This window comes from Anolis sagrei, chromosome Y (genome assembly GCF_037176765.1).
Source record: "Anolis sagrei isolate rAnoSag1 chromosome Y, rAnoSag1.mat, whole genome shotgun sequence".
NCBI lineage: Eukaryota > Metazoa > Chordata > Lepidosauria > Squamata > Dactyloidae > Anolis > Anolis sagrei.
Window position 1 is genome coordinate 35,322,668 of NC_090035.1, and position 121,896 is coordinate 35,444,563.

Sequence of the window (121,896 nt, forward strand, 5' to 3'; positions counted from 1 at the left end):
GTTTAGACCACTCTTGAGATTTTAAAATATTTTTTCTCTGCACCAGAGACAGAGCCCACAGGTATCCAAGCCAGCCCAGCCCCCGTAGGCTTGCTTGAAGGGATTCCTCATTATACCTGATAGCCAGAGATAGTGGGAATTCCCCTTCTGGCTTAATTGCCCTCCCTTCTCTGTGTGGGTAAGAAGACGGAGTTAACTAAGATAGTCATGTTATCGGTTGGCCTTCGCAAGTGTAAGCCAACACTCTTTGCTCCCTCTCCTCTTTCCCAATGCAAGAAAAAGGAGGAAGTTCTCAGCTGAGATACATAAGGTCCCAAACTCCTTGTTTGAGCAATATCTTGCACAAGATTCCATCCCATGCTAAATTACTGAGCTTCTGTAGTTGTCCTCATGCAGTGCAAGATTTTCCACCAGTGAAGAATAGCCTTTATTTTCATTTCATATGTCTCATCAGAATTATGTATCACTGGAAGTTTCTTATTGCCAGACTGGAAACAAATATCACATATGAGTCCAGTTTGGACTAAGATGAAATTAATAAATACTTAAGACTATCCTGTCTCCCATCTAAATTATGGTGCCAAGACATAGAAACATTAGAAGGCAGACCAGCCCTGGTTTTTATGTGGCAGGTCATGCGATCTCCATTCTGTACTGAAGAATAAATTCACTGTCTGAGCATGTTCTCTAAGGTACCCACCCAGTGCACCATCTACTTTGAGGTTCTAATGAAAATTAAATTGATCATACAAAACTCAAATCCGATGCCACCAATGTAATGAAATCCATGAGTTTGTCTTAACAAATTACATTATTTTCAATGGATCTGCTGAAAAGATTAATAAGTTTGTAACCAGCTGTGTGTCTAAATTGGAATATTATCCCTCTTGCCTTGTACACAGATTGTTCAGTCATTGGTCTTCTTGTTGCTTGCTACACTCTTCAGTGCTGTCACAGGTCTGCCTTGGAGTCTCTACAATACTTTTGTCATTGAGGAAAAACATGGTTTCAATCAACAGGTATGATGTAGTACTTATTTGTTGCCATATTAATACCAATATCCCTCCCATGTTATCTTTTTTGTGTTACACCACATTTTGTAGTCTGGTAAAGGTGCTGAATTACCAACATTGCCATTGGTTTGGAAACTCCTTAATCCCTGTCCGGATTTCCATTGTCTCTTGTCATTTTCTTTTTCTTTCTAGTGTTTATTACAGTGTTCATTCTGACTTTCCCTATGATGATTCTCCATACTATTATTAGGCAGCAGCTATTGTTAGGCAGCAGACACTTTGGCACTTAGTTGTGATTTGAAGGCAGCTAGTTTTAACTTCAGATGGTCTGTTTTAAACTGTTTTTATTTTATTTGGTGTGTTAATAATGGTTGTTTTTATCACTTTTATGTGACATTGTTTTTATACTCATGTACCATTTATGTTATATACTACACTTGTAGAGCCTTGTAAGCTGCCCCGAGTTCCTTCTGGGAGATGGTGGCGGGATATAAATAAATATTATTATTATCATTATCATCATCATCATCACCATCATTATTATTATCTTTCTCTGTGAACTGTTGGATGCATTTGAGGACACTGCAGAAGAAAACACCAAATAAAGTTGCCTTTTGCCCAGTGAAGAAAATAATTTCCTAGACCTACCTTCCCTTTTGTCTTTCACTGCAAGGGAAGATTTAGAACCTGGTGACTGAAAATGGTGCTTCATCTACAGGCAGTTGCTAGTGAATTGAAACAATTCATTTAAAAAACAAATTTACTCTGGAGTTGCAAGTTCACAATTGCACATGCTAATTGGTAGGCTTTTACAGCTGTAAAGGTGCAACAAACAGGTTCAATCTCATTTATTGTAAAAATACCATCTTTCAAGGGTCTATATTTTTTCTTTCTTTTTCCACTGCTTCAGGTCTAGTGGATCATTCAAAATTGTCTTTTTTTTTTCATTAAAAAAATATTTCCCCATAATCTGTCTAAATTCATTATCAAATAAGCCTTTTGGATTATTTAGTGTGTAGCTTTGTAGCAGTTAGCGTGGGAGAATTTCTTTGGATAGAAACTGGCAGCAATATTTCATAATGGTATGAATTGTTCATATTTGCTTCTTCCAGTCAGGTTTCTGTCCATTTTTTATCATTACATTCAGACAGAAATTTATATTGGTTACTTTCTTTACAAGCCAGAATCATAAATCCAAACAAGCCTTCCATTATATAGGTTGTAATTTATGATTAGGTTTAACCAAGTTCCATATAGTGAACAATTTTGTATCTGTGGAGTGTCAGAGGTAGGAGTCAGTCAGTCAGTAGCCTTTATTTCGGTCAGCAAACCATTGGCTAAGTCAAGTGAAAGTAGAATAATGAAATACAACATTTAAGTAATTAATAACATCACATTTGGCTTATGATTAATGAAAACAAGTATCACCAGAGATAGGAGATATCGCACATGTACTGTTCAGTTGTAAATTGTACAAGAAAGAGAGAAACCAATACCTCGGGTCATACATTATGCAATAAGACACACGGATCCGTATATTAAAACTACATTTTTATTGGCTGGCCAGAATGCTAAAATGATATCATAACAGGATCAGGACCCTGTTAACAGCTCGCTTATTTTAACTTATGTTGTACTGTGGGGTGTATGCTGTATATGTATGTGTTTGTTAAATGTTTTTGATATGGCCAATGGGCTAATCAATAAAACATAATACTGTCTTCCATTATGATTCTTACTTTCTGGGAGAGTAACAAGTCAGGGTACTTATTCAGATATAACGGCATCCAAGCAATGGATGTGCTTTCTTGCTTTGTTTGTTTCCTCCGTCTCTTTGGGAAGAGGAATCAAGCAGGGGCCATAGAGCAACTGTCATTACATTCAAACCATTTTGTATAGTAAGTATCAATTGCTTTGTCTTTTCTTTTTCAGACTCTGGGATTCTTTTTTAAAGATGCGATCAAGAAATTCATTGTGACTCAGTGCATTCTTTTGCCAGTGACAGCACTTCTACTTTACATCATAAAAATAGGTGGAGATTATTTCTTCATTTATGCGTGGCTCTTCACTTTACTTGTTTCTTTGGTAAGTACATTATGTCTGACTGTGTCTAGAATAATTTAATGTGCAACTATTAAATGTTGGTGATGAACTTAAATCAGTCCCTAAATAATTTTCACTGCTGATTCATGCACTAGCCATGGTTTTCTTTCCAACTTGTAAGAATGTAATATGGCTGACTCTATCATGCAAACACAGTCATTTTTTCCTAAATTATGGTTGGGAATGTCAAGCTTCTCTCTTTAGGATCTGCCATAGTATAAAATGTGTGGCATGGGACTACTATATATTGTGACAATTTATATAAATAAAAATGTAATGTTTGTTTGTGGGATTAACAGAACTCAAAAACCGCTGGGAAAATTGACCCCAAATTTGGACACAAGACACCAACCAAAGCAATCTATGTTCTTCACTAAAAGAAAAACCAACAACAAATTTAACTTAACCCCCCCCCCCCCCCAAACCAAGAATACATAACAGCGCATGCGTGAATGTCCCCTCCACTACCACGCGAAGGAAAAACAATACACCAACTATCAGTTGCAAGCTGGCAATCCCTGCTGGCACTGTGTGAGGCTTAGTCATGGGTTCATGCTGCAGCTCAGGCACACACAGTAGAACGGATGCGGTTTGGCCCCACTTTTAACACAGTTCTATGGGGTCCTGGAAGCTGTACTTTCATGCAGCCTTGCTGAAGCCATCTCTGCTAAGGGGGACTGATGCCCCGCCAAACTACGGATCCCAGGGTCCCACAGCAGCAAGCCGTGCTTTTGGGCCTACCCCCTCCGCCATGCTGGGGCCTCGCATCAGCCCTCCTTACCTCCCTCCCAGTCTCTGTCCTCTATTGCCCCCACCAAACAGGGACCCTTCCTCCTTCTTTTTCCCTGGTGAGGCGGGCGGGTGGCTGCTACATGCAGGCGCTGTTTGTCAGACTTCGCCTTCTCTTGCCTAGGCACCGACGTGAAGGGAGTTTTGCAGCCCTCAGCCTTGCTGGGCCCGGCAGGGGCAGGAGGCATTTTTAGAGATGGCCCTTGTTCACCCAGCACTGACCCCTTCTTCCTGCTCCAGCTGCAAGGTGCCTTTCGTGTGACCCTGCCTGTGTGCGCAACCGGCAAACAGGCGAAAAGGCGTCCAGCAGCCATGGCAGAAAAAAGGGGGGGGGGGATGGCGCTGGGTCAGTGAGGCCTGCTTCAAAAAGCACCTCCCGCCTGCCCCGCACCTGGCCCAGCAAGGCTGGGGGCTGTGAGGCTCCCTTCCTGCCAATTTGCAGCTAAGAGATAAAGAAGGGAAGGAAGGAAAGAGGGAGAGAAGAAATGGGAGAAAGATAGAGGGCGGGAAAGAAAGCAGGAAAGAGAGAAGGAGGGATGGAAGCAAAGAGGAAAGGAAGGAAGGAAAGAAAGAGGGAGAGAAGGAAGAAAGGAGAGAAAGAAAGAGGATTCGACAGAAAGCAGGAAAGAGAAGGAAGAATGGGAGCAAAGAGCAAAGGAAGGAGAGAAAGAGGGAGAGAAGGAAGAAAGAAGGAAAAGAAAACAAAAAGGGGTAGGGAGGAAGGAAAGGGAAGGAAAAAAGAAAAGAAGGAATGAAGGAAAGAGGGAGAGAAGGAAGGAAGGTGAGAGAGAAAGAGGGAGGGAAGGTTGGCCACAGCACCTACTAACCCAAGGAGTGACCATCACTCAAAAATTGATTTTGTCATTTGGGAGTTGTAGTTGCTGGATCAAAGAGCATTCTGAACTCCACCAATTATGGAATTGAATCAAACATGGCACACAGGACTCCCATGACCAACAGAAAACACTAGAAGGGTTTGGTGGGCATTGACCTTGAGTTTGGGAGTTGTAGTTCACCTACATCCAGAGAGCGCTGTGGACTCAAAACAATGATGGATCTGGACCAAACTGGGCACGAATATTCCATATGCCCAAATATGAACACAGATGGAGTTTGAGGAAAATAGACCTTGACATTTGGGAGTTGTAGTTAGTGGGATTTATAGTTCACCTACAATCAAAGGACATGCTGAACCCCACCAACGACCGAATTGGGGCAAACTTCCCACACAGAGCCCCCATACTGAAGGCCAACATCCAACTCCCTTCACCAGGGCAAGAAAACATAATCAAAGCCCTCCTGACAAAGAGCCATCCAGCCATAGCTATAGATAGATAGATATGATTCACACAAACAGATATAGTATCAAGATTTAAAAGGGACCCCTAAAGAAGGACAATGATATGTTGCATGTTCCAGAGTATGCAACCCAGACAATCTCCACATCAACACTGACAAAGAAACAGCAAGAAATACTGTTTACCCATAAGCAGAAAGACATTACATAGATTAGAAAACAACACTTTCTCATTACTTTATTTTCCAGATCTCCAGACTGGGCCACAACAATGTGTGGCAGGGGACAGCTAGTGTTAAATATATTTTTTGCTTAAGATGTATTATACCTGCTGTAGCAAATTGTAAGTAGTAGATGGGAATTTGAATAGGCAATAGCATATTGCAGTTTGTGGGGATCAATTAGCACCAAAAACCTGGCAGATAAGGGAGGGGAGTCTGAGAGAAAGTAGAACTGGGAATCAGGACCGTTTCTCATGTGAACTGGTATGTGGACAAGTGATTAATGTTTAGAATTTTTAGCCAATTACTTGAAGATAATGAAAAGTGCAACAGAGGGCTAATGAAACTGTGACACATATTATATTTAAATGCTAACTCAAGCTTTGGCCCCCTGGATTTTTTAGATTTCATCATCCAGGATGCTAACCAAAATTTATGACCAGAAAGCTAAATTGCTTGTTCTAAGAGACAAAGTTTGGACCTAAGGTGTATCTGTTTGTGTCCCACAATAGGTTCTTGTTACAATCTATGCAGACTACATTGCTCCATTGTTTGATAAATTCATTCCACTCCCTGAAGGAGAACTCAAGCAGCAGATTGAAGCAATGGCGCAGAACATAGATTTTCCTCTGACAAAAGTGTACGTTGTAGAAGGTGAGAATTAAAAGCATAGCCCTGGCTTTGTAGTTCTCTAATACTGATCTCAGTATGATTGTAGCAGTGGTTCTGTGCATATATTCTGTTGGGGACTGAACTTTAGTTATTGGCCCTGGAAACATGGTGAACCCTTAAGCAAGTGACCAAGAGCAATTTATTAATTAGTAGAAATAACATAACCTTCACAAAGATTAGAAAGCCCTTAGTTCCCACCACTGACTCATTGTATATTCCCCTCTTCCCATACTCTCCCTTTCTTGTGAGTGCTGCTTTCTCTCCACTACTTGCTGGGCAGAATAGTCCCCCCCCCCCAAATCTTTGTAAAAACAGTTTAAACAGTTTGTGGGCCCCAGCAGAGGCCCACTAGAGCAGTGGTTCCCAAACTATGTACCACAGAATCCTAAGATTCCACAAAAGCATCATAGGGGCTCCATGAAAAGCATCATTTAAGAAAAAAATCTTCTGAAAAGTGTCCATGCCAGAGTATGAAGGTATTATTGAAATTCTGCTTTAAAAATGAAATTTGAATCTCTTTATTTCCAAACCTGCATCATGCAAACATACAGGCCACAGAGTAGATGAAAGAAGGAGGAACTTTGTGGGTTCATAATGCTTGGGGACAGAGTTATGGTCCTTGAGTGGGGAGATCTTCTGAGGGTTCCATGACCAAAAAGTTTGGAACCACTGCTCTAGGGGCTTGAACATTTAACTTCATGCACTTTCTAGAGGTGCAATGCAGCCAAAATGTATGCCGTTTTGGGGTGCATTGTCGGCTGGCCCCTCCTTCTGTTTACCGGGAAGTTACCCAAATAGGGTATTGTCATTTTCATTTGGCAAAGATTTGGCCCATTGGCTACAATGGGAAACTTTAAAGTCTCAATCCTCAGCCCTTTAAAGACCTATATGCTTGAAACCTACCTCAGTTTTAGACCACATTTACATCAGCAGGCCTGCCACGTTTCAAAGCAATTCACCAATCTCCTGATTTTGTAAGAATTATTTTAAGTTTTAACTATAACATTAAAAAAAAAAAGACAAATCGCAAGAGAGGGTTCTGGGAATTGTAGTCGCTGGTTGTGTCCATTCTCAGTCAATCAGAGAATTGACACAAACAAGCTTTTTATTGGCTGAGAAAGAAACTTAAATTCCCATCATGTTCTGAGAGGAACTCAAGAGACTTTTCAATGCCCTCCCCATGCAAGTTCTGCTCTTAAAAGGAGAAGCCTAAGAAACTTTCAATGCCAGTCCCAGGGAGGGAAGAAAAGATGCTGACGTGTAATCCCATTTTATGAGGAGCCCTGCCAGACCCTTGCCTCAGGTATATTGCATTTTACTCTATCCTCTGCACTGCAGTACCCAATAAAATCCGGCTCCCATTTTGCCAAACTTTTCAGTTTCCTCCTACCTGGTCTGTTTTCGGATATTATATTAAATGGACCACCGAATATTACAAATAATTTTAGTTCAAACTTATTGGGGCTCAAGACTAGCACTTTCTGCTGTTTTGGGAAGAAGGCAGGAGATTATACAGAAGGGTACAGACAAACATAACTCATTCATGTAAAACACAAAGTAAACCCAAGGCACATATTCCAGAACATACTCAGCATTCATATCAAATTTCACATTTTATGATTTTAAACAACACATAGACAAACTCTTTTACATATTTACACTATTTATATCCTTTTCCTCATCACGTATAATTGCAACAGTCAAATGAGAAATACCATGTTTAAAACCCTGGATACTTGTGGCCTTGGAAGGACCAGCATCCAGTTTACCTGCATAGACTTATGTTTATTCACTACAGTAGACCCTCCACCTCTGTAGGAGCTAGGGTATCAGGACCTCCATGAAAGTGTGAAAATTGTAAATTTTAAAATAAAACATATTTTCAACCTAGAGAAAACCTCTCTAGGAACCTCTTAAGTCCTGGGCTACTCTGTGGGCAACTTCTGCTAGAACCTGATCATCAAATGGCACAGGAAGCGAACAATTCCTAGAAAAATATTCTCTCTGTGAATCTCTAGGTCCTCAAGGGTAGCTTTGTGGGTAACTTCTGTTAAAAGGTGACCATAGAGTCACCCAGGGGGACCTAAAGATTTATCATATTCATTAATGACACCAAATGTGGAGGACCAACTGTACTAATTTGTGACTTATCTTGTGACTTACCTTGTGGAGTATAGTCTTTCAGCACATGATGCAGCACTTTGTCTGAAGCTGAACAAATCAAGTGAACAAATGACTATCCTCACTGGATTCCATCAGACTAGTTACTCTTAGATGTGTGGAGCAACAGGATGAACATATAACATATATTTGGCATATAAAATACCATATACGTGTCTGAGTAAGAAAAAGTGTATCCCCATCAGAGGACCACCATGTACCACCACATACCAGACTGTGTTCCTAATAACCCCAAGGGATTATCTCCCATCTCAAACTCTGCTCTTGAAATTAAGGGGACAAGTTTACTTCTATAATGTTTTATCGTATTATAATTATAATGTTGGCTAAAATCTGTCCTCCATTCAGCCTCTGCACTGGTTTCCCACTAGGTTCCAAACGGTCTTCCCACAGCAATGCTTATTTCTATGGCTTTTTCAAGAATAAGCGTATAGTGCTATTTGACACTCTTCTGGAAGATTATTCTGCTCTTAACAAAGAGCGCTCTGAGGATTCTGGATCAGAGACTCAGGCAGCAGAAGGACATAAAGAAGATGCTGAGGCAAAGGTGAAACCCAAAGTAAGCTTTTCTTTTTATTTATATTTAACTTTTTAGAGTTTAAATATGTTTCATAATTTTTCTTATATTTTGCTCATTGATAGGGATTCATTCTAATTTAGTTACCATTCATCTTGATATCTGTTTCTCCTTCCTGTCCCGTGTAGTCATGATCATGGAGGCAAATGTCTCTGCCCATACAATTACTATATCATGCATTTCCTCTTATTTCTAGAGTAAGAAGCAAGGCTGCAAAAATGAAGAAGTCTTGGCTGTGCTGGGCCATGAGTTGGGTCATTGGACACTTGGCCACACGATTAAAAATATTGTCATAAGTCAGGTGAGCAGAAATCCTGTGAAATTTTCTGTGTTTCTGTATATATTTACTGTTTGCTTAGAAAATACAGTGGCTGTAGTGTTTTGATAACACAGTTTCATCCTAGTAAGAAATGTTGCTACTAAGAGGTTGCAACGTACTTTATCTAAGTTGTTGTAAGGATCAATGTTGTTTGTGCTATACCTTTAACTTACTGTAAGGTTCAAGGCTGTTTGTCCTACAGCTGTTTCAGTTAATTGAAGAGTTAATTGAGAGTATTATTTTCATGTGTATAAAGATAGCTACTGTGTGTTTAGTTTTTTGCCGTTGTGCCTTAATGCCATTGTGCCTTAATGCCATTGTGCGTGTTTGCCTCTGTGCCGTTCTGTCGGGGACTATGCTGCAGATGTCCTGTGAAGACACAGCCTTGAGAAGAGGACAAGGATTCCTGCTTATCTCAGCTGAGTGGTGATATCTCTCAGAAGATATTGTTTTATGTTACTTTTGTGGAAACAGTAATCCTGCTACTTTATTTTGTATGCTGCCAATACAACAATATTTTCTTTTCTACTTGAAGTCAACGTCTCATGTATTTTTTCTTTTATGAGCCAATTCATCACACACTGTTAACTGGGCTAGAGTCAATCCGCATGCTTCTCATGCTAGCGCATGACATAGGTTATGGGCCCAGCATAGCGGCATAAGGACTCCAAAGCCCATAACTCTGAGACTTTGGGAGAGTTTTTTGTGTGTGTTTTTGTGCTTAAATAGAAAAGTAAGCAGCTATGGCTCATCATATGGCAAGCTTACCATTTGAGCGTTTAAATGCTGACAATTACATGGCTTGGAATGTGAAAATGAAGAGTTTTCTCATAAGAGAAGATTTGTGGACTGTGGTTGAAACCCCACCCACAGAAGCTTCGAGTGAAGTGGTAAAAAAGCAAGACCGAATTGCCAGGGCGAGCATTTTTCTCGCTGTTGAGGACGGGCAATTAATTTACTTAAGGGACACTATATCTGCAGCAGACTGTTGGCAGAAGTTAAAGGAAGTTTATCAAACTGAAACTTCTGGCATAAAAATTATTTTGACCCGGCAGCTTTATAATTTGAAGCTAAAAAGGGGTGACAACATAACTGAGCATTTGCAAAAACTCAGGCACTTGTTGATGGAGTTGGAAAATAGACAAATGGTGTTTACCGAAACACATAAAGCTTTCATTTTGTTATCTTCTTTGGACTCTAGTTGGGACAATTTTGTGTTCAGTATGCAGAGTGTGCCTGAAGCACAATTAACCTTGGATTTGGTTTCTGCAAGGCTTCTTGAGGAAGAAAGAAGAAAGCAGTTTCTTAAAGAAACAAACACCATTTCAGAAAATGCAGCTTGTGAAGGGGTTGGATGCAGAAAGAACCCTGCTGTGTGTAACGTAAGGCGGTGCTTCAGTTGTGGAGATGTGAACCATCTTGTCAAGGCCTGTCCCAAGAAGAAGAAGAAGAAAGAAGAAATGAAGAGGAACCCTGGGTGGCATGACAGAAATGCAAGGGGAAGAAATGCTGATGTAATGACTGTGTTATCAAAGGCTAAGTATGATGAGGCCACATGGTTACTTGACTCTGGGTGTGCAGAGCATTGTGTTAATAACTTAAAATTGTTAAAGGACACTAAAAAGCCAGATATTAATCATGTTACTTTAGCAGATGGATCATTAGCTGAGTGTAAGTTTGTAGGCTCAGCATTTGTTCCTAGTTTAGGAAGATATTTAGATAATGTTATGTTGGTTGAAAAACTTGATTTTTGTTTATTAAGTGCATCAAGTTTGTGTCTGCAAGGATATGACATCAAACTTAATAGTTCTGGGTGTACTGTATGGAAAGAAAATAAGTTATGTGCCAAAGGTAAATTAGTTAACAAAGTATATGTGATGAGTAACAAGGATAGTTCACCAAATGTTTCCTGTGTAAATAACAAACCTATACATAATGATTGTATTCATTACTTGCATAGAGTTTTTGGTCACGTGAACTTTAATTATCTACAAAAATTATCAAAAGTGACTGATTTAGAGGTAAAGCCATGTCAAAAGTATTTAGACTGTGCTGTGTGCTCTAAAGCAAAAGTAAAGGCACATCCAATACCTAAGAAAAGTTTAAACACAACTATCAGACCATTTGAATTAGTTCACGCTGATTTAGCAGGACCATTTCCTCTTTCACTTGGAAATGCAAAATTTATATTTGTGTTAGTGGATGATTTTTCACGATTCACTTATTGTATTATTTTGAAATCAAAGTTTCAAGCTTTCAGTAAATTCAAAGAGTGGGTAGCCATGGTTGAGAGAAGATTTCCTTTTAAGGTATCATGTTTAAGGACTGATCGTGGTGGAGAATTTATGGGGACACAATTTCAAGACTGGTTAAGAAAGAGAGGAATTAGACATCATAAAACAAACCCATATTCACCTGCTGAGAATGGTGTGGCAGAAAGAAAAATAGGCGTTTTGAAAACTATGAAAGACTGCATGTTAGTAGATGCGAAAATGTCTAATAGGTATTGGGCAGAAGCAATTTCCACTGCTACATATATCTTAAATAGAAGTTGGAGTTCATGTGTAAACAATACTCCATATTATTTGTTGCATAAGAAAAGGCCAGTTCTAAAACATCTTAGAATATTTGGAAGCTATGCTAACGTGCTAGTACCTAGACAAACTAGAACAAAAGGTCAGAAAAAATGGCAGAGACTACGTTTTCTCGGTTACCAGGATGATACCAAGGGGTATCGTTTTATTAAAGACAATAATAAAATTGTGATTTCAAGAAGTGCAAACTTTGAAAAGAATACAGGTTGGGAACATGTTCATCAGAATAGTGAAGTGTTTTTTCATTTAAAGGAACATACGCCATCAAAGATAGATTTAAAACCTGAGTCTGAAAAACACATTGAGGAACAAAGTGAGGATGATATAAAAGAAGAGCCTGAATTAAGTTTACAGGAAGCTGATGCTGAGGAGCAAATTGTAATACCAAGAAGGTCACAAAGATCTAACAAAGGTGTACCTCCAGATAGGTTCGTGATTCAGGGGGTAATGACTTGTCAGCCTGAAATGGAACCTGAAACCTTTCAGGATTTAAATAATTGTAGTCCAGAAGAACAAAGAAATTGGAAAAAGGCAATGGACAATGAATTTGATTCTTTGCTAAATTTAGAAGTGTTTGATATTGTTGATGTTCCCATAGATAAGCCAGTGATTGGGTGTAGATGGGTTTTTAGGAAGAAACTATTACCCGATGGAAGTTGTAAATATAAAGCTTGTATATACAGTTTGTATTTTAGACAGGAAACATGTGTTTCCTGTCTAAAATACAAACTGTATATACGTATTTGTCAAAACATTTTAAGCTAAAAGACTTGGGATGTTTGAAACATTATTTAGGCATCGAAGTAGTAAACAATGAAGGGGTGATATTTCTAAATCAAACAAGGAAAATTTTAGACCTTGTAACCAAAGCAGGTTTACAAGATGCTAATGCTGTTAAAACTCCTTTAACAGGAGATTTCTTAAGATTGGAAGACACAAGAGAACTAAAAAACACAAAGTTATATCATTCTTTTGTTGGAAGTCTTTTGCACATTGCAAATTGGTCTCGGCCAGATATTGCATATGCAGTGAGTTTACTTAGTAGGAAAGTATCAAAACCAACTATAAGTGACTGGCTAGCATTAAAAAGGTTGATTAGATATTTAAAAGGAACTGCTAATTATTGTTTGTGTTTTTCTAAAGAGGCTGACAAAGAACTGGTAATGTACGCCGACAGTTCTTTTGCTGATGAAAAAGATAGAAAATCTATAAGTGGATACATAGTGCTACATGGAAAATCTCCCATCTGCTGGAGGTCCAGAAAGCAAACAACTGTTGCAGTTTCTACGGCCGAAGCAGAATATGCGGCGTTGTCTCAAGCTGCAAATGAGTTACTTTGGATTAAACAGTTATTTGATGATTTAGGTGTAGAATGTAAATTGCCTATTACTGTGTATGACGATTCTCAAACGTGTATAGCTATGTCAGAAAGCGAAAGTTTAAAAAATACAACAAAATACATAGCTGTGAAGTATCAAAATATAAGAACCTTAATCAAGGAAGGATTTATCAAAATGGTTTATTGTCGGTCTGAAGATAACTTGGCAGATATTTTTACAAAACCTCTAATGGCAGCTAAGCATGGTGAAGCAACCAGAAAGTTAGGCCTAGTAGAATTAAAACAAAATTTGTAAATAATGTAACTTAGATAAAGTGAAGGGGCATGTTGCTACTAAGAGGTTGCAACGTACTTTATCTAAGTTGTTGTAAGGATCAATGTTGTTTGTGCTATACCTTTAACTTACTGTAAGGTTCAAGGCTGTTTGTCCTACAGCTGTTTCAGTTAATTGAAGAGTTAATTGAGAGTATTATTTTCATGTGTATAAAGATAGCTACTGTGTGTTTAGTTTTTTGCCGTTGTGCCTTAATGCCATTGTGCCTTAATGCCATTGTGCGTGTTTGCCTCTGTGCCGTTCTGTTGGGGACTATGCTGCAGATGTCCTGTGAAGACACAGCCTTGAGAAGAGGACAAGGATTCCTGCTTATCTCAGCTGAGTGGTGATATCTCTCAGAAGATATTGTTTTATGTTACTTTTGTGGAAACAGTAATCCTGCTACTTTATTTTGTATGCTGCCAATACAACAATATTTTCTTTTCTACTTGAAGTCAACGTCTCATGTATTTTTTCTTTTATGAGCCAATTCATCACACACTGTTAACTGGGCTAGAGTCAATCCGCATGCTTCTCATGCTAGCGCATGACAAGAAAGTGGTGAAAGCAGATATGAGTATGTTGGAGTTTGTAGATATTGATGTGTTGGTTGCTCAGGTCTGTGGGTATGTATGTGCCTCCAAGCTGCCTTTCAATTTATGGTGACCTCATTAATTTCATAGGGTTTTCTTAGGCAAGAAAGATTCAGAGGTGGTTTTGCCAGTTCCTTCCTATAGTCTATACAGTACCTGATATTTGTTAGTGTGTTGTCGAAGAGTCTCATGGCTGGAATCACTGGGTTGCTATCAGTTTTCCAGGCTGTATGGCCATGTTCCACAAGCATTCTCTCCTAACGTTTCACCCACATCTATGGCAGGCATCCTCCTCAGAGGTTGAGGGATCTGTTGGAAACTAGGCAAGTGAGATTTATGTATTTGTGGAATGTCCAGGGTGGGAGAAGGAACTCTTTGTCTGCTTGAGGCAAGTGTGAATGTTGCAATTGGCCACCTTGATTACCATTTTATGGTCTTGCAGCTTCAAATCCAGGCTGCTTCCTGCCGGGGGAATCCCTTGGATGGAGGTGTTAGCTGGCCCTGATTGATTCTTGTCTGGAATTCCCCTGTTTTTTGAGTGTTGTTCTTTATTTAAAATATATAAAAATATAGCACCCCCAAACTTTTAAATACAATTAAAAGTCTTTACACACATGAAAGTTCTTGAGCAGGACAGCATACTTTACAAGTTTTGCAGTACAATTCCCACAAGATTGCTGTGATCGGTGAAATTGTAAAATTCAAAACATCTGGAGTGTTGTTTCCTAGTCTTCTTATTTGGGTAGTTTGAAGGTACTTCTAAGACTATCATTACTTTAGTTAGCCTGCCAACAGGCTAAGAAGTCTTCAAAAATGATAATATGCTCTTTTCCCTTCCTAGATGAACTCCTTCTTATGTTTCTTCTTATTTGCTGTGCTGATTGGCCGAAAAGAACTCTTTGCCGCCTTCGGATTCTATGACACACAGCCTACCCTGATAGGCCTTTTAATCATCTTTCAATTTATTTTCTCACCATACAATGAGGTAATGTACCACTTAGAATTTTACATTTAAGCAATCATGTTTGAAATGCCACTGGCATCTTCACTGGTTTATATCCTAAATTCCAAGATGGTTCTTGAATTATTAATTTAAAAAAACAAATGGTTGCTGAATTCCTACCTTGAAAGATAAATGGATTCAGTAGAACTAGCCATTTTGTAAGATATCATGATGCAACAGACTAACACCATTCACCCTGGGAATTAATATAAATCTAGCAATATTTTCTGTAGTTGGAATTGGGCCTAGCCATTTTTGCACAGAAGAAAGAATTTGGGGAGATGTTGACTTTCCTCTTCCTTCCAACCAACAAAACCCCTGTGAACATTTCCCATGAGTAGGAAGAAGAGTTAGGTGAAGGCACTATATATGAGTGGGATGGGTTTCTATGTCTAGTTTTGACAAACCTACCCCTTGCAAACTTTCCAACTGCTCTGTAAAATGCCTCAGTTGTTGGGCAAGCATTTTAGGCATGTGGGTAAGATCCTGAGGGTTGGTTGTAGAGTCAGTTCCACCCACTTAGAATCATAGAGTTGAAAGAAACCACAAGAACCAATTTGCCCAACCCCTTGCCATGTAGGAATACATAATCAAAGCACTCCTGACAGATGACCTTCCAGCCTCTGTTTAAAAACATCCAGAGAAGGAGACTTCAATACATGATGAGGCAGCATATTCCAATGTCACACAGCTCTTACCATCAGAAAGGTGTTTTTTTCCTTAGTAAGGGCCCCCTGGTGATGCAGCAGATTAAACTACTGAGCTGCTGAACTTGCTGACTGAAAGGTTGTTGGCTTGAATCCAGTGTGTGGATTCGAGGTCTCCTGCTTTTAGGTCCAGTTTCTGTCAACCTAGCATTTCGAAAACATGCAAATGTGAGTAGGTGAAAAGGTACCATTTCTGCGGGAAGGTAATGGTGCTCCATGCAGTCATGCTGGCCACATGACCTTGGAGATGTCTATCGGCTTAGAAATGGAGATGGGCACCACCATCCAGAGTTGGACATGAGTAGACTTAATGTCAGGGGGAACCTTTACCTTTGCGGAAAAAACTGAGCTGTTTGATAGTAGAATATGCTGCTGTAACAGCAGCCCCGACTGTTATAGAACTGTTCAATTCTAATTTCCAAAGACTTAAGCCCATTTACAAAGATGCAAATCACCAACAGGATTCTGGCATTTAAAAATCATTATGTTTATGCATTAAAGTCAAGTACAAAGCTAAACATTTTAATTTTTTTTTTAGAAAAATGACAAAATGAATTAGAAAAGAGCATTGCACTCCCTTATGTAAATTTTTAGCAGAAATCAGTTGGTGGATACAAAGCTATTTAAATGAAAATATCTTTGCCTTTTGGAAGACATAGAGAGATGCAAACTTATGGGTTCCATAGTCAGAAGCCAAACTCAAAGGCCCCCTCTCATGCCCTTGTCAAACGTGAGGACCAAGAGAAAAGCTCAGGTAGATTTGTCTGAGAAAATAATTCTATGACATAGTTTACAGTCAAGCCAGCACTTAGAACTGTGTTTGAGAATGGACCATTTCCCAGTTATTGTAGTGTAGAGTTCCTTCTTTCTCTGAAACCAAGGAGATGAGTGCTTTGGCAATGGTTTTACTTAGGACAGTAGTTATCAAGCTGTGGGTCCCCAGATGTTTTGGCCTTCAACTCCCAGAAATCCTAATAGCTGGTAAACTGGCTGGGATTTTTGGAAGTTGTCGATCAAAACATCTGGGAACCCACAGGTTGGGAACCACTGACATAGGAAGTGATTTGTATCATTGGTACTCAGCCTTTAGTCCTCTAGATGTTTGGACATCTGCTCCCATGGTCCATGGCCATTAATTATGCCAGTTGGGGACTTCAGGATTTGAAATCCAAAACTAACTGGACACCCAAAGATTGAGAATCATTGGTTTTGGAGGCTTCTGAAATGAGTTCTGAGATGTTCAGTAATGTTTCTTTTCTTCCTATACAGGTCCTCTCCTTTTGTTTAACTGTATTAAGTAGGCAATTTGAATTTCAAGCTGATGCCTTTGCCAAAGATCTTGGAAAGGCCAAAGACTTGTATTCTGCGCTGATCAAGCTGAACAAAGATAATCTTGGATTCCCTGTTTCAGACTGGCTGTTTTCAATGTGGCATTATTCTCATCCTCCACTGCTAGAAAGACTTCAAGCATTGAAGGAATCTAAGCAAGATTGAAACTGTAGGCTCAATGAAAGACGTTCCATCCCAAAATCAAGTTCCGTTTTTTAAAAAGTAATATACGCATTCCATTCCTGAGCACATCATTCTCCAAACAGACAAGGTTGTTTCACCTCATTAGAAAATAGCTGCCAAAAATCCTGTTTTCAACTACAAAAAGTTGGATTCTAAAGAGGAATCCCTTGTGGGGATTGCTGGGGAGGAATATAATGTGTAACATTATCTTAAATTACAATACAGCTCGGAGAGAAAGTAAATGGTTGAAACCTGAAGTATTCATGCTTGAATTTGTTGAAATGTGACTTTTGTACATTTTAAGCACTGTGTCGGGGTGTTCTTTTACAGTTACCTTCTAAGCTTTCCTACCTCATCCATGTGTGCATGGGGTGGGGGGATGAAACTAGAACATCGCCCCCTTGATCATTGGGATTCAAACATTTTAACCAGGCTTCTTCAGATTGGTGCCTTTCAGATGTTTTGGACTAAACATCTCATTAACCCTGGCCATTGTGGGGCACAGTGTAGTCCAACAGTTGGGGAGCACCATTTGAGGAAAGCTGAAGTAAATTAAATACTGTCTAGACTAAAAGTGAGCTTCTTCCTTTTGGGGTGATTGAATGAAAACAAAAGCTTTTTACAGAGACAAATAAAGCCATCTTTCTCTGAATTCAGGTTTGATAATAAATTGCAGCTGACAAACAGCCTTCTGTGTGTGTGTTACATATATTATGTCTATGACAGTAATAATTTGCAACTTGTTTTAAGCAGCAGGGCTTGAGGAACATATAACTGTAACTTCAGATAATATGCTTCACAAGGATAAAAGGACTACACATAGAAGACTTTGAAATCTAAAAGCACGTGCACCATTTCAACAGAAAGGAGGAAACAATTAAAATGAACAAAATCTGGCTACCAGTATTTAAAAAACCTCTAAAATCAAAACAGTAAATAAAGAGCAACACTCAAAAACACAGGAATTCCAGACAAGAAACAATTAGGGCTAGCTAATCACCTCTCAACAATAGATTTCCCCAGGCAGTAAACAGCCAGAATTTGAAGCTGCTAGACCATAAATGCTAATCAATGTGATCAACTGCAGCATTCATGCTTGCCTCAAACAGACAAGTCCTTTTGCCAACCCTGGATATTCCACAGATATATAAACCCCACTTGCCTAGTTTCCTACTAACCTCACCACCTCTGAGGATGCCTGCCATAGATGCAGGCGAAACATCAGGAAAGAATGTTTCTGGAACATGGCCATACAGCCCGGAAAACTCACAGCCCAATAAAAGTACCATTGGCCTGATTTAAATAAACAGGACAGTTGTCATATTCTATCCTCAAAGATGGGGCTGTGTCATCTTTCTCTGTTTTTAAAGACCATGGTTACTTTGAATAGTGTTTTATAATCAGGACTATAAGGGTTTGGTTTTTAGTACTTGTTCCTTCCTGTCTGCAATCCCAGCAAAGTCAGTTCTAAACCATTCTACATTATTCTCAAGCCTCCCTTAGAGCTGGCTTCTATATGGCTATTTGGCATGTGGCCATTTGGCATGTCTTACCTTTCATAGGGACAGAGTACTTGCTTAGGGGGTGAACAAAGTTACACAGTTTGCTGGTCATTTCATGCCCTTTACTTGAATTTCCAGCTTGTTTTTTTAAAAAAAAACTTTTTTAAGTAAGCAGTTTGCTCACCAAGAACAACGGTGTGATGATAACTACACATAGGTGCATTTTCCATCCTTATTTTTTTTTAAATAGAAAGCTGTTTCACTTCATTGTTCTGTATTTCTAATCATCATAATAATACTTTGTATTGTCGAAGGCTTTCATGGCTGGAATCACTAGGTTCTTGTGGGTTTTTTCGGGCTATAGAGCCATGTTCTAGAGGCATTTCTCCTGACGTTTCGCCTGCATCTATGGCAAGCATCCTCAGAGGTAGAGGTCTACCTCTGAGGATGCTTGCCATAGATGCAGGCGAAACGTCAGGAGAAATGCCTCTAGAACATGGCTCTATAGCCCGAAAAAACCCACAAGAACCTAATAATAATACTTTATTTATAACCGACCCTATCTCCCCTGGGTGGTTTCCAGAAGAGAAGCCACACACAGTCAATGCCAAAGTGAACAGCAAAACAAATCAAACCAACAAATAAATTGCATCAATATAAACTTAAAAACTTAAATGATAACCAAAAATCAGTTAAAAACACATGGACCTCATCGTACACATTTACACCCAGGATCTAAATAAATTAAAATGCAATTGAAGTATAAAATGATGGATGGTGGTATACAACAGCCAAACAGCTCAAAAGTGAAATTCCAGTGTCTGATTGAAAATATGTTGAGTTGTTCTAATCAGCCTCCTCTCCATAAGTTAAAGTGCAAAAGTAGGTCTTCAAAGGTTTTTTTAAAGGAGAGGAGGGAGAGGGCATTTTTACTTCTTTGGGGAGGGAGTTCCAGAGGTGGGGAGGGATCACGGAGAAGGCCCCCTCTCTTCCACCAGCCGCGCTTGAGATGGGGGATCGAGAGCAGGGCCTCCTCTGCGGACCACCATGCCAGTGTTGGTTTGTATGTGAAGATGTGGTTGGTTCGACCCACCTTTTAGGGCTTTATAGGTAATAACCAGCACTTTATATTTAGTCCGGAAGCAGACTGGCAGCCAGTGCAGTTGCTGCAGCAGGGGGAAAGTTCTCTTCTTAAATGGTGCTCCAGTTAGTAACCTAGCTGCCACTCTTTGAAGCTTCCAAACTGTTTTCAAAGGCAGCCCCACGAAGCAAGTGTTGCAGTAGGCCAGGCGGGATGTAATTAAGGCATGGACTACCATGGCCAAATCTGGCGTCTGGACGTACAGGTACAGCTGGCGTACAAGTTTTAATTGTGAAGGCACTCCTGGCCACTGCCAACACCTGAGGTTCCAGGGACAGTGATGAGTCCAGAATCACTCAAAAGCTGAAAACTTGCATCTTCAGGGGGATGTAACCCCATCCAACACAGGCTGTAACCCTATACCCTAATCTGCCTTCCAACTGCCTTCCAACTGACCAGGAGTACCTCTGTCTTGTCTGGATTTAGTTTCAACTTGTCCCCTGTGGAGCAAGAGTACAGCTGAATTATGCAATGTTAATTTCAGTACTTTCTACTTAAAAGGGTCAAGTTATGGGAATAGTCATGAAAGGTCACTGCCAGTAGAAACGAATACTGATGCCCACATGCAGGAGTGTTTTTATATCTGCAATGTGAATGGAAGACGGTATATTCATCAAGGAAGAATATTGTCAGTGCGTCATCATTTGGAAAGCTCTGGTTTAAAGACAAATACTATTCCTGGGAATGCTTTGCACAAGCACCTTATCATTCAATTCAAGAGGTAGAATCTACATGCCTGGGATAGCTGTTTGCCTACATTCTCCCTTCTCCAGCTCGGAGAAGGCCTACTTAAGTAGCTGAGAGGAAAAAAGGAAGTGGCCCGAGGCTGTTAGGAATGGTGGGAGTTGAAGCCCAAAATACTGGAGGGTCCAAGTTGACCCATGCTTGGGAAAGCTGCTTGCTTACATTCTCCCTTCTCCATCTCGGAAATAGATGGGGCCTGAGACTGTTTGGAATGGTGGGTGTTGAAGTCCAAAACACCTGGAGGGAAGGCCCAAGTTGGCCCATGCCTAGTGTAGACTCATATAATCCAGTTCAAAGCAGATAGTCTGGGATTCGATCCTGGGCGACAGGGCAGTGTATATCCAGGCTCGGTTAACTTTACAGCAGGGACCACCTCGGCTGCGTCATTTCCTGCCTTTTGGTCGGCCAAGGAAGGTGCAGCTGCTTCGCAGACTGTGTTAGGTTCCTTTCTTGAAGTGGGGTGGGCAATCTTTGGCCCTTCCTTCGCTTAAACTCCCCCCGCGGGGCCTTCCGGGAGACGTAGCCCCAAACCCCTGAAGAGGAGCCGAATGAAGAAAAGCACCTTCCTCCTCCTCGAAGAAGAAAGGAAGCGGACTGACTACCCGGAGGCGACAGAAACGGCGTTTCGCAATTACGCTCTTTCGGCTTTTGAGAAGCTACGGTGTCCACCGAAGGACAAAATAATTCACTCAGAGATGACAAGAGCAAAGAGAGGGGGGGGGGAATGCTGTAGAGGGGAGGGATTTCCGGCGCGTCCGGCTCTCGGCGCGCATGCGCGGAGTGGCCTTTGTCCCATTGAGTGAACTGAGGCGATGCTATCGGCGAGCAAGAAAGTGGCGGCGGTGGTGGAGGCGGCCCCAGCGGGGGTAGGCGGCGGAGATGGCTCCCCCGAGGCCCCACTCGCGGCCCCCGTTGCGGCGCCTCCTTTTGCCCCACCTCAGGCCGCTCCAGGCTCTCTGGGCGGCACGGAGGCCTCGGAACGAGCGCCCCGCAAAAAAGAGCCTGCCCGGGCCTCGCCGCCTGGTGCCCTCTCTGAAGTAGCGCCCGCCGGGCCTGCCACAGGAGCTGGGCCTGGCCTGGGCCCTGAGAGCACCGGCATCGCCGAGACCCCTGAAGGCCGCCGGACCAGTCGCAGGAAACGGGCCAAGGTTTTATTTATTTACTAGCTGTACCCGCCACGCGTTGCAGTTGCCAGTCTTCCCTTCCTCTTTCTCTCCTTCTTTCTTTCTCATCCTCCTTCCCTCCCTCTTTCCTTCTTTCCCATCCATCCTTCCTATTCTACCTCTTTCCTTCCTTCCCCTCCCTTTTTCTTTCTCTCATTTCTTCCTTCTCTCCCTATTTTTGGACTGGAACTCCCAGCAGTCCTCCTGCTATCTATTGCTATCTAATCTATATATCTTATTTATTTATTTATTTATTTATTTATTTATTTATGTGTTTATTTACGACATTTATATGCCGCCCTTCTCACCCCGAAGGGGACTCAGAGTGGCTTACAAGGTATGTATTACATACAATATATTATATTATTAGCATAGTACAATGTCAGCATTAAACATTGCTATATTGCACCATACTACTATATGGTAATATTAGACCAATCTCCCTGTTGTGCCACCTCTACAAAGTTCTGGAGATACTTATTTTGCATACAGTTATGGAAAAAATAGACCCATGTCTGATTCCATAGCAAGCTGGCTTCAGGAAAGGCAAAAGCTGCACATCGCAAGTGCTGAACCTGACTTGGCGCATAGAAGATGGCTTTGAAAGGCAGCAAATCACAGGAGCTGCCTTTATAGACCTGTCAGCAGCCTATGATACTGTGAACCACCGCCTCCTCCTGAGAAAATGTATAATATCACAAAGGACTACCACCTCACCCGCCTCATAGGAAACCTGCTACAAAAGAGGAGCTTTTTTGTTGAGTTACAGAGCCAGAAAGGTAGATGGCGGAAACAGAAGAACGGCCTGCTTCAGGGGAGCATGCTTGCTCCATCAATGTTCAACATTTACACAAATGACCAGCCATTGCCAGAAGGGACAGAGAGCTTCATCTATGCTGATGATTGTGCCATTACTGCTCAAGCAGGGAGCTTTGGGATGGTAGAACAGAAGCTTTCTGAAGCTCTAGGTGCCCTTACTGCCTTTTACAGGGAAAACCAGCTGATCCCTAACCCATCTAAAACACAGACATGTGCTTTTCACCTCAAGAACAGACATCCCGAGCTCTGAGGATCACCTGGGAAGGAATTCCACTGGAGCACTGCAATGCACCCAAATACCTGGGAGTCACTCTGGACCGTGCTCTTACCTACAAGAAGCACTGCCTGAACATCAAGCAAAAAGTGGGTGCTATCATGCGAAAGCTGGCTTGCACAACCTGGGGATCACAACCAGATACAGTGAAGACATCTGCCATTGCTCTATACTACTCTGCTGTTGAGTATGCATGCCAAGTGTGGAACACATCTCATCACGCTAAAACAGTGGATGTAGCTCTTAATGAGACATGCCACATTATCACGGGGTGTCTGCGCCCTACACCACTGGAGAAATTACACTGTTTAGCCGGTATTGCACCACCTGACATTCACCGGGAAGTGGCAGCCAATAGTGAAAGGCCCAAGGCAGAGACATCTCCAGTTCATCCCTTGTTTGGGTATCAGCCAGCACATCAACGACTTAAATCAAGAAATAGTTTTCTAAGATCTACAGAGACACTCGCTGGACCACCTCAGCAAGTGAGAGTCCAAGGGTGTTCAGCCACTACTGCATCACCTGACATCTGTCAGAAAGTAGCAGCCAATAATTAAAGGACCAAGGCATTGATATCTCCGGCCCATCCCCTGTTTGGATAACAGCCAGCATACCAACGCTTTAAATCAAGAAACAGCTTCCTAAAATCTACAGAGACACTTACAAGTAGCAGACTAAAACCCAGAACCTCAATCAATGGCTGATACCAAATGAGAGACTCCCCACTGGGCACACAGAAGACTGGGCAACTTGGAAGGCACTGAACAGACTGCACTCTGGCACCACGAGATGCAGAACCAACTTCAAGAAATGGGGCTACAAAGTGGAATCCACAACATGCGAGTGTAGAGAAGAGCAAACCACAGACCACCTGCTGCAATGCAACCGGAGCCCTGCCACATGCACAGTGGAGGACCTCCTTGCAGCAACCCCAGAGGCACTCCAAATGGCTAGCTACTGATCAAAGGATATTTAATCAACTACCAAGCTTGCAAACTCTGTTTTGTCTGTTAGTTAGAAATGTAATACAATTGTCTGGTTGCTACTGACACGTTAAATAAAAATAAATAAATAAATAGTAATATTATTAGTAATATTACATGTAATATAAATATATAATTATAATATCATGCTATTATTATTATATTGCATTACATTATAGTATTATAAATATTATAAAAAGGTAAAGGTAGTCCCCTGACATTAAGTCCAGTCATGTCTGACTCTGGGGTGTGGTGCTCATCTCCATTTCTAAGCCGAAGAGCCAGCGTTGTCCGTAGACACCTCCAAGGTCATGTGGCCGGCATGACTGCATGGAGTGCCGTTACCTTCCCGCCGGAGCGGTACCTATTGATCTACTCACATTTGCATGTTTTCGAACTGCTAGGTTGGCAGAAGCTAGGGCTGACAGCGGAAGCTCACGCCGCTCCCCGGAATCGAACCTGCAACCTTTCGATCAACAAGCTCAGCAGCTCAGTGCTTTAACCCACTGCGCCAATATACAATATATTGTGTTAAATCATATTATTAGAACAGCACAGTAGACAAGATGGAACTGTCCCCTGGCCCCCTCTCTCTTCACTCTCACCCAGAGCAGCAGTTGGTGCTGGGGTGAGGGGTCTCCAGCTGATGGCATATCCAGGACACAAGGTGGAACTGTCTGGAGGATTGCTGTGAGTTGCAGTCCAGGATTAGGTAATTGCGAAATATTTACGGGTTGGGATGCTCTCAAAGAAATCCAAGGAGAAGCAAGCCAATTGCAACATTCACACTTGCCTCAAGCAGACAAGAGTTCTTTCTCCTACCTTGGACATTATTCATTCATTCATTCATTTATTACATATATTTCTACCCCATCTTTCTCCCCACAAGGGGACTCAGGGCGGCCTCACATGAGCATCAGATGATGCTATCTTAGCTTAGGCGATCCCTCGTAGTCCAAGGATGATGGTGCTCCAAGTGTTGTATCTTGGCTGTGGGTCCATAGGTGACTGGAGCCCTATTCTTGATCTGCATCTTCTCCCACAGTGAGGGCATCGGTTTCCAGGTGGAAGGCGGTCCTGGTCAGGGTTGGCGTGATGCGCCTTCCTCTTAGCCCATTTCTCTCTTTCATCCTCCATTCATGCCTCTTCAAATTCTGCAGCACTGAATTTGACCTCCAGCTGGAGCGCTCAAAGGGCCAGGGCTTCCCAGTTCTCAGTGTCTATGCCAGAGTTTTTAAGGTTGGCTTTGAGCCCATCTTTAAATCTCCTTTCCTGCCTGCCAACATTCTGTTTTCTGTTCTTGAGTTCGGAATAGAGCAACTGCTTTGGGAGACTGTGGTCGGGCATCCGGACAACGTGGCTGGTCCAGCGGAGTTGATGGCAGAGGACCTTCGCTTCAATGTTTGTGGTCTTTGCTTCTTCCAGCACACTGACATTTGTCTTCCCAAGAGATTTGCAGGATTTTCCGGAGGCAGCGCTTATGGAATCGTTCCAGGAGTTGCATGTGACGTCTGTAGACAGTCCACATCTTTCAGGCTTATAGCACGGTTGGAAGGACAGTAGCTTTATAAACAAGCACCCTGGTCTCCCAACGGATGTCCCGGTCCTCAAACACTCTCTGCTTCATTTGGAAAAATGCTGCACTCGCAGAGCTCAGGCGATATTGAATTTCAGTGTCAGTGTTGATTTTTGTGGAGAGGTGGCTGCCAAGGTAGCGGAAATGGTCAACATTTTCTAATGTTACACCATTAAGCTGTATTTCTTGCATTGGAGAGGGAATGGCCGGTGACTGCTGGAAGAGCACTGGTTTTCTCGATGTTTAATGACAGGCCGAGCTTCTCAGATGCTTCTGCAAAAGTGTTTAGAGTGACTTGTAGGTCTTCTGAATGCTATCAACATACACACCATAGGAATTACAATTAAAACAATAAAATCATTTTAAAACATTATACAAAATCATCAAATAAATTCATTTAACAATCAAATAAATTCATTCCACAAATATATAAATACCACTTTTCCTAGTTTCCAACAGACCCCACAACCTCTGAGGATGCCTGCCAATAGATGTGAACAAAACATCAGGAGAGACTGCTTCTAGAATATGTTGCTATCCAATGCTTCTAAGAGTTTCCTGGGCACCAAATGTGAAAAGGAGAGAGAATAGTTTTTTGTATACAGATTCTGTAAAATTTAAAAACAATTCCAAGGAATTTAAAATTGTTTTAGAGTAGGGACAGTTTTGATGTTGATGCATATTGATGAGTGACAGATTAGTCTGTTGATAAACTACTTGTAATAGATTTGGTTTATATATATGTCTGGAGACCATGTCCTATGAGAAGCAGCTTAAAGAGCTGGGTCTCTTTAGCCTGCAGGAGAGAGAGGGTCGAGGGAAGACATGATCTCCATGTTTAAATATTTGAAAGGATGCGATAAGAAAGAGTGAGCAGGCTTGTTTTTTCCTGCCTTGAAGACTCGGACTCAGAACAATTGATTCAAATTGCAGGAAAAGAGACCTCTGGAAAGGTTTTACTCTTTAGTGGCACTGTGCTGTGCCAGTTGGTAGCCACTCTGAGTCTCTCTACGGAGGTTGAGAAAGGATGGGATACATATGCCCTAAATAAATAAATCCACCTGAACTTTAGGAAGAACTTCCTGACCGTGATACCTATTCAACAGTGGGACTCTCTGTCTCCTAGTCTGGTAGAGGTTCTTCCTTGGAGACGTTTAAACAGAGGCTGGATGGCCATCTGTTAGGGGGATTTTGTGCTTTTGCCTCACTGCAGGGGGTTGAACTAGATTCTGCATGGGAATTCTCATTACCTGTTATACTGGTATTTTCTCTCTTTGTTTCGCCCTGTTTCCTTCACTCTTAATTTCCCCAGTCTTGCTTGCAGCATAAATCATTGTACTACAATAATTTACTTGTTTAGTTTTGATTATATTTGGGTGAATGTGCTTACAGGTTGAATATAGAGAAATGGATGAGAGCCTCGCTAACCTTTCTGAAGATGAGTACTATTCTGAAGAAGAGAGGAATGCTAAAGCAGAGAAAGAAAAAAAACTGCCTCCTCCGCTTCCTCCAGAGCAAGAGAATGAAAGTGAGCCAGAAGAACCATCTGGTGAGTTGAGGGTCCCGTCTCATTGGATAATTGTTGACATGTGTCTGACACACAGAAGCTTATTGTAATGGACCCAACATATACCCCTCCCAATGTCTGCCTTAGATTTTTAAAATATAAAATAAATGCTAGTGTCTTTATAGAAGCATGTTTGATTCTGTAGGTGGCTTTTTGCAGGAAGGTTAGCTGTCCAGACTGAAATACTGGTGAGATAATAGGAGGCTTGCTCTAGAAGCATGCTCTTTATACTTCTAAGTCTAGATAGGTTGAAAGCCTGTTCAACCTATCAGTGAGCCAGTCAGCCACCTTTTATATCAGTGCAACAAGTATTCATGAGTGCTAACAAGTTCAGTAAAAAGTTTGTCTAGAATTCAGTGCCTCTAGAGTGTACTAGGTTTTGCTTCTGAGAGTGAAATAAAGCATAATCAAAATTAAGTAACCTAAGTTTTATGTTTTTCAGTCTATAGAAATCCTTGATGTTTTAAATCCTTGGTTAGTTGTTGTTTATTCATTCAGATGCTTCCGACTCTTTGTGACGCCAGAGCTCCCTGTCGACCGTCACCACCCCCAACTTCTTTAGAGTCAAGCCAGCCACTTCAAGGATACCATCCATCGATCTTGCTCTTGGTCGGCCCCTCTTCCTTTTTTCTTCCATTTTCCTAAGCATCATTGTCTTCTCTAAGCTTTCCTGTCTTCTCATGATGTGGCCAAAGTACTTCATCTTTGCCTCTAATATCCTTCCCTCCGGTTGGACTTTATTTCCTGGACAATGGACTGGTTTGATCTTCTTGCGGTCCAAGGTACTCTCAGAATTTTCCTCCAACCCCATAGTTCAAAAGCGGGGAATACCATTGCTATCCTTGGTTAGACTATTTGCATATTCTTCCTTATTGTAAGCATGAAATATATTCTGTGTTTTGCTCTGATATGTTAATACATTGATTCATTGTTGTTTACCAGCCAGATGTCCTTAAAACAGTGGTTCTCAACCTGTGGGTCCCCAGATGCTTTGGCCTTCAACTCCCAAAAATCCTAACAGCTGATAAACTCGCTGGGATTTCTGGAAGTTGTAGGCCAAAACACCTGGGGACCCACAGGTTGAGAACCACTGCCTTAAAACATTATTTGTGCCTATTTTCCCCATAAGAATCTGACAAAAGGTTCCAACAAGAAGGATGAAGCAATAGAAGATTGCATAATGTGATGGTTGAACCAGGTTCCAGAAGATGGTATCCCAAGAAGATGCAATTTCTCCTAATCTGGAATCACAGACTCTCAGGTTGTCATGTCCCCCAAATGACTTGAACAAAGTCTCTGAGATCTCATATTTCTTTCACAGGGCAAGCAGGAGGACTTCAAGACGACAGTTCTGGAGGATATGGAGACTGCCAAGCATCAGGTGTGTGTCTGAGGCTTGCCACTTAGTAGGAAGAGCCCCCAAATCAGGGATTGATGCTTGCAAGTAAATGGCCATGTTGGATGGTCAGACCTTCACATCAAGTCCAGGAGAATTGTATGTGCCCATTAAAAAAGGGAGGGGGGATAACTTTGTATCACAGTTGGATAACATGATGAGAAATTAAACATACTCTTGAATTCTTTAGTCAGGTTTTATATTTCTCCACTCTTTCTTGAGTTTAGTCAGTACACTGCTGCTTTGTAAGTTGAAAAGATAGTTAGTTTGGGGCGTAATGAGGACCTTTAACATTGTACAGAATGTCACATATATATTTCTAAGAAGTGATATTAGTAGGAATGTTCAACTTTCTTGTCATTTGCTGAATATTTAATATATTCAAGCTGCTATTATGTTTATTCTGCCTGGGAGTAATCCCTTTTGAACACAGTGGGACTTACTGTCAAGTAAATATGTGTAGAATGATGTTGTGCTTTAGATATAAAAATCTTAGGTGTACCTTGCTTTGTTTTGAAAACAGAGGGGCTGAAAGAAGCCTTTCTTTCATCCCTAGAACTTCCCGCCAGGATCCTCGCCTGAGTATAAGCCGAAGGGGGCTTTTTCAGCCTTAAAAAGGGGCTGAAAAACTAGGCTTATACTAGAGTATATACAGTAATTGTTTTGCTTCTGTGAAACAACTAGAAATTATCCAATTTTGTCAGACTACCACACACTATCCAAAAATATAACAATAGATTCTGGACTACATTCTTCCTACTCTTGTCTATATTTATAGTAACTTGCTTACTGGGATGCATAGTAAAAAAAAAATCCATTGGAGACTAGTGGTGGCAGCACAGGGGATTTTCAAAAGCTTTCCAAAAAATTAAAAGATTTCCCCAATATCAAGGATAACATAGAGTACTTTGTCACTCTTGATTTATATTGTCCTGTTGTTGCTGGCTAAAATTTTATGGGATTTTAGATTAAACATTTAACATGATGTCTGTGGACATGCCATACTTCTTTCTTCACTTGTCATTTTCAAGACAATATCACATTAGTATCTTAAAGTGGGGGCACCTACTTTCCTATTGTGTGGCTGCCTCCTGCAGAATTCCGGGGGTTTTTGTTTAGGGAAGCCGGGACCTCTCTGGCTGAGAATTCCAAAGGTCTTGCCAAATTACGGGTTTTTGTTGTTCATCTACCTAACTACAGTCTGAAATTAGGTGTGTGAAATACATGCTAAGATTTCACGTTATTTGTTAAGTGGTTGTGCCTTGCATCTTACAACATATTTTAAAAACAGGGAGCAGGGAGAACAGCACAGAAGTGGGGAAGGAAAGCCATCAAGTTTGTGGGAAAGCAAAAGTCTGAAGTTACATGCTTTCTGCACTTCTTAGCAGAGATTAAGGTGACTTTATGTAGCAACTTCTTGGATGCTTTTGCATACTTGTCACACGTGTTTATTCTTTATAGGTGTGGAGGGAGCGGCTTTCCAGAGCAGACTTCCGCATGATCGGATTACATCACAGGAAGCAGCTTGTTTTCCAGACATTATCAGTAGCCCACAACAAACTCAGAAAGTGTTTCTTTACATCAGAAACAGGACGGTATGTTAATCAGTGGGAGCACAATACATTTCCCCTTGTCTCAAGAGCTTTCTGAGTGGTCCTGCAGAAGGACCATTTATATTGGCTTGCCTTCTTTTGTGCACGTATTTGAACATTAGTAGTCCTTACACCCCAAACTCTGCTGTTTTATGTAGATTCTAGTGACATTTTCTGAGGGCCCTTCTACACTTATCTAAAACACAGGAGGAATCCTCACCGCCTCCCACAACCCCAAGCTTTCCCTCAGTGAGTGGCTGAATGCCATCCTGGGTCAAACAAAGGTCGACCCGGGATGGCATCCAGTCCCCAGCTCCCCATTCTTCCCTCAAAATGTACCTAAGGGGGCCTGGCGGCGGAGCACATCCCTCCGGAGAATCCTCTTGATGATTGGAAATGACACGTCAGGAGGGGGGAGGAAGGAAATTTCAGGCCCCTCTGGTAGGTTTAGAGGGATGAATGGGAGCTGGAGGAGAGTGGGTGGATACCATTCCGCTCCTCCGGACTTTTGGGAGCCCAAAGACGCGGGTTGGCTATGGGGACTGTCCCCTGTGGTCCCCACAGAGCCCTATATCTTAGCTTAAGCTTGGATCTTTAGAGATGTTCTACTAGGAAACCCTGGCTTACTCTGCATTAATTTGCTTTTACTTGAGGTGCTTGGATGCCTCAGGTAAAAAGTGAATCAGATCTCGCATTTTGGGCCAGTCTGGTTTATATCTATACTAGCTTGGGGACCTGGCGTTGCCCGGGTTATTCGAGAAAGTGGGTATGGCTGTTCTGTATGCCAAGTTTGGTCTTTATTGGTCTTTGGATAACGGCTGCATTATTTTCAGGAAGCGAGTGAAGGTACATGAAGTCCCATCATCCATGGGCCATCCCCTTTCAAACTGCAGCAGGATATAGAGTGGGTCATGGGGGCTCTGTGTGCCAAGTTCGGTCTTTATCAGTCATTAGATGAGTCATTATATGAGGGTGGCAGTGGTGTCAGTAAGTGAGTGAAGGTAGTGCAAGTCCCATGATCCAAAGTCCATCCACTTTCAAACTGTAGCAGGATGTAGAGTGGATCATGGGGGCTCTGTGTGCCAAGTGTGGTCTTGATTGGTCATTAGAAGAGGGTTGCAGCAATCTTCAGAAGGGAGTGGAGGTACTTGAAGTCCCATCATCCATGGTCTGTCCTCCTCCAAACTGCACCAGGATGTAGAGTGGGTCATTGGAGCTCCATGTGCCAAGTGTAGTGTTGATTAGTCATTGGCGAGGGTCTCAGTGGTCTCAGGAAGTGAGAAAAGGTACTGCAAGTCCCATCATCCATCTCCAAATTTTTCCAAACAACACCAGGACGTAAAGTGGGTCATGAGAGGTCTATGTGCCAAGTTTGGTCTTGATCCGTCATTGGATGAGGTTTGCAGAGGTCTCAGAATGTGAGTTAAGGTACTGGAAGTTCCATCATCCATGGTCCACCATTCTCCAAAACTGTAGCAGGATGTAGAGTGGGTCGTGGGGGCTCTGTGTGCCAACGTTGGTCTTGATTGGTCATTAGATGAGTTTTGCAGCAGTCTTGGGTAGTGGAGGTACTTGAAGTCCCATCATCCATGGTCTGCTGTCCTCCAAACTGCTCCAGGATGTAGAGTGGGTCATTGAAGCTCCATGTGCCAAGTTTAGTCTTGATGAGTCATTGGCGAGGGTCTCAGTGGTCTCAGGAAGTGAGTGAAGTGACTGCAAGTCCCATCATCCATTGTCAAATTCTTCCAAACCACACCAGGATGTAGAGTGGGTCATGCTGGGTCTCTATGTAAATTGTGGTCCTGATCCATCATCGTTGGCAGTTGTAATGGTCTTAGGAAGGGAGTGCAGGTATTGCAAGTCCCATCGTCCATGGTGCATCCTCCTTCCAACTGCACCTGGATGTAGAGTGCGTCATGGAGACGTGCCAAGTTTGGTATTTATTGGTAATTGGATGAGGGTTGCAGTGGTCTAAAGAATTGAGCAATGGTACTGCAAGTCCCATAACCCATGGTCCATCCCCAGCCAAACCACACCAGGACGTAAAGTGGGTCATGAGAGGTCTATGTGCGAAGTTTGGTCCTGATCAGTCATTGGATAAGGTTAACAGCGGTCTCAGAATGTGAGTGGTGGTACTGCAAGTCCCATCATCCATGGTTCATACTCCTCCAAACTGCAGTAGGATGTCGAGTGGGTCATGGGGGCTCTGTGTGCCAAGTTTCGTCTGTATTGGTAGTGTTCTGACCCAGCCCCCGGCCTTTCCTTTCCTCTCTTTGTCATCTCGGAATGTTGGATTTGAGGCTGGCCAATCAGAGACCATATGCAAATTTCCTTCTGTCATGCCCCATTTCTGCCATGAACCCTCTCCTCCACCAGGGGCTCCTATTGAAGCTGGCCAATCAGAGACCATATGCAAATAGCACCACAGCGGCACCCAATCAGAAAGCTGCCACATACACCTTCCGCCCTCCGCACCTCTGTCCTTCCCATACAAACACTCTTCTTTATTAAATACTAGTTTGGGGACCCGGCGTTGCCCGGGTTATTAGAGAAAGTGGGTAATGGTGGTTCTGTATGCCAAGTTTGGTCTTTATTGGTCTTTGGATAACGGCTGCATTATTTTCAGGAAGTGAGTGAAGGTACTTGAAGTCCCATCATCCATGGCCCATCCTCCTACAAACAGCAGCAGGATATGGAGTGGGTCCTAGGGGCTCATGTGTGCCAGGTTTGGTCTTTATCAGTCATTAGATGAGGGTGGCAGTGGTGTCAGTAAGTGAGTAAAGGTAGTGCAAGTCCCATCATCCAAAGTCCATCCTCTTTCAAACTGCAGCAGGATGTAGAGTGGATCTTTTAGGCCCTGTGTGCCAAGTTTGGTCCTGATTGGTCATTAGAAGAGGGTTGCAGCAATCTTCGGAAGGGAGTGTAGGTACTTGAAGTCCCATCATCCATGGTCTGTCCTCCTCCAAACTGCACCAGGGTGTAGAGTGGGTCATTGGAGCTCCATGTGCCAAGTTTAGTCTTGATTAGTCATTGGCGAGGGTCTCAGTGGTCTCAGGAAGTGAGCAAAGGTACTGCAAGTCCCATCATCCATCTCCAAATTTTTCCAAACAACACCAGGACATAAAGTGGGTCATGAGAGGTCTCAGAATGTGAGTGAAGGTACTGGAAGTTCCATCATCCATGGTCCACCCTTCTCCAAAACTGCAGCAGGATGTAGAGTGGGTCATGGGGGCTCTGTGTGCCAACGTTGGTCTTGATTGGTCATTAGATGAGTTTTTCAGCAGTCTTGGGTAGTGGAGGTACTTGAAGTCCCATCATCCATGGTCTGCCATCCTCCAAACTGCTCCAGGATGTAGAGTGGGTCATTGAAGCTCCATGTGCCAAGTTTAGTCTTGATGAGTCATTGGCGAGGGTCTCAGTGGTCTCAGGAAATGAGTGAAGTGACTGCAAGTCCCATCATCCATTGTCAAATTCTTCCAAACCGCACCAGGATGTAGAGTGGGTCATGCTGGGTCTCTGTGTAAATTGTGGTCCTGATCCATCATCGTTGGCAGTTGTAATGGTCTTAGGAAGGGAGTGCAGGTATTGCAAGTCCCATCGTCCATGGTGCATCCTCCTTCAAACTGCACCTGGATGTAGAGTGCGTCATGGAGACGTGCCAAGTTTGGTATTTATTGGTAATTGGATGAGGGTTGCAGTGGTCTAAAGAATTGAGCAATGGTACTGCAAGTCCCATAACCCATGGTCCATCCCCGGCCAAACCACACGAGGACGTAAAGTGGGTCATGAGAGGTCTATGTGCGAAGTTTGGTCCTGATCAGTCATTGGATAAGGTTAACAGCGGTCTCAGAATGTGAGTGGTGGTACTGCAAGTCCCATCATCCATGGTTCATACTCCTCCAAACTGCAGTAGGATGTCGAGTGGGTCATGGGGGCTCTGTGTGCCAAGTTTCGTCTGTATTGGTAGTGTTCTGACCCAGCCCCCGGCCTTTCCTTTCCTCTCTTTGTCATCTCGGAATGTTGGATTTGAGGCTGGCCAATCAGAGACCATATGCAAATTTCTTTCTGTCATGCCCCATTTCTGCCATGAACCCTTTTCTCCACCAGGGGCTTCTATTGAAGCTGGCCAATCAGAGACCATATGCAAATAGCACCACAGCGGCACCCAATCAGAACGCTGCCACATACACCTTCCGCCCTCCGCACCTCTGTCCTTCCCATACAAACACTCTTCTTTATTAAATACTAGTTTGGGGACCCGGCGTTGCCCGGGTTATTAGAGAAAGTGGGTAATGGTGGTTCTGTATGCCAAGTTTGGTCTTTATTGGTCTTTGGATAACGGCTGCATTATTTTCAGGAAGTGAGTGAAGGTACTTGAAGTCCCATCATCCATGGCCCATCCTCCTACAAGCAGCAGCAGGAAATAGAGTGGGTCATGGGGGCTTTGTGTGCCAGGTTTGGTCTTTATCAGTCATTAGATGAGGGTGGCAGTGGTGTCAGTAAGTGAGTGAAGGTACTGCAAGTCCCATCATCCAAAGTCCATCCTCTTTCAAACTGCAGCAGAATGTAGAGTGGATTATGGGGGCTCTATGTGGAAGGTTTGGTCTTGATTGGTCGTTTGAAGAGGGTTGCAGCAATCTTTGGAAGGGAGTGGAGGTACTTGTAGTCCCCTCATCCATGGTCTGTCCTCCTCCAAACTGCACCAGGGTGTAGAGTGGGTCATTGGAGCTCCATGTGCCAAGTGTAGTCTTGATTAGTTATTGGCGAGGGTCTCAGTGGTCTCAGGAAGTGAGCAAAGCTACTGCGGCTCTGTGTGCCAAAGTTTGGTTTTGTTCGGACATTAGATGAGGGTTGCAGCAGTCTTGGGAAGAGAGTGGAGGTACTTGAAGTCCCATCATCCATTGTCTGTCCTCCTCGAAAGTACACTGGGATGTAGAGTGGGTCATGGGGACTCTCTGTGCCAAGTTTGATCTTCATCAGTCATTGGCGAGGGTCTCAGTGGTCTCAGGAAGTGAGTGAAGTGACTGCAAGTCCCATCATCCATTGTCAAATTCTTCCAATCCGCACCAGGATGTAGAGTGGGTTATGCGGACTCTCTGTGTAAATTGTGGTCCTGATCTATCATTGTTGGCAGTTATAATGGTTTTAGGAAGGGAGTGCAGGTATTGCAAGTCCCATCGTCCATGGTGCATCCTCCTCCAAGCCGCACCAGGATGTAGAGTGGGTCATAGAGACTCAGTGTGCCAAGTTTGGTCTTTATCGGTAATTGGATGAGGGTTGCAGTGGTCTCAAAAATTGAGCAAAGGTACTGCAAGTCCCATAATCCATGGTCCATCCCCGGCCAAACCACACCAGGACGTAAAGTGGGTCATGAGAGGTCTATCATCCTCCTCCAAACTGCAGGCTGGCCAATCAAAACGCTGGCACATACTCCTCCCGTCACACCACCACACTTTTGCCCTCCGCATACAAACTTTCACCTCTATTATATGTATAGACTAGCTTGGGGACCCGGCGTTGCCCGGGTTATTAGAGAAAGTTGGTAATGGTGGTTCTGTATGCCAAGTTTGGTCTTTATTGGTCTTTGGATAACGGCTGCATTATTTTCAGGAAGTGAGTGAAGGTACTTGAAGTCCCATCATCCATGGCCCATCCTCCTACAAACAGCAGCAGGAAATAGAGTGGGTCATGGGGGCTTTGTGTGCCAGGTTTGGTCTTTATCAGTCATTAGATGAGGGTGGCAGTGGTGTCAGTAAGTGAGTGAAGGTACTGCAAGTCCCATCATCCAAAGTCCATCCTCTTTCAAACTGCAGCAGAATGTAGAGTGGATTATGGGGGCTCTATGTGGAAGGTTTGGTCTTGATTGGTCGTTTGAAGAGGGTTGTAGCAATCTTTGGAAGGGAGTGGAGGTACTTGTAGTCCCCTCATCCATGGTCTGTCCTCCTCCAAACTGCACCAGGGTGTAGAGTGGGTCATTGGAGCTCCATGTGCCAAGTGTAGTCTTGATTAGTTATTGGCGAGGGTCTCAGTGGTCTCAGGAAGTGAGCAAAGCTACTGCGGCTCTGTGTGCCAAAGTTTGGTTTTGTTCGGACATTAGATGAGGGTTGCAGCAGTCTTGGGAAGAGAGTGGAGGTACTTGAAGTCCCATCATCCATTGTCTGTCCTCGAAAGTACACTGGGATGTAGAGTGGGTCATGGGGACTCTCTGTGCCAAGTTTGATCTTCATCAGTCATTGGCGAGGGTCTCAGTGGTCTCAGGAAGTGAGTGAAGTGACTGCAAGTCCCATCATCCATTGTCAAATTCTTCCAATCCGCACCAGGATGTAGAGTGGGTTATGCGGACTCTCTGTGTAAATTGTGGTCCTGATCTATCATTGTTGGCAGTTATAATAGTTTTAGGAAGGGAGTGCAGGTATTGCAAGTCCCATCGTCCATGGTGCATCCTCCTCCAAGCCGCACCAGGATGTAGAGTGGGTCATAGAGACTCAGTGTGCCAAGTTTGGTCTTTATCGGTAATTGGATGAGGGTTGCAGTGGTCTCAAAAATTGAGCAAAGGTACTGCAAGTCCCATAATCCATGGTCCATCCCCGGCCAAACCACACCAGGACGTAAAGTGGGTCATGAGAGGTCTATCATCCTCCTCCAAACTGCAGGCTGGCCAATCAAAACGCTGGCACATACTCCTCCCGTCGCACCACCACACTTTTGCCCTCCGCATACAAACTTTCACCTCTATTATATGTATAGACTAGCTTGGGGACCCGGCGTTGCCTGGGTTATTAGAGAAAGTTGGTAATGGTGGTTCTGTATGCCAAGTTTGGTCTTTATTGGTCTTTGGATAACGGCTGCATTATTTTCAGGAAGTGAGTGGAGGTACTTGAAGTGCCATCATCCATGGCCCATTCTCCTACAAACAGCAGCAGGATATAGAGTGGGTCATGGGGGCTCATGTGTGCCAGGTTTGGTCTTTATCAGTCAATAGATGAGGAGTAAATAGATGAGGGTGTCAGTGGTGTCAGTAAGTGAGTAAAGGTAGTGCAAGTCCCATCATCCAAAGTCCATCCTCTTATAAACTGCAGCAGGATGTAGAGTGGATCTTTTAGGCCCTGTGTGCCAAGTTTGGTCTTGATTGGTCATTAGAAGAGGGTTGCAGCAATCTTCGGAAGGGAGTGTAGGTACTTGAAGTCCCATCATCCATGGTCTGTCCTCCTCCAAACTGCACCAGGGTGTAGAGTGGGTCATTGGAACTCCATGTGGCAAGTTTAGTCTTGATTAGTCATTGGCGAGGGTCTCAGTGGTCTCAGGAAGTGAACAAAGGCAGTGCAAGTCCCATCATCCATCTCCAATCTTTTCCAAACAACACCAGGACATAACGTGGGTCATGAGAGGTCTATGTGCCAAGTTAGGTCTTGATCCGTCATTGGATGAGGTTTGCAGAGGTCTCAGAATGTGAGTGAAGGTACTGGAAGTTCCATCATCCATGGTCCACCCTTCCTCAAAACTGCAGCAGGATGTAGAGTGGGTCATGTGGTGCTCTGTGTGCCAACTTTGGTCTTGATTGGTCATTAGATGAGTTTTGCAGCAGTCTTGGGTAGTGGAGGTACTTGAAGTCCCATCATCCATGGTGTGTCCTCCAAACTGCACCCGGATGTAGAGTGGGTCATTGAAGCTCCATGTGCCAAGTTTAGTCTTGATTAGTCATTGGCGAGGGTCTCAGTGGTCTCAGGAAGTGAGTGAAGTGACTGCAAGTCTCATTATCCATTGTCAAATTCTTCCAAACCTCACCAGGATGTAGAGTGGGTCATGCGGGCTCTCTGTGGTCCTGATCCATCATCGTTGGCATTTGTAATGGTCTTAGGAAGGGAGTGCAGGTATTGCAAGTCCCATTGTCCATGGTGCATCCTCCTCCAAACTGCAGCAGGATGTCGAGTGCGTCATAGAGACTCAGTGTGCCAAGTTTGGTCTTTACCGGTAATTGGATGAGGGTTGCAGTGGTCTGAAGAATTGAGCAATGGTACTGCAAGTCCCATAATCCACGGTCCATCCCCGGCCAAACCACCCCAGGACGTAAAGTGGGTCATGAGAGGTCTATGTTTGTTTATTGTTATGTTATGTTTTCTATTGTATTGTGTTTTGAGGCTTCGGCCCGTGTAAGCCGCATCGAGTCCTTCGGGAGATGCTAGCGGGGTACAAATAAAGTTAATAATAATAATAATAATAATAATAATAATAATATGTGCCATGTTTGGTCCTGATCATTCATTGGATGGGGTTAACAAAGGTCTCAGAATGTGAGTGATGGTATTGCAAGTCCCATCATCCATGGTCCATCCTCCTCCAAACTGCAGTAGGATGTAGAGTGGTTCATGGGGGCTCTGTGTGCCAAGTTTGGTCTGTATTGGTAATTTTCTGACCCAGCCCCCTCTGGCCTTTTCCTTTCCTCTCTTTGTCATCTCGGAATCTTGGAATTGAGGCTGGCCATTCAGAGACCATATGCAAATTTCCTTCTCATGTCCCCGTTTCTGTCATGAACTCCTCCTTTCTTCCCTTCTTTCTTCCCTTCCTTTCTCTACTTCCTTCTCCTTCCTTTAATTCTTTGCCTCCCTGCCTTCCCTCCTTCCTCTCCCTCCTTGTTCCCTTTCCTTTTCTCCATTACTCCTCCCACCTTTTCTTTCCTTCCCTCCTTTCCCTTCCTCCCTTTCTTTCCTTCCTTCCCCCCCCCACACCATATATAATTACAATAATTTTTATATTACTGCTATATATACTGCTATATAATACATAAATATTATATATATTATTGATATATGTATTACTATATAATATGTTACTACTATATATTACTATATTAAACAGCCTCTACCATGTTATTGGGGAGAGGAAAGACAGGAAAGAAGGAAGGGGGGAAGGCAGGAAGGAGAGAAAGAAGGAAAGAAAGGTACCAAAGAAAGGAAGGAAGGAAGAAGATAAGTAGAAATGAAAGGAAAGGCAGGAAAGAGGTAAAGAAGGAAGGAGAAAAGGAAATAAAATGTGAAAGAAGCAAGGAAATGGAAGGAAGAAATGAGACAAAGGAAGAAGTAGAGAAAGTGGGAGGGAAGGAAAGAAAGAGAGAAGGAAGGATGAAACCAAAGAGTGAAAGAAGGAATGAAAGAAACAGGTAGAGAAGGAAGAAAGGAGAAAAAGGGGAAGGGAAAAAAAAGTGGGGGGAGGAATAGGTTGGTACCTCTCTTTCATAACAGTCCAGATATCTACCTCTACTTCGAAAATTCTTACTACAGGCCACAACAACGCCTGGCAGGGCACAGCTAGTACTGTATATTAATGCATCTGAAGAAGTGGATTAAAATCCACAAAAGCTCAGCCCAAAACATTACTTAAAGGGAATGCTAGATTACATCCCACTTTTTCATGTCTTATCACTTTCCATGCACTGAATAATTCATTTGTCACACCTTCTTTGCAAGTTGCAACTTATCGTCCTCCAGATACCTTCTTACTAGGCTACACCGCTCAAATGAGGAACACAGAATTACAAGACGCTCTCACTTTAAGCAAATTTATCATTCAGTGGACAGTTGTCTCCAGGCCTCCAACACAAATTCTGGCCTTGGATTCAGCTTGTTCCGTCTCTTTGTGCGTGTTGCTCTCTGCAGCACAACTGGAGAAGCAATCCTTGACTTCTTATTGAGACCTCAGTTGTGGTAAATATCAGTAAAAAAAGGGGGGCGGGGGAGTTTGAGCGGTCTGAGCTGTCGCACAAGCTGGTCATATACCCTATTTACTCTAACACTCACTTATTTTGGCTAAATTACTTTGCCTAAATGAGGTTGTGCATTAAATTCATGTCACGCAGTAAGCCTAGTGCTGAGCCCAAGCAAAAGGGGAAGATACTTCAGAATCCCTTGGAGCTGCTTTCAGGGACATCATCTCTAATTTAACAACCATCGCGTAATGCTATGCAATGCTGGGATTTGTAGTTTGGTGAGACATCCACATTCTTTGGCAGAGAAAGCTCAAGGCTTTCCAGAGGGAATTGAAGACTTGGATGTTTAGACAAGCCTTTGAGAATGTCTAACCCCAATGGTCCACAATTAATCACACAGCACTGCACTTTTATCCCATGCCCTTGTTCCTTAGCTACAACTTACTCTATCCCATTCCCTTGTTCTCATTTACAGTTGGCCATGTTTTATGACCGTTCTCACCATAGGATATTGGGTGCTGTTCTGAGTTCAAATTGTTGTTTTATATGCTATTGGTTTTATTTTTGTATTGTACTCTGTTTAGTCCCATCATCCATGGTCTGCCGTCCTCCAAACTGCTCCAGGATGTAGAGTGGGTCATTGAAGCTCCATGTGCCAAGTTTAGTCTTGATGAGTCATTGGCGAGGGTCTCAGTGGTCTCAGGAAGTGAGTGAAGTGACTGCAAGTCCCATCATCCATTGTCAAATACTTCCAAACCGCACCAGGATGTAGAGTGGGTCAAGCTGGGTCTCTGTGTAAATTGTGGTCCTGATCCATCATCGTTGGCAGTTGTAATGGTCTTAGGAAGGGAGTGCAGGTATTGCAAGTCCCATCGTCCATGGTGCATCCTCCTTCAAACTGCACCTGGATGTAGAGTGCGTCATGGAGACTCAGTGTGCCAAGTTTGGTATTTATTGGTAATTGGATGAGGGTTGCAGTGGTCTGAAGAATTGAGCAATGGTACTGCAAGTCCCATAATCCACGGTCCATCCCCAGCCAAACCACACCAGGACGTAAAGTGGGTCATGAGAGGTCTATGTGCGGTTTGGTCCTGATCACTCATTGGATAAGGTTAAGAGCAGTCTCGGAATGTGAGTGGTGGTACTGCAAGTCCCATCATCCATGGTTCATCCTCATCCAAACTGCTGTAGGATGTAGAGTGGGTGATGGGGGCTCTGTGTGCAAGGTTCGTCTGTATTGGGAGTGTTCTGACCCAGCCCCCGGCCTTTCCTTGCCTCTCTTTCTCATCTCAGAATCTTGCATTTGAGGCTGGCCAATCAGAGACCATATGTAAATTTCCTTCTGCCATGCCCCATTTCTGCCATGAACCCTCTTCTCCACCAGGGACTCCTATTGAAGCTGGCCAATCAGAGACCATATGCAAATAGCACCACAGCGGCACCCAATCAGAAAGCTGCCACATACACCGCCCGCCGCCCTTCCTCTGTCCGATACAAACACTCTTCTTTATTATAGACTAGCTTGGGGACCCGGCGCTGCCCGGGTTATTAGAGAAAGTGGGTAACGGCGGTTCTGTATGCCAAGTTTGGTCTTTATTGGTCATTGGATAACGGCTGCATTGTTTTCAGGAAGTGAGTGAAGGTACTTGAAGTCCCATCATCCAAAATCCATCCTCCTTCAAACTACAGCAGGATGTAGAGTGGGTCATGGGGGTTCTGTGTGCCAAGTTTGGTCTTGATCAGTCATTGGAGTAGGGTCGCAGTGGTTTCAGTAAGTGAGTGAAGGTATTGCAAGTCCCATCATCCATGGTCTGTTCTTCCTCCAAACCTCACCAGAATGTTGAGTTGGCCAAGGGGGCGCTCTGTGCCAAGTTTGGTCTTTCTTGGTATTTGAATAAGTGGCGCTGTGGTTTTAGGAAGCGAGTGAAGGTACTTGAAGTCCCATCATCCATCATCCGTCCTCCTCCAAACAGCATCGGGATGTAGAGTGGGTCATGGGGGCTCTGTGTGCCAAGTTTGGTCTTCATCGGACATTATATGAGGGTTGTAGCTGTCTTGGGAGGGGAGTGGAGGTACTTGAAGTCCCATCATCCATGATCTGTCCTCCTCAAAAGTGCACCAGGATGTAGAGTGGGTCATGGGGACTCTGTGTGCCAAGTTTGGTCTTGATCAGTCATTGGCGAGGGTCTCGGTGGTCTCAGGAAGTGATGAAGTGACTGCAAGTCCCATCATCCATTGCCAAATTCTTCCAAACCGCACCAGGATGTAGAGTAGGTCATGCGGGCTCTCTGTGTGAATTGTGGTCCTGGTTCATCATTGTTGGCAGTTGTAATGGTCTTAGGAAGGGAGAGCAGGTATTGCAAGTCCCATCGTCCATGGTGCATCCTCCTCCAAACTGCACCAGGATGTAGAGTGCATCATGGAGACTCAGTGTGCCAAGTTTGGTCTTTATCGGTTATTGGATGAGGCTTTCAGTGGTCTCAAGAATTGAGCAATGGTACTGCAAGTCCCATAATCCATGGTCTATCCCAGGCCAAACCATACCAGGACATAAAGTGGATCATGAGAGGTCTATGTGCCAAGTTTGGTCCTGATCGGTCATTGGATGAGGTTAACAGCGGTCTCAGAATGTGAGTGATGGTACTGCAAGTCCCATCATCCATGGTTGCAGTAGGCTGTAGAGTGGGTCATGGGGGCTCTGTGTGCCAAGTGTGGTCTGTATTGGTAATTGTCTGACTCAGCCCCCTCTGGCCTTTTACTTTCCTCTCTCTGTCATCTTGGAATCTTGGAATTGAGGCTGGCCAATCAGAGACCATATGCAAATTTCCTTCTCATGTCCCCGTTTCTGCCATGAACTGTTTTCTCCACCAGGGGCTCCTATTGAAGCTGGCCAATCAGAGACCATATGCAAATAGCACCACTGCGGCAGACAATCAGAATGTTGGGACTTTCAGGCTGGCCAATCAAAACGCTGGCACATACTCCGCCCGCCCTCCACAATTCCTCTGTCTGATACAAACACTCTTCTTTATTATATACTAGCTTGGGGACCCGGCGCTGCCCGATTTATATGAGAAAGGAATTGTGTCTCAAGGTTGGTCTTTATCAGTTATTTATACGACTCGCAGTTGTCTCAGGAAGTTAGTGAAGTTACTGTGAGTCCCATTATCTGTGGTCCTTCCCCCTCCAAACTGGTCCAGGATGGAGAGTTGGTCATGGAGGTTTTGTGTGCCAAGTTTGGACTGGATCGGTCATTAGATGAATGTTGTAGAGGTCTTGGGAAGTGAGTGGAGGTACTTGAAGTCCCATCATCCATAGTCTGTACTCCCCCAAACCTCACCAGAATGTTGAGTTGGCCATGGGGGCTCTATGTTTCAAGTTTGGTCTTTATTGGTTTTTGAATGAGTGTCGCTATGGTTGCAGGAAATGAGTGAACATACTGCAAGTCCCATCATCCATCGTCCATCCTTCAAACAGCACCGGGATGTAGGGTGGGTCATGGGGGCTGTGTGTGCCAAGTTTGGTCTTGATCGGTCATTAGATGAGGGTTGCAGCAATCTTGGGAAGGGAGTGGAGGTAGTGAGAAAGTGGGTAATGGCGGTTTTGTATGCCAAGTTTGGTCTTTATTGGTCATCGGATAATGTTTTCAGGAAGTGAGTGAAGGTACTTGAAGTGCCATCATCCATGGTCCACCCTTCTCCAAACAGCAGCAGGATATAGAGTGGGTCATGGGGGCTCTGTGTGCCAAGTTTGGTCTTTATCAGCCATTGGATGAGGGTGGTAGTGGTTTCAGTAAGTGAGTGAAGGTAATGCAAGTCCCATCATCCAGTCCAAACTGCAGCAGGATGTAGAGTGGGTCATGGGGGCTCTGTGTGCTAAGTTTGGTCAAGATTGGTCATTGGATGAGGGTTGCAGCAATCTTGGGAAGGGAGTGGAGGTACTTGAAGTCCCATCATCCACGGTCTGTCCTCCTCCAAATTGCACCAAGATGTAGAGTGGGTCATGGGGGCTCTGTGTGTTAAGTTTGGTGTTGATCAGTCATTGGATTAGGATCGCAGTGGTTTCAGTAAGTGAGTAAACGTACTGCAAGTCCCATAATCCATGGTCAACCCTCCTCCAAAACTGCAGCAGGATGTAGAGTGGGTCATGGGGGCTCTGTGTGCCAAGTTTGGTCTAGATTGGTCATTAATGAGGGTTGCAGCAATCTTGGGAAGGGAGTGGAGGTACTTGAAGTCCCATCATCCATGGTCTGTCCTTCTCGAAAGTGCTCCAGGATGTAGAGTGGGTCATGGAGACTGTGTGCCAATTTTGGACTTGATCAGTCATTGGCGAGGGTCTCAGTCGTCTCAGGAAGTGAGTGAAGTGACTGCAAGTCCCATCATCCATTGACAAATTCTTCCAAACCGCACCAGGATGTAGAATGGGTCATGCAGGCTCTCTGTGTAAATTGTGGTCCTGACCCATCATTGTTGGCAGTTGTAATAGTCTTAGGAAGGGAGTGCAGGTATTGGAAGTCCCATCGTCCATGGTGCATCCTCCTCCAAACTGCACCAGGATGTAGAGTGCATCATGGAGACTCAGTATGCCAAGTTCGATCTTTATTGCTAATTGGATGAGGGTTGCAGTGGTCTCAAGAATTGAGCAAAGGTACTGCATGTCCCATAATCCATGGTCCATCCCCAGCCAAACCACACCAGGACGTAAAGTGGGTCATGAGAGGTCTATGTGCCAAGTTTGGTCCTGATCAGTCATTGGATGAGGTTAAAAGCGGTCTCAGAATGTGAGTGATGGTACTGCAAGTCCCATCATCCATGGTTCATCCTCCTCCAAACTGCAGTAGGCTGTAGAGTGGGTCTTGTGTGCTCTGTGTGCCAAGTCTGGTCTGTATTGGTAATCTTCTGACAGAGCCTAAGGCCTTTCCTTTCCTCTCTTTGTCATCTCGGAATCTTGGAATTGAGGCTGGCCAATCAAAGACCATATGCAAATTTCCTTCTCATGTCCCCGTTTCTGTCATGAACTCTTTTCTCCACCAGGGGCTCCTCTTGAAGCTGGCCAATCAGAGACCATATGCAAATAGCACCGCTGCCCACCAATCGGAATCTTGGAACTTTCAGGCTGGCCAATCAGAGACCACAGTGGCAGCCAATCAGAAAGCTAGCACATACACCGCCACACTTTTGCCCTCCGCATACAAACTTTCACCTTTATTATAGACTAGCTTGGGGACCCGGTGCTGCCCGGATTATTAGAGAAAAGAATTGTATATCAAGGTTGGTGTTTATCAGTTATTTATATGGCTCGCAGTGGTCTCAGGAAGTTAGTGAAGGTACTGTGATTCCCATCATCTGTGGTCCATTGTCCTCCAAACTGCACCAGGATGGAGAGAGGGTCATGGAGGCTCTGTGTGCCTAGTTTGGTCTTGATCAGTCATTGGATGAGGTTAACAGCGGTCTCAGAATGTGAGTGATGGTACTGCAAGTCCCATCATCCATGGTTCATCCTCCTCCAAACTGCAGTAGGATGTCGAGTGGGTCATGGCGGCTCTGTGTGCCAAGTCTGGTCTGTATTGGTAATTGACTCAGCGCCCTCTGGCCTTTTCCTTTCCTCTCTTTGTCATCTCGGAATCTTGGAATTGAGGCTGGCCAATCAGAGACCATATGCAAATTTCCTTCTCATGTCCCCGTTTCTGTCATGAACCCTCTTCTCCACCAGGGGCTCCTATTGAAGCTGGCCAATGAGAGACCGTATGCAAATAGCACCACAGCCGCAGCCAATCAGAAAGCTGCCACAAACTTTTCCGCCCTACGTCCTCCCTCTGTCCTCCCTCACATACAAACTTTCACTTTTATTATATACTAGCTTGGGGACCCGGCGTTGCCCGGGTTATTAGAGAAAGTGGGTAATGGTGGTTCTGTATGCCAAGTTTGGTCTTTATTGGTCTTTGGATAACGGCTGCATTATTTTCAGGAAGTGAGTGAAGATACTTGAAGTCCCATCATCCATGGCCCATCCTCCTACAAACAGCAGCAGGATATAGAGTGGGTCATGCGGCCTCTGTGTGCCAAGTTTGGTCTTTATCAGTCATTAGATGAGGGTGGCAGTGGTGTCAGTAAGTGAGTGAAGGTACTGCAAGTCCCATCATCCAAAGTCCATCCCCTTTCAAACTGCAGCAGGATGTAGAGTGGATCATGGGGGCTCTGCGTGCCAAGTTTGGTCTTGATCGGTCATTAGAAGAGGGTTGCAGCAATGTTTTGAAGGGAGTGGAGGTACTTGAAGTCCCATCATCCATGGTCTGTCTTCCTCCAAACTGTAGCAGGATGTAGAGTGGGTCATTGGAGCTCCATGTGCCAAGTTTAGTCTTGATTAGTCATTGGCGAGGGTCTCAGTGGTCTCAGGAAGTGAGCAAAGGTACTGCAAGTTCCATCATCCATCTCCAATTTTTTCCAAACAACACCAGGACGTAAAGTGGGTCATGAGAGGTCTATGTGCCAAGTTTGGTCTTGATCCGTCATTGGATTAGGTTTGCAGAGGTCTCAGAATGTGAGTGAAGGTACTGGAAGTTCCATCATCCATGGTCCATCCTTCTCCAAAACTGCAGCAGGATGTAGAGTGGGTCATGGGGGCTCTGTGTGCCAAGTTTAGTCTTGATGAGTCATTGGCGAGGGTCTCAGTGGTCTCAGGAAGTGAGTGAAGTGACTGCAAGGATGTAGAGTGGGTCATGGAGACTCAGTGTGCCAAGTTTGGTCTTTATCGGTAATTGGATGAGGGTTGCAGTGGTCTCAAGAATTGAGCAATGGTACTGCAAGTCCCATAATCCATGGTCCATCCCCGACCAAACCACACCAGGACGTAAAGTGGGTCATGAGAGGTCTATGTGCCAAGTTTGGTCCTGATCAGTCATTGGATGAGGTTAACAGCGGTCTCCGAATGTGAGTGATGATACTGCAAGTCCCATCATCCATGGTTCATCCTCCTCCAAACTGCACCAGGATGTAGAGTGGGTCATGGAGACTCAGTGTGCCAAGTTCGGTAATTGGATGAGGATTGCAGTGGTCTCAAGAATTGAGCAAAGGTACTGCAAGTCCCATAATCCATGGTCCATCCCCGGCCAAACCACACCAGGACGTAAAGTGGGTCATGAGAGGTCTATGTGCCAAGTTTGGTCATGATCAGTCATTGGATGAGGTTATCAGCGGTCTCAGAATGTGTATGATGGTACTGCAAGTCCCATCATCCATGGTTGCAGTAGGATGTCGAGTCGGTCTTGCAGGCTCTGTGTGCCAAGTGTAGTCCGTATTGGTAATTGTCTGACTCCGCCCCCTCTGGCCTTTTCCTTTCCTCTCTTTGTCATCTCAGAATCTTGGAATTGAGGCTGGCCAATCAGAGACCATATGCAAATTTCCTTCTCATGTCCCCGTTTCTGCCATTCACTGTTTTCTCCACCAGGGGCTCCTATTGAACCTGGCCAATGAGAGACCATATGCAAATTTCCTTCTCATGTCCCCGTTTCTGCCATGAACTGTTTTCTCCACCAGGGGCTCCTATTGAAGCTGGCCAATCAGAGACCATATGCAAATTTCCTTCTCATGTTCCCGTTTCTGCCATGAACTGTTTTCTCCACCAGGGGCTCCTATTGAAGCTGGCCAATCAGACAACATATGCAAATAGCACCACTGCGGCAGCCAATCCGAATGTTGGAACTTTCAGGCTGGCCAATCAGAACGCTGGCACATACACCGCCCTTCCGCCCTCCACAATTCCTCTGTCCGATACAAACACTCTTATTTATTATATATATAGATATAGATATAGATATAGACTAGCTTGTGGACCCGGCACTGCCCGGGTTATTAGAGAAAGTGGGTAATGGCGGTTTTGTATGCTAAGTTTGGTCTTTATTGGTCATCGGATAATGTTTTCAGGAAGTGAGTGAAGGTACTTGAAGTGCCATCATCCATGGTCCACCCTTCTCCAAACAGCAGCAGGATATAGAGTGGGTCATGGGGGCTCTGTGTGCCAAGTTTGGTCTTTATCAGCCATTGGATGAGGGTGGTAGTGGTTTCAGTAAGTGAGTGAAGGTAATGCAAGTCCCATCATCCAGTCCAAACTGCAGCAGGATGTAGAGTGGGTCATGGGGGCTCTGTGTGCTAAGTTTGGTCAAGATTGGTCATTGGATGAGGGTTGCAGCAATCTTGGGAAGGGAGTGGAGGTACTTGAAGTCCCATCATCCACGGTCTGTCCTCCTCCAAATTGCACCAAGATGTAGAGTGGGTCATGGGGGCTCTGTGTGTTAAGTTTGGTGTTGATCAGTCATTGGATTAGGATCGCGGTGGTTTCAGTAAGTGAGTAAACGTACTGCAAGTCCCATAATCCATGGTCAACCCTCCTCCAAAACTGCAGCAGGATGTAGAGTGGGTCATGGGGGCTCTGTGTGCCAAGTTTGGTCTAGATTGGTCCTTAATGAGGGTTGCAGCAATCTTGGGAAGGGAGTGGAGGTACTTGAAGTCCCATCATCCATGGTCTGTCCTTCTCGAAAGTGCTCCAGGATGTAGAGTGGGTCATGGAGACTCTGTGTGCCAATTTTGGACTTGATCAGTCATTGGCGAGGGTCTCAGTCGTCTCAGGAAGTGAGTGAAGTGACTGCAAGTCCCATCATCCATTGACAAATTCTTCCAAACCGCACCAGGATGTAGAATGGGTCATGCAGGCTCTCTGTGTAAATTGTGGTCCTGACCCATCATTGTTGGCAGTTGTAATAGTCTTAGGAAGGGAGTGCAGGTATTGGAAGTCCCATCGTCCATGGTGCATCCTCCTCCAAACTGCACCAGGATGTAGAGTGCATCATGGAGACTCAGTATGCCAAGTTCGATCTTTATTGCTAATTGGATGAGGGTTGCAGTGGTCTCAAGAATTGAGCAAAGGTACTGCATGTCCCATAATCCATGGTCCATCCCCAGCCAAACCACACCAGGACGTAAAGTGGGTCATGAGAGGTCTATGTGCCAAGTTTGGTCCTGATCAGTCATTGGATGAGGTTAAAAGCGGTCTCAGAATGTGAGTGATGGTACTGCAAGTCCCATCATCCATGGTTCATCCTCCTCCAAACTGCAGTAGGCTGTAGAGTGGGTCTTGTGTGCTCTGTGTGCCAAGTCTGGTCTGTATTGGTAATCTTCTGACAGAGCCTAAGGCCTTTCCTTTCCTCTCTTTGTCATCTCGGAATCTTGGAATTGAGGCTGGCCAATCAGAGACCATATGCAAATTTCCTTCTGTCATATCCCTGTTTCTGTCATGAACTCTTTTCTCCACCAGGGGCTCCTGTTGAAGCAGGCCAATCAGGGATCATATGCAAATAGCACCACAGCAGCAGCCAGTCAGAATCTTGGAACTTTCAGGCTGGCCAATCAGAAAGCCGGCACATACACCGCCACACATCCGCCGCATACAAACTTTGACTTTTATTATATATATAGATATAGATAGATATAGATATAGATATAGATATAGATATAGATAGATATAGATAGACTAGCTTGGGTACCCGGCGCTGCCCGGGAAATTTTAAAAGGGTATTGTTTGTTTCTGGATGTTAGGTAATATCAATTTGGTAATATATTATGCTGTGTCTTAGAAAAATACTTAGTATTTTTTTTTTTAATGAATGCTCCCATTTTGTCTTTTATGAAAACTCCATCATGTTGCTTAGGTACGCGATATTGCTCAGTTTAGTTTGGTAAGGATAAATAAATACTACAAATAGTCATTGTTATATTTTGGATTTTAAGAATAGACCTCTTAGAAAATGCATAACTGTATAAATAGAATCATTTATAATTTTGGACAGCTGATGTGGTGCAACTTCCATCAGTGCAAGACTAATTTATCTACTTACCAAGTAATGCATTTTCTAATGGTATGTATTTTCCCCCCCAATTTACAGCTGTAGAAATAAGTCAACCATAGAGGTGAAAAAAACCATTTCATTGTTTAGACTTTCTTTTTATATTATTATTATAATAAATCTTTATGTATATCCCGCTTTTCTCCCGCACGGGACCCAAAACAGCTTACAACATATTAAAATAATGTAAAAAACAATTTGAATACATCAATAGTAAGTATAAATCATCATAAAATAAACAGTTTAAATATTACAATAATATACATTCATATTCTTGTGGCATCATGTCAGCTCATATTGCAATTTGTTCCAGTCAGTTAGGTCAAAACCAGTACCTTGAATTGGGCTCGGAAATGAATTGGCAGACAGTGCAGGTGCTGTAGCAGGAGGGGTAGACCAATCCCTGGTTCCAGCACCTGGAGGCAGCTCTTTGGGCTAATTGAAGTTTCCAGACACCTTTCATGGGCAGCCCATTACAGTAGGCAAAGTGGGATGTAACCAAGGTATGGCCAATCATGGCCAAGTCTTGCTTCTCAAGGTACAGGCGCAGTTGGTGCTGAAGTAATATTGTAATTTTTTGTAATTATTTAAAACTTCAGGAACAATAAAAATACATTTTAAAAAAATGTCAACATGTCAGAATAATGAATTCACTGTAAAACCTGTTTATAAACAACATTTTTGGTTTTTCCACTTGTAGCATAAACTAACAAATTATTTGGAAGGTCAAATCCAGGAACTGGAATTGGGCTTGGAAACATATTGGCAGCCAGTGCAGGTGTTGTAGCAGGAGGGGTGGAGCACTCCCTGCTTCCAGCACCTGGAGGTAGCTCTTTGGGCTAATTGAAGTTTCCAGACACTTTTCAGGGGCAGCCCATTACAGTAAGCTAAGAGGGATGTAACCAAGGTGTGGACCATCATGGCCAAGTCTGGCTTTTCAAGGAACAGGTGCAGTTGGTGCTCAAGTAATATTGTAATTTATTGTAAGTATTGAAAACTTCAGGAACAATAAAATTTATATTTTTTAAAATGTCAACATGATAGAATAATGAGGTCATTGTAAAACCTGCTTATAAACAACATTTTTGGTTTTTCCACCTGGAGCATAAACAAACAAATTATTTGGGGAACCTACTCTTGAACATGCGATATATAACTGTCCATGGGAAAAACATGGTGACTTCAAGTTAATACCACAGTATTTTATTGACTGGCCCTGTGCCTTATTGATGGTTATCCCAAATGCCAGTCTTACTGGGAATTGCAATCTCTTAAAACGAAATGGCAAATCTGATGGAATAAGTGGAATGCGAGGAATGAATACATCATCACCCTGCCCCTTCCCAGTCAATATTGTAGTTTCTATGACGTTGGGCAGTAGTGTTTTGATGCACAGTCTTGTGCCATTACATAACCTTGGTGGTTCAAGGTTTCGAAGAAGCATAATGGGGGATCCCACTTTAAGTGGCAAGCGATGAGATGGCATCCCAGGTGGATCAAGGGAGTTGAGGAACTCAGTTGGATAATTTACAGCTTCATCAGCATCCACTACAGTATCAATGGATTTGTATTCTGTTACGGAGCCTGCAATCATGTCTTGAACATGCTTGTTGATTTCATTGACTGTATCATTCTTAGCAGCGAGAATGGCTCTTTCACATAACCAGGTGTATTGTTTGAAATTTTCTGAAATGTTTGGATACACTTTATCTATAAGTTCACCAATTGATGTCACAATGGTACAGAAGTCATTTGGAAAGTGGATTTCGCCTAATGTCAAATCAGTGGGGAAAGTACCTTCACCGATTTGAAGGAGCTTCTCTGCAAAAGGTTGAACATTTGGATCTCCTTGAAGTTGGATCCTCAGATTTGTTTGTAATGTAATTTTTTTCACATGTCTCCAAAGATCAGAAGCCTTCAGGCAAGCATTGAGCTCATCTGCTGGTGTTGACTTTGGAATGACGGGAAGAGTTTGACGAAAGTCTCCAGCTAAAACTACCAGAGCTCCTCCCATCAGCTCATTATTTTCTCTTAGGTCTTGTAAAGTTCTACCAAGGGCTTCAAGTGATTTCTTATGTGCCATAGTACATAACACTATAACTTTGCACATTTTTAACACTCGTGCCTGCCCAGATGTTTTGCTGATATTACAGGTGGGATGCTGTTCGTTGGCAATGTTTAGTGGCAATTTTAATGCTGCGTGTGCTGTTCGTCCTCCATCCATCAGTGTCGATGCAATCCCAGAAGAATCCAGTGCAAGTGCCACATCACTACTTGCACGAATTTCAGCAAGTAGTAAATTAATTACAAATGTTTTTTCCTGTTCCTCCAGGTGCATCAAGGAAAAATATACCACCTTTTTGGCTTCTGATGTTATCCATTATAGTGTCATATACTTTTCTTTGATCATGATTTAATAGGGGTTTTCTTGATTGTACAAATATTAGTAGTTCTTCAGTATTATAATTCTTTTCTCTCATAAGTTCATTGTTGAAGACATCATAGTTATTTCGTTCTGGAGGCTGTACACCTAACTGTTGTAATGTTTTATTACTGATGGCCAGACATCTGTTTTCTAATAGTATAAGTGCCTCATTAAAAATTTCTCTAGAAAATTTCAAGTCAATGGTGGGATTGTCTCTTTGAAGTTTTGCAAGTATGTCTTCACTCATGCTTTCTTGGTGTGTCTCCCATAATCCATTAGGGTTTGATGGATAGCAAGTTGTCAGGATGATGGCAAAAAGGTTTCTTATCTGAGCTGGTGAAGATTGTAATGCTGCTTCTGATAAAGTAAAATTCCAGTGTTGATCATCCTCTAATAATCCAAGCTTTTGGCATGCCTCTCTAAATGTATTACACACCTCTCCATTGACAGTTTTTAAAAATGTGAAAGACGTTGGTCCTCGAACAGTGTGAAGTAGTATTCTTAGAAAAAAGCATTCAGCGTTGTTAGGATGAATGGTGTACACACGACCCAAAGCTTCATTGGCAACTGCATCCTGTCCTGAAACTGATATTCCTTGTTTTCTTTTGGAGAAGACCTTTCTGGATGCATTCCATGTGTAATATTTTGGAACTTCAGGATATAACAGTGTCCTTGCAAACAAATCCTGTCCACACAGCTGAAAGAATGCTGTCAAGGTTGTATTTGGTGGTTCAGCAGCAACTGTTTCAGCATTATCTGTTGTAAAGTAAACTTTTTGACCATTTTCTAAATGCACACTAAGGTGAACAACAGTTTGATGGCGTTCATGGATCTGAAAACTGAAAATCCGCCAAACTGCTTCGTTACTGCTGATATATCTTCCCAGCTGGTATTGAGATACTTCATCATTTCTATTTTCATCAGTGAGTCCAAAAACAGCCATGTCACTTCCCTTGTTCACATACTTACAGATGTACTTAATGGATTTTATTGAGTTACAATATTCAACATTAATGTGTGCTTGAAACATTTTTGAAAGGAGTGGAGAATATGGAACAACCCATCTGTTGTCCACTTCTACTTCTGTGTTGCCTCTAATCTTGAGTTTTGCCGTGAAGCCACCATCTGATGGTGCTCATCTTCTATAGAGAGGATAACCATCATGTCCTGTTTGTGTGTCTGTAACCAGTTGTCTGGGATATTTCTTACTGCACTTGCCTTCCTTCATACATGGTGTGTTCATATTAAGGTTTCCACATGGTCCGTGAATCATATTTTTGGTCACCACTGCATAGAGGCTAGAGTCTTCAAATGGATTTGGGAATTCAGCAGATATAACATTGTCTATTTCAGTTGGATAAACTTTTTCTTTCAGCCAAATTAGATTATGGGAATGTGAAAGTCCTAGTTTCTGCCATTCAATTGAGTACAGCCAGCATCGTTTTTCTCCAAATACATGGCTCTTATTTATTGCATGGATTAACTTCATTTGTTTTTGTTTGAACACTCTTGCTATTAAATCATGACGATCGCTGGGTGTCTGACCAAATAAAAGTTCTTCTTTTATCTCTGGCGAAGACGGATTACATGTGAAAGTAATGAATAAGTCCATAAGATCTCACGTATGTTATGCCATCTTGAGCGTATTCGTGCATGTGTCTTGGGCTTCCTGTGAATGTAGCAGGTAGAATTACCATTTTCCCAATGTTATCAACACTTCTATCATTGGAGACAGCATCCCTTAGGTGGATGTATTCATCCACTCGAAGTTTCTTTTGATTTTGGCGTATGAAGAGAAGACGCTCAGTTTCAATTTTTGCATACATATCGACAATAAATTGATGAAATAGCTGCTGACAATTTAAAATATGATTAGAAACATGATTTCTAATCATTATTCTGTATGCATAGTAGTCCATTGCTGAGACTTTTTTATTAGTTGGTGCACCTGAAGTTGGGTTGATTTGCATGATGTTGAAGTGATAGCCACCTTCACCTTGCCAAAATATCAGTGGATATTGAAGTGCATCATACCATCGATGTGTTTCTGCTATACGATGTAGTGAATTACTGCGCCTTTGGATGATGATGTCATGTTGCTCAAATTCCTCACCTGACATAACGATTGCAACTTCGTTTGTTTGAGGAGCATTGAAGCAACGTTCATGTTCTCCCACTGGCTTTTTATCAGCTCTAATCACTACTCTGTATTCATCTGTTGGCATGCGTTCTAGGGCAGTTTTGAATGTGTTAATTATTTGGTTGTGTTGGTGTAACATGCGCTGTAAATTCAACACAATATCATGTCTCACATCAGGAATGTAATGGCACCGTTGATCTGCTTCTAGTTGGTCATCGCCCATAAAGAAAATTTGTAAAAACTTGGGGCTTTGATTGGGCAAAGGCATCATAGATCCTGTCTTGTGGTAGACTTGACCTTGCACTCTGAAAGTTGTTGGGAAGTTCCTTTCTTCAACTACAGATGTGGTACCAAATGACGTCATTTGAAAACATGAATTGTATCTTCTTATGTTCTGCAAGAAATGTTTTGATTCTGAAGTTCTTCCAGACATATAAGAAAGAAGGTCATCTGGTGGTTGTTGTAAAGGTGGCAGTATAACTTTTCCATTCTTACAGCACAATACAGATGGCTCCTTTTTAAATTTCTTGGCATGACAGTAACTACATATTTGGTCCATTTGTCCAATAATAACATTTGGATACTGATCATAGTCCTTTTGAGGATCATAGTGAAAACCTTCAAGCAACAAATTTGAATGCTCTCCTTTCCTAGTTACAGTGAATTTTCCCCTAATTTCTTGAAGTCTGGCATTGTGCTGTTCTGGAGTCTCTGCTGCTCTTGATGTAGAGGCTCTTTCTTGCATTGCTCCAAGTCTGGCTTGATACTGTTCTGGAGTCTCTGCTGCTCTGGATGCCCTGACCTTTTGTTGTTTTTGTTGAAGCCTGGCCTGACGCTGTTCTTGAGTCTCTGCTGCTCTGGATGCACTGGCTTTTTCTTGCTTTTGTTGAAGCCTGGCCTGGCGCTGTTCTGGAGTCTCTGCTGCTCTGGTTGCGCTGGCCTTTTCTTACTTTTGTTGAAGCCTGGCCTGATGCTGTTCTTGAGTCTCTGCTGCTCTGGATTCGCTGGCCTTTTCTTGCTTTTGTTGAAGTCTGGCCTGACGCTGTTCTGGAGTCTCTGCTGCTTTGGCTGCGCTGGCCTTTTCTTGCTTTTGTTGAAGCCTGGCCTGATGCTGTTCTCGAGTCTCTGCTGCTCTGGATACACTGGCCTTTTCTTGCCTTTGTTGAAGCCAGGCCTGACGCTGTTCTGGAGTCTCTGCTGCTCTGGTTGCCCTGGCTTTTTCTTGCCTTTGTAGAAGCCTGGCCTGACGCTGTTCTCGAGTCTCTGTTGCTCTGGATGCACTGGCTTTTTCTTGCCTTTGTTGAAGCCTGGTCTGACGCTGTTCTGGAGTCCCCGCTGCTCTGGTTGCGCTGGCTTTTTCTTGCCTTTGTTGAAGCCTGGCCTGACGCTGTTCTCGAGTCTCCGCTGCTCTGGATGCGCTGGCCTTTTCTTGGTTTTGTTGAAGCCTAGCCTGACACTGTTCTGGAGTCTCTCCTGCTCTGGTTGCGCTGGCTTTTTCTTGCCTTTGTTGCAGCCTACCCTGACGCTGTTCTCGAGTCTCTGTTGCTCTGGATGTGCTGGCCTTTTCTTGCCTTTGTTGAAGCCTGGCTTGACGTTGTTCTGGAGTCTCTGATATTCTTGACATAGAGGCTCTTCCTTTTATTGGTCCAAGTCTTGCCTGATGTTGTTCTGGAGTCTCTACTGCTCTGAACACCCTGGCATTTTCTTGCTTTTGTTGAAGCCTCGCCTGATGCTGTTCTGGAATCTCTGCAATCCTTGATGTATTTGCTGTTTCCTGGTTATTATCAAGTCTGCAATCAGTTGACTCACATGCTTGCTGGAATTTTCCCTTTATTTCTTTTGGTGGGATTTTTTCTTCAGTACTTTTCCTTTTTTGAGACATTTTGAAGCTGCCTCACCTGATAAAAGAAACACAATAATTTACCAGTGTAAAACAGAAAGGAGTATTTTTTTTGTATTTGGGGTTCAGGGAATAACTTATTACAATGCACACTATTGACAATGTCCCTAATAATTATTGTATCTATTGTGTTTTGAATAAAGCCGTACCTTACCTTGGTGGAGAACAGTGCTGTTCCCAAATAATCCTGGCTAAAACAGTCCTTTTTGGAACAATGTTGAAGCAGGAAGAGGGTGAGCAGTTGTGCAGCGTAACTGGCACAAGTCAGTTTGCAAAGCCTGAAAGGATTAAGTAGAAGGGTCAATGGGGCCCAGGTGGAGACAGGGGATAGAAGTTTTCATTAATAGACACAGTATGCCTGTACACACACACACACACACACACACACACAAAGGAAATATCTGATGTATAGACACCATCTCTTGGACATTTCCATATATGTGTGCATTTAATTGATTATTTTTTCTTTTTCTCTCTCTCTCTCTCAGACATACTTTCCATTTTATATTTTTAATAAAAAGAAATGGAAAGGCCTCGAAAGTGGGAGGAATAGTCTGTCAAACCCCACCTTGTTGTTAAAAAGGAAACATTAAAAGTAATTATTTTCCATTTTGTCTTTTGAATGAAATAGGTCCCTACCTTGTGTAGCGAAAATGCAGTTTCCAAATTATCCTGGAAGGAGCTGTCTTATTGCGACAGTGTTGAACAGGAAGATGGCTACCTCTTCTGGGGCCTAGCAGGGCAGAGTCAGCCTGGAAGTCCTGCAAGAATTTTGCAGAAGGGTCAAAGGAGGCAGGGTTAGGAGGTTTGATGGGCTAGAAGTATTCATAATCATAAAAAAGGCATCATTAAAAAGATATTGTTTTCTCTGCTCTCTTTGGAATAAAGTAGAGCCTTACCTTGAGTAGGGACACTGAAGTTTCCAAATTATCCTGGAAAAAGCAGTCGTATTTGGAATAATGTTGAAAAGGGTAGATGGCTGCCTCTTTTGCGGCCTAGCAAGGCAGAACCAGCCTGGAAATCCTGTAAGGGTTTAGCAGAAGGGTCAAAGGAGACGGGGATAGGAGGTTTGGGGGTAGAAGTATTCATAAACATAAAAAGGCATCATTAAAAATATAATATTTTTTTCTCTGCTCCCTTTGGAATAAAGTAGAGCCTTACCTTGTAGAAGGGCAATGCATTTTCAAACCACCCAGTCAGAAGGTGCCTTCTTTAACACAATGTTGAGCAGGGAAGGTGGGTGCCTCTTTTGCGGCCTAGCTGGAGAAAGCAACCTAGAAGGCCTGCAAGGATTAACAGAAGGGTCAAAGGGGGGCTGGGGCTTTGAGGGCCAGAAGTGTTCATAAGCATAAAAAGGCGTTAAAAAGATAATAATTGTTTTCTCTGCTCCCTTTGGAATAAAGTAGAGCCTTACCTTGTAGAAAGGCAATGCATTTTCGAACCACCCAGCCAGAAGGTGCCTTCTTTAACACAATGTTGAGCAGGGAAGGTGGGTGCCTCTTTTGCGGCCTAGCTGGAGAAAGCAACCTAGAAGGCCTGCAAGGATTAACAGAAGGGCCAAAGGGGGGCTGGGGCTTTGAGGGCCAGAAGTGTTCATAAGCATAAAAAGGCGTTAAAAAGATAATAATTGTTTACTCTGCTCCCTTTGGAATAAAGTAGAGCCTTACCTTGTAGAAGGGCAATGCATTTTCAAACCACCCAGCCAGAAGGTGCCTTCTTTAACACAATGTTGAGCAGGGAAGGTGAGTGCCTCTTTTGCGGCCTAGCTGGAGAAAGCAACCTAGAAGTCCTGCAAGGATTTACCAGAAGGGTCAAAGGGGGCTGGGGCGAGCGGGCTTTGGGGGCCAGAAGTGTTCATAAGCATAAAAAGGCATAAAGAAAAAGATAATAATACCTCATTTATGTAAGTCGCAGTGGTCTCAGGAAGTGATTTAAGGTATTGTAAGTCCCATCGTCCATGATCCATCCTCCTCCAAACTGCAGTAGGATGTAGAGTCGGTCAAGGGGGCTTGATTGGTCATTAGATGAGGGTTGCAGCAGTCTTGGGAAGGGAGTAGAGGTAATTGAAGTCCCATCATCCATGGTCTGTCCTCCTCGAAAGTGCACCAGAATGTAGAGTGGGTCATGGGGGCTGTGTTTGGAAACTTTGGTCTTGATCAGTCATTGGCAAGGGTCTCAGTGGTCTCAGGAATGAGTGAGATTACTGCAAGTCCCATCATCCATCTCCAAATTCCTCCAAAACGCACCAGGATGTAGAGTGGGTCATACAGGCTCTCTATGTGAATTGTGATACTGATCTATCACTGTTGGCAGCTGTAATGGTCTCAGGAAGGTAGTGCATGTATTGCAAGTCCCATCGTCCATGGTGCATCCTCCTCCAAACTGCACCTGGATGAGAAGTGCGTCATGGAGACTCAGTGTGCCAAGTTTGGTCTTTATCGGTAATTGGATGAGAGTTGCAGTGATCCCAGGAATTGAGCAAAGGTACTGCAAGTCCCATAATCCATGGTCCATCCCCAGCCAAACCCCATCAGGGCATAAAGTGGGTCATGAGATGTCTATGTGCCAAGTTTGGTCTTGATCAGTAATTGGATGAGGTTCGCAGAGGTCTCAGGATGTGAAGATACTGGAAGTCCCATCATTCATGGTCCATCCTCCTCCAAGCAGCACCAGGATGTAGAGTGGGGTCATGCGGGCTCTGCATGGCAACTTTGGACTTGATCGGTCATTAGATGAGGGTTGGAACAGTCTTGGGAAGGGAGTGGAGTTACTTGAAGTCCCATCATCCATGGTCTGTCCTCCTCGAAAGTGCTCCAGGATGTAGAGTGGGTCATGGGGGCCCTGTGTGCCAAGTTTGCTCTTGATCAGTCATTGGCGAGGGTCTCAGTGGTCTCAGGAAGTAAGTGAAGTTACTGCAAGACCCATCATCCATCTCCAAATTCTTCCAAACTGCACCAGGATGTAGAGTGGGTCATACTTGCTGACTGTGTGAATTGTGATCCTGATCCATCACTGTTGGCAGTTTTAATGGTCTCAGGAAGGGAGTGCAGGTATTGCAAGTCCCATCATCCATGGTGCATCCTCCTCCAAACCACACCAGGATGTGGAGTGCATCATAGAGACTCAGTGTGCTGAGTTTGCCAGTAAATGGATGAGGGTTGCAGTGATCTCAAGAATTGGCGAAAGTACTTCAAGTCCCATAATCCATGGTACATCCCTGGCCAAACCACACCAGGATGTAAAGTGGATCATGAGAGGTCTATGTGCCAAGTTTGGTGTAGATCAGTCACTGGATGAGGTTCACAGCCGTCTCAGAAAGTGAGTGATAGGACTGCAAGTCCCATCATCTATCATCCATTCTCTTCCAAACTGCAATAGGATGTCTTTATTGGTAATTGGATGAATGTTGCTGTGGTCTCAGGAAGTGAGTGATAGGACTGCAAGTCCCATCATCCATGGTTCATCCTCTTCCAAACTGCAGTAGGATGTAGAGTGGGTCAATGAGGGCTGTGTGTGGCAAGTTAGTTTTGTCTGTATTGGTAATTTTCTGATACTTAAGGCCTTTTTCTCTCCTCTCTTGTCACCTCAGAATCTTGGAACTTTCTGGCTGGCCAATAAGAGACCATATGCAAATTTCCCTCTCTCATGTCTCCGTTACTGTCATGAACCCTATTCTCCACCAAGGGCTCCTATTGAAGCTGGCCAATCAGAGACAATATGGAAATAGCACCATAGTGGCAGCCAATCAGAAAGCTGGTACAAAGTCTTTCACCCCACGTCCTCCCTCCGTCCTACCTCCGTCCTCCCTCTGTCCTCCCACACATACAAACTTTGACTTCTACTATATACTAGCTTGGGGACCCGGCGCTGCCCGGGTTATTAGAGAAAGTGGGTAACGGCGATTCTGTATGCCAAGTTTGGTCTTGATCAGTCATTGGAGTAGGGTCGCAGTGGTTTCAGTAAGTGAGTAAAGGTACTGCAAGTCACATCATCCATGTCTGTTCTTCCTCCAAACCTCACCAGAATGTTGAGTTGGCCAAGGGGGCGCTCTGTGAAACGTTTGGTCTTTCTTGGTATTTGGATAAGTGGCGCTGTGGTTTCAGGAAGCAAGTGAAGGTACTGCAAGTCCAATCATCCATCATCCGTCCTCCTCCAAACAGCATCGGGATGTAGAGTGGCAGCATTATTTTCAGGAAGTGAGTGAAGGTACTTGAAGTCCCATCATCCATGGACCATCCTCCTACAAACAGCAGTAGGATATAGAGTGGGTCATGGGGGCTCTGTGTGCCAAGTTTGGTCTTTATCAGTCATTAGATGAGAGTGGCAGTGGTGTCAGTAAGTGAGTGGATGAGGTTAACAGCGGTCTCAGAATGTGAGTGGTGGTACTGCAAGTCCCATCATCCATGGTTCATACTCCTCCAAACTGCAGTAGGATGTAGAGTGGATCATGGGGGCTCTGTGTGCCATGTGTGGTCTTGATTGGTCATTAGAAGAGGGTTGCAAGAATCTTCGGAAGGGAATGGAGGTACTTGAAGTCCCATCATCCATGATATGTCCTCCTCCAAACTGCACCAGGATGTAGAGTGGGTCATTGGATCTCCATGTGCCAAGTGTAGTCTTGATTAGTCATTGGCGAGGGTCTCAGTGGTCTCAGGAAGTGAGCAAAGGTACTGCAAGTCCCATCGTCCATCTCCAAAGTTTTCCAAACAACACCAGGATGTAACGTGGGTCATGAGAGGTCTATGTGCCAAGTTTGGTGTTGATCCGTCATTGGATGAGGTTTGCAGAGGTCTCAGAATGTGAGTGAAGGTACTGGAAGTTCCATCATCCATGGTCCACCCTTCTCCAAAACTGCAGCGGGATGTAGAGTGGGTCATGGGGGCTCTGTGTGCCAACTTTGGTCTTGATTGGTCATTAGATGAGTTTTGCAGCAGTCCCATCATCCATCGTCTGTCATCCTCCAAACTGCTCCAGGAGGTAGAGTGGGTCATTGAAGCTCCATGTGCCAAGTTTAGTCTTGATGAGTCATTGGCGAGGGTCTCAGTGGTCTCAGGAAGTGAGTGAGGTGACTGCAAGTCCCATCATCCATTGTTAAATTCTTCCAAACCACACCAGGATGTAGAGTGGGTCATGCTGGGTCTCTGTGTAAATTGTGGTCCTGATCCATCATCGTTGGCAGTTGTAATGGTCTTAGGAAGGGAGTGCAGGTATTGCAAGTCCCATCGTCCATGGTGCATCCTCCTTCAAACTGTACCTGGATGTAGAGTGTGTCATGGAGACTCAGTGTGCCAAGTTTGGTATTTATTGGTATTTGGATGCAGTGGTCTGATGAATTGAGCAATGGTACTGCAAGTCCCATAATCCACGGTCCATCCCCGGCCAAACCACACCAGGACGTAAAGTGGGTCATGAGAGATCTATGTGCAAAGTTTGGTCCTGATCAGTCATTGGATAAGGTTAACAGCTGTCTCAGAATGTGAGTGGTGGTACTGCAAGTCCCATCATCCATGGTTCATACTCCTCCAAACTGCAGTAGGATGTAGAGTGGGTGATGGGGGCTCTGTGTGCCAAGTTTCGTTTGTATTGCTGGTGTTCTGACCCAGGCCCCGGCCTTTCCTTTCCTCTTTTTCCCATCTCGGAATCTTGCATTTGAGGCTGGTCAATCAGAGACCATATGCAAATTTCCTTCTGTCATGCCCCGTTTCTGCCATAAACCCTCTTCTCCACCAGGGACTCCTATTGAAGCTGGCCAATCAGAGACCATATGCAAATAGTACCACAGTGGCAGCCAATCAGAACGCTGCCACATACTCCTCCCGTCGCACTTCCTCTGTCCCATACAAACACTCTCTTTTATTATATACTAGCTTGGGGACCCGGCGCTGCCCGGGTTATTAGAGAAAGTGGGTAACGGCGGTTCTGTATGCCAAGTTTGGTCTTTATTGGTCATTGGAAAACGGCTGCCTTGTTTTCAGGAAGTGAGTGAAGGTACTTGAAGTCCCATCATCCAAAATCCATCCTCCTTCAAACTAGAGCAGGATATAGAGTGGGTCATGGGGGTTCTGTGTGCCAAGTTTGGTCTTGATCAGTCATTGGAGTAGGGTCGCAGTGGTTTCAGTAAGTGAGTGAAGGTATTGCAAGTCCCATCATCCATGGTCTGTTCTTCCTCCAAACCTCACCAGAATGTTGAGTTGGCCAAGGGGGCGCTCTGTGCCAAGTTTGGTCGTTCTTGGTATTTGGATAAGTGGCGCTGTGGTTTCAGGAAGCGAGTGAAGGTACTTGAAGTCCCATCATCCATCATCCGTCCTCCTCCAAACAGCATCGGGACGTAGTGTGGGTCATGGGGGCTCTGTGTGCCAAGTTTGGTCTTCATCGGACATTATATGAGGGTTGCAGCTGTCTTGGGAGGGGAGGTACTTGAAGTCCCATCCTCCATGATCTGTCCTCTTCAAAAGTGCACCAGGATGTAGAGTGGGTCATGGGGACTCTGTGTGCCAAGTTTGGTCTTGATCAGTCATTGGCGAGGGTCTCGGTGGTCTCAGGAAGTGAGTGAAGTGACTGCAAGTCCCATCATCCATTGCCAAATTATTCCAAACCGCACCAGGATGTAGAGTGGGTCATGCGGGCTCTCTGTGTGAATTGTGGTCCTGGTTCATCATTGTTGGCAGTTGTAATGGTCTTAGGAAGGGAGTGCAGGTATTGCAAGTCCCATCGTCCATGGTGCATCCTCCTCCAAACTTCAGCAGGATGTAGAGTGCATCATGGAGACTCAGTGTGCCAAGTTTGGTCTTTATCGGTAATTGGATGAGGCTTTCAGTGGTCTCAAGAATTGAGCAATGTTACTGCAAGTCCCATAATCCATGGTCTATCCCAGGCCAAACCACACCAGGACATAAAGTGGATCATGAGAGGTCTATGTGCCAAGTTTGGTCCTGATCGGTCATTGGATGAGGTTAACAGCAGTCTCAGAATGTGACTGATGGTACTGCAAGTCCCATCATCCATGGTTGCAGCAGGATGTTGAGTGGGTCATGGGGGCTCTGTGTGCCAAGTGTGGTCTGTATTGGTAATTGTCTGACTCACCCCCCTCTGGCCTTTTCCTTTCCTCTCTCTGTCATCTTGGAATCTTGGAATTGAGGCTGGCCAATCAGAGACCATATGCAAATTTCCTTCTCATGTCCCCGTTTCTGCCATGAACTGTTTTCTCCACCAGGGGCTCCTATTGAAGCTGGCCAATCAGGGACCATATGCAAATAGCACCACTGCGGCAGCCAATCAGAATGTTGGAACTTTCAGGCTGGCCAATCAAAACGCTGGCACATACTCCGCCCGCCCTCCACAATTCCTCTGTCCGATACAAACACTCTTCTTTATTATATACTAGCTTGGGGACCCGACGTTGCCTGGGTTATTAGGGAAAGTGGGTAATGGCGGTTCTGTATGCCAAGTTTGGTCTTTATTGGTCTTTGGATAATGGCAGCATTATTTTCAGGAAGTGAGTGAAGGTACTTGAAGTCCCATCATCCATGGGCCATCCTCCTACAAACAGCAGCAGGATATAGAGTGGGTCATGGGGGCTCTGTGTGCCAAGTTTGGTCTTTATCAGTCATTAGATGAGGGTGGCAGTGGTGTCAGTAAGTGAGTGAAGGTACTGCAAGTCCCATCATCCAAAGTCCATCCCCTTTCAAACTGCAGCAGGATGTAGAGTGGATCATGGGGGCTCCATGTGGCAAGTTTAGTCTTGATTAGTCATTGGCGAGGGTCTCAGTGGTCTCAGGAAGTGAGCAAAGGTACTGCAAGTCCCATCATCCATCTCCAAATTTTTCCAAACAACACCAGGTCGTAAAGTGGGTCATGAGAGGTCTATGTGCCAAGTTTGGTCTTGATCCGTCATTGGATGAGGTTTGCAGAAGTCTCAGAATGTGAGTGATGGTATTGGAAGTTCCATCATCCATGGTCCACCCTTCTCCAAAACTGCATCAGGATGTAGAGTGGGTCATGGGGGCTCTGTGTGCCAACGTTGGTCTTGATTGGTCATTAGATGAGTTTTGCAGCAGTCTTGGGTAGTGGAGGTACTTGAAGTCCCATCATCCATGGTCTGTCGTCCTCCAAACTGCTCCAGGATGTAGAGTGGGTCATTGAAGCTCCATGTGCCAAGTTTAGTCTTGATGAGTCATTGGCGAGGGTCTCAGTGGTCTCAGGAAGTGAGTGAAGTGACTGCAAGTCCCATCATCCCTTGTCAAATTCTTCCAAACCGCACCAGGATGTAGAGTGAGTTATGCAGGCTCTCTGTGTAAATTGTGGTCCTGATCCATCATCGTTGGCAGTTGTAATGGTCTTAGGAAGGGAGTCCAGGTATTGCAAGTCCCATCGTCCATGGTGCATCCTCCTTCAAACTGCACCTGGATGTGGAGTGCGTCATGGAGACTCAGTGTGCCAAGTTTGGTATTTATTGGTAATTGGATGAGGGTTGCAGTGGTCTGAAGAACTGAGCAATTGTACTGCAAGTCCCATAATCCACAGTCCATCCCCGGCCAAACCACACCGGGACGTACAGTGGGTCATGAGAGGTCTCTGTGCGAAGTTTGGTCCTGATCAGTCATTGGATAAGGTTAACAGCGGTCTCAGAATGTGAGTGGTGGTACTGCAAGTCCCATCATCCATGGTTCATCCTCCTCCAAACTGCAGTAGGATGTAGAGTGGGTGATGGGGGCTCTGTGTGCCTATTTCGGTCTGTATTGGGAGTGTTCTGACCCAGCCCCCTTTGGCCTTTCCTTTCCTCTCTTTGTCATCTCGGAATGTTGGATTTGAGGCTGGCCAATCAGAGACCATATGCAAATTTCCTTCTGTCATGCCCCGTTTCTGCCATGAACCCTCTTCTCCACCAGGGGCTCCTATTGAAGCTGGCCAATCAGAGACCATATGCAAATAGCACCACAGCGGCAGCCAATCAGAACGCTGCCACATACACTTCCGCCCTCCACAATTCCTCTGTCCGATACAAACACTCTTCTTTATTATATATACAGACTAGCTTGTGGACCCGGCACTGCCCGGTTTATTAGAGAAAGTGGGTAATGGCGGTTCTGTATGCCAAGTTTGTTCTTTATTGGTCATCGGATAATGTTTTCAGGAAGTGAGTGAAGGTACTTGAAGTGCCATCATCCATGGTCCACCCTTCTCCAAACAGCAGCAGGATATAGAGTGGGTCATGGGGGCTCTGTGTGCCAAGTTTGGTCTTTATCAGCCATTGGATGAGGGTGGTAGTGGTTTCAGTAAGTGAGTGAAGGTAATGCAAGTCCCATCATCCAAAGTCCAAACTGCAGCAGGATGTAGAGTGGGTCATGGGGACTCTGTGTGCTAAGTTTGGTCAAGATTGGTCATTGGATGAGGGTTGCAGCAATCTTGGGAAGGGAGTGGAGGTACTTGAAGTCCCATCATCCACGGTCTGTCCTCTTCCAAACTGCACCAAGATGTAGAGTGGGTCATGGGGGCTCTGTGTGTTAAGTTTGGTGTTGATCAGTCATTGGATTAGGGTCGCAGTGGTTTCAGTAAGTGAGTAAACGTACTGCAAGTCCCATAATCCATGGTCAACCTCCTCCAAAACTGCAGCAGGATGTAGAGTGGGTCATGGGGGCTCTGTGTGCCAAGTTTGGTCTAGATTGGTCATTAATGAGGGTTGCAGTAATCTTGGGAAGGGAGTGGAGGTACTTGAAGTCCCATCATCCATGGTCTGTCCTCCTCGAAAGTGCTCCAGGATGTAGAGTGGGTCATGGAGACTCTGTGTGCCAATTTTGGACTTGATCAGTCATTGGCGAGGGTCTCAGTGGTCTCAGGATGTGAGTGAAGTGACTGCAAGTCCTATCATCCATTGACAAATTCTTCCAAACCACACCAGGATGTAGAATGGGTCATGTAGGCTCTCTGTGTAAATTGTGGTCCTGACCCATCATTGTTGGAAGTTGTAATGGTCTTAGGAAGGGAGTGCAGGTATTGCAAGTCCCACCGTCCATGGTGCATCCTCCTCCAAACTGCACCAGGATGTAGAGTGCATCATGGAGACTCAGTGTGCCAAGTTCGATCTTTATTGCTAATTGGATGAGGGTTGCAGTGGTCTCAAGAATTGAGCAAAGCTACTGCATGCCCCATAATCCATGGTCCATCCCCAGCCAAACCACACCAGGACGTAAAGTGGGTCATGAGAGGTCTATGTGCCAAGTTTGGTCCTGATCAGTCATTGGATGAGGTTAACAGTGGTCTCAGAATGTGAGTGATGGTACTGCAAGTCCCATCATCCATGGTTCATACTCCTCCAAACTGCAGTAGGATGTAGAGTGGGTGATGGGGGCTCTGTGTGCCTATTTCGGTCTGTATTGGTAGTGTTCTGACCCAGGCCCCGGCCTTTCCTTTCCTCTTTTTGTCATCTCGGAATCTTGGAATTGAGGCTGGCCAATCAGAGACCATATGCAAATTTCCTTCTGTCATATCCCTGTTTCTGTCATGAACCCTTTTCTCCACCAGGGGCTCCTGTTGAAGCAGGCCAATCAGGGATCATATGCAAATAGCACCACAGCAGCAGCCAGTCAGAATCTTGGAACTTTCAGGCTGGCCAATCAGAAAGCTGGCACATACACCGCCACACATCCGCCGCATACAAACTTTGACTTTTATTATATAGATATAGATATAGATATAGATATAGATATAGATATAGATATAGATATAGATAGATATAGACTAGCTTGGGGACCCGGCGTTGCCCGGGTTATATTTATACAGATATAGATATAGATATAGATATAGATATAGATTTATCTGGAGTTTGTACAGTTTATTATGTCCAGACCAAATTTTGATTATCCTGGAAATTGATGAAATGCATTTTAATCTAAATCTGACATTATGAAGACCTGTCAATATTTCTATGTGCAATGTCATGGAGTTTTCTGGATTTAATGTTGACATCCATAAGAGCAATGTAAAACTTTAACTTTAAAAATTACTCTATAATAATGCATTTTTCTAAACCATTTTATGTGCTTGTGTCATTTGAATGCAGTTGCAGCTTTGGTTCGACAACCCAAAGGTTCAGTTGACATTTGAGGCAACACTACAGCAGTTGGAACTTCTATATAATAGTAAGTGGCTGTTCTTCTCTTGTATGTGCATTCAGAGATATTACTCTGTCTTCTCCTTCTGAAAGAGAATAAAATTTTGCATCAAGATAAATTAGATTCTGTACATTTTATAAGAGCACCCTATGCGTCCTGTTCTCTTGATGGGTTAAATACTGGGGGAAAGAGCACTGCTTAATGCAAAAGCCACTTATTTCTATGAGAACTATGATTTCTAGACACTGGCCTTTGTCCTGCAGTAAGGAATGTTCTCTTAAAAGAACTTTGTCTGTGCTCCAATATTACTAGCCTATTAAATACCTCATTCCTTACTCTCATTCATTTATGGATCAACTGTTAATAGAGGCAGATATATTTAACTTGAAATATGGAGTTCAGCAAAAGGAACATGGGTCTTCAGATTAAATGCACTGCAATTATGTTAAATCCCTTTTTTATTTTGTAGGTGATACTGTATTAGTTTACCGTGTACATAGCTATCTGGAACGGCATGGCTTAATAAATTTTGGCATCTACAAAAGAGTGAAGCCTCTCCCAAGTAAGGAGTTCAGTTCTTTTTCTTTGTGTTAACAAATGTGTGATGGCTTTTCTTTGAACAATAAAGCTTTTAGACTATAGTTAAGGTTTTTCAGAGTGTGGGATGGTTGTCATTTCTCTGTACTGCCAAGTTTCAGTCATCTACAAAATTGATGTAGTATAGAGCTTTCCAGGCATTTCATGTTGATTTTATTTTGTGTCAGGAGCGACTTGAGAAACTGCAAGTTGCTTCTGGTCTGAGATAATTAGCGGTCTGCAAGGATGTTGCCTAGGGGATACACAGATGTTTTACTATCCTATGAGAGCTTTTTCTCATGTCACCACACGAGAAGCTGGAGCTGACAGGAGCACACTCCACTCCCTGAATGTTAACTGACGACCTTTCGGTCAGCAGTACTGCTGGCACAAGGGTTTAACCCATTGCGCCACCGGCATACTTTTTAAACATGCATCATTTCACAACAGTAATTGAGATTTACTAGCAAACCGAAGGTTAAACCATACCCTTCAAAGAGACATGACACATACATTAACCATAATGACAAAATGTATGCGGACATAACATACTCATTTATATTTTTTAAATTATGATTTGTAAGATAATAACATACATTTCTAATATTTTTGTCATTTATGAAATCAGTATGTAAATATGTGTAAGAATCAAACAATATTAGATGAAATATTATGTAAAGACATAAATGCATTTTGTCATAAAGTATTTTTTAAATTTTCCCGTTTCAGTTGTTTTGCTAACTATAAATAGACTCAGAGGTTTCTCATACGCTTGTGCAACACACACGTACATGTTGCAGTTGACACACTAATGTTTTGTGACACACGGTTTGGAAAACTTTGGTGTAGTATATGGTGTAATATTTGTTATATCATATTCTGCCATCCTTTTCTAACAGAAAGACTCAAAGCAGCAAAGCAATTTAATAATTGGGACCTTATTTTTCTTCCCCTTCCTCCTTCACCAGTGTAATCACAGACAGAAGAGCGTCTGGAGATAGGGCCGGGCAGGCCAGTGTTCCCTCATTTCTTCTGCCGAACTAAAAACTCTTTGGCTGCGAGCAGAACTGTATATACAGTGCTTGTGAACAACATGGAGGAGTTATTTTTTTCTAACAGTAATATTTGGAAATCCCAACCCAGCATGTCCACTGACCTTATTGCCTGAGAAATTTTTGAAGCTTTAGTTTTAAAAATTAATTTTTCTCATTCCCTGTATTGAGGTTCTATCCCCTTATTATAGTCAAGGGATCACTGTTTCTTGATGTCTATATTTTGCTGTCTATGTTTTGTTTCCATTCTAATAACACAGCCCACCAAAACATTTTTTCCTTGGTGTCTTGGTGTATAGGCCTGTTGCTGGGGTTCTATGGGACACTCATTCAGAAAATTGCATTGGATAGACTGCATCAGCTCTAGTTTCTTTTCTTTTTGAAAATTTGGATTTTTAAAAATGTATTTTAATACATTCACTTTTGCCATACAAGTCTTATCTCAGTATGCATTATTCCAAAAGTAAATGTACCTTATATGACACTTTATATATTCTTTGGATATGTATCACCTATTATCCATACACTCCCTCCTGGAACAGCAATTCATTGTAATTGCATCAATATAACCATGTAGAAAGCCTGGTTCAAAATGCTGTATCTATCATCTCCATCTATTTTGATGGTTAGAATTGACTATTTCCTGTACCAGTCTTGTTTTGTATGACTCTTTATATATTTTTTCCTTTGATTAATTAAATCATTGATTATATATTCCAATAGATAAGCCCACCAAGTTTCTAAATCCCATCTTGTATTGTCTCTCCATTTTTGGCCTATGGTAGCCTGTATTGCATCAGCTCTAGTTTCTTAGATAAAGTTGTTCCAGTGGTTGTTCCAGTGTGCCTTCCCAAAATAAGGAAACTCCCAGCAATATGTCCCTAAATGCACTTTATTAGTGATCTGGGATTGTCTACACGCCCCATTTTTCTCTGAAAATTCTATCCTAGTTATATTTCACCTGGTCATGCTCAGCATTATTTTTAAAATTTTAACTATCACATTTGGCCCAGCCATAGGTTTTTTTTAAAACGTTGTGTTATTGTTGATGTTTACTGCTTATTTTCTGTTTATGAGTTTTATTTTATTGTTTTTTATTACTGTTGTTTTTTTGCTGATGTATTGTGGGCTCGGCCTCATGTAAGCCACACCGAGTCCCTTGGGGAGATGGTAGCGGGGTACAAATAAAGTATTATTATTATTATTATTGTTATTGTTATTATCACCATCATGGTTTTCTATGGGCAAGCAGATGACAACTGTTGCATGCTGTATGTTCTGTGTTTCAAAAACTAGATCTGATAGAGAAAAACGGATGTCATTCTTGGTCAAATACACCCAGAAACAGGGCTAACATTTGAGGCACCACAATGTGTGTTGGCCAATGAATAGGCAGCATTTAATAATATAAACAAAAACAACATTACAAGCTCAAGGAATACAGAAATGCACTGTGAACATAACTCGCACTTACTCATTGGCAGGTACGACCCAATAGACATAGATGGCTTCTGGATGGTGAACAATAGAGCAAGTCTGTACTTTTACATACCTAGGTGTCGTTTTCTCCGAGACTGGTTCTTGGCTCCCACATCATCAAAGGAGCTCAGCCAGAGCAAGAGCACGGGCAAACCAACTGCTAAAATTAACAGACCATAGCCAATCAGGTTCCTTAGACCCGCTTCTTAAAGTATATAAGGCCAAGGTTACGCCCATGCTCCTGTATGGAGCGGAAGTCTGGGGCCTAAACCAGGTATCATTATTAGAGCAATCTCAAGCACAGCACATGCGTAACTTTGTAGGAGTGGATAAAAGGACCCCAGCTGCAGCAGTGAGAGCAGAAACAGGAGTATATACAATCGATGGTTTATCCAAAATTAGGGCAAATAAATATTGGATAAAACTAAATGCCATGGCAAATGATAGGCTACCAAAATTGTGCCTGTTAGAGCAGACCAAAAACCATAGAATCATAGAATCAAAAGAGTTGGAAGAGACCTCATGGGCCATCCAGTCCAACCCCCTGCCAAGAAGCAGGATTATTGCATTCAAATTACCCCTGACAGATGGCCATCCAGCCTCTGTTTAAAAGCTTCCAAAGAAGGAGCCTCCACCACGCTCCGGGGCAGAGAGTTCCACTGCTGAATGGCTCTCACAGTCAGGAAGTTCTTCCTCGTGTTCAGATGGAATCTCCTCTCTTGTAGTTTGAAGCCATTGTTCCGCGTCCTAGTCTCCAGGGAAGCAGAAAACAAGCTTGCTACCTCTTCCCTGTGGCTTCCTCTCACATATTTATACATGGCTATCATATCCCCTCTCAGCCTTCTCTTCTTCAGGCTAAACATGCCTAGCTCCTTAAGCCTCTCCTCATAGGGCTTGTTCTCCAGACCTTTTATCATTTTAGTCGCTCTCCTCTGGACACATTCCAGCTTGTCAATATCTCTCTTGAATTGTGGTGCCCAGAATTGGACACAATATTCCAGATGTGGTCCAACCAAAACAGAATAGAGGGGTAGCATTACTTCCCTAGATCTAGACACTATGCTCCTATTGATGCAGGCCAAAATCCCATTGGCTTTTTTTGCCACCACATCACATTGTTGGCTCATGTTTAACTTGTTGTCCACGAGGACTCCAAGATCCTTTTTACACGTACTGCTCTCGAACCAGGCACCCCCCATTCTGTATCTTTGCATTTCGTTTTTCCCGCCAAAGTGGAGTATCTTGCATTTGTCACTGTTGAACTTCATTTTGTTAGTTTTGGCCCATCTCTCTAATCTATCAAGATCGTTTTGAATCCTGCTCCTGTCCTCTGGAGTATTGGCTATCCCTCCAAATTTGGTGTCGTCTGCAAACTTGATGATCCTGTCTTCTAGTCCTTCATCTAAGTCATTAATAAAGATGTTGAACAGGACCGGGCCCAGGACGGAACCCTGCGGCACTCCACTCGTCACTTCTTTCCAGGATGAAGAGGAAGCATTGGTGAGCACCCTCTGGGCCAATTACAGATCCAACTCACCGTAGTTTTGCCTAGCCCACATTGGACTAGTTTCCTTGCCAGAAGGTCATGGGGGACCTTGTCGAAGGCCTTACTGAAATCCAGGTACGCTACATCCACGGCATTCCCTGCATCTACCCAGCTTGTAACTCTATCGAAAAAAGAGATCAGATTAGTCTGGCATGACTTGTTTTTGATAAATCCATGTTGACTATTAGCAATGACCGCATTTGTTTCTAAGTGTTTGCAGACCACTTCCTTAACCATCTTTTCCAGAATCTTGCCTGGTATTGACGTGAGGCTGACCGGACGGTAGTTGTTTGGGTCATCCTTTTTTTCCTTCTTGAAGATTGGGACCACATTGGCCCTCCTCCAATCTGCTGGAACTTCTTCTGTTCTCCAAGAACTCTCAAAGATGGTTGCCAATGGTTCCGAAATGACTTCCGCTAGTTCCTTCAATACTCTTGGGTGTAGTTGATCTGGCCCTGGGGACTTCAACTCATTTACAGCGGCCAGGTATTCCTGTATGACTTGTTTCCCAATTTGGAGTTGGATGTCCTCAAATCCCTCATCCACTCCATCTTGCTGAGGTTGAAGATGACTTTCTTTTTGTGAGAAGACCGAGGCAAAGAAGATATTAAGTAGTTCTGCCTTTTCCCTATCCCCTGTCAGCATTGCCCCATCTTCTCCTCGAAGAGGCCCTATCGCCTCCTTGTTTTTCCTTTTTCTACTGACATAAGAAAACAATCCCTTTTTATTGTTTTTAATGTCCCTGGCAAGTCTGAGCCCGTTTTGTGCTTTAGCCTTACGGACCTTTTCCCTACAGGTATTGGCTATTTGTTTGAATTCTTCTTTGGTGATTTCTCCCTTTTTCCAGTTCTTGTGCATGTCTCTTTTGTGTCTCAGCACAGTTAGAAGTTCTTTGAACATCCATTCTGGCTTCTTTGCACTTGTCCTTTTTTCTCTTTTTGTTGGCACGGTTTGCAACTGTGCCTTGAGTATTTCACTCTTGAGAAACTCCCATCCATCCATAACTCCCTTGTCTTTTAGTATCTGTGTCCACGGAATGCTGCTCAGTGTTTCTTTCATTTTTTGGAAATCAGCTCTCCTAAAGTCCAAAATGCGAGTTTGACTTGTTTTAGTTTCAGCCTTCCTTTGTACCTCAAACTGCAGGAGCACATGGTCACTTGCCCCTAAGGATCCTACCAGTTCAACTGCATCGATCAGGTCCTCCACATTTGTTAGGATGAGATCAAGAGTAGCCAATCCCCTTGTTGCCTCTTCTACCTTCTGGACCATGAAATTGTCTGCAAGGCAAGTGAGGAATTTGTTGGACTTTGTACTCTTGGCCAAGTTTGTTTTCCAGCAAATATTGGGATAGTTGAAATCGCCCATGACTACTACATCTCTTCTCTGTGCCTGTTTGGTCAACTGTTGGCAGAAGACTTCATCAAGTTCTTCCTCCTGGCTTGGAGGTCTGTAGTAGACTCCTACAAGATCTTTTTGAGTCCCAGTTCCCTTGATTCTTATCCAGATACTTTCAAGCTGGTTTCCCGGATTGCTGTCATGCATTTCTTCTGCAGCATAAGAGTTTTTGACATATAAGGCTACTCCGCCTCCTCTCCCCTTTGTTCAGTTTCTGTGAAAGAGGTTATAGCCCTCGATGTCTACATTCCAGCGATAGGAGTCATCCCACCAGGTTTCAGTGATGCCTATGATATCATATTTGTGGTGTTGTGTAATAGCTGGTCTATTTTAACCTTCATTTTAACCTTCATTTTTAATTTTTGTGGTATGAAATTTTATCTTGACATTTTAATGATGATATTTTTAGTTATCTTTTAACCTAATCAGGTGTGAATGTGTGTTGGTTCGCTGTTGTGGGGGGTCTTGGGATGGTAATTGTTGTCTGTTTGTGCATGTTTCTGTTTTTGTTTTTAGTGTTGATGCGGTCAATAGACTATTAAATAAACTTTGCTTGCTCATTGGCAGGCCCAGACTGCACAGATCAGTGCCATATACTCACAACATACCACTGTTCCTCATGCATTTCTGATTTAGCTAAGAAGACTGGCAAGGTGATCATTATTGGTTCTGGAGTCTCTGGTTTGGCTGCAGCTCGCCAACTACAGAGCTTTGGAATGGATGTCACACTTCTAGAAGCAAGGGTGAGTGTATGAGGATATGTGTCAAGTCCAGGAGTTGTTTGACTGGGATCATGTTTTTCCTAGCTTGTATGCTCACAAGTTATCATCGTAATTATTTGTGGTCTTCTGGTGGAATGATGTTACATAAAAAGCAAAACAAAATTTTTACTGAGCTAGAGATTCCTCTGGTGACTTTAGGAAGTTTCTAGTGCAGTGGTTCTCAACCTGTGGGTGACCAAGTGTTTTGGCCTACAACTCTCAGAAATCCCAGCCAGTTTACGAGCTGTTAGGATTTCTGGGAGTTGAAGGCCAAAAACATCTGGGGACCCACAGGTCGAGAAACACTGCTCTAGTGGATGCTGATACTTCCCTTTGCAAACTAGTTGAGTGCTTTGTGAGTGCATTCCTCTGTACACAGGTGTGCAGGATTTCTCCTGTTCCATGTCTGTGAGTTTTGTAGCTCACTATTTAATTGTAGTGTGTTTTGTTATGGTTGAGAGTTGTATAAGCAAGCAAATATGCAAATATTTTATTAAACAAATACAAGTGTTTGTTTGCCCTCGTGCATAGTTTATATGCCTTTTCATTTCTCAACTGGGATGCCACTGGATCTGGAAGAAAGAGTATAGTAATATGGATAAAAAAGTAGAATATGGTAGTTTCATAAACACTGAAATTCAAGAGCTCTCTCAATTTTTATAGGATCGCGTTGGGGGCAGAGTTGCTACTTTTCGCAAAGGAAACTATGTTGCAGATCTAGGAGCCATGGTAGTGACAGGCCTTGGTAAGTATTTACTTAAGATTATAGGTAGTTTAAGTAAGCCCTCTACTTTTGCAGGACCTAAGGAGGCAGGGTTCCTCACAAAATGGGAAAACCGTAAATAATAAAGCCTCTAGACCTAGCTCTTAGATTCCTAGAGATAACATGTTAATCAGATCTGCAAAAATTAAACCTGCAAATGTGGAATGCTGTCTGTATACTCTTTTCCTTTTATAGTTGCCACTAATAGTACACCTAACTTCATCAGATGTGTGTCTTTTTTGTGCATGTGCCTCTCAAGATGCAATTTCAGATCCACTTTTTTGTTTCTGTTCATTTTAACAGTTATTATTATTATTATTATTATTATTATTATTATTATTAAACTTTATTTGTACCCCGCTAGCATCTCCCGAAGGACTCGATGCGGCTTACAAAGGCCAAGGCCTCAACACACAACATAACAATACAATACCTAAAGCAACTTAAAACAATTAAAGCAATATAAACAACAAGCAATAAACAATACACTAAGACACAATAAAACTGGGCCGGGCCAAAGTAATGGGCACAGAATTAAAAGTGCTGATGTGACAGGTAGTATATAAGGCTTATAGGGTAAGTGCAGTGTGCGGCCATCTGGAGTCAAGGGAAACCTTTTTAAGGAGTGGACGAACCACAGCTTGTTTCAGATAGGATGGAAAACCCCCTGCTCCAACGATGCATTAATGATCAACACAAACCAATCAACCAACTCCTCCCTTAGTCAAGAGGGCAAGGGTCCAAAGCCGACATGGTTGCCCTCACAGCTCCAAGGACCTCTTCCACGGTCTCAGGAAGAACAAGCCTAAAAGAATCCCACAAAATCGGACAAGCAGATGCCCCATTCACCTCCTCTGGCACTGTGATGGAATTGGAGTTGAGCTCAAGGCGTATCTGAGCGACCTTGTCTGCAAAATGGTGTGCGAACTCGCGACACTGAGTAGCTGGGTCGTCGAAGGTCTCCTCCACCACAGGTGGCTGAAGGAGTTCCCCGACGACCCGGAACAACTCCGATGATCTATTTGCTGCAGACGCTATACAGGTAGTCATATAGGACTCCTTGGCTACCTGTATAGCCATGGTATACGCCCTAAGAGAGGCTGTAGCCCATGCTTGATCAGACATGTCCCGAGAACTCCTCCAAGTGCGCTCTAGCCCCCTCCTCGTATGCTTCATCACAGCCAGCTCCCCGGTGAACCAGGGAGACGGCTTGTCATGACACAACGTGATGGGGCATTCGGGAGCGATTGTATCTATCGCCCTGGTCATTTCCCTGTTATAGAGATCGACCAAGACGTCGACAGGATCGCCAGGCTCCATGGCGGGAAGAACCCCAAGATTCCTCAGGAATCCCCCGGATCCATCAGTCTCCTGGGGCGGACCATCTTAGTTTGTCCTCCACCCCTGTGGAGGTTTAGGGTTGCAGAGAGTCTAAAACTGACGACATAGTGATCAGACCATGACACAGGAAGGATGTTTTGTTCTTCCACTCTGATCATTCCACTGTCTGCCACAAAAACTAGGTCGAGTGTGTGTCCAGCCTGATGGGTAGGGCCAGATATAATTTGTGATAGCCCCATGGTCGTCATGGCGGCCATGAAATCCTGAGCTGCACCAGTCAAGGAGGTCTCAGCATGAATGTTAAAGTTTCCCAGCACAACCAGGAGCTGGGAGACCAAGGCCGAATTGGAGACCACCTCTGCTAGCTCAGTCAGGGAAAGTACTGGATCGCGGGGTGGGCGGTACACCAGCAGAAACCCCATGCTATCACGGTTTCCCACCCTTAGGTGTACACACTCAAACCCAGATGCTTGCGGAACAGAGCATCCGACCACGGCGATGGATTGCCGATAGACGACTGCGACCCCTCCTCCCCGCCCCCCCAGCCTGGCCTGCTGATGCACTCCGAAGCCCGGTGGGCACAGCTGAGTGAGATTTACTCCCCCCAGCTCATTCAACCAGGTCTCAGTAATGCAAGCCAGATCCGCCCCTCCATCCAGGATCAAGTCCTGAATGGCAGCGGTCTTACCATTGACGGATCTGGCGTTAATCAGCAAGACCTTAAGACCAAGGGGATTGCCATGTAGCCTACCACTTCCTACCTTCTCCAGGGTCGCAAGAACTCTGTTGCGCTTCTCCCTGGGACAGTTCACTTTCCAAATAATAGAACAGGGTTATGCTCGCTGATCCTGTACCCAATAGTCTTAATCAATCTGTGGTTGCATTAAATCAGTCTTTGTTGACTATTAATCCCTGCTGAGAATCTTCCCTAATCCACTTAAAAGGTTTTAAAGCAGATTAACAAAATATAGTCTGCTAGTTTCTATTTTTCATGACATCTGATTGGAACATCCATACACATGCTCTTCCTTGAACTTTAGAAAAAAGTCAAGCAAGCTAGATGTTCCTGAATGGAATCTACCTGTGTAGTTCCTACATTTTTACAAAAAGTTATATTGTAGTAATATTTTCATTAAGCTAACCCAAAAGGATTTCTATGGGATTTTATCATCTTTGGATTAGTTTATCTGACAAGATACTATATTTTAAAAGTCTGGAAGAGGGAACCAGGGTGTAGATAAGAATTTGATCTTGAAGATTTTTAGTGTGCATGTTGTCTTGAGATGTGATAAAGAAGAAGGGTCTGCTGGACTCTCAATATGACTAATTGAGTCATATGGTTGTATTAGGTTTTTATTTTTTTATTCCTATGTTTTCTGGAAGCTGGGGAGACCATTTGATTCTCCCTTTTCAAAGTAAACTTCATTGTAAACTCAGAATTGTCTCTATCCTGATCTTAGTCTAACTATAGAGACTACATAAAATAAAAGTGAAAAGGTCGTCAGTCCTCTGTTTTGTACTTCATCCACTTCCCCAGCCCAATGATACGCTGTTTGCACTATCCCTCGCCCAGTTCTTTTTTAGTTGATTAGGTACATTTTTAGCACTCCTGGCCATTGCTATTGTTGAACTTCGCCTGATGGAGCCCCAGTGTATTTGGTTTTATATTTTATACTTAGTGTGTTTTATCATGTTCTTTTTTTTTATTGATTTATCACATTTATTACATATTATTACATTTTGTACATCAACCTCTTTAACATATTGTTTTGTTGTTTTGCTCTGACATTTCCCCCCCTTTTCTCTTCCCCCCCCCCTTTTTTTCACCACAGTGCTCCCCTCCACCCGTCTCAAGCCACCATTCTTACATTTCATCTGTCCAAAATTTCATTTCTTCTTGTGACGGTAATTTTCCTTCCTTATTTTTTAATCCATTTACCACAAATCTTCCCCATACAGCATCAAAATTGCTTTGTTTCCATATACCTTTTTTAACCTTCAATATACATGTCAATTTATCATTTATTGCTATTTTCCATGCTTCTTTATACCACTCCTCTATTTGTATATTCATTTCTTTTTTCCAATTCCTTGCTATAAGCAGTCTTGCTATAGTTAGTAAGTGTGTTATCGCTTCTTTATCCTCCTTTTTCAATTGCTTATCGTTATATACTGATAGTAAGGCTATACTAGGACTTTTATCTAATTTTATATTCATTATAGTTTCTATTTCTCTAAATACTTTCTCCCAAAAATTATTTACATATTTACATTGCCACCACATGTGTATATATGTTCCTGGTTCTTGACACCCTCTCCAACAATTTATTGAGTTATTTTTATTCATATATGCTATTCTTACCGGTGTCAAGTACCACTTCCATATTAACTTGTAATAGTTTTCTTTAACACATATCGATAAATTTTTTAAATGTCTTTGTCCCCATAATTGTTGCCACTCTATTTCACTTATTTTTATCCCTAAATCCTCTTCCCAAATCTCTTTAAGGGTGCACTTTTTTGTTTTTTCATCTTTCATTTCAATTAGTATCTTATAAATTTTGCTAATTATACCTCTCAAGTTTTCGTGTTCTTCTACAGTCCTTCCCTTCTGTATTATTTGTTCGAATTGATTGAGTTGGCTTCCACTTCTATTATTTTTTTTCCAGTTTATTAATCATTGTTCTAATTGTATACAATGAAACCATGACAATTTTATTTCTTTAAACTCTTCCAACATCATTTCCCTCTTCATTTCCACCTTCATCCAATCCCCTATCCTATCTAAGTTTATTTCCCTTACTTTTTTATCCATTACTTTTAAAAAAAATTTTGGGAACTTCTTTTCCATCACTATTGGGGTTATGATTGATCCCTCCTTTATTAACCTCCCCTTATATTTATTCCATACTTTCAGTATGTTGCTCAGCATTGGGTTTCTAATTTCCCTCATTTCTTTTCTAGTAAACTGTTTAAAAAATATATTCCAAGTTTCATCTTCCACTTTTCCTGAATCATTGCTAAGCCAATCTATTCCCTCTTTTTTGACCATTCCTTCTATAACCAAACTTAATCTACTTGCTTCATAATATTTTTTTATATTAGGTAACGCCAGTCCACCCTCCGTTTGCGATCTGTACCATAATTGTTTATTTAATCTGTTTCTTTTACTTCCATTACAGTACTTATTAATCATTTGTTGCCATCTAGTTAGTTCTTCTTCTGTAATTTGAAGTGGTAGCATCCTAAATATAAAATTTATTTTTGGAAGTATTTTCATTTTTACTAATGCTATTCTTCCAAACCAGGATAAGCGTATACCTTCGTACTCTATTAACTTTTTCTGGACTTCTTTCCTTAATGTTACTACATTTACTTCCTCTATCTCTTTTAAATCCTTAGTTATTATTACTCCCAAGTATTTTAGTTTGTTCTTAATTCTTATTCCCCTTTTGCTCTGTTCTATAAAATCTTTTTCTTCTTCTCTTGTATAACTAAGTAGCATCATTTCTGACTTGTTCCAATTAACTTGTAAACCTGTTGCTTTCCCAAATATCTCCAAATGTTCTTTTATTCTATCCATTTTCTCCACTATATTTTCTATAAATAACAATGTATCGTCAGCGAATAAACTCACCTTCTGTTTCTCCTTTTTTCCTAACCCTTCTAAATTTTTATCATTCCTTATGTTATTAGCAAACAGTTCTATCACCATGGCAAATAGTATCGGAGACAAAGGGCACCCTTGTCTGGTTCCTCTAGTCACTTTTATTTCGTTTGTCACTCCGTCATTTATAGTTACCACTGCTGAGTTCCTTGAGTAAAATTGTTTTAGTACTCCTTTTATTCTATTTCCCATTCCAAATTTATTCAATATTTCCCTTAATGTCTCCCATTCCACACAATCGAACGCTTTAAAAATATCTAATGATAATATCCCTGCTTTTTCTTTCCCCTCTTTAGCCCAATGAATTTTATTTAATACTCTCCCTATCAAATTTGACATTTGTCTTCCTTTTATAAACCCGCACTGATCTTGTTTTATATACTTATACATACATTTATTCATTCTATTGGCTATTATCGCGGACAATATCTTTGCATCCTGATTAATTAATGATATGGGCCTATATGACCCTGGGTCTGTTAAGTCTTTATCAGGTTTAGGTATTAATATTATTAATGATTTCCTCCATGATTCGGGTATTTTATCTCCCTTCATTATTCCATTGTACAATTCTAATAATTTTGGGGTTAAAACTTCTCTAAAGCTTTTATAATATTCTGTCCCTAGACCATCCAAGCCCGGAGCTTTCCCTACTTTTAATTTCTTAATAACTTCCTCTATTTCTTTTTTCTTAATAGGTTGTTCCAGTAACTCTTTATCTTTCTCCTCCAGCTTACTCTCCCAATTTTCCTCCACATATTTCCTAATTGCCTCTATGGGGCTTGCTTTGGTTTGATATAGTTCTTTATAAAATTCTTCAAATACTTTCAATTTTTCTTTCATAGCTCTACATAATTTACCTGTTTTATCTTTTATCGTATTTATCATTCCTTCCATTTTCTTTTTCTGTGTTCATTTGGCTAGCATCTTTGAATTCCTATCACTAAACTCAAAATATTCCCTCCTTAAATAAATTAAATTTTCTTGTACTTCGTCTATTTCCATTTTATCCAATTCCTCTTTTTTTGCTCTTAACCTAGCATAAATTCGTGTATCTCTCTTTATTACATATGCTTTTTCAATCTCTTCTATTTCTCTTTCTAAATTCCTTTTCCTTTCTTCTTGCCTTCTTTTTAAGTTAATTGTCTCTTTTATACATAACCCTCTGGTCACTGCTTTCATAGTGTCCCATAGACCTCCCTTTGTCACCCCCTTTTCATTAAAGCCCCATATTTCTTGCCATTCTGCTTGCACTTTATCTACTATCTCTTTGTGATTTAGTATTCTTGTATTTAACCTCCACCTTTTCATTTTGTCATAATCACGTTTCAACACAATCTCAATTGAAACCAAAGCTTGATCCAAAATCTTAATCATACCTATATCAGCATTTAGTACTTTACTTGTCATATTTTTGGAGACAAAAATATAATCAATTCTTGTATATACCTTATGTACCGATGAATAATATGTATATCTACTTTCATTCCCTTTTACCAATCTCCACACATCCTTTAATTGCCATTTATTCATTACTCTACTTAATTCCGTTATTTCAATATTTCTAGCTTTTGATGCTATCGTAGTTTTATCCTTCTTTAAATCCATACAGCAATTACAATCTCCTCCAAGTATTACATTTTGTTGATGGTAATTCTCTATTTGCTCTAACACTTTTTCATAAAATTCTTGCTGTTTTACATTTGGTGCGTATACATTTACTAATACATATTTTTCCTCCCCTATTTCCCCATATATTATTATATATCTTCCCTCTTCATCTTTCAATACCTTGTTTATGACAAAATTACATTTCTTAGCTATTATTATTGCTACTCCTCTTGACTTTGATGACCCAAAAGATGTTTCATAGTTCCTTATCCAGCTCGACTTTAGCTCGTTTGAGCCCCGCCTATTTTGATGTGTTTCCTGTAGGAAGATGAGGTCCGCTGCGTCCTTCTTCAGTAAAGATTCAATCCGCCTTCTCTTAATTACCGTCCCCAACCCTCTCGTGTTAAGTGTTGAGATTCTTAATTTATGGGACATCATTTCCATTTCCCTTTAAAAGCTTTTTTGTGGCTTGAGACAACGTGAACCCTTGTCCCTTCCCCTCCCCTCCGCTTACTCCCCATTCCCCCCTCCCCCCCAATCCCCCCACTTCCCTCGTTCCCCCCTTCCTCCCCTTCCAATCTTCGGGACTACTCGTCCCAATCATGGCCCCCGGCCTTCCCAATTGGGGAGGGGGGGGCGAAGTCATCCTGTGGCCCAGAGTCTCCCTCCCCCCGAGTGCTCATTTTAAATCAATAAAAAGCTTGATTGCAGTGTATAGTTTCTTCTTACATCTCGATTCCTCCAACGGCACCGATTAATTCCTCCAATTCTCCTCCATTCGGATCCTTCACCTCCTCTTCCTTTCGATCTCTCTCTTGTCTTCTTACTATGCCAAGCTCCTCCAGTAGTTGATAGCCTTGTTCCAGTGTGTCGATTCTATATCTCTTGCCTTTCCATTGAAACTTAAGAAAGATAGGGTATCCCCAGGTGTACACAATTCCAGCTTTCATTAACTGCGTCGTAATAGGTTTCATTGAGTATCTCCAATTCTTAGTTTCAGGACAGTAGTCATTAAATATTTCCAATTTTGAGTCGCCCATCTTTAGGAGATCTGGATTTTTCTTTAATATTTTCATCAAATCTTCTTTCTTTGCGAAATTGTGAAATCGAATTATTATGTTCCTAGGAATTACTCTATTTCTTCCAGCCGGAAGGCGATGAACTCTCTCAATATCCAGTTCTGACCAGCTTAGTGTTGGCGAAATCTTTTGCAACCATTTCAAGATCTCAGATTTCAGATCTTCTTTCTTGTTTCCTTCTGGATAATTTTTTATTGTTACGTTGTTTCTTCTTTGGTTGTCTTGCATGTACACAAACTTTCTTTCCACATCAGAGAGCCTATTTTCATTTTTTTGCGTTTGTTGTTTGAGTACCAGTTGTTCCTGTGTACTTCTTTCAATTTCTGCTTTGTTTTTTCGTATTTCTCCCTGTGCAATCTCCAGGGCTTCTCTTATTGTCTGAAATTTTTCGTCTGAGCTTTTTCGTTCCGTGTCCAACTCTGCTCTCATTTCTTTATTGCTGGTCAGAATTTCTTGCTTCAATGCCTGAATTTCGCCCTTCCTTATTTCTCTTTCTTTATCAAACATCAGGTTCAAATTCAAGTTCATTTCCTTTGTTTGTCTTTCAGCCGTTTCTTTAATCAATTCTGCTATTTTACTTAGCATTTGACTACTGCCCATCCCCAATTCTTCCCTCTCACTGCTCATCCTGCTTTCTTTTGGCTCTGCTGTTAAACATGGCAGCGAGGTAGAAATAGTTCCTCCCCCTTTTGCCCCCCCCCTTCCATTTGAGGGGGGGTTTGGGGGGGTGTTCGTTTTAGCTGCTTTCCCTTAATTGTGGGGAGGGGAGGACTTCTCCTGACAGTGCTCATTTCCTCAGGGGCCCTTTCCAGTCTTTCTAATCTTGAAAGCGATCTGTCCGAAGGTTTGGAACGCAACCAACGAGGATTTAGCTTTGGAGTATCCTGACTTTTTTTATTCCTTCTCATTCAACCTCAGCTTTACTCCTCCTGCTTTCATCAATTTTTTAATTACTTAGTTTTCCCGTTCTACACAGCACACAGTACAAGAAAGTCCCACTCAAATATGCCTTGCAATGCCAAGAGGGTTCGCCTTTAATATGACCAGACTAGCTCGATCCTTCTTCAAAGGAGGAATCTGCCTCTAATCTTTATTTTGCCTTCCCGGATCATTAAGTCACTAAGTCCAATATTTCTAGTATTTTAATATTGTATTTAAATTGCAGCTGTTTATCTTCTCCAAGTCAGTGCGCAGTTATAATTAGCAAATTGGTTTCACTTTCAACAGCAGTTTCCAAGCAATTTTTCGGCAGCCGCCCTATCTTCTGCCAAAGCTCATAAATCAAAGCAATTAATTGGTAATAAATTACCTTCTTAGGCTTTCCACATGCACCAGACTTTCGCCTCCCTTTTGATCCAGAAAGGACAATTATCCATTCATTTTCACTGCTTGTTTGCTTATATTTCCACAAGAGCTGGAGGAAAGACGTCTGTTCAACCGGCCATGGTAACTCCGCCCCCCTGTTTTATCATGTTCTTTGTATTTTGTGATGTTTCTACTTTATTTTTTTAATTTTATTTCTTATTTTTATTTCTTGTTATTTTTATTATTAAGTTATAGGTATGTTGTTTTACATTGTCTAATGTCTCTTGTCCTGATGGAAACTGTTTGTATGGTTTTGTTTTGGCATTGAATGATTGCTATATTTGTTGGAAACTGCCCTGAGTCCCTTCGGGGAGATAGGGTGATGATGATGATGATGATGATGATGATGATGATGATGATGATGCCTCATCTAATTGTTAATTCTTTTATTTGTTTGTTTCTGTACAACATATTTTGCAGGAGGAAACCCAATGGCCGTGGTGAGCAAGCAAGTAAACATGGAATTAGCAAAAATAAAACAAAAATGTCCTCTTTATGAAGCCAATGGACAAGCAGTAAGTTTTAATTCTTCTTGACCTGTTTTTAAGGAAATAATGTGGATCAAAATGGCACAATGACATCATGTTTCCCCAATCTAAAATTGATCCCCCCCCCCCCCCATTAATCTGCTGTTACTCCTACCATGAGAAATAGGTAATTACATGCATAATGCATCTTCTTTGGATGCTACTATTGTAGTTATAGCCTCATTGGGATGGCAACGTAGATCTGGGACTCAGTTCAGGATTGAATCGGTGTTTTAAAAGGGGGTTTCTGGTCCTTTTCAAAATTCCTCTCTAATTAAAACTAGGGTTTGTTTAATTAAAACATGGGGCTTGTTTAATGTGTGGTTGAAAAACAGAAATGTGAAGGCCTGGAAACATGTAATTTTTCAATTAATCCATATGGGGATGAAATAGGAAAAAAGGAATCAGGATTATTTTATTTTAGAATGATGAAAAAAATGTTAAAGACAAAATGTTTAAATATTTCTCAAGATTATGGAAGACCTTTATGTAAGATTATAGAAAGTAGCAGGTTAGATGACCAACTCCATATCCTTGGGGAAAACATTCCAAGACCCTCTATGGATAACTGAAAAGGTAGATAATTGTGAATGTTACGTAATTGCTATACTTGGGCTGAAAGCACACAACAAAATAGCATCAAAGGACATAAACATTTGGGAGGGAATATTTTTAGGGGCGTGGATAAGTGAAACTGTATATATCAAGTCTGTGGATAAGGGGGTTATACTGTATTACAGTTCCTTGTCTTAACTTTTTTCCTTAGTACTTTTGATGGGGACAATGCCTGATCCACAAAGTGGCAAATCAAAGGGTTACCATACAGTGCAAGTGTTCAGGACCTTACAGTTCAGGACCTTGCAGCTCATTTGCAACAAAATGTTAAATGTTAAAATAAGTTCCATTTGTAATTATATTCTGAATAAATGTGACTTTTAATATGGCAAGCCTGATAACGTTATCCTAAACCAAGTTATAATTATGATCCTGCATGTTCCTAAAACAGCAAAATAATTGTAAATGTTGCATTTTTTTGTGTTTCCAAAAATGTCATTCCCTTTGCCCCAAAAAAGTACAGAATATTTTACATCTCAAGTCTGCTGAGGTTATTGCAGCATACCATTTCAGCTTTTCTGACATTCCTTTTTCTGGTTTTCATTTCCAAAATGTGATTCCCCATTATGAGTATGAATGTTAGATAATTATGATGCCATTTGCATGGTTGAGAAAGAGCCAGTGATCTCTAGTGGAAAATGGATGAGCCAGAGCATACACCATTCAAATTACCATTAACCTACAAAAATAACATGATGGCTGCAAGTAAATTTTTACCTTTCAGCCAGAGAGCATAGGTAGTTCTGTGATTTGGGGAACACATCCACCCACTCACCTTTCCTCACTATGTTTGAAGATTACAAAGTACTTCTCTAATCTGAATGACCTTGTTGAGCTTTCATTCTTTTTCATGTTGTAAACTTCAGTGGTGCAATTTTCAGGTTCCAAAGGAAAAAGATGAAATGGTAGAACAAGAGTTTAATCGTTTGCTGGAAGCCACTTCATATTTGAGCCATCAGCTGGACTTCAACATTCTCAATAACAAACCAGTCTCTCTGGGCCAAGCTCTGGAAGTTGTCATACAGTAGGTTGCATTACATTTCATAGAAAACTTAGGAATCATCCTCCAGAAGTGTGTGTGTGTGGCAGGGGTGCTTAGACAACTAAACTAGTCATATTTAGCTTTCGATTTTTTTTCTGTTCACATCTGCTGACAGTTTGAACACTGAGATGGCATAAGGCTTAAATGCTGCTGCAGTCTATAATCTTTCCTCACTGTGATTCTGTTTCATTATTTTGCACCTTGAGAAGTCAGAATATCAAATATCTTGAGAACAGGAAAGTGAAGTTTGCAGCAACATAGGGTTCTTGAGCTTCCAGAGGAGGGCGACTAAAATGATCAAGGGTCTGGAGAACAAGCCCTATAAGGAGTGGCTTAGAGAGCTGGGCATGTTTCCACTGCAGAAAAGAAGGTTGAGAGGAGACATGATAGCCATGTAAAAATACGTGAGGGTAAGTCATTGGGAGGAGAGAGCAGGCTTGTTTTCTGCTGCCCTGGAGACTAGGACATGAAACAGTGGCTTTAAACTACAGGAAAGGAGATTCCACCTGAACATTAGGAAGAACTTCCTGACTGTGAGAGCTGTTCAGCAGGGAACACTCCCTCCGAGTGTGGTGGAGGCTCCTTCTTTGGAGGCTTTCAAGTAGAAGCTGGATGGCCATCTGTCAGGGATGCTTTGAATGTGATTTTCTTGCTTCTTGGCAGGGGGTTGGACTGGATGGCCCATGAGGTCTCTTCCAACTATGATTATATGATTCTAAGGCATGGGAAAAAACCGGGGAGGAGCCAGCATCTTTAGTGTACATTTTAAATTGAAGTTTTATCTTGCCTGGGCAGTATTGGAGTTACCCATTCCCCAATGATTCCTTCTTGGCACACTTACTGTTTATCGCTCTTTAGTACTGTTCCATCTCAATAGGAATATGAAATACTTTGGGAACACAAGAAATGTTCCGTTCAATGAGATTGGATTGTCTTTATACTGTGGGTTTTTAGTTTGTATAGAATCTGTGTAAAGATTAAGCAGAAATGGCACAGACCTTGTTATTTTTACTTAAGAGTGGTACATTTTTTGTGGAGGTCTGAATAATTTTTCATGTTCTAGTGACATTTTTTCTGTATTTAGATTACAGGAGAAGCACGTAAAAGATGAGCAGATTGAACACTGGAAGAAAATAGTAAAAACTCAAGAAGAACTTAAAGATCTTCTTAATAAGGTCAGTTGTTAATCTGGCCTGAGACGCAAACAGCATCTTTCTTTCAGTTAAAATTGGAATTATTCCATATATTAGGTTGAAAATTCCCACTGCACCACTATTAAGAGGTGGGAACTAGTACAATCTTGGAGGGTCTGGATACCAGCAGTGGAGGAGGGGAACACCTCACAGGCAGCATATGGTTCCAAGAATGACTTATGCAGCATTCTCCCATCCTTCCTTTTTCCACATTAAAAAAACTTTCTTTGTTACTTGTGAGGCCTTCAAAGTCCTATATTGTTTGGGTCCAGGTTACTTGCAGGATTGCCTTCTCCCACATAATCCGCACCTTTCAACACTGAGCTTTCTTTGGTGGGGGGCAACTCCAGTCTGCTAGAACCAGACTGTCAACCATCACCCATAGGGCCTTTTCATCGGCTGCCCCACTACTATGAAATTACCTGCCAGAAGAGCACCAAAAGCTAAAAAGGCTGTCAGAATTTAAAACCCAACTGAAGACCTAAGGCAGGCCAAATAATGAGCTTTGGATTTGCATTCTATTGCTTTTTTCGTGTAAGGAGCGACTTGAGAAACTGCAAGTTGCTTCTGGTATGAGGGAATTGACCTGCAAGGATGTTGCCCAGGGAATGCCCAGATGTTTAGATTTTTTGCCATCCTTGTGGGAGGCTTCTCTCATGTCCTCGCAATGTGGAGCTGGAGCTGATAGAGGGAACTCATCCGCAGTCTCCCTGGATTGCTGCTATATGTTGATTTTTGAACCCTGTGTTTGCTATATGTTTTTTAGGTTAATATAATTGTGTGTTTTGATATATGTTTTTATTGTACGGATTTTTTGTTGATATAGTTTGATTTTGCGGTACCCTTGAGCTGTTAGGAGAGGCGGGTTACAAATACAATTTATTATCATCATCATCATCATCATCATTATCATTTAAAAGCCTCATTAAAGCCAAGTATTGCATTGCAAGGATGAGGTCTTGAAACACCAAAAAAATTAGCTATTCTCTCTCCAAACAGGAACCTCCCCACTCACCTAGATAAAAAGAATTTTCCCTCATTCTGGGGCAACAGAAAAGCTGGGTTGGGGTCTCCTGTAGGCCAGAGGGCCCATCATATTGACATCATTGCAGGGTACAAAAGGTGGCATTCCCTTCATGGTCTCTCTGGAGTCCTGCATTTGGGAGTGTTATTGGCTAGAACCACATAATACTTTTTAGTTATGTTTATTTATTTATTTATTTATTTAGTACACTTGTATACCGCTAATATCTCAGCCTAAAACGGCGACTCATTGCGGTTTACAACATTACAACATGTTCTGTTGCTATCCCATTTCATGGGTGTGTTTTCCTCCTCTTGTCCCCAATAGATGGTGAATTTGAAAGAGAAAATAAAGGAGCTCCACCAGCAATACAAGGAGGCATCTGAAGTGAAACCACCGCGAGACATCACAGCAGAGTTCCTTGTGAAGAGTAAACATAGAGATCTTACTGCTCTCTGCAAGGTGTGGAGTGACACAAAAATGGCTTTGTTTTATTTTAATGTTTGATTATTTCTTAAAACTTTCATATTTGTTTTAAAACTGCTTTCAGTAACTGTATATAGACACTCAAATACTTGCCCCAGCTATATCTGACTGGAGAGTGTAGCATCACATCTTAGAGACTCAGCAGGCCAATGTTGAAGCATTGGCCATATGCTTACTCAAAATTTCTTCAACATTGCCTTTCAGTATTTCCCTGTATATTTATGGATGTGTGAATCTCCTTGTCAGGAATACGATGAGTTGGCAGAAACACAAGCAAAACTGGAAGAGAAGCTCCAGGAACTAGAAGCTAATCCTCCAAGGTAAAACTGTCAGCCTAACAATGAGAGCAGTTGGATATTTGTATTAGCAGTTTTGTGGTTTTTGACATCTCTGTACACACATATACACACTTGCATACTTAGCTGGAGTTCCACTGAAAAATGTACCTGTTGTGACTTACATACAATTTCAAGTTCAGAACAAATTTACAGAGCCTGTCTTGTTCATAACTTGGAAAATGCCTGTATATTCAAAATGATAACATTTCAACACTGTCATCTATGTAACAATATGGGGGGGGGGGGGGGCTCTTCTCATATGTCTGCATTTAATTTGTTCTTTTCCTGATTTACTTACATAACCATTTATGACAACTTGTGTTTGCTGAGAAGGAAGGTGTGGCTTTCCAGCAACCTCTCTTTCCCTCATTCAGAAAAATACAGAAAGCAATTTAAAACCAGTTTCTATTATCTGGTAAGACATTGAAGGAACTTCTAATGAAAGTGATTACTAAATTGAAAGGACTAAGCTACGTAATTATATTGAATTAATTGAATTAAATTAATTATATTGAATTAAAAACCAAACGTACACTAGCATCTCCTTAATGGTTGATTTATCTCTCTCTCTTTTTTTTGTAGTGATGTTTATTTATCATCAAGGGATAGACAGATTCTTGACTGGCATTTTGCAAACCTTGAGTTTGCAAATGCCACACCTCTCTCTACTCTGTCACTGAAGCACTGGGACCAGGTAACTATTCATCATTTCCCCAGACTGAAATTCAAATGAATCTATCTCAAAAATACATTTAAATCTATGTTTTTTAAAAGCCTGACAATTGTATTTTTGTCTGATTCCATGTTTACTAGTCACAAAACAAAACAAAGAATTGTATATGCTCCCAAGATTCCTTCATTTGGTTATTGAAAGTGCTACTTAAATGTTCTTCCTGTATACACCACATTTTATCTTTTATATTCTACCTGCAAAATAGACATTTCCTTCATAAACTAGAGCCATATGTACTTTCAGTACAAATTGAAACTCTCAGAATGTATTATTTGCATTTTATTGGCATCTAAAGAATCTACATGATACAATCTACATGATTTGGGCTGGGTTAGAGGTTTCCAGGATAATCTCCCTTAAAGAATGCATTCATGGTGAGGAATGAGGTGAGAGGAGGAGGACTGCACAGTGAAAGCCAATGAGATTTTGGGCTGCATCAAAAGGAGTATAGTGTCTAGATCGAGGGAAGTCATGGTGCCTCTCTATTCTACTTTAATTAGACCTCACCTGGAATACTGTGTCCAATTATGGGCACCACAGTTTAAAAGAGATATTGACAAGCTGGAATGTGTCCATAGGAGGGCAACTAAAACGATCAAAGGTCTGGAGACCATACCCTATGAGGACCATCTTAAAGTATGTTCAGCCTGCAGAAGAGAAGGTACAGAGGAGACATGATAGGCATATATAAATATATGAAAAGATGTCACAAGGAAGAGGGAGCAGGCTTGTCCTGGAAACTAGGACTCGGAACAATGATTTCAAATGACAGGAAAGGAAATTCCACCTGAATATTAAGAATAATTTCCTGACTATAAGAGCTGTTCAGTGGCGGACCTCTCTGCTTCGGAGTGTGGTGAAAGTTCATTTCTTGGAGGCTTTTAAACAGAGCCTGGATGGCCATCTTTCAAGGGTACTTTGTGTTTTTCCTGCATGGCAGAAGATTGGATTAGATAGCCCATGTGGTTTCTTCCAACTATTTTTCTATGATAGTATGACTCGAGTGTCCTAGCTTAAGAGCATTTTGAGTTAAAAGACAGTGCTCAGCCTGGGTTTCACTTTGACCTATGAGCAGCATTTTGAGTTAAGAGCTAGCACCAGAAGGAGTGCTAGTGTAAGAATACAGGGCTTTGGGACTTCAAGTGAGCAGCTTCCATGCCTTGTGCTCTTGTCTGCTTTTGGAGGTTGATGTCTGCTTTGCTCCTGCCCACTTTAAGGAACTTCGGGTTAGTTAATTTTGTGTGGTTTTTATTCCTGGTATGGAGCCTATGGTGGCACAGTGGGTTAAACCACTGATGACTTGAAAGTTGGGTTGCTGACCTGAAAGTTGCCAGTTTGAATCCAACCCAGGAATAGCCCAGATGAGCTCCCTCTATCAACTCCAACTCCATGTGGGGACGGGGGTGGAGTCTTCCCTTCAGCTCTTGTGGAAACAAAGCAAAAAAGCAGTGAAAATGGATGGATGGATGATTGACCTTTCTGGACTAAAAAGGAGGTGAAAGTCTGGAGCATACAAGAAGCCTGAGAAGGTAATTTATTACCACTTAATTGCTCTGATTTATGAGCTTTGGCAGAAGCGAGGGCGGCTGGCCGAAGCTGGCTGCCTGAAAGCGAAAGCTGCTTGAAAGCGAAAGCAACTTGCTAATTATAACTGCGTACCGAGCTGGAGAAGATAAATAGTTTGCAACTTAAATACACATTAAAATAATTAGAACTACTGGATTTAATGGACTTAACGATCCGGGAAGGCAAAATAATGATTAGAGGCAGGTTCCTCCTTTGAAGAAGGAGTGAGCTAGTCTCGTCATATTAAAAGTGAACCCCCTTGGCATTGTAAGGCATATTTGAGTGGATCTTTCTAGGACTGTGTAGAACGGGGGAACTAAGTAATTAAAAAATTGATGAAAGCAGGAGGAGTAAAACTGAGGGGAGGTTGAATGAGAAGGAAAAAACAAAGCCAGGATATCCCAAGGCCAAATCCTCTTTGGTTACGTACCAAGCCTTCAGATAGATAGTTTTCAAGATTGGAAAAGGTTCCACAGTCCCCCGAGGAAATGAGCACTGTCAGAAGAAGTCCTCCCCCCCCCCCACAATCAAGGGAGGTAAACAGTTAAAACAACCCCCCCCCAATGGAGGGGGCAAAAGGGGGAGGAACCATTTCTACCTCGCTGCCATGTTTAACAGCAGAGCCAGAAGGAAGCAGGAAGAGCAGTGAGAGGGAAGAATTGGGGATGGGCAGTAGTCAAATGTTAAGCAAAATAGCAGAATTGATTAAAGGAGAGGCTGAAAGACAAACAAAGGAAATGAATTTGAACATGAACTTGATGTTTGATAAAGAAAGAGAAATAAGGAAGGGCAAAATTCAGGCATTGAAGCAAGAAATTCTGACTAGCAACAACGAAATGAAAGCACATCTGGATGCAGAAAGAAAAAGCTCAGATGGAAAATTTCAGACAATAAGAGAAGCTTTGGAAACAACACATGGAGAAATACAAAAAATAGAGCAGAAATTGAAAGAAGTAAACAGGAACAACTGGTACTCAAACAACAAACGCAAAAAAAATGAAAATAGGCTCTCAGATGTGGAAAGAAAGTTTGTGTACATGCAAGACAATCAAAGAAGAAACAACACAATAATAAAAAATTATCCAGAAGGAAATAAGAAAAAAGATCTGAAATCTGAGATTTTGAAAAGATCTCGCCAGCATTAAACTGGTCAGAATTGGATATTGAGAGAGTTCATCGCCTTCCGGCTGGAAGAAATAAAATAATTCCTAGGAATATAATAATTCAATTTCACAACTTCGTAAAGAAAGAAGACTTGATGAAAATATTAAAGAAGAACCCAGATTTTCTAAAGATGGGCGATTCAAAACTGGAAATATTTAATGACTACTGTCCTGAAACTAAGAACTGGAGATATTCAATGAAGCCTATTACGACGCAGCTAATGAAGGCTGGAATTGTGTACACCTGGGGATACCCCATCTTTCTCAAATTTCAATGGAAAGGCAAGAGATACAGAATAGACTCATTGGAACAAGGACAACTACTGGAGGAGCTTGGTATAGTAAGAAGACAAGAGAGAGATTGAAAGGAAGAGGAGGAGAAGGATCCGGAGGCAGGAGAAATGGAGGAATTAGTTGGCGCCATTGGAGGAATCGGGATGTAAGAAGAAATTAAAACACTGCAATTAAATTTACCACTTAGTTTAAAATGAGCACTCGGGGGGAGGGAGACTCTGGGCCACGGGATGACTTCACCCCCCCTCCCCAATTGGGAAGGCCGGGGGCCATGATTGGGACGAGAAGTCCCGAAGAATGGAAGGGGAGGAAGGGGGGAATGAGGGAAGGGGGGATCAGGGGGGAGGGGGGAATGGGGGGCAAGGGGAGGGGAGGGTAAGGGACAAGGGTTCACATTGTTGCAAGCCACAAAAAAACTTTTAAAGGGAAATGGAAATAATGTCCCACAAATTAAGAATTTCAACGCTTAACACGAGAGGGTTGGGGATAGTAATTAAGAGAAGGTGGATCGAATCCCTACTGAAGAAGGACGCGGCGGATGTCATCTTCCTACAGGAAACACATCAAAACAAACCGGGCTCAAATGAACTAAAGTCGAGCTGGATAAGGAACTATGAAACATCTTTTGGGTCATCAAAGTCAAGAGGAGTAGCTATAATAATAGCAAAGAAATGTAATTTTGCCATAAACAAGGTATTAAAAGATGAGGAGGGAAGATATATAATAATATATGGGGAAATAGGGGAGGAAAAATATGTATTAGTAAATGTATACGTACCAAATGTAAAACAGCAAGAATTTTATGAAAAAGTGTTAGAGCAAATAGAGAATTACCATCAACAAAATGTAATATTTGGAGGAGATAGTAATTGCTATATGGACCCAAAGAAGGATAAAACTACGTTAGCATCAAAAACTAGAAATATTGAAACAACGGAATTAAGTAGAGTAATGAACAAATGGCAATTAAAGGATGTGTGGAGATTGGTAAAAGGGAATGAAAGCAGATATACATATTACTCATCGGTGCTTAAGGTGTATACAAAAATAGACTATATTTTCGTCTCCAAAAATATGTCAAGTAAAGTGCTAAATGCTGATATAGGTATGATTAAGATTTCGGATCATGCTCTGGTTTCAATTGAGATTGTGTTGAAATGTGATTATGACAAAATGAAAAGGTGGAGGTTAAACACAAAAATATTGAACCATAAAGAGATAGTAGATAGTGTACAAGCAGAATGGCAAGAAACATGGGGCTTTAACCAAAAGGGGGTGACAAAAGGAGTTCTATGGGATACTATGAAAGCAGTGACTAGAGGGTTATGTATAAAAGAAACAATTAATCTAAAAAGAAGGCAAGAAGAAAGGAAAAGGAACTTAGAAAGAGAAATAGAAGAGATTGAAAAAGCATATGTAATAAAGAGATATACAAATTTATGCTAGGTTGAGAGCAAAAAAAAGGAATTGGATAAAATGGAAATAGACGAAGTACAAGAAAATTTAATTTATTTAAGGAGGGAATATTTTGAGTTTAGTGATAGGAATTCAAAGATGCTAGCCAAATCAACACAGAAAAAGAAAATGGAAGGAATGATAAATACGATAAAAGATAAAACAGGTAAATTATGTAGAGCTATGAAAGAAAAATTGAAAGTATATGAATAGAGGAAGTTATTAAGAAATTAAAAGTAGGGAAAGCTCCAGGCTTGGATGGTCTAGGGACAGAATATTATAAAAGCTTTAGAGAACCCCAAAATTATTAGAATTGTATAATGGAATAATGAAGGGAGATAAGAGACCAGAATCATGGAGGAGATCATTAATAATATTAATACCTAAACCTGATAAAGACTTAACAGACCCAGGGTCATACAGGCCCATATCATTAATTAATCAGGATGCAAAGATATTGTCCGCGATAATAGCTAATAGAATGAATAAATGCATGTATAAGTATATAAAAGATCAGTGTGGGTTTGTAAAAGGAAGACAAATGTCAAATCTGATAGGGAGAGTATTAAAAAAATTTATTGGGCTAAAGAGGGGAAGGAAAAAGCAGGGATATTATCACTAGATATTTTTAAAGTGTTCGATTGTGTGGAATGGGAGACATTAAGGGAAATACTGAATAAATTTGGAATGGGAAATAGAATAAAAGGAATATTAAAACAATTTTATTCAAGGAATTCAGCAGTGGTAACCATAAACGATGGAGTGACAAACGAAATAAAAGTGACTAGAATCACAAGACAAGGGTGCCCTTTGTCTCCGATACTATTTGCAATGGTGATAGAACAGTTTGCTAATAGCATAAGGAATGACAAGAATTTAGAAGGGTTAGGAAAAAAGTAGAAACAGAAAGTGAGCTTATTCGCTGAAGACACATTGTTATTTATAGAAAATATAGTGGAGAAAATGGATAGAATAAAAGAACATTTGGAGATATTTGGGAAAACAACGGGTTTACAAGTTAATTGGAATAAGTCAGAAATGATGCTACTTAATTATACAAGGGAAGAAGAAAAAGATTTTATAGAACAGAGTAAAATGGGAATAAGAATTAGGAATAAAATATTTGGGAGTAACAATAACAAAGGATTTAAAAGAAATAGAAGAAGTAAATGTAGTAACATTAAGGAAAGAGGTTCAGAAAAAGTTAATAGAGTATGAAGGTATACGTTTGTCCTGGTTTGGAAGAATAGCATTAGTAAAAATGAAAATACTTCCAAAGATAAATTTTATATTTAGGATGCTACCACTTCAAATCACAGAAGAAGAATTAACTAGATGGCAACAAATGATTAATAAGTACTGTAATGGAAGTAAAAGAAATAGACTAAATAAACAGTTATGGTACAGATCGCAAAAGGAGGGTGGACTAGCGCTACCTAATATTAAAAAATATTATGAAGCAAGTAGATTAAGTTTGGTTATAGAAGGAATGGTTAAAAAAGAGGGAATAGATTGGCTTAGTAATGATTCAGGAAAAGTGGAAGATGAAATTTGGAATATATTTTTTAAACTTTACTAGAAAAGAAATGAGGGAAATTAAACACCCAATGTTGAGCAACATACTGGAAGTATGGAACAAATATATGGGGAAGTTAATAAAGGAGGGATCAATTATAACCCCAATAGTGATGGAAAAGAAGTTTCCAAAAAATCTAAAAAACGTAATGGATAAAAAGGTAAGGGAAATAAATTTAGATAGGATAGGGGTTTGGATGAAGGTGGAAATGAAGAAGGAAATGATGTTGGAAGAGTTTAAAGAAATAAAATTGTCATGGTTCCATTGTATACAACTAGAACAATGGTTAAAAAACTGGAAAAAAATAAAAGAAATGGAAGCCAACCCAATCAATTTGAACAAATAATACAGAAGGGAAGGGCTGTAGAAGAACATGAAAACTTGAGAGGTATAATTAGTAAAATTTATAAGATATTAACTGAAATGAAGGATGAAAAAAATAAAAAGTGTACCCTTAAGGAGATTTGGGAAGAAAATTTAGGGATGAAAATAAGTGAAAGAGAGTGGCAACAGTTATGGGGACAAAGACATTTAAAAAACTTATCGATACGGGTTAAAGAAAATTATTACAAGTTAATATGGAAGTGGTATTTGACACCAGTAAGAATAGCATATATGAATAAAAATAACTCAATAAATTGTTGGAGAGGGTGTCAAGAACCAGGAACATATATACACATGTGGTGGCAATGTAAATATGTAAATAATTTTTGGGAGAAAGTATTTAGAGAAATAGAAGCTATAATGAATATGAAAATAGATAAAAGTCCTAGTATCGCTTTACTATCATTATATAACAATAAGCAATTGAAAAAGGAGGATAAAGAAGCGATAACAAACTTACTAACAATTCCAAGATTGCTCATAGCAAGGAATTGGGAAAAAGAAATGAATATACAAATAGAGGAATGGTATAAGGAAGCATGGAAAATACCAATAAATGATAAACTGACATGTATATTAAAGGTTAAAAAAGGTATATGGAAACAAAGTGATTTTGATGCTGTATGGGGAAGATTTGTGGTAAATGGTCTAAAAAACAAGGAAGGAAAATTACCGTCACAAGAAGAAATGAGATTTTGGACAGATGATATGTAAGAATTGTGGCTTGAGACGGGTGGAGGGGAGCACTGTGGTGAAATAAAAAAGGGGAAAATGTTAAAGCAAAATAATAAAACAACATGTTAAAGAGATTGCTGTACAAAATGTAATAGTAATAACAAATGTATAACGAATGTAATAATTGTGACAAATCAATAAAAATTATTATAAAAAAAAAACTCCATGTGGGGACATGAGAGAAGCCTCCCACAAGGATGGTAAAAAAATAAAATAAAAAACATCTGGGCGTTCCCTGGGCAATGTCCTTGCAGACAATCAATTCTCTCACAGCAGAAGCGACTTGCAGTTTCTCAAGTCACTCCTGACATGAAAAAAAAATCCGAATGAACACTGATGGGATTTCAATGTATCCTCTCTTCCCTTTTAGGATGATGATTTTGAATTCACAGGCAGCCATCTGACTGTAAGAAATGGCTATTCGTGTGTGCCTGTAGCTTTAGCCGAAGGACTGGACATTAAACTAAACACAGCTGTTCGACAAGTTCGCTACACGGTGCCAGGCAAGCAACATTTATTTATTTATTTATTTATTTATTTATTTATGGCATTTATATCCTGAAAGGGACTCAGGGCGGCTTACATAATTGGCATTACTCCATGCCCAAACAATAATAACAGTTAAAAGCAATTAAACCACAATATAAAGTAACATTAAAACAACATAGGTAAACATTTGCCGACTAGTGTGCATAGATGCAAAGCCAAAGAGTCAAATAATCATATTCATCAATCCAAGGTCAATTCCAACTATATTGCACAGATAATTATGCTGGGCCAAATGCTTGCTCCCAAAGCCAACTTTTCACTTGTTTGCAAAATAGCAGGAGGGAAAGGGCCGATCAAATCCCACTAGGAGCTACTACTAGTTGGTTTTATTCAAAGCTGCATTTTAGTCACAGTCTGTGGGGAGTAGAACTTGCTAGTTCTTCTTCGTGGTCTCTAGAACTCACAGAAATGGATTATCTCCTGTCTGTGCATTTGGAACTTTCTAGAGATATTACATAAGCATTTTGGCAGTAGCCTAGCCCATTCCCTGCATCCCATATTAGATTTCTTCTTGACTACACTTCAGCTACACTGTAGTAGGAGCATCAATTAGGTACTTTTCTGAACATTTTTCTGGACAGATTCCTGGTTTTATTGGAATTTTGTTCTTCATGGTTCAATCTACATTTTGGTTTTTCAGCTGGATCAGATTTTGTTCTATACTCATTTTCTCTGTTTTGTTTTTCATTATATTTGGTGCGCCTATGTCGCTGGATTCTCCATTGGTTAATGATCACTTTGGGGTCATTCAAACAGTGTGCCTTCTGTGGAGATAAACTTCCTGAGATGAACAGACCCTATTCAATGCCCCCTCTGCCAGGGAGAAGGCCACAACCTTTGGTGCTTCTTCTCAGTGCTAGGCCTTTATCCCAGAATTCTGATGGTACTGAGCTTTGGGTCTTAAGGCTTTACTTTAGGAAAAGGATCTTAAATCTTCATACCTTGTGTGGAGCAGGGGTTCTCAAACTTTTTCATCCAGAGAGCCCTTTTTGAAACAAAAAGGTGGAGCCCCAATAAATGGTTATATATTATATTATATACTAATTTAGGTATCTGGCATTGCCCAGGTTCTTTGAAAAAGTCATTTTTAATTGTACAAAATGCATAAGGTTATGGGTGAACTACAACTCATATCATGCCAGTTAATTCCGAAAAACTCCATCAGTACTAAAAGTTTGTTATGTGGGGCAAGTTTGCTCTCTGGCTGTGGAGTAAACTACAGCTCCCTATGGTGAGTCAGTCCCCTCAAACCCTTCCAGTAGGTTGAGTTAGTCATGGGGATTCTGTGTGTCAAGTTTGGTCCAAGTTTATCACCGTTGGAGGTCACAGTTTCTCTAGTTGTGGGTGAATTGCAACTCCCAGAAAATTTCAATTTGTCCCCAAACCCCTCCAGTAATCAAATTTCAGCATATTTATTTATTTATTTATTTCATTTACTTATACCCCGCCCTTCTCACCCGGGGGGGGGGGGGGGACTCAGGGCGGCTTACAGAGGAGGCACAATTAAATGCCTAAAACAATTGACAGTAATACAAAATACAAAAAAAGCAATTCAACGGTTAGAATTAAAACATCAGTGCATAATAAAATATTAAGACAATCTCATGCTCGGGTTCAGAGTCGATATATCCATTCTATTCCATTTGTCCTTGTCTGTCGTCAGATCCTCAATTTAGCTGCCAGCGTGTCCAAAGGCTTGGTCCCAAACCCAGGTCTTCAGTTTTTTCCTGAATGCCAGGAGGGAGGTCGCCGATCTAATCTCCCCGGGGAGTGAGTTCCACAGGTGGGGGGCCACCACTGAGAAGGCCCTGCTCCTCGTCCCCGCCAACCTCACTTGTGAGAGTGGCGGGGTCAAGAGCAGGGCCTCCCCAGAAGATCTTAAGCTTCGAGGTGGGATGTAGAGGGAGATCCGTTTGGTCAAATACACTGGGCCGGAACCGTATAGGGTTTTGTAGGTCAAAACCAGCACTTTGAATTGTGCTCGGAATTGGATCGGCAGCCAGTGGAGCTGGCGCAACAGGGGGGTGGTATGCTCCCTGTACGCCACTCCGGTGAGCAATCTGGCTGCTTCTTGCTGGACTAGTTGAAGTTTCCGAGCAGTCTTCAAAGGCAACCCCATGTAGAGTGCGTTGCAGTAATCCAACCGGGATGTGACAAGAGCGTGGACCACCATGGCCAGATCAGACTTCCCAAGGTACGGGCGCAGCTGGCGCACAAGTTTTAATTGTGCAAAAGCTCTCCCGGCCACCGCTGAGACCTGGGGTTCCAGGCTCAGCGATGAGTCCAGGATCACTCCCAAGCTACGAACCTGCGTCTTCAGGGGGAGTGTAACCCCGTCTAACACAGGCTGTAACCCTATACCCTGTTCGGCCTTGCGACTGACCAGTAGGACCTCTGTCTTGTCTGGATTCAATTTCAGTTTGTTAGCTCTCATCCAGTCCGATACAGCGGCTAAACACCGGTTCAAGGTCTGGACAGCCTCCTTGGTGACAGGTGGAAAAGAGTGACAGATTTGGACATCATCTGCATAGAGATAACATCTTAGTCCGAAACTCCGAATGATCTCTCCCAGCGGCTTCATGTAGATGTTAAATAACATCGGGGACAGAATTGAACCCTGTGGGACTCCACACAACAACGGTTGCGGAGCCGAACAGGTGTCACCCAATGACACCTTCTGGGTCCATCCCTCAAGGAAGGATCGAAGCCACCGCAGAGCAGTGCCTCCGAGCCCCATGTCCATGAGGCGCCCCAGAAGGATACCGTGATCAACGGTATCGAAGGCCGCTGAGAGGTCCAGCAGAACCAACAGGGACACACTCCCCCTGACTAGTTCCCTGCGTAGATCATCTACCAAGGCCACCAAGGCTGTCTCAGTTCCATGTCCCGGCCTGAAGCCAGACTGTGCCGGGTCTAGATAACCAGTGTCTACCAGAAACCCCTGGAGTTGTGTTGCCACCACACGTTCCATGACTTTGCCCAAATAGGGGAGATTGGAAACTGGCCGATAGTTGTCGAATTGGGTGGGATCCAGTGATGGTTTCTTCAACAGCGGTTTTATAATAGCTTGTTTTAAGCTCGCTGGAAATTTTCCTTCCTGTAAGGAGGTATTAACCATCACCTTCACCCACCCTGCCAAACCCCCTCTGGCTTCCTTGATCAGCCAGGAAGGGCAGGGGTCTAGGATGCATGTGGTGGGTTGCACCTTTCCAAGAATCCTGTCCACATCCTCAAGCTGAACCAATTGAAATGAATCCAACAAAACTGGACAAGCAGATGCTCTCGTTACATCCCCAGAGACTGCCGTTAATGTGACGTCAAAACCTGACCGAATCCGCTCAATTTTATCCGCGAAGGATCGAGCAAATGCTTCACAGCGAGCCACCGAGTTATCCGAGGCCTCGCTTTTTGGCGGATTTAACAGGCCTCTGACAACTCGGAAAAGCTCCGCTGGACGATTTTTCGCTGATGCAATATTGGCTGTGATGAATGTTTTCTGGGCCGCCGTTATTGCCACACCGTAGGACCTTAAAAAGGCCTTCAGGTGTGTTTGGGCTGGATTGGTGGGGTTCAGGCGCCACACGCGCTCTAACCTCCTCTTCTTTCGCTTCATTGCTGCCAGCTCCTCAGTGAACCAAGAGGCTGGTTTAGCTCGGTTACTTGAGAGGGGGCGTTCAGGAGCGATAGTGTCAATTGCCCTGGTCAACTCACTATTCCAGCCAGAGACCAGAACGTCGACAGTGTCGCTAGCCAAGGAGGTGGAAAAATCCCCAAGGGCCGTCAGAAAACCATTTGGATCCATCAGTCTCCTGGGACGGACCATTCTAATGGGTCTACCACCCCTGCGAAAATTTGGAGGCACAGTTAGTCTAAAACTGATCAGGTGGTGATCGGTCCATGGCAAAGGAGCGATGGTCGGCTCCTCCATCCCGTCACCCTCATCCCATCCCTGGGTGAAGACCAAATCTAAGGTGTGTCCGGCACTATGGGTGGGACCAGATATTAGCTGGGACAGGCCTATGGTTGCCATGGAGGCCATAAAGTCCTGAGCCGCACCGGAAAGAGAGGCCTCGGCATGGATATTGAAATCTCCCAAGACCAAGAGCCGTTGGGAGTTCAACGCCATGTCCGAGACCACTCCTGCTAGCTCAGGTAAGGAGACTGTAGTGCAGCGGGGTGGTCGGTACACTAACAGAATCCCTATCCTGTCCCGGTCACCTATCCTAAAGGCGGCAAATTCGTAGATGATTGTGGGATGGGACGCCTGATCAGTGGAATAAAATCCTTATAGACCACTGCGTCTCCGCCTCCCCGCCCTCCAAGCCTTGGTTGGTGCTGAACAGAGTAGCCTGGTGGACAGAGTTGGGAGAGATTAACCCCTCCCCCTCGTCCAGCCAGGTTTCTGTTATACAAGCCATGTCAGCTCGTTCTTCTTGGATTAGATCTTGAATAATGGAGGTTTTTCCGTTTACTGACCTGGCATTGAACAGCACCACCTTTAGCTTGGAGGGGCCACCATCCTGGCACCTCAGTTGTATTTTGTCGGGAGTAGGTTTTGGAATTGCCAATCTATTCTTAATTTCGGGCAGAATCAAAGTGTTTATTTTTGGAATTGCCAATGTCCTATTGAAAATTTTGGGCCGAATTTGCTTCTGTCTTCGATTTCTAGCATCTTTAGGGGTTGTCAAATTATTGCTATAAATTTTTAGGCCGAGATGGAAATTTTATTCTCCCTTTCCCGTATCACCCTCTACCAGTCACCATCTCTATAGCAGTTCCCCCACCCGCGGTCCCCCCCCCCCCGGGGGCGTTCCCTCTGTTTACAGCAATTGTAATCTCTGTAATAGGTGTATAATTGTAGTTCTGATTAGCTGTCTTTGGGTCCCAATCTTCCCACCCATTAATGCTGTCTATTCCCTCCAGTGTATTAAAAGCTATGGAGTGTACTTGTGCTGAAGTTGGTCTAAAGTGCACTTGTGCCGAGATTGTTGAAAAGTGCACTTGTGCTGGAACTTGGAGGGATATCAATAGGTAGGGCAAAGGTAGGGCTAGAGTAAACATTGACATAGAGATAATATACTGATGTTAACAATAAGTGTACAACTCCAATTAATAATATAGGAACCCAGGGTACAGAACGTAAAGTGCAATTGTTGTGACCCCTTAGCCTGACACTTTGGACCGTTTAGTGATGATATGGATTCTGGCAAAGGATCTAAAGTGCTTAGCTTAAAGTGACTTCGTGCTGAGGTAGTTCTAAAGTGCAACAATTTGGAATTTACTGACTTCTATCACAAGTTTGGTCCAGATCATAGAATCATAGAGTTGGAAGAGACCTCATGGTCCATCCAATCCAATCCAATCCCCTACCAAGAAGCAGGAATATTGCATTCAAATCACCCCTGACAGATGGCCATCCAGCCTCTGTTTAAAAGCTTCCAAAGAAGGAGCCTCTACCACACTCCAGGGCAGAGAGTTCCATTGCTGAAAGGCTCCCACAGTCAGGAAGTTCTTCCTAATGTTCAGATGGAATCTCCTCTCTTGTAGTTTGAAGCCATTGTTCCGTGTCCTAGTCTCCAGGGAAGCAGAAAAAAAGCTTGCTCCCTCCTCCCTGTGACTTCACAGGGAGATCCACCAGTGCTTGGGTTCACAGTGCTCTCTGGATATAGAAGAACTACAACTCCCCCAAATCAAGGTGAATTTTCCCCAAAGTCCTCCATTTTTTTTATTTTATTTTTTGCTGGTCATGGGGCTTCTGTGTGCCAAGTTTGTTCCAGGTCCATCGTTGGTGGAGTTCAGAGTGCTCTTAGATTGTAGATGAGCTATACATCTCAGTACCTACAACTCCTATAAACTGTGGTGAATTCTCCACAACCCTCTCTAGTATGTTCAGTTGCTAATAAATTCCTGTTTGCTGTGTGCCACAGAAAAGAATAGGAAAGGGTTAAGGGAGAGAATGGGTGAGGTCATGCAAATTCCACACCAATGGAGAGAGCAAGAAACACTGGGATGTCTGTGGTGGAGGAAAAACATAAAATCTAGGATGAAATTCTCCCCATATGAAAGCCTTCACTTGGATAATAGAAGACTAGAACCACAACTTTTAGGTGGTTCCTTCTCGTATCTGTGGAATGCACACTGTAGGTACTCTGGCGCCAGGACTGCAGCAGCTCCGGAAGTCCTTTAGAAATAATTAACTTGAGTGAGGCCCCGCCCCTACACTCCCCCCACACACCCTGGTCAGTTCCCTTTTTTTCTGCCATAGAAGTAGCAGCTCCCAGTCTCTTCTCTACCTTTTCGACTTTTTCTCCCTTCCTGGCATGGCCTCCAGCTTCAAGAAGTGTGCGGTGTGTGGGGGAAACTTCTCTGACACTGACGCACATGACCGCTGTCTCCTGTGTCTGGGGGAAGCGCATCCCGTTGCCTCCTGCAAGGCCTGTAAGGCGCTCACCCCACAGGCCCCAAAACGGAGGGACACTCGGCTGAAGGCGCTCCTATACGAGCGCGCACTTTTCCCTCCCTCCGCCATGCTCCGCCCATCCTCGGCAGCACCCTCACTGAGGGTGCCGCCCCCCAGCTCACCTCGGCTCCGTTGCCTCTCCCTTCCTCTGCGGCCGAGTGCCCACCTCCTTCGGCCTCCATGCGGCCTTCTGACTCCTCCAAGCCTAAAAAGAAGAAATGGAGGGAGGACGACTCCTCAGACACCTGGTGCTCCTTGGCTCCGCCTTCGACCGTCATGGACCCACCCACCCTAGCGCAGAGGCCTCTGTGCATGCCGAGCCTGGCGTTGCAGGCCTCGGGCCCACGCAAGCAGGCCCGGACCCGGTGCCAGGCCTGGCCCGCCCCCCCCCCCCGATGCGGGGGCAGCCGCCAGCCAGCATGAGACTCCATCGTGCCTTCTCCCGCTTCTGCCATCTGTGGCGCTTGAGGCTCAGGCTGCCTCCCCGACTGCCACGGGCCCGCGACTCTCCACAGAGGTACACCAGGGCCTATCTTCCTCAGACCTGGGCCATCAGGCCCAACAGGCTGGCCAGGTTTTTTCCCCTTTTCGTTCCCCAGCCCTCTCCCAGTATGCCTTTCCTACATTTTCTTCCCCACCCAGAGCAGGCTGCCCGCTCAGCAGCCTTATCACATGGCATGGGGCAAGGGGAGCACCCTCTTACTCCAGAGAGCAATCCATCCACCGGTCCCCGGGGGGCCGGGCCTAAGTATACGCTCCTGGCCTGGTGCCTGAGCATAATCCCCCTCCTCCACCGGCCTTTTCGGCCCCGTACCAGGCCTCGCCCTCTCTCCCACCCCCCGATGACGATGATGGCATCACTCCTGGTGATCTGTCCTCCTTATCGGGCTCCCACACCTCTGTCCAGCTGGACTCAACGCCCACACCGCATCCGCCACCTCTTTCGGATGCTACTGCCTTCACTTCCCTGCTCGCCCGGCTCTCTCGGGCCCTCAAGGTCCCAGTGGCTACTCCACGGCAGCCTGTGGACGACTTTCTCTTTCCTTCGGACGAAGAACAACAGGCGCCTCTCCCAGCAGCGGTTTCTTCCAGGGATTCCCTATCTCCTCCAACTCACTAAAACTCCTGATCTTCCACCTCCCTCGGTCAATTTGGTCTCCCGGAGGAACGAACCTCTCTACAAGATTGACTTTACCTCTGCCCCCTGGCTCGCACTCCCCCCCCCCCAACCAAATACAGTGGTGGCAGACATGACTCTGGGCAAACGCTTCAAGCCTCACAGCACTCCCTCTGACAAGGACGGCCAGAAGCTGGATTCCATCGGCAAGAAAGTTCATACCAATGCAGCCTTCATGACCCGCCTCGTGCACTATGGGGCCTACTTCGCCGCCTACCAGACCTACCTTTGGCGGCTCATGTCCTATTTGCCTTACCTTCCGGACAGCCAATGCCCTCTAGTGGATGCAGTTCTCCAGGAGGCCCTCACCTTGTCCAGGGCATAGAACGATATGGCCAAGTATAAGGCTGACACCTCGGGCCACTTCTTGGCCGCCTCTACAGCTCTCTGCCGCCACGCCTGGCTCCATGCGTCCACTCTCTCGGAGGAGGGCAGGGCGCTGGCCGAGAATCTACCCATTCACGACGCAGGCCTCTTCAACCCGGATACAAACACACAACTAAAGGAGATGCAAGACGTCCGCCAAGCAGCCCACAAGTTTGGCTACACCACCCAATGGCCTTTCCGTCTCTCAGGTCGGTAGTCTTCTTCCCCGGCTTTTGGCCGCCGCCCCTACCCATCGAGCAATAGGACCTTTCCACAGGCCTCCCTCTCCCAGGCCCCTAGACAGCAGCAGCCATTTCACCCAGCCCAGCAAACTAAGCCGTGCTTTTAGGGGAGAGGCCGATGTCGCTTTTAGTGCCGTCTCCCCACCCGCCCCCTCCCCCACCCATCCGGACTTGCCGTCCCCCTCTTTGTCCCAGCACGACGCCCTACCATTTTTGTTGGATTTTGATCACCTTGAACGGCACCAGCATGTGCTTTGGGTGCATTTTTGGTTTGGCTCGCGTCTTGTGGCCTTCCTTTCGGTCTGGCAGGCCATCACCATGGACCAGTGGGTCCTTGAAGTAGTCCACTACAGCTACTCCATTTCTTTTCTTTCCCTGCCTCCTACGGGGCTCGTGAGACCCACCCACCCCTCCCCCGGTTTCTGGGAGATCTCTTTGTTGTTAAGGGGGGCGATTGTCCCGTTGCACCCCGACACTTTCTCGTCAGCCTTCTTTTCTCGTTATTTTTTAGTTGCTAAGAAGGATGGAGGCCGCCGCACCATTCTTGACCTTCGCGGCCTTAACGCTTATGTTGATTACCCTACCTTTTGGATGGTGACTCTTCCCTCATCCTCCCCCTCCTCCCCGCTGAGGAGTGGTTCACCACTCTCGATCTCCGGGATGCCTACTTTCACGTCGCAATCTCTCCGTCTCACCAGAGGTTCCTCTCCTTCATGATAGGCGATCAGGCTTTCTCCTACTGGGTCCTCCCTTTCGGGATCTCCGCTGCCCCCAGGGTGTTCACAAAGTGCATGGCCACAGTGGCAGCCTTCCTCCGCACTCAGGGCATCACCGCCTTCCCCTATATAGATGATTGGCTCCTAGTGGCTCGCTCCCGACACTCCCTCCTCCGTGACACCCGCTTCATCCTTTCGCTTCTACAGGACCTGGGCCTTGTCGTGAAGCATACAAAGTCACATCTCACCCCTGTGAGGACGATACAGTTCATCGGGGCCATCTTAGATTCCATCACCCATACCGCCTTCCTCCCCAATGACCACTTCCGGACTGCGCGCGCTGATCTTGGCCGCTATCCGCTTCCCAACTGTCCGTGCGGCACAGATACAGTCCATCCTGGACCATATGTCATCGATGACAGCGGTCACCCTCTTCGCTCGACTTCACATGCACCCCTTGCAATCGTGGTTCCTCCAGCACTTCGACCTCCGCTGGGACAGTCCACGGACCTCCGTTCTCCTTCCCCCCAATGTCCGTTGCTCCCTCCGTTGGTGGTTTCACCGGCCAACGGTCTGTGCCGGCATGCCCTTCCGTCCCAGGGACCCCTCTCGAGTGCTCACCATGGATGCCTCCCTCACGGGGTGGGGAGCACACACGGCCCACCACTCAACCCAAGGGGTCTGGTCCCTGGCCGAGTGCTGATACCATATCAATCGTCTGGAGATGCTGGCTCTCTTCAAGGCCCTCAAGGCGTTCTGGGACCTCCTGGCCCTCCATGCAGTACAGGTGCGCACGGACAACACCACTGTTGTGTGGTACATCAACAAGCAGGGGGGCACCCCTTCCCGCTCCCTCTTCATGCTCACCCTCACCATATGGCATTGGTGCCTTGCCAACAGCATCCGCATCACAGCCGTCCATGTCCCCGGCCTGTCCAGCTGACCTCCTGAGTCGGTCCCATTCTCCTGCCTACAAGTGGGCTCTTCACCCGGACGTCGTCACAGCCCCCTTCCGTCTCTGGGGCACCCCGATGATAGACCTCTTTGCCTCACCGGACAACGTGAAATGCACCATCTTCTGCGCCTGGGGAGCGCACCAGACGCGGGACGGCTGCCTCGGCGACGCCTTCCTCTTCCACTGGACGGGGCCCTATCTCTACGTCCCGCTTCTCTCGAAAGTGGTCTCCAAGCTGTACCACGACGCGGCAGATGCCCTCGTGATTGTGCCTTGGTGGCCTCGCCAGCCTTAGTTTCCCCTCCTGGCTGGCGTGACAGCCAGCCGCCATCTCTCCCTCCCGTCTCGCCCAGACCTTCTGACAACCCTTCACGGCACCATCCGCCACCCGGATGTCCGCTGGCTCCACTTGACCGTCTGGAGGATCCAACCGCAGGGCTCTCCGCCGCAGTTCGCAACATCTTAGCTGCAGCCCACAGACCGTCCACCCGGAGGTCCTATGCACGCAAGTGGGAGGCCTTTTCCACCTTTGCCAGCATGCACCATGCGGACCCCCTCACCGTGTCTCCAGCCATTCTCCTTGACTTCCTTGCCTCCTTAGCGCACAAGGGCTTCACCCTCTCCTCCCTCAAGTGCTACCTACTTAGTGGCCATCGCTGCATATCGGAAACGACACCGCCTCGCACCTCCCTTCCAGGATCCGTTGGTGCAACTCTTCCTCCAGGGGAGGACCCTCCCTCCTCCTGCATGGGATCTCCGCCTTGTTCTTTCCTCCCTCACGAAACCTCCGAGCCACTGGCCTCCGCCGACCTCTCCTATCTCTCTTGGAAGACGGCATTCCTCCTTGCGAACTGGCTGCCCTCTGGGCCGACGAGCCCTACTTCAGGGTCCACAGGGACAAGGTAGTCCTCCGGACGGACATTTCCTTTCTCCCAAAGGTAGCCTCTTCCTTCCACTTGACACAGGACATCGTTCTTCCCACGTTCTTCCAACACCCCACATCACTTCTTGAATGTGCCTTCCATCTCCTCGATGTCCGCCGAGCGGTTCTCTATTATCTTGACCGCACGAAGCCCTTCCAGAAATCTTCCCGGCTCTTTCTCCAGTACAGGCCCGACTCCAAGGGTGTCCCAGTGTGGTCGCAACGCCTCACAGCGTGGGTCCTCGCAACGATCTGCCTCGCCTACCGCCTGGTGGGCAAGAAGAAAGGCCTCAAGGTTCACTCCACTCCTGAAGGCCTCAAGGCTCACTCCACCCAAGCAGTCGCGACCTGCATCGCCTTCTCCCATGGCATCCCGCTTCCCGACATCTGCAACGCTGCCACGTGGTCGTCCCCGCTGACCTTCGTCCAGCATTATAAGATCAACCTTTTGTCAAGCTGCCAGTCTGTGTTTGGGAGAGCTGTCCTCTTCTCGTCTCTGGCATGACTCCCACCATCCACAGTGAGTGGCTTTTTAATCTACCTACAGTGTGCATTCCACAAATACCACAAGAAGGAAACTGTGGTTTCTTACCTGTAACCATGGTTCTTGGAGTGGTCATCTGTGGAATCCACATATCCCCGCCCGTCCTCCCCTCATCGCTCATGCACTTGGCTCTGCCTCTTCTATGGCAGGGAACTGACCAGGGTGCGTGGGGGAAGCGCAGGGGCGGGGCCTCATTCAAGTTAATTATTTCTAAAGGACTTCCGGAGCTGCCGTCGTCTCAGCACCAGAGTACCTACAGTGTGGATTCCACAGATGACCACTCGAAGAACCATGGTTACAGGTAAGAAACCACAGTTTGTAGTGGTTTATATTATCCATTATCTGTTCTTCCATTCCTGTAAATTATCCAACAACAATAATGATTTTGCTTCCATGACATTCTCTCTCTATCCATCCATCCCATCCATCTCTTCCAATTTTACCAGGATGTGAGGTAATAGCTGTCAACACTCGTTCCACCAGCCAGACATTTATTTATAAGTGTGATGCTGTTCTGTGTACTCTTCCATTGGGAGTATTGAAACAGCAGCCTCCTGCAGTACAGTTTGTTCCCCCTCTTCCGGAGTGGAAGACTTCTGCTGTGCAGAGAATGGGATTTGGAAACCTTAACAAGGTAACTTGGAATGGATAAAGATGTATGTCAATAGAGGAATAAGTATAATAGCTACATCCTTGGCTTCCCTTGGAATGAATGGGAACTTACTTTCTCAGCTTCTTAGTGTGTGCCATAGCAGAGAATGAACTCAATCAGGCATTCAAGATGGGCCCTTCTGTGAGAGGGCCTGGAGATGCATCTTCCTTCTTAGAGCAGTGTTTCTCAACCTGGGGTCAGGACCCCTAGGGTGGGAGTTGCGAGGGGGTTTCAGAGGGGTTGCCAAAGACCATCCGAAAACATATTTCTGATGGTCTTAGGAACCATTTGGCAGAGAAGACTGAAGATCTCTCCGCCTGTCCTTCTCTTCCTTTTTGTAAACAGACAGTAAATCCTCCCACCAAAAGCCCTCCTCTGCTGTGATTGGGGGAGGGCTTTTTCTGAGACTTCAGTTGGGAAGGGAAGAGCAGGAGTGCTTGGTGCATGGCAGCATGGTGCGCATATGTGTGTGAGGGAGAGCATGCAAGGCTGGAGAGAGGCTCGTGTCAGCAAGTTCCTTTAATATATGGGGGTTCTGTGTGGGATGTTTGGCCCAATTCTCTCGTTCAGAATGCTCTTTGATTATAGGTGAACTAGAAATCCCAGCAACTACAACTCCCAAATGTCAAAGTCCAAACTCCACCAGTGTTCACATTTGGACATACTGTGTATTTGATTGGTCTGTATTTGATTGGTATTTGATTCAGGTCTGTCATTGTTTGAGTCCAGTGCTCTCTAGATGATGGTAAACAACAACTCCAAAACTCAAGGTCAATGCCCACCAAACCCTTCCAGTATTTTCTGTTGGTCATGAGAATTTAGTGTGTCAAGTTTGGTTCAATTCCATCGTTGGTGGGGTTCAGTTCTGTGATTGTAGGTGAACTATAAATCCCAGCAACTACAACTCCCAAATGACAAAATCCACCCCCAACTCCACCAGTGCTCAAATTTGGGTGTATCGGGTATTTGTGTTAAATTTGTTCCAGTGAATGAAAATACATCCTGCATATCAGATATTTATATTATGATTCATAATAATAGCAAAATTACAGTTATGGAGTAGCAATGAAAATGTTATGGTTGGGGGTCAGCACAACATGAGGGTCACGGCATTAGGAAGATTGAGAACTTAGAAGAATCCTCTGCTTTTCCTTTTCTCTTTCATATGCTGTCTCTTCTGGGACATTATTTTCTTTATCATAATATTTGCAAACATGGCATTTACATGGCTTTGTTTAATATCAGGCTTATGGCAGAACTGCATGAAAAGGCTTAGCTTGCTTTCATTGTAAGGTTAAATCTTAAGTTATAGATTAAGGAACACTGAAAATGTGATGATCTTTGTCTTGTATTCTTGTGTGTACATGTGCATTTCTTGTGGCTGAACTGGTTTTTTTTAAAACTAAGTCACTTTTGGTTTGTTTATATAATTTTAAGTTTGGCAAATATATTGTCCCATAATGTGAAATGCTCCTTATGATATCTGCTTATTTTTCTCGTTAGGTTGTGTTGTGTTTTGACCGTGTGTTCTGGGACCCAAGTGTTAATTTGTTTGGTCATGTTGGCAGCACAACAGCCAGCAGAGGAGAGCTTTTCCTGTTTTGGAATCTTTACAAAGGTATTTACAGCAAAGCATACTCTGTTTTCACAGGAGCAGCAAAATATTCCCTGAGGAGGTATTAAAACAGTACATCTTCTTCGAGCCATATACATATTTATTCAATTTCCTTTCAAGTATTTGTATTCTGCACAATGACGCTGTTAGAAATGTCAAAAAGCAGGAAGAATGGACATTCAGTATAGTTCTACAGTTGTGTGTGAATACGCTACAGTCATGTATCTGGTATCAAAAGTAGGATGCTGATTTCAAGATTGATTGCATGGCTTATAGGGTTTTTTTTTATTTATGACTCCTTTCCACCTGAGAAACTTTTATGTGAACACAGGTTTATGGGTATATAAAATAATTATAAAAATCAAACATTTAATGATAATAAATTGACATTTGCAAGGCTTGCTAAGCAGGCTGATACTGCTTTTTATTTTAGTACAGCTGATGTATGTTCTGTAGAGTCCACTGTAAACACTGCACATTTTTATTACCAATTTATGTAAATGGGTGGTGTTCAGAAACCTTTTACTATTGCCAATTTTTTTGTGATCCTATCGTTGAGTGAAAAAGACCCCATTTGTTTAGTTTAAGAAGCAGTGGTATAGACTATGTGGCAGGCTTCCAATACATGAGACTATTTGTCTGGTATTGGATTAGTTGACTTGTTTATGGATGTGATCAGAAAGCAGAGTGCCATATATACTTGGGTTTAAGTTGGAATAAATGGGTAAAAAAATCCAGGGTCAACCTTATACAAAAGTCAGTGCTGGGACGGGGTTTTTTTGGGCAGGAGTTGTTCAGAAACTGAGGTCCCTTCCACACAGCTAAATAAAATCCCACATTTTATTCAGCTATGTGGCAGTGTGGACTCAGTTCAAAGCAGATATTGTGGGATTTTCTGCCTCGATATTCAGGATTACATATATGGCTTTGTGGAAGGGCCCTTAAGTCTCTTTGCCTTCTTCTAAGGCTGGGAATGTGACTTGCCCAAACTCATTTCATGGGTTTCATGGCTTCATGAGGGTTTGAACCCTAGACACAGGTCTCAAACCACTACACCATGCTGTCCCCCTTTAAAAGTATCTACCAGAGAAATGAGAAAACACTGAACAAATATAAGATGTGATTAGAACTCTTGTTTAGTATTTGCTAAACAAGGAAGGAGTACTAATTGTATCTGCTGATGTCCTAGTAATGCTTTTCCCCTCTTGAACAGCACCAATTCTTCTGGCCTTGGTGGCAGGCGAAGCAGCTGGGATTATGGAGAATATCAGTGATGATGTCATTGTTGGGCGCTGCCTTGCTATTCTCAAGGGCATTTTTGGCAGCAGTGCTGTCCCTCAGGTATGATGTTCAATCCCATCCCTATACATTTAAGTAAAGCATACTTAGATCATGCTGCTGCAACACTGCTCATTTGTTATTATTATTATTATTATTATTATTAAACTTTATTTGTACCCCGCTAGCATCTCCCGAAGGACTTGATGCGGCTTACAAAGGCCAAAGCCTCAATACACAACACAACAATACACTCAAAGCAAATTAAAAACAATTAAAGCAGTATTAAAACAACAAAACCACAAGCAATAAACAATACATCAACAAGATAAAACTGGGCCAGGCCAGAGTAGAGGGTACAGGATTAAAAAGTGCTGATGTGACAGGTGATATTATAGGGCGTGTGCAGTGTGCGGCAGTCTTAAATTCTAATAAATTGCTTCTGGGACTTGGTATTGGAGATTTCCTAATGGGGAAGGCACATCGGAACAGCCAGGTCTTCAAATTCTTTCTGAAGACTGCCAATGTAGGGGCCTGTCTAAGCTCTTTGGGGAGAGTGTTCCAGAGATGGGGGGCCACCACCGAAAAGGCCCTGTCTCATGTCCCCACCAAACGTGCTTGCGACGCAGGCGGGACCACGAGCAGGGCCTCTCCAGATGAGCGTAATGAACGCGTGGGTTCGTAGATGGAGATGCGGTCTAAGAAGGGATGTATAATTGAAGTTTTCAAAATTCTCTCAACCATTCTCCTCTTTGAAAACATTTTGAGTCAAACTTAAGCCACCATCTTTAAGAATTGCTTTTATTGAGCTGTGATGCCTACTGCAATGTTTGAGAGAAGCTGTAATAAGCCAGAAAATAGGCTGCGTGTTTCTTGCCACTGTCAGTTAGAAGACATGGTGCATCATATATACAGATTTCTGGTCCACTTGCTGACACATTGAAGTGGGAACTTTAATATACAACTAATTGTACCCACCTGCGTTGCTGTGGCCAACATTCCCTCCCTCTTTCTCTCCTTTCTTTCTCTTCTTCCTTCCCTTTTTTTTTCCTTCTCTCCTTCCTTCTCTTCCTCTTCCCTTCCTTCTCCCCTTTCTTTCCCTTCCTCTTTCTCCCCTTTCTTCATTCTCTACCTATTGCAACTCCTAGAAGTCCTCCTGATCGATTTATCTACTTAGCTATCTCTATCTAATCTATCTATCTTATCTATCTGGAGGATTGCTGGGAGTTGCAGTCCAAGAATAGCAAATTGGAAGTATGCAGGGATTGGGATGCTCTCCAAGAAATCCAAGGAGAAGAAAGCCTGCAACTTGGAAGCAGTGCATTTGGATCATCCTCCTCTCCTGCAGGGCCTTGTCCAGGGATGCTGGGAGCTGTAATCTAGAAGAGAGTGTGGATATGCTATTGTGTGTTTTGTTTGCCAGGAGAGTCATTTTTGCACATGCGCTGTAGTATCTTTTTGGGGGTTTTGGCTTTTGCTGTGTTTTTCAGTGTTTTTTGAGTGATGATTACTTGTTGGCCTGATAGGTGTCTTGTGTCCAAATTTGATATCAATTTGTTCAGTGGTTTTTGACTTATGTTAATCCCACAAATGAACATTACATTTTTATTTATATAGATTGGTTCTGTTTTTTGTTTTTGTTTTTTGAGTAAGACTAATATTACACAATACCTAAAATGGCCTTTTTTTTGCTTTGGCCGTAAAAAATCAGAGAGCCAAATAAAATTGCCATTAAGAATCCCAAGTATTAATTTGATGTATCTATAACTTGAAATATTTCTATTCTTTATATGAGCCTGGCAATAATTTTGCTTGTTTCCTTTTGTCTTGCATGTTGTGTTTGTTTTAAAGCTTTTTGTCCTAGCTTTTGGCTAACATAATAAGTCATACTGAACAGAAATATTGAAATTAATAGCTTACATACCAAGGCAGGTCCCATTTTACATTGAATAATTGGCAAAATGCATAAATGATGCACACACTGAGACTAGATTCTCCCTCCATATTTGTTGATAGTTTCTTGCAAGTTTCTTTTCCAAGCTTGTTTTTAAAATGTGTTGTCTATATACAAATACAAATTTGTATATTTTGTCTATACACATGTATAGACAAATGCATGCTCTTCCTTCTAAATGTCAGGGCCTGTTTAAAGCTCAACTTTCAGTGCTTTAAAAAATATTTGTGGTTTTTCCCTTCCATGTTTTGCCTTAGCCCAAGGAAACAGTGGTCTCTCGCTGGCGGGCTGATCCTTGGGCCCGAGGATCCTATTCCTATGTAGCAGCTGGATCTTCAGGAAATGACTATGACTTGATGGCTCAGCCAATCACTCCAGGACCAGCCATTCCAGGAGCCCCCCAGGTGAGAATAGGGGAAGCTGCAAAATGCCAGGAAGCAGGCATCCCAAATTTTGGACTTGACTGCCAGTTCTTGCTACTAGCATTTCACTTACTATCATCTGAGATACAGATTTCCTTTGTCATATTCTTAAAGCTGTCAGGAGATGACTATGCACTTATAGATATCTATCAACCTTATAAAATGTGTTTTTCTATTTGTCTGTGGCAATTTGGCCTTTTGGTTGTTTAGATTCTTTGGCCTTAAGAACTTGACAGGCTTGTTGTTTACATTAGTTGACACCAGCATGATACTGAATGCTGCTTAGGCCATAGAAATGACCTGGTCCCTTCTCTGTGGACTCCCAGTCAGTCTTAAGTAGGTAAGGAAAGAGCAACAGAGAACGATCTTCCTTTTTTAGGGGTTTCTCCAGACTCTATTAGAGTGTATGGATACAATGTACCGTATATACTTGAGTATAAGCTGAGATTTCAGCCCTTTTTTTAGGCTGAAAATCCTCCTTTCAGCCTATACTCGAGTCAAAGTTATTTATTATTTTACTATTATTATTATTATTATTACATTTATTGTTTTACTCTATTCTTCTTATTATTATATTGTTTTACTCTATTATTGTTATTATTACATTTACATTATTTTACTCGTATTATTTTTATTATTTATTATTTTAATCTATTATTATTGGAAGAATAGGTAATTAAATTTACATTGAAGGTGGTTAGAATAATGGTTGAATCAGAGTTAGTCTTATCTAAAATTACAATTTTATGTAAATATTAAAAAAAATTAACCTACTGATGCCTCAATTAATGTAATTTTATTGGTATCTATTATTATTTCAAAATTTACTAGTAGCTGCTGCATTTCCTACCCTTGGCTTATACTCAAGTCAGTAAGTTTTCCCAGTTCTTTGTGATAAAATTAGGTGCCTTGGCTTATATTCGGTTCGGCTTATATTCAAGTATATACTGTATATATTAGAGACTAGTTCTTATGATAAGATGTCATGATTGCTGCCAACAAAGGGAGGATGGTAGCTTTGTCCCAGTGTACTTTGGGTGCATTCTCTCAAAGTAGGTGCAGAAACTATAAGCCTATGTGAGATGAGAAGCTTTTTCAGGTTTGTACTACAACTGCTGAAACTACAGCAAAGGAATTTGCAGTTCTCCAGGAAAGAAGTCTGTTTCTGACAACCATGTTCAGATTCCAGCTCAGCCTTGGGTTTTGGGAGTGGTCCTGAAAACATGAAAGTATTCCCTTTCTTCATTGTTCCTTGGTTCTGCAAGTGATTTGTAATTTTTACTAGGTTCAAAGGGGCCCTTTTAACATGGCTCACCCATACTTCCTTTTTCCCCAGCCTATTCCTCGGCTGTTCTTTGCTGGAGAACACACAATCCGCAACTACCCTGCAACTGTTCATGGAGCTCTGCTGAGCGGATTAAGAGAAGCTGGACGCATTGCAGACCAGTTTCTTGGAGCGATGTATACTCTGCCTCGGCAAGCCACTCCGGTGGCAGCTCTGCAGCAGGTGCCAACCATGTGAAGGTACAAAATGTTGGAAGTGGTGGAATGATTGGAAGAACAATGGAGCTGTGATTAGAAGCAAGTGGCCGGTTGGTCTTGTAGCACCGTCAGTTAGAAGGCAAAGGTAGGAGCCAGAAAGTTAGCCTTCCAAAGACCTCCCTACTCTGAGAAGGCAGTTGCTAACTGCCAACCTAACCCTGGTCCACTGGAGAGGTACTTGTGGTTTCCGGAATACAGACTCCTAGTTGTTCTCAATGGAAATTTATTCTGGTACAGATGTGGTTTGGGGTCAGTTTCTTTCCAGAGTTTAGAACTCCTGTAACTTAGCTGCTTTGATAATTAAGGTGAGATTGTTTCATGTAGATTTTGTTTTGGAAAGCAGAAATAAATGTTCTTTTTTTTTTTTTTAATGAAAAACATATGCAACAAAAACATCAGGAATATTTCTCTTTCATTTACTGTGTGGTAGTGTTAAATAGTTAGAAACCATGCCTGATATGAACCCACTCAGGGCTTGGTGGGATAGGGAGATGTATTTATGGCCTCTACCAAAGCACTTGGAATGGACATACTTGCTTTGAATCTGCATCATTTGAATTTAACATTGGTTCTTGTCAAGCATCTAATAGGGTGGCATTATTCGTAATTAATACAAAGTTTGATCTGGGAAGGTATAGGAATGATCAGACATATTTTGCTTATAAATATTAAATAACATGCTATCAGAAGCCAACACAAAAGTTAACTAAATGTGGTGCCATAATTAACTGGAGACCCATGTTCATATCTCATTTGTGAAATTCTTTCTTGCTGGTTTAGAGAGCCAACCCCTTCTTTCCAGAAGTGGTTGCAGTTGCTAAACTCTGCCTTTGGACAAATAGGCATCAAGTGTTCACCTCAAAAGATAAGGTTTGTATAGAACTTATAATTAATGTTTGGAAGTATCCAGGCAATCTCTGAAAGGCTCCAATTCTGTGGGTGTGTTTCCACATTGTGGATCAGTAGCGGCATGCTCGTGAACAACACTTTTCTTTCAGTGGCTTTGAATCAGTCATTATTAAGATAGAGAGCATGATCTGATGTAGGGGTACCACAGGTGGAGTACAAGCTTTTCCTGATATCCTCAAAGGCATCTTCCTTGAAATAAAAACAAACTATTTTATTGTTAAGTTTAGCTTAAAGGATATATAGGCCCAAAGATACCATAAAAGTCCACTAGATGTTGGCAATACTGTAGGTCTTAGGTCAGGGTTGTGTGTGTGTCAGGAGAGACTTGAGAAACTGCCAGTCGCTTCTGAAAGAATTGGCCATCTGCAAGGACATTGTCCAGGGGAAGCCAGGCTGTTTTACTATCCTGTGGGAGGCTTCTCTCATGTCCCCACATGAGAAGCTGGAGTTGACAGGTGGGAACTCACCTTGCTCCCTGGATTCAAACCACCAACCTTTCGATCAGCAGTACTGCTGGCACAAGGGTTTAACCCATTGCACCACTGGGGATCCTAGGTCAGTGGTATCAAACTCCTTTTCACTGAGTGTGTTTGTAATTGTAATTGTATAAAGCAGGTAACACCTTTCTCTGCCAGCAGGCATTTGGAGAAGGATAAGGGGCATGCTACTGGGGAGGTTGTGGTGGGGATTGTTTGTTTTGAAATGCATTTTAAATTGTATTTATCATATTTTAATTGTATTTTAGCCTAAACCACACAGTACTAGTTAATTAGTTCAGAATTATTATTTTTTTGTAATCGCTTTAATTGGGGACTTGAGTGTGTGGTGGTTAGCCACCTTGAATCTCCATGGGGAGAAAGACAGGGTATAAAGAAAATTAATAAATAATTGGACCTATGTTGCTCTGGTATTGAAAGCCACCTGGGCGACTTAAAATGCTGTGGCAAGCCCGATTGGGCCCACGGGCCTTGCCTTTGACATGTGTTGATTGTGCAAAACAGGTTTTTTCTGTCATAGAAACCCTACATTCTTCTAGCTCGAAGTAATCCACACATTATAATACTATACAAATTGTTTTATTATGTACTGTACAACAGACAATATTAGTCAGAAAATAACATGCAGACAAACATTTGCGTTTAAACATAGCATGCAGACTTTTTCTCTGTGTAATGGGTAGATGAAGCCCCACCTGCTGTTAAGTGCCCAGACAACTTTGGGACGTGAAAGGACAAGGCTTTCCCCCAAGTGAACATGCTAGCACCACTGTGCTTCTTCCTCTGGAGCTGGGGTGGAGTGATGGGGACAGTGCTGGTTAGTTGCTGGGCTTGAGATGGCTGGCAAACAAGGACATTGGGACAACACCTTGCTAAATTGCACTTGTTCTTTCTGAACCTGAAAACAAGGGAAGACAAGGCAGGAGGTGTTCATCTGCCTGTCGAACACAATGTACTATTTGGCAATCCCTTTCACCCAATCTTAACATTAGCAAATACAGGGTTAGTCAAAATGAATAGGCCAATAAGAAAATTAATTGTACCCGAATGTATGTTTACTGTAACCAAACCACAGCTACGTAGCAACAGATAAACTATCAAAGTTTTTTTTGAGCAACACACATGTACGTTAATGCCGCTAGGCGTCGCTAGGAGTTGCTGTTTTCAAAATGGCGGAATCAGGCAAAGAGAAGGCGTTTTGTGTGATGACATTTGCTAAAACAATGTCAGTAATTACGGTCCAGCGAGAATTTCGAGCCAAGTATGGCAAGGAACCACCTCATCGACATTCCATTGCGAGGTGGGTAAAGCAATTTGAGGAGACGGGCTGCTTATGCAAGGGTAAAACCACAGGACGACCGCGTGTCTCCGAAGACACAGTGGAATCCATTCGTGCATCCTTTCAACTAAGTCCCCAGAAGTCGACAAATTGTGTTTCCATGGAATTGAACGTTCCGCAAAAAACTGTGTGGCGCGTGTTACGCAAACGTTTGCAGTTCAAGCCGTATAAATTGCAAATGGTGCAGGCTTTGAAAAAGGTGACTATTCGAAACGACACGATTTTTGCGAATCAATGCAGCGAAGACTAGAGGAGGAAGGCTTTGCCAACAGACTGGTCTTCAGTGACGAGGCAACGTTTCACCTGTGCGGGAAGGTCAATAGGCATAATCTCCGCTTTTGGGGATCTGAAAATCCTCATGCCGTATTGGAACATGTAAGGGATTCGCCGAAGGTAAACGTTTTCTGTGCAATAACCAACTGTCACGTGTTTGGCCCATTCTTTTTCGTGGAGAAAACCGTAACAGGCATAGTGTACGCTGACATGTTGTCTGAATGGTTGATGCCACAGTTAGAAGAGAAAGTGCCCGATTTTGTATTCCAACAGGACGGTGCCCCTCCACATTGGCACAACAGTGTACGCGAGTACCTCAACGAACACCTTCCCAGACGTTGGATTGGCCGTGCTGGAGTGACTGATCTTCCATTCCTCCTGTGGCCCCCCAGGTCCCCCGACCTCACACCATGCGACTTTTCTCTCTGGGGGTATGTGAAAGACACTGTGTTCCGACCTCCATTACCGCTGACCTTGGACGACTTAAAACAACGCATATGTGCTGCATTCAATGCCATTACGTCGGATGTGCTGCAACGGATGTGGAATGAACTGGACTATCGCTTGGACGTCTGCCGTGTCACACGGGGCGCCCATATCGAACATCTCTGAAGGTGAGACAAAACTTTGATAATTTATCTGTCGATACGTAGCTGTAGTTTGGTTACAATAAACATACATTCGTCTAAAATTAATTTTCTTATTGGCCTATTCATTTTGACTAACCCTGTATAATATTGTGTGTGTGTGTGTGTGTGTGTGTATGTGTGTGTGTGTGTGTGTATATATATATATATATATCTTAAAAATACATTCCACACAATCTGTAGGATTCTCAAGTTTTCATAATTGGCCGGGAGACCATCCCTCATCCCTTGTGTAGGCATGGAAAGCACGCTGCTTCCCACAACCACTAAAGGGGTCAACAAGTCCTCTAGCCAAGAGGAAAGAAAAAGAGGAGGAAAGATGGCTCATGCACAACAGCACCTTGCACCCCCTTTTCTCTCTTTGGATATCAGAGAGGGACAACATTTGAAGCAGCAAAATATTGGATGGTCTGCTGAAGGTGGAGATATGGCATCATGGAAGCCTTTTTGAATGTCCCTTTCCTATTTGATATCATTTGAAGCAGGTGCACCGGTGGTTAAACCCTTGTGCTGGCAGGACTGAAGACCGATAAGTCGGAGGTTCAAATCCAGGGAGAGCGCAGATGAGCTCCCTCTGTCAGCTCCAGCTCCCCCTGCAGGGACATGAGGAAATGCCCCCCACAAGGATGGTAAAACATCAGTGTGACTCCAGGGCAATGTCCTTACAGATGGCCAATTCTCTCTCACTAGAAGCGACTTGCAGTTTCTCAAGTCACTCCTGACACGAAAAAAAAACAACAGTTCAAAGCCTGGAAGGCAATATCCTGCTCCTGCATACATATGGGTTCCTTCTGGCTAACCCTATGGTTAAAACCCTATATTCTTGGCACATTGTCAACAATGTATCACAGAAAGCCAGATAGTTTAGTGGCATATGGATATACAAAGCTGCCTTACGTACTTTCGAGTCGAGGACTATCTACTTGGAGTGGCAGCAGCTGTCTCAAAAGTCTCATGAACTTGGGATCTTCCACACAACCTAGCGCTACCGCTTTGTGAGAGCTTCCCCCTGGCTCTGGAGAGCAGCTGCAGTTTGGGTCTCATTATGAAGAAGGCGAGGCTGCATTGTGCAGGCTGTACATGACGGCAATTCTTCTTTTCCTGTCATAGTCACTGTGAATTGTACATTTGGTATCTCTGCGCGTGCGCAGTGCAACTTTCGGAACCTTCTAGAATATAAAAATATACTTTTAGCCCTCAGCTAGGCCCACCCCCACCCCTGAGTATATATAGCCCATAGGCGGGACTAGCCAGCAGTTCTCTTAATCCGCCCGCTTGTCAAGCAGCTCGGATTACCTTCTGTGCATTTGCGATTTTTTTCCTACTTTCCAGACGATTGATCTCTTCGTGCTTCGGACTTTTGGACTGTCCTTCCCAACTACTCTTTTGCCTAGCCCTCACTCTTCGGACTGCTCTTCAGATTTTTGACCAACGGACCAGTTTTGACTCTCCCTTTGGACTGAGACCACCACCTCTTTGTTTAAGAAGTGCGCCCAATATCCGAACATCCTGCCGGACACAGATGGGCACTCTCTGTGCCTCGCCTGCTTGGGCGAGGCGCATCTGACCCAATCTTGTTCTATCTGCCTCTCATTCAGCCCTCAAATGAGGAAAAACAGGGTCTCAAGGCTCAAAGAGGCCCACTATGAGAGAGTCCTCCTCCCCCCTGCCGCCCCAAGGCAAGCCGCTGACCGTCCGGACTTACCGTTTTTGGCTCCTTCCACCGGTCCGGCCAAAAAGAAAGCTAAGAGGCCCAAGGCCCAGGGGCCGCAAGATGGCCGCCAGGTTCCCGCTCAGAGAAGCAACTGTGGCGAAAAGGCAGGAAGCTCTTCAGCGGCCCGCCGCGATGCCTCGGCCCTGTCGACTTCGGGTTCCCAGTCTGAAGCTGGGCTCCATCTGCAGGC

General features: G+C 43.1%; 2 protein-coding genes across 6 annotated transcripts in view; both read left to right on the top strand.

Annotated features, from left to right (window-relative positions):
* The window catches only part of LOC137095133 (CAAX prenyl protease 1 homolog), a 24,942-nt gene extending 7,023 nt beyond the window's left edge, over positions 1-17,919 (top strand). For both annotated transcript variants that reach the window (XM_067461433.1, XM_067461432.1), the window contains exons 4-10: positions 903-1,019; positions 2,946-3,098; positions 5,936-6,077; positions 8,648-8,835; positions 9,050-9,154; positions 14,853-14,996; positions 16,991-17,919. In XM_067461433.1, coding sequence (XP_067317534.1) covers positions 903-1,019; positions 2,946-3,098; positions 5,936-6,077; positions 8,648-8,835; positions 9,050-9,154; positions 14,853-14,996; positions 16,991-17,215 — 1,074 coding nt within the window. In that variant the 3' untranslated portion in view covers positions 17,216-17,919. The remainder of the gene's footprint in view (positions 1-902; positions 1,020-2,945; positions 3,099-5,935; positions 6,078-8,647; positions 8,836-9,049; positions 9,155-14,852; positions 14,997-16,990) is intronic.
* A 3,443-nt stretch (positions 17,920-21,362) lies between these two features.
* LOC137095131 (lysine-specific histone demethylase 1A-like) lies at positions 21,363-116,722 on the top strand. 4 transcript variants are annotated; one of them, XM_067461426.1, is made up of 20 exons: positions 21,363-21,768; positions 26,828-26,984; positions 28,324-28,383; positions 29,860-29,993; positions 67,116-67,194; positions 67,637-67,729; positions 73,852-73,958; positions 74,640-74,721; positions 84,223-84,317; positions 85,811-85,968; positions 87,071-87,161; positions 88,531-88,665; positions 88,894-89,009; positions 89,610-89,721; positions 97,304-97,436; positions 109,311-109,498; positions 111,020-111,134; positions 112,345-112,472; positions 114,621-114,767; positions 116,122-116,722. In XM_067461426.1, the coding sequence occupies exons 1-20, from the start codon at positions 21,433-21,435 to the stop codon at positions 116,305-116,307; spliced, it is 2,652 nt and encodes an 883-aa protein (XP_067317527.1). In that variant the 5' UTR covers positions 21,363-21,432; the 3' UTR covers positions 116,308-116,722. The 4 variants fall into 4 exon arrangements, with proteins under 4 accessions (XP_067317527.1, XP_067317529.1, XP_067317528.1 ...); XM_067461428.1 differs by having other exon boundaries at positions 21,364-21,768; positions 88,936-89,009; XM_067461427.1 differs by having other exon boundaries at positions 21,364-21,768; positions 85,826-85,968.
* Positions 116,723-121,896: the final 5,174 nt, after the last annotated feature.

What these genes read in the sequence shown, in the direction of transcription:
- LOC137095131 (XM_067461426.1), top strand. Translation starts at nt 21,433, where the DNA reads ATGCTATCGGCGAGCAAGAAAGTGGCGGCGGTGGTGGAGGCGGCCCCA. An exon ending in TGAGCCAGAAGAACCATCTG is followed by an intron (nt 26,985 to 28,323) that starts GTGAGTTGAGGG and finishes TTTCTTTCACAG; the next exon opens with GGCAAGCAGGAGGACTTCAA. An exon ending in CATGGTAGTGACAGGCCTTG is followed by an intron (nt 74,722 to 84,222) that starts GTAAGTATTTAC and finishes CATATTTTGCAG; the next exon opens with GAGGAAACCCAATGGCCGTG.